This window comes from Electrona antarctica (assembly GCF_951216825.1).
Source record: "Electrona antarctica genome assembly, chromosome: 14".
In the NCBI taxonomy this organism is placed as follows: domain Eukaryota; kingdom Metazoa; phylum Chordata; class Actinopteri; order Myctophiformes; family Myctophidae; genus Electrona; species Electrona antarctica.
The window spans coordinates 30,542,855-30,653,101 of record NC_136795.1 but is presented as its reverse complement, the minus strand read 5'-3'; the positions used below and the strand labels follow the sequence as shown (position 1 = coordinate 30,653,101).

Below are 110,247 nucleotides of genomic sequence, written 5' to 3'. Positions count from 1 at the left end.
GCACAAGGCAATTCTCTGCCACATTGGGCATGATGAGCATGGCTGGGCTATCTTTCTGTACCCGTCCCTGCAGCCCTAAAACATCACAGTACATTTGATATGGCAGGGCTGATAAAACAAGCAGCACAGCTTCATGGCAATTTGACGACAAATAACTTTCTTCTAATGGCCTAATTGTGGGTGTCCAACCTCAACTAGCTAATTTGGAACAGGTTAGGTAAAATGGCTGTTCTATGTAGGCAAATGTCTCTATCCCTCATTTTGGCAATTTTACGATTTGTCCTGGTGATGTACATTTTAGAATATAACAATCCCTTTTTGCTCCCCCAGTCAGTGCCACAGCCACTGCCTTCCATGATAGGACATTAATTCACATATTGCTATGTTTACAGATACTAAGTGTAACCCGAATTTATACTTAATATGAACTTGTTGCTCACCGATAGATTTTCAACTAAAACATTTTTTTTTCGTCCTCTTAACCCTGGGTTAAATATGTTTTCTTTAGTTTTTGGCGAGTGGCACGGTGATACAATGTATAAGTTAGGCTTCAAACAATGAAAGTAAACAGTCAGAAGCAGCATTGAGAAGTGACTGGAGACATTATATAGGTCTGCTTTGTTTGTATTGCCCGCTCTACTCTGAAATATTTTATTTCTTGCCTCACCATATGACACTTTATGTGGCCTTGTTCACACAATGATACTAATGCTCAGATATCTCATTCACGACACACAATCCAAGGCTAGTTTGTAAACAAATACAAGTTGCAACGATGCCGAAATCAGTTGTCAGTACTGATTCTCAACTTTCTGAATATATACTTGAAAAGTTAAGACTGTTCCATATCATTGTTTTACAGTAATCAAGCCACACAACCCAGGATAAGGTCAACCTGACCTTTCCGCCCAACTCTAAGACAGACAACAGATTCATGGAACTTTGCAATGTTCAAGAACATGATCAGAGCATTTCTTACAAAAAAAAAAAGAAAAAAAAAAAGACACAGGAGGTAATGAGAGATAAGTACACATGAGAATACAGAATCAACAATAAATGGATGGAGAGTTGTTGCACGCCTCCCTCCCCTGCCCCATACACACAGGAAAAGAAACCATTAATGAGGCAGTGTGGAAAACAGTAAACACAGGAATGTTTCCATCAGAAATTAATGTCATTGCCATAACAAATGGCACAACTTACAATTATGATTACAAAAAATAATAATCAAGAGTGCTGTGGTAAGAAAAAACAATTATACACCTGAGAAAACATGACAAATCACATCCCTACACATGGATGGAAAATTAAACATCGCAATGGCTTCTTTCAGAGCCAAAGACAATGACGAATAGACAATGATGTGTAAAGCTTAATTTATATACCATTGCACGACATATGCATGGTGCATAAATTAGGCTTCAGAGTCCACAGGACTGTGGAGGGCTTTGATGTTGTGTGGGGAACATTCAAATGAAAGAAAAGAAGAGTGAAAGGAGTCAGGGATCCATGATTGAGGCGAACGTTGAAGACATTGAGGCTCAGTTTCTAACACCCAGAGCTGTCGGTATGATTTTTAACACTTGCGCGCGAACACAGTCACAGTCACACTCACACACAGACAGGTGTGCACACCAGGAACAGACACAAAAGGGGAATGCCTTGGCCAAAAACCAACCAGAAGTAATATTCACTCCTAATGCTATAGAGAAAAGTGCTGTCTTCACCAATACTGTCAGTGCTAACGTGTACAACCCCCAATAGCAGCTAGTCATTTAGTCAGATGGAGCCAGGTAGCTAGCTATGTGCCCATTGGAGCTTTACAGGTTAATAGTGCGAGGCGGTAATACCCATGTAGAGATTGTTATATATTTGTATAAAGCAACATTGTGCTGGACCAACAGAGCTATATGAAATGTTTTGTTCCAAAATGAGATGGGCCGTTTCAAAAGTATGTCAAATTCACACTCAATGATTGATGACGGTTGGAAAAGCCCTTGATTGGCAAAATGTGTACATTACACCTTTACAGACAGGAAGAGGTAATGATCCACACCCCCTCCGCCCACAAAGCATTTTGGAATAGAACTCTTCATATGACCCAGCTGAGAATATCAAGCAGTACAATTGAACCCTACCATTTTGGGACTGCCTAGGTTTGCTTAAATCATCTCAGTACCAAGATGGTCATCGTCCCATTGGCTTATGGGAATCATGCTGCATTGTATATGCAACTTAATGTATGTTTCAGACTTTAAACAGTTTATACATTCCTAAAGTCCACGTCTAGTTCTGCGTCAGTGTTCCAGCCTCACTAAGAACACAGAGACGGCGGAAGACAAGAAGATGAGAAACCACTGGATCCCCCAGTTGTACAGTATTTACACAGTAAGCAGCATATGTCCAGATGTGGAGGGATTCAAACCTGCATCATCGTATGGTTCTGGTTCTTCGGCTCAAAGTTTGACACATCTGAGGCAGATAAATCCGGTATAGGTCAGCCAATTCATCTCCAGCTTTCCCTATATCTATCCACTCATCCAGACTCATCAGACACCCATCATTTTGCAGCCTTCCCCTTACATGAAACTCGATTGTTACCGAGAAGATGACAGCCCACTTTCAGGCTACTGCACATAGAAGTCGATGAAGCGATAACGATGGCATAATGGATGGCACATAATAAGGCTAAAAAGAAGAGTTGAAGGAGGCATGTGTGAGGAGTGTTGGATCTCCTGGAGTTTGTTTGGTGTTTGTTGTTGGGAGGGGCGGGGGGTAAGGTGTTTACATTGAGCCTGGGTGGGGCTGGAATCTTTTTCTTTTAGTCTGAACACTTCCTTGCTTCTTGTCTTTCATATTAATTGTCAGTTTGCATGTAAGCTGATACTGTGTGTCCTGCAGGCTGTACAATCTGTACCGTATTGTATTGCAGACTAGAAGCTTAAACCTAATTTATAATTTGTCGCAAGACTGTCGGTGAAAATAATCACCTCACCTTTTCACTTGAAAATAATTCATTTCTTGGCAAAAGCGACACGGCATTGGGATGAAGCATGAGTTGGTTTAGCAGTCGTGTGCACAGTCTCAGCTTCTCTCCATTTGTTACCAACGTCATAAACTTTGAACACTGACGCGCCTCACCAAACGCACACACTTCCCAGCTCCCCGACTCAATCCACTGATGAGAAGGGCAGAAACAGCTTCTAACAGGGTTGTTTACACTGGATGTGCTACTCATTGGGGCAACTAGATAGCTAAAGCAGGGGGAGTGTTCAGTTTGCAAGCCTCTGAAGAGCTAAACCTTTGACTCTGCATATGTACAGACAGTTTTAGATAGCGGATTGCCAGGCGCAGCACCAATGGTGTTGCGGTAATAGATGAGACATTAAAGCTACCTCATGATAGGTCACTGGCTAGCGATATCACCCCACAATGTCAGCTTCAGATAACTTATACACTCACAAAACAAGGAAACGTCATGATCAGGTCAACACGAGCCCAAGATGGTTGAGGAAATTGAATGGATGACTTCTAGTAACATAGGTTCTGCGCAGTGTGTGAGCACAGCTAGTTCTGTCTAGGTGGCTACAATGGCGAAGATCGAACAATTCTGCATCATGAATCCTGTCATGTTACACAATAATTTAACCCAACTTGCTCCTATAAATACTGCCCATCTCCTACTTTTCTGACATTTGTATGTCAAAGCTAAAGCTGTCACAATACCAAAAAGTTGTGATACGGATATGAGCCAGTTATAACTTGATGGCTAGATCAGTCTCAGTGACAGAGGCAGGTTAACAGCACAAACAAGCATTCACATTTCTTCTCAATTTCTTTGGCTTTTGTATGAAGCAACAAGCAGGATTCTGTAAGTATATATAGACTTAATCTTTGTTGCCTTAGTTTAAATCTGGACACACACACACACACACACACACACACACACACACACACACACACACACACACACACACACACACACACACACACACACACACACACACACACACACACACACACACACAGTGAAGAGTTGTCTTACTTGGGACATTCATTTTGATGTTTTGTCCTGTATCGTGACAGCATGACAGTATTCAAGTACACAGTAAAATCTTCAATGTTAATTTATCCATTCGAAACTCTGACACTGGTTACATTTGTTAAATTAACAATCAGGATTTTATAGTGCACTGTTCACAACCATAGCTAAGACGTGGGGAAATCACTTCAGCTCAGAGGCGTATGATTATAGGCCTTCCCTGCAAAACCTCCAGGCAGAAGTTGGTTTCGTTTTAAAGAGATACCTCACTCTGGAATACAATTTAAAGTTTTCACTAAATACTTTAACCTCGCAGTGTATACTTATCCAGTATTAGCTGATAACAAACTAAGAGTTTGAACACAATTAAGACTGGGCCAAAACACCACCGAGCCGGGCTACACTGGGGACGGAATTGGCAGTGCAAAGGTATGCTGCCTCTATAATCAATGGGAACCGGCTGTGGTGCGCAGGTTGTGCGTAAGCCCCACACGTGAATCTTTTTCTTACGCAAGTGCTCTATTTTTTCGTGTGTCCACGGGAGTTACGCAGCCCTTCGACTCGCCTTCAGAAGAAAAAAAACAGTAAATACGGAACTCCCCACGGACAAATTGTCGGTGCAGCCACCTAAATATCGTTTCGTTCCGTCCACAGTGAAGCCCCCCCGTAAATATAAACAGGAGATCCCCTTCCCTGTTCGGTTAAAAATCTTCAACCATGAGTGTCTAAAGAAGGGGATTCACCGTTCCAACCAACAAGAATGCCAAATTTGGCGGAACGTGAAGTAATCGGTTCAGCTTGGGCAGTAAGCTTGTTCCCAGCAAAACATTTGCAAGAACATAAAACACTTTCCCCTAGATAATACAACTGGTACCAAGCAAAACAATTTTGAGGGGTTAAAAAAGGGGGGAAAAAAATAAAAGAAATACTGCGTTTCCCCTTTCCTGGGACTGCAGCTATTGGCTAGCAGATGGATGGCCTTAAGTGGTGATTGGTTGGGTGGAAGGGAAGGGAGGGTTCAAAGGTTAAGGTAATTTACAGTAAACTACAGATATATACACACACCCAAATTGTACAGAGAACAAATATGTACATGCTCAGGTTTCTTTTTTTTTAAACTATTTCCAAGACTTCTCTGTTCCAGCGCATCCTCCTGCTCTCTGTCCGACACTGTGGCCATCCTTTGAACACTTTTCTTGTAAATAAGCAAACATACCTTCCCAAAAGCCCCAAGTAATTGTTGTAAGTTCTGTATTGGGCTCACACTTTCTCTCTACCCCCAGACTGTCCTATTGCTTGCTGCCCCCTCCCAAATCCTGCCTCCCCTCCCTGGTGTAGTGTAACTTGGGATGAGAGGCAGATAGGGACGTGGGGCCAGGGGGGGGGGGGGGGGGTCAGGGGTCGGAAGGGGCCCGTTGAATCGATGGGTCTGATGACATCATAAAAGGGCGCCTTAGCTGTTCTTCAGCAGTGTTCTGTCTTCTGGGGGACATGAGGAGGAGGAGGAGGAGGAGGAGGAGGAGGAAGAGGAGGGAGCGACTGTCGTGGTAGCAGACGAAGAGGAGGAGGTCGTGGCTGAGGAGGCCGTGGCAGAGGAGGAGGAGTAGGAGGACGACGACGATGAGGAGGAGGAGGCAGGGTTCGGGGGGAACGAGAGGAGCTGTCCACTCTCGGAGGAGAGGAGGGAACAGGAGCGGAGGTCCACCGTTTGCAGAGAGGAGCAGCGACGCAACAACGGTACACTCTGCTCCGTCACTTTAACACAACCTGGGGACGCACACACACACACACACACACACACACACACACACACACACACACACACACACACACACACACACACACACACACACACACACACACACACACACACACACACACACACACACACACACACACACACACACACACACACACACACACACACACACACACACACACACACACACACAGCTCCATTACCTGCAGATTTGTGTAACATTAATATAACTACATAGTGGGTATAGATCATCATGCCTGGAAGTTGTACGGGAACGACTTTCTGGCCTTAACAGCCCATACATCTAAACAGAAAAGTATCTGATTTCATTAAACAACGTTGAATGACGTTAAACTCACTTTGCCACTCGACTTGCCACTCACTTTATTCATGCCATGCGCATACCCTCTATATATAGCATCTATAACTGCATGTGTCTAGTGCCTGTCACGTGTGAAGCCTGCCTGGTTCATGGTCGAAGCACATGGTTGGAAACACTTTCATAAACCCTTACATCCACATGTCAATCTCGGATAATTATGCAGGTGTGATGTGGTGGTGGAAATAGAAAACCCCCCTCCAAAGAAAAGCAAACTATTAATGCTATGCAAAAGTAATGGTGAAATCCATTTAAATGTGTTTCAGATGAACAAAATGGACCAAATCAACACGTTACCAGAGGTGTTGTGCTGCCCATAATTTAACATACAAGACATGTTATCAGACATTTTCTATGCATACAATATTAATGTCGATATGATCTCATTCTGTATTAAAAAAATTAAATAATTTTGTCCATTCTGAAAAATACATGTAACAGGTCATCTGCACTGCAGGCTTAGGCAAGTCAGATTGAACTTTAATACCTTATATTTAATTTTGTGAGCTTGTAGATCTGTTCACGCTGTTACTTTGGGTTTGTTTATCTGTAAAGACAATCGGACCGATTAAGTAATTAATCAAAAAACAACTAGAATCGGCCGACATCGATGTGTTTGCTGATTAATCGCCCATCACTGAGAGCATGTTGACATCACCGTGCGTCAGGTTGCCTAGTTTTGTTTTTATGATCCATGTACACGAGTCACGACCTCGTTGATCAAGTCAAGGCAGGCACGGCACGGATGAGGTCACGGGCCCACAAACACGGGTGTGCTGGGAAACATGAGACAGGCCTTATGCTGCGTTCACATTAGCAGCAACAAAACGACCAAGCATTGCCAGCTGCACTGCTGCCGAGTCACCTTTAAGTGCTGCATCACTCACACATTGCCATCATCAAGCGTGCATCTGACGAGTGAGAAAAATATAAAGGGGGAAAAGTATTGGGTTAAAAATAACTGAACTGGCTTAATAATAGAAAAGTTGAAGCCAGCTTAACCCATGTGTAGCTTTTTGTAACAGGTGTGAAAAGCTACTAGCGTCGGGCATCAGAATGATTTCGTGTTGCCGCTGGCTTCGGTTGAAAACGGCTTGTAGCCTTTCGCTTGCTGCTAGTGTGTGAACGCACCATTAGGCTCTCTTAACATACAGAGACAGTGTGTTCATACCTGCCATGAAGGTTACCTGAATTATAGGAGGATTCATTTGTGGGAGTGGGTGTCCATGTGTATATTTCTCTAGTAACAATTGTGTGTCAGTGTATGTATGTATGCTTAGGATGTTTTAATGATTCCGGTTCGTTAACGATTCCCTCTTAACGGTCCAATTCCTTAAAATTTCTCTTTGATGATTCCTATATAGGGGGTTCCAAATGGACAATTAGAAATCTGTAACTCTGAGAGTGTACAAATGTGGTGGAACCAATTCCGGTTCCTCAATGTTGGATCCGGTTCCTTTGGTTCCGGAACCCAATCCTGATGTAAATAGGTTTTCAATGTAATGAGTCCCGGGATGCAGGGATGGTCTTTTAGATGAGTCCCAGGGACATTTTATGAGTCCCACTTCAACGAAGTAATATATTGCCATTTTTACAAATTGCAGCATTTAACTCCCATTTCATTTTATATGGTTATAATGTGGTTATATTCATGTAGAAAACGGAGAAGAAATTATTATTATAACTAAAGCTAGAAAAATAAATTAGAATAAAAACAATGCTCTACATATTTCATATTATTTTGGCTATATGAAATCTATAATAATTCTGCCAGTTTTAACTGTTAATAAATTTTTGTTGTTTTCATTACACATTACACAATACATAAAAAATAAAAACGAATGCTACAAAACTAACCTGGAGATTAAGTAGAATCAGTCATGGAGGAGGTAGGCTGTGCACTAGGGCTGGGGCGGTATGGGATTTTTATTACCGCGGTTATTGTCGGCCCCCATACCGCCGGTATGGCGATAATTACCGCACCCCCCCCCCCCCCCCCCCCAGCGCGAAAAAAAAATCCTCCGGTTTTATAGTGTTATTTAGTCCGGTGGAACAGCGTGTATGGAGATGTATAGAGCAGGTCTGCAAAATCCGGTAAAACACCGTATACGGAGATGTATAGAGCAGCTGTGTGTCTAGTGCAGTTCCAGTGTCATTCGTCCTCCATGCGCGGCCCCCCCTCACAGCTCACACACACACAGTGGCACCGTTACAGAGACAAGACGACTCATATAGCTTTTCCACGTGTTTCTGTTGTTATCCAGTTTACCAAAATTAAATCCACAGCGCGAGGCAATTAACCCCCGCTGCAAACGATCCGGACTTTGTTTGTGTGATTATAATATATATAAATCCTTTTGGGCCAAGTAACCATTCTGGGCGTTGAGGAGGGGGCGTTAGCTATCAGGAGGAGTTAACAGGGGGTGCAGGCAAACAGAGTTTTGGAACGGATATTATGGACTACAGTTTTATTAAGGAAAGATTGGCATTTCAATGCCGCAACACGTGTTCGGGTGTCAATCAAATCAACTGCGTCAGACATCTCCCGCAGCCCGCTGTTAAAAAAAGAAATAAAAAAGCGAACGGATTTCACATCATTTCAGATCAAGACAAGTTGTGTTGAGCGTCTTTTTCCTGCGATCCCATTGATGTCACAACAGACATTTATAGGTGGGTCTGGTTTGGAGTAGCCTAATTTAAAACATTGTCCGACTTTGTTTTGAGCGAATATTAATACCTCGCGCTGTTGTAACAGCCAGGTGCATCGTGCATTGCTCAGACCGTCAGAGAGAGAGAGAAACATTAGGCTAAACGTGTAGCCTATGGATAAGGGCGCATCGTAAGTAACAGGTTTCAACGTTGTATTGATGTCTGTCAGCGAGAGACGAGAAGAGAAAGGGGGAGAGAGAGAGAAAAACATTAGGCTAAACGTGTAGCCTATGGATAAGGGTGCATCGTTGTAACGGTTTCAACTTTGTATTGATGCCTGTCAGCGAGAGAAGAGAAAGGGGGAGGGAGGGAGAGAGAGAGAGAGAGAGAGAGCTGTACAGACAGGACGGACAGAACTGTTTTTATCTTTTGACTGACTATAAGAAAAAGTCCTTCTGCACACCTACAATGGACAGGTGCGTCGGATAACTGGAACTGAGAAGTAGAGAAAAAAAGAATCCCGCACACTTCACTTGGAATCGCAATGGCAACCATTCTCACTCCAATGAAATGCCCGCTCAGCAGCGCATCGCATGAAACAAACACCTCACCATTCAAAAACGTCCCCTCATCATGGAACCTAAAATCTTAAACATATTAAACAAATTCCAAGTTAACTGATAGATTTAATATATGATGAATTGAAAGGTTCAACTTCCAGCCGCTCCACACCACGCAGCAACTGCGCGCCTCCCCAGTCCCCAAGCCATGAGTTAACATTATTGCTTGATTGATTGATTTAAGTTTGTATTAACAGTTTACAGTACATTTGCACAACTCAATACAAAAACTGTTAACTGTTACTCTGTGAGTGGACGACACCATAAAGCATTACACTTGTTTACAAGAGGGTCCACCTTGTTCAATTAATCATAACATTTTGTACACTATACACTTCTATAAAGCCAAAAACAGGAAATCATCATAAAGGAGGTAAAAAGGGGGAAAAACATATACAGTGAGGGGGAAAAGGGGTGGGTGGGGGTGGGTGGAGTCAAGGGATTTACATGTCTTAATGACAGTTGGTAGGGCGTTCCACATTTTTGTGGCATAGGAGTGAAATGAATTTAGGTGGAACCTCTTGTAAACAAGTGTAATGCTTTATTGGGTCGTCCACTCGCAGTTAACAGTCTTTGTATTGAGTTGTGCTTGAAATGTAGGCTACTGTAATTCTGCAAACTGTTAATAAATAGTTCAATCAATCAATCAATACTTGTTTGTGCCGAATCTGGGTTGCACATGGTTTGTTGAACTCCCTCTGGTGTTGCTGGCATATGATTAGACTGACTGAGCCTCACTGTTTATTATGATACACTTTATTTCATATCAACCATATGCACTTAGGCCTAGAACCCAGGGTTAGGGTTAGAACTAGGGTTAGGGTTAGGGTTAGAACCTAGGGCGCCAGAACAGCACGGACAAAAAAACTTTAAAAAAAAAAAAAAAAAAAACTTTAACTTTTTTTTTTTTTTTTTACCGCGGTAACGAACCCGATACCGCGGTATGCGTTGTATACCGGCGGTATGGCGATATTGCGGTTATTGCACCCAGCCCTACTGTGCACACATCATCATCATTAGAAGATGACTTGGGTTTAGGTTTAGAAAATCTTAATAGGGTTGCTAATATTTTCTGTTGTCCTGCAGTTGGCTTTGGCACTTTTTGGGGGGGCATTTTAATGTGTGTGGTGAAACCGGTCCAACATACAGTGTCGGCGTTTGTTACACGATGTGTGTTTCCCATTCAATCGGGTCTACTCTGCTTGTCTTGCTCAAAAATGTTCCCCCGTTTTTCCGTCTTTCTGTTTAGATGAGAGAGTTGCGACAACTCCGTTTACTGTTTATTCGTGGAGCTGCATGAGTCACTGAACGGTATGTTGTCGTCACTCTCTCTCTAAATGACTCTGGTCTCCAGGCTTTGCTCCACCCACCGCTAGTCTCTGAGCAAGATGGCGGCGCCCGTCAGTGTTGTTATTATTACAAAGTACTGGTTCTATTGTTTATAACGTAGAATGAGGTCGGATGTGGCCATGCAAAATGATCGTGTCCATGGATTATTGTTTTACCGATTTTTTTTTCGCGATATATTTTTTCACATTGATTATTATACTGAGTACAGTAGTGCATCCCGTGGACGCAGAGGTTGTTGGTGTATTGCGTCCCATAACTATACACTGCGTTTTGGGACGCAAAATGCAGGCAATTTTAATCTCTTGTTGTGTAGTGCGTGTACCTGCTAGGTTGATATGCGTGAGGCTCTCTCTCAGAGGCGATATAGGGGAGCTCAGGGTGTGAACCGTCTGGTCTGTGATGCTGCCACACTGACTCAGGTCCAGCTTGGCCAGGTGAGGAACGTAGCGCACCAACAGACGCGACGACGCGTCCGTCAGATCCAGGCCGGCCAATCGCAGCTCTGTCACATTCTGGAACCGCCCTCCCTTGGTTTCTCCATGTGCTGTATTGTCAGACAGTGGGGGAAGAGAATAATTTGAGGAGGAACAGGAGATGTGTTCAACACCTTTTGGAGTAAGAGTCAGCCGAACAAAGAAAACAGAAAAGGTCACTATTTCAGATGTTGTTCATCTTATTTATTGTTATTGCTGGGGTTTAGAAAGCACTTTCAGTGTAGTAGCAGTATATGTAGTAGCATTAAAAGTTTAGTCTTACGGCCAAGCTACACCAGGCTTTTCGCGCACAAAACGCGCGCGTTTACCCCCGCGCGTGCGTTTCATTTAGGTCCAGTCCTATTTTAAAAAACGCACGCGCGGGCCGCGCGTTTAGGGCAAACACGCGAGAAAAGCCTGGTGTAGCTTGGCCGCTACTCATGCCAGTGTCAAGTGAATATTAGTAGCTTTCTGAGATAGAGGAACCAGTGAAGTCCAACACAAATCCAATAAAAACAGATTTTTAGATCAGCCTTAGCGTTTTACACATAGGCAAAGCAGCTCTCCAGATGCGTTTCTTTTTTTCTTTTTCATTGGTGATTTATATATTCGAAACAATATGCAAGAAGCTTTGAGGCCCAAGAAGAGTGCTAGTCATCCTGCCAACAGGAGGGGCTGGGGAATGGGGATGCATGCTGTGCAGGGACTCTGCAAGGCTTGGGACTGGAATAGCCGCAATTTGCAACTCTAGATTATTTTATAATGGGATGAATCTAGAGTTGCAATACCCTCCATTGACTCCCCACTCATCCAATTTGGTTTGTGATCTGCTTGTCTTAAACAACGTTAAACTCACCAACATTGCAGCTGTAGTCCAAGCTTGAATTATCCTCTTTCAATCTGCCGAGCTTGTTTTTCATACAAATTCCCCTAGACATGTTATGAGCTACTTTCTGTCAAGACATCCTCTGCAGGTGATTCTTTTTCTAAGTGTTGCAGTTTGGAAGCACTCGTTTTTGTTAACGGGTCGCACTGCTGCCTCCTGCATTATGTGCAAATTCGAAACAGGTGGTACGCTGGGCTGTTCAGTGACTTATGACGAGTGCTTCCAAACTCCAGCACTTAGAAAAAGAATCACCTGCACAGAATTTCTTGACAGAAAGTAGCTCACAACATGTCTACGGGGGATTTTTATGAAAAACTAGCTCGGCAGATTGAAAGAGGATAATTCAAGCTTGGACTACAGCTGCAATGTTGGTGAGTTTAACGTTGTTTAAGACAAGCAGATCACAAACCAAATTGGATGAGTGGGGAGTCAATGGAGGGTATTGCAACTCTAGATTCATCCCATTGTAAACAAATCTAGAGTTGCAAATTGCGGCTAGGACTGGAACTGCCTTAAGAAACAGAGCCAGGCTTTTGTCTATGGTAGGTGTCACAGGAACAGCTTCTTCACTAAACAAAAAAATGTCTCACAGCCCCAGAACAAGCCCTGTAAAGCTGCGTTCAGACCTGGATAGTTAGAGCGGCATGATTACATTAAAAGTCAATGCAAAGATGAGAAGTTGCGCGAACGGGCACGACACGAACGAAGCAAACGGGTCCGGCCACCTGGTATCTTCGGCCCGACTGAAAAAATCCAACCCCTTTCCTGCACCGACTGAGTAGTTAGGAAGATATCTTGAGAACAGACATCCAGATTTTCAGGAAGATTTGAGGGATTTGTCAGTAGGCACAAGTCACATTTGGTGTCCTGTTGGTGTCCTCTTATAATGCATTTATTTTCCTTAATGTTTTATGTAAAGCACATTGATTTGTGTTAATGAAATGTGCTATACAATTAAACTTGCCTTGCACGAAAAGGTCAACGGCCAATATCGCAGTCAAGGTCATGGTCACCATTTGAGAATGAATGGGCAGATTTTCATGAAATGGGAATCATCAGCATGCTGCCCCCAAGACATACATTTTGAGTCAAAAAGGGCAAAGATCAGGGTCATAATCGAGAACAAGAGGCGAGGCATAATTTGCACCCCCAGGTGCATTTGTTTAATTAATGGAAGCAGTCCAGATCGTAATTAGCGACACCTGGTGACAAAAACATATTACTGTAATTACATTGACTTAATGATTGAAAACCATGGAGGACTTTTCAAATGTAACATGTAATGTTTTTGGCAATTATGGAGATGTATGCAAATTTGCCGTGGTATAAGCATGATAATGTACTGAGCGCAAATCAGTTATGAAAAGATAATGGCACTTCAGGGACGGCAGCCCTCTCTCATGCGATTACTTTCTCATAATTGACTTGCTCCCAGTGCATTGTTACATGCACTATTACATAATACTAGTGTAGTGCAGTGTATATATAGTACAATAAATAGATTATAGCATTACAGGTCCTTCTTAACCCCTATTATATATAATTTGTTGACCAGTGTACCTCAGGGCTTTACATAGGACTCATGTCATTTTTTTGCTCTACATTAAATGTCTTTGCCAAAAATAGCACACGTTGCGAGTTTTACGACATGTTGTGGGCTGCTCTTTTGGCTGAATGTTTGCCCCAGAATGTGGTTAACCATACGAGTATGATAACAGTCCTAATCATTGTTAGCTTCTGCTGATACATAACATAATATAATATTTCTATAGTTACTGCAGGGTATTTTCAGTACAGTACCTGTCCTGGTGTCAGGCGGGGGTGCGAGCAGCTCTCGGAGGTGTGAGTCCTTGAGCTCCTCTACCCTGCTGAGGTCCAGCAGTCTGAGACAGGGACAGACAGCCTGACACAGAGCAGACACCGACGACCACGGACAACCTGACACATTTAACTCTAATAGACCTGAGAGAGAGAGAGAGAGAGAGAGAGAGAGAGAGAGAGAGAGAGGGGGTCAACATATGGGAGATATAAGGGCACAGACGGTCACACAGACTTCATACGCCATCGTAGCCAAAGCAAGCCGAGACTTCATACGCGTACATTTCCCATGTTGTACTTGCAGGATTGTGGCCAGTGCCAGCAGGAGTGCTGGTCTTTCTTTTATTGCTCACTGAAAGAAAACAAGCCAAATCAATGGTGCTCCTTTCCTATTGGTTGCTGCCCTTTCAAAGTAAAACAATGTTTCACATTTCAAAGCCACCGACGTGCCACTCCACCCCTTTGCTCACATGCGTATGAAAAAAATAGAGTGACAGGATGTCAAAAGCTCTGAAGCAGGGCCAAGTTTGTGGGGTCCCACAAAGTCAAGAGACTACAGTAACAAGACACCCTGAAGTCTAATCTGAAGTCTCCTGGGTGAAAGAGGGACTCCGGTTCATTCTGTGTGACGTCATAAAATCCACACTGTAGAACTCACAACAGGCAGAGGAACTGACGTCAGGAGGACAGTGTGAGAAAGAGAATTAGCTCGGAAAAGACACACATGCCAAGACACACTGACAGGCAGAGTGAGATGGGCAGAACAAGAGAGACTAGGCAGAGAGAGAGAGGCAGGCGGGCATGTAGAGGGAGAGATAGAGAGGAGACAGACAGGCACTAGGCAGGCAGAGTGGGAGATGGACAGTAATTGAGGTTGTGTTACCTTGCAGACGGTTGATGAGCCACATGAGTTGTTTCTTAGAGATATTGGTGTATCCCAGGTTTAATGAGACCGGCTGGCGACGGATTATACCACTGAGCATGGGGGGGGTGATGGAGCGCTGCCTGCTCAGGTCGATCTGCGTCCACAACCTCTTATCACAACACCTGGAGAGAGACGGACAAATCATTGCTTTTGCTCGTCCTCCTCTCCTTCCAATGACTCAATCATCTTTTATAATCGCTTAAATTGATTTAAGGTCAATTTGTGCTTTGCGTGACAATTGCCGACTGACAGAGTGAGTGCAACAAAAGTGACGTTAAAACAATGTGTGGCGGAGGACCTCAGCAGATGGTGTTGCGTGTGTACCTGGAAAAAAAAGAAAAAAAAGAATGGTCGCAAAATGTTGAATAATGTGTGCGGTTGTCGGTTGGTTAGATGAAATAAGTTCCATTACCACAGAGATGCACGAGACCACATTCACTTCCTCGTTTACATTTTCTGGCAAGGCTGTCAGCGAGTCGCAGACAGTTGCGCTTGCGCAAGACTCAGAACGCGTGTGTGACACGTGCCGCGACTTGCCGCTCAAAGCATGAATTGACCTTAAACTCGTTTCAGCCCTAACGACACTGACCAGCGGCTCCAGGTGCGACAGACCCTCATGCAGACGCACAGCTCCCTGTGGCTGAGGTGCTGGAACACCCTCAGCCACACGTCGCGGGTCATGATGTGGGACGAGCCCGAGTCCAGGGGCAGGCAGCTGGGCTCGGGGCAGGCGGGTGGAGGTCTCACCAGGTGCCTCTCCATCTGGACGGGCCGCGGCGGCGAGGGCACGGCGGGGGGGCTGCGCTTCATCATGTGGGAGCGCGGGGCGAGGCGCGACGGCTGCGAGCGGGGGGAAGCCGCCATGGTAGACATCATCAACCCTCCCCCAGTTCCACCCACGCCGCCGCCTGCTCCTCCTCCCCCATTCGACGTGGGGATGGAGGACGAGTTGTTGGTCCGTGACGAAGACCCCGCCGATGTCTGGCTCTTGCTGTTGTTATTGTTGTTGTTGCTACGGATCTTGTTGCCACGGCTCCCGCCGCCGCCCTTCGCCCCGCCTCCTCCTCCCCCACCCCCGTGTCTGTGATTGGGCAGTGGCGTGCTGGCGTTCTCCTTCTCGCCGCCCTCCACCCCACCTCCCCGCTCCCGCCCCCCTGCTCCCCCCCGTGTGCGTCCGTTGCGCGCCTCCTGCCCGTTGCGCTGTTGCTGCTGTTTCCCCGCAAAGCCGTCCGAGTGTCCTCCTCCCGAGGACGGAGGCGTCTGATTGGAGGAGAGAGGGGAGGAGGGCGGACCCAGGGAGGAGGAGTTCTTCCTGGTTCTGTTCGTGGTGGTGGTGGTGGTTGTAGTGACGGAGGTCTCTTCCTCCTCCTCTCCTCCATCCAGCATCCCTCCTTTCCTCCCCCCTCCCACACCTCCCCCTCCCCTCTGAGGCTGCAGACTCCCATCCCCTCCTCTCCTGCGGCCTTTGTCCCCCGTCAGACCTCCGGCCTGCTGCTCCTCATCCCTCTCCTCCTCATCCTCCACCTTCACACCGGCCGTCTCTCCCTCAGACTCCTCGCTGGCGCTGAAGCCCAGCTCGGCCAGCCTCCGCTCCCTGTCCCTCTCACGCTCCCTCTCTCGCTCCCTCTCCCGGCGCTCCCTCTCCCCTCTGCTGCTGTTCCCGTAAACCAGAGGGGTGGGAGGGAGAGGCGGGTGGGAGGGAGAGGACGAAGGTGAGGACCCTCCTCCTCCCGCCCCGCCGGTCCCTCCCCCCGGCTCCCGCGACGAGTCGTCCGACTCGGACTCTGAGTCGGACTCGGAGCTGGAGGAGGAGGAGGACGAGGAGGAGGGCCGTCGCTCCAGCAGCTGACACATCCTCTTGAAGCGCTCCAGTTTCTCCCTGTGGTGGGAGCGCTGGTCCGCACTGGCCCCGCCTACGGCTCCGCCCCCCACCGCCTGGGAGGACGACGAAGAGCCCTGCCCACCTACTCCTGCTCCCCCTCCTCCCCCACCCCCCGAAGAGCTGCTGGGACCATTGGACTCTGACGGCTCTGACTTGGGCTTCTGGTGGACAGAGAGAGAGAGAGAGAGATCAAGGCAATCAGTTAATTCTGCAGTGTGCTAGTTCATTTACAGCATGTGTTTTAGAACAGGTTTTGCAAATATCAGAGCTTCTCAAACCTTTTCATTTCAAGAACCCCCATAACGCTGAGTGTAAATTTGGAACCCTCTCGAGGAAGCAAGAGGGTCCCTGGACCCTACTTTGAGAACCACTGGTATATCTGTTTCATAGCTAGCTATACAGCTAAATTCTCTCCCCTGTATTTATGAATTGTATTGTCCCCTTGTGAAAAGCAACTGCCATCATGCACCAATTCTGCACACAGAAGATAAAAAAGCAGGAACAATTAGACAATAGTATATCTCTTTAACTCTAGCATAGCTGAAGGTTACCTACCTTTTTGAGACGTTTTTCATGGGCACCCTTCATCTAGGAAGGAGAGCGAGAGAGGAAAAGAGAGGGGAAGGAGCGAGGCGGGGACAGGAGAAGGAAGGAGACAGTGAGGGATGAAAGGAGGAAGTAAGGCAGGAAATGAAAGAAGGAAAGAACAGAGGAAATTAGGGATGGGAAGAAAAGATCGAATTAGGACATGGCAGGGGAGGAGGGAAAGGAGGAGAGGAGAGAGAGAAGCAGTTAGAACTGGAGGCTTCCAATGACTGTGGTGTTCACTGTGGTAAACCCTACTTATGCCGAGATGAACACTTCGATGACAAATTTTATTTGGATGTTTTTGTGCATAAAATTAATCCAGTAAAGAAAGTTCAGATATCTCCGTCTCTACCTTCTTCTTGGGTCCGCTGTCCAGAGGCAGTTCCTTGTCCTTCTTCCTCTTGTGTCCTCCGTCTGTCCTGCCTCCGTCCTCCAGAGAGGTGGGGGTTTTCTTCTTTGGAGGGGGGTCATCTGTTAGCTTCCAGCGACCAACTTCCCCGTTGTCCAAACGCCGCTTCCCTGAACCGTCCGCTTGGTCCTGTCCACAGACATACAGGCAGACAGATGCATGAAGGCCAGACAGAAACACTACTTACTGTAACTAGTCTGTCCGAGTGAAACAATCTGCTACTTGACAAGGTTCTCAGTTGTCACCTCCTCTCTATGGAACTCACAACCAAATCAAAGCAGCCCCACATCCTCTCTTCTCTTAAAACCACCCTCAAATCCAATTCTCTTGTTTCTGTTCTTTCATCGTACTTTTTGAGGGGAGCTAGCCCCTCCTACAGTACATCCAGCTTTCAGTTACCGTCCACAAACTTCATCTTAAACAAACATTCAATTCCCATTGACAATGAATGGAGAATGTTACGTCATAGTGTCTGAGCAAATAGGCATAGTGTCTATTTTACGTCATGTCGATATACGATAAGAGCGCCCCTCACTTCACACGGGTGATATTTTTGAGGGGCGCCCCTCCTATATACAGCTTTTGTCCACACACGTCTCCCATTGACAATGAAAGGAGAAATTAGGCCAAATGTCCGCCAAATATGACGTAAATTTGTGGCAACACAAAACATGAAATGCTATTGACAATGAAGGACAAATGTACTTCATATGTAGACGAGCAAATCGGCTAACCAATCACATATTCAGTTGTTCATGAGAAGATGTATGATGATGTATAATGATAAGAGTGGCGAGCGCCCCTCACTTCATACACGGTGTGAGCTTTTTTGAGTGGTGCAAACCACTCCAATAACCAGCTTTGTCTGTATCTATGTGTCTATATGTATGTGTGTACCTGTACGTGGGGCCACGTACAGGTGAGCATGGTTGCTATGGTCACTGACATTACGTCAGACCACAGCTGATCAGGCTATATAAGACCTTGCACCACTCAGCTCACACGGGTGTGAATTTTATTAATGCTTTTGATATTTGTATTGTAGACCCTATTTTTGAAGGGTGCTGGCGCCTCCTATATTCAGCTATTAATGTAGATTTTCATCTTACACTTGTAAATTCCCATTGACAATGAATGGAGAATTTACATCATATGTGCCTGAGCAAATCGTATTTTTGTCCTACACAAAGATTTAATTCCCATTGACAATGAATGGAGAATTTACGTCATACTGTATGTGATTTTTGTTTTGTAACGCGTCTTTGAGTGCTTAGAAAGTACTACCACTCTAGTTCAATGTATTATTAATTATCAGAACAATGGTTGAATATTAGGTTGAAAATCAGCAAAGTTTTGCTTTGACCCGTCTCTTATCTGTGGTCCAACTCGCTTCTCCCTATAGCCTACATCTCCTCCCTATAGCCTACATCTTCCCTCAGCCCCAACATCCCAGTCTCTCCTTTTACCACCTCCTTCTCCCTATAGCCTACATCTTCCCTCAGCCCCAACATCCCAGTCTCTCCTTTTACCACCTCCTTCTCCCTATAGCCTACATCTTCCCTCAGCCCCAACATCCCAGTCTCTCCTTTTACCACCTCCTTCGCTCCCAGCCTGTTCTCTCTGACTCTGACTATTTGAACTAGGCTCATGAGTACAACTGCTAGTATAAAATAGAATTGTGGTCGACACAAAAACGGTCCAGTCAGCTCAATGTGGCACCGGGGCAAAGTGGTTTTCATCTACAAATATGCAATACATTTAAAATAACTGAGGCCTGCTTTCCTCTTTGGGGCCACTTCCGTCTCTTCTAGAAGCAATCTACTATACTCTACCCACTGGTGCAAACCTTTCTTGTCTTTGAATCCTCATTCTCTCCCCCAAGCCCTGACAGCAGAAAGCCTTTCATCATCCTGAAGATTCCCCAGGCCGCCTCCTCTGCTTCTTAGTAACTGCTCAACATGCTCCCAAACAAATGCAGTACTCTCTCAACCAAATGGCCCTCAAACACTCCCCCAAATGTGCATCTGACTCCTACTCACCCTAAAGCATCATTTATACTTTGTCTAGTCTCGTGAAGCCAGACATTCCTAGATTTCCACCAGGACAGCTGCTGATAACCAATTATGTCACCACCCCACCTGACGTTGGATTGGTTCTGCAATGCAGGGTTTTTCCTTCTTTTTCCCCCCATTAACCCATTTAGACCTGAGGACGCATCTGTGTCATATTATAGCTTTTAACCCATTTTGGGCGGGAACCCCTTTTGGTGTTTTAACTAAGCATTATGTTATACTTTAGCTATTGAAAAATAGCAGATCTACAAGCTCATAGCGCGCCACCGAGTGGCGCGCTATGAACTTGTAGGTCTGCTATTTTTGGAAAATCGTAAAAATGCGGCACAAATCTTTGAATATATATTCTTTCAGAGCGAACGTTTTTTTTATTTTGACGTCAGGCCTGCATGGGTTAAACTCTAATTGTTTCCACGCAGTTTTAGAAGCAAAAACTGGGAGATTGTCCTTAGTCTCTAGCTCAGTGGTTCTCAATGTCGAATCCATCGTCTGGGGACCCCTGGTCTCACGTAGCCAGACAAGTATTCCACAACCTCTGAGTCTGGAACTACACCTCCCAGAATCCGAGTAATCCGTTTGTAATTTCCGTTCACAAAAATATATATTTTAAAATATCTTTAGAGCTTATTCTTTTATTTCCATTTCTGCTAGGCAAGCAAGCTATATATGTTTAGATGATTTCTATTTATATTAGGATAGATTTGCGTGACTATAAAGACAAAACGGAAGTGGAGGATGCTTCAATTCGGCTTTATATTTTACCCACAGGTCCTTGGAGGGGTTCCAGAGGGTCCCACTCCCAGCTACATTTGTTACGGTAAACATAGCAGATGTACAAGCTCTCAGCGCAGCGCTGCAATCTTGTACCTCTTACATTTATTTTAAATCTTGAAAGTATTTGAAGAATCTGTGCATGTCATCATTATTGTCATGTTGCAGAAGGAGGAGAGGACATTGAAGCAGCACAGACATTGTATTCCTTTTATTAGGTGCTAGTATAGAAAACGACTAACGTTTCAACCTATGCGGTCTTCATCAGAGTCACTGATGCAGAAAATATATCAATTTAGGGGTCATGTTTAGAGACCGACTTGTGACTCTATACTTTGTCTTGCTGTTCAGCTGTTACGACAGCTAACAGCTCCATGCAGTCCACCAGTGTCTGTCTCACCTTACTGGTCTTGCCCTCCTTGTGGCACTTGGGGCATTCCCAGCAGTTTGGGATCTCATCGTTGATGATGCCTTCGGCTTTAGCCATCTGCAGAGAGGACACGGCAGCAGCATGTTAACATACATACATACAGTACGTACAGTACAGTACAGGCCTGCTTGCACACACAGTATACTTTGCACATGACGCAATTATAATGTATCTTTACATTCACTGAGTGGACCATTCAAAAACACATACATTGTATGCTTTAGATTCTAAATGGAATATTGAAGTACTGGAACTAGTATAGAATAATACAATTCTGCTGACTGACACCCAGTGCAAATGGGGCATCATGGTAGATAATACAGCCATGCAGTGCAGGGATGGAACATAATGAGTAAATTGGCCATTCAAAAAGAAAAAGGAGCAAATAAAGACATAATAAATCTCAAGTAAAAAAACCGAAATGAAACAAAATGAAGAAAACGGAAATCAGAATCTGTGCATGTCATCAGTATTGATGACATGCACATTCAAAAACTTTCAAAATCAACAAACATATTAGATCTACAAGCTCACAAAATGTTGCGATGTGGCACATTTTGAGCTTGTAGATCTATTATTTTCACCATTAAAAAAAACATTTTTAAATGGTTAAAAAAAATTAAGTCATCATGCCGCATGAAAGGGGGACAAGCTGGAGTTTGAAATACATTGTTTTCAACGAGGGCGGCGCAAATAAGAGCAATTTTAGGCATGTGTGCAACACGTCAACTGTTTTAAAGTATTGTACAGTAACAACTAAATTCTCTTTATCTGTAATGTTTATGTTGTACGATTACTACAAAACAATCTAAAATAAAGGGATTTAAGATCATTACAGCTGGCTTGTTGCCTGGGTCCAATGCATTTCTGCCTACTTCCAGTCCAGGACTTGTCCCGATTTGTTGTCCCCATTCTCAATAGAAGTCTATGTAGGAGAGCCGCCATTGGACTGGCCCCATGAAGTGAAGGGAGTTTTCGTAACTCTGTCTTACTCTATGGCTCTGGGAATCCCTTGCCTAACACAAGCACATGTCAGGAGCATGGAGTGTATGTCACTCAGAGAGGAGGACTGTGCACATATGGAGAGACACACACACACCACCACACACACCAGCTGCACCATGAGACAGCTGGGCAGGACAATCTTGCTGCGTGTGTGACATAAGAGACAGACACGCACAAACTTCCAATGGAGAGCAGACACATACACAGTACACACACACCCCAACAAATGTATGCCACACCCCCTTCCAGAGAGAAGACACATGCGTTTGTGTGCGCCCGCACACACACACACACCACTCAGTGTTCATTTAACTCATGAGTGTAAAACTAGAACTGTGAGGATACATTTGGGTCAATGAACACAGAGGAATTGTCTGTGCCCCACACACACACACACACACACACACACACACACACACACACACACACACACACACACACACACACACACACACACACACACACACACACACACACACACACACACACACACACACACACACACACACACACACACACACACACACACACACACACACACACACACACACACACACACACACACACACACACACCTTGAGGCACCTGGAGTAGTGTACTGTATAGCAGTGGTTCCCAAAGTGGGGTCCGGGGATCCCCAGGGGTCCTTGAGGGAGTTCCAGGGGGTCCCTAGCTAAATTATAGTTTGGAACTCTGAGAATGTACAAATGGTAACGCGTCCATTTGGTTCCATTTTGTACACTCTGAGTTAAATTAACATTGATTTTAAAATATAAATTGGGGGTCCCAGAGATAGAAATGCCATTAAATGGGGGTCTGTAGACTAATGCATGTCAAACTGGGGGTCCTTGAATTTAAAGAGGTTAAGAATCACTGCTAGAGTCATAAAAATCTTCTCTTATGGAGTTCCTTGGCATATATTTTCAAATGGGGGTCCGCGGGCTAATGAGTGTCAATTTGGGGGTCCTTGACATTAAAAAGTCTGGGAACCAGTACACTGTACTTGTGTTGCAGAGGTTATACACAACATGAAACACACACACACCTTGAGGCAGCTGGGGTGTATGATTTCGTTGCAGATGGTACACTCCATGAGGGAGAGGCTGAACTTCTCCTCCTCAGAGTCCACCGTGTCCTCCTTCCCTGCTTCACCGCACACAAAACACACTGCTGTGTGGGGCAGAACCGGCTGGAGGGGGAGAGAGAGAGAGAGAGACACAGAGAATCATTGAGCATCACAGTTCTCCAGAGGTGCGTTATTTAAATGGATGCTTCCTTTGATCACGTGATATAAATCAGGACACAGTGATAAATTGTACACACAGTAAAAAGAAAATCCCTGGTGGGTTCCATCGGGTTTATTTTTACACTTAAGTTACATTAACACAGGTTTTTTCTTTTTTACAGTGGACTGTAGTTGGAGCAAGGCACTAAAACTGGGAGGGCTGTGGATTTGATTCTCTGTGGTGCTGCTCGGTGTGCGGAGCATAGTGGTAGACTATATATAACTAAGTACATTTACTTAAGCACAGTAATTTAGTAAAATTTTGAGGTATTTTACTATTTTTACTTTATTATACTTTACAATTTCCAATACTTTTACTTCTACTTCTCTACATTTGAAAACTTGAAATAGGACATTCTGCATAATGAGTACTTTCCACTTTTGGTACTTGAAGTACAGTTTGATACCAATACTTTTACTCAGTACATTTAGAATTCCGGATTTATACTTGTAACTAGTGATGGGAGATTAATCGGCAAACACATCGTTATCGGCCGATTCTAGTTGTTTTTAGATTAATCGGCATCGGTTCGATGAATCAATCAGACCAATTAGTTAATCGGTCTGATTAATCGGTCCGTCTTTACAGATAAACAAGCCCAAAGTAACAGCTTGAATAGATCTACAAGCTCACAATATTAAATATAAAAGGTATTTAAGTTAAAATCTGACTTGCCTAAGCCTGCAGTGCAGATACCCTGTTACATGTATTTTTCAGAATGGACAAAAATATAATAATTTTTCAATACAGAATGAAATCATATCGACATCGGTAATATCAGTTATGGGCCATAACACCAATTATTTATATCGGATATCGGCCAAAATGTCTCATCGGCACATCCCTACTTGTAACGGAGTAGTTGTACATTGCAGTATTGATACTTTTATTTAAGTAAAAAATGCGAGTACTTTTTCCACTACTGGTGGTAGGCAGCTCTCGGACGGTTCACTTTACCGGGCGGACCCGACTCTGGTAATCAGAAGATCACCGGTTCCGTTCGCCTCCCCTAAAGGTGTCTCAGAGCAAGACACTTAACCCCTAACAGGTAACAGCCCCCCCTCCTCCAGCATTCATAATGACCATGTGCAGCCATCAGATGGGTGAAGCTGAAACTGAATTTCCCCCACGGGATTAATATAATATACACATATTCACATGAACTCTAGTTGTATTTTCGTGAACAGGAGGTTAATTTGGTGAAAGGAGTGGCCCAACCCTTATACTTACTAAGTATAGGGTTTAAGTTGTTAACAAAGGTCTCCCCTCCCCTATACTTGCTGCCACTGACAGCACGGCAAGATATTATCTAGTATCTATTCTACAGGGTGTTCCACGCCAGTATTGGTCGCCGGCTGCCTGGGACTACAAGAGGATAAGTTCTATAAAAAGTGGGAAAAGTGGGATCTCTTCTCTCAGCCTAGCGATAATGCAAGAGGATTTCAATGAATGTATCTTGTAATATGAAAAATGCAGCTTTGTCTTTTGTTTTTGTCTTCCTCCTTTTGTTCTTTTTTTTTTCGTATTGTCGTTTTGTTTTGTTGTCTGTCTTTTCATCAATAACAATTAAGTGAAATTAAGTGAAAAAAAAAAAAAACTTTTCTGTGAATTGCTTTGTGACTTTGACATACCATTTAAAATGGATTATGTGCAACATGTGACCAATCTTAAGAAGACGCTGTTCATTTAATCACACTACAAATTTAACTTATACTTAACTCCTCCATACTTTTCCGAACAGGCCTGGGGAACCAGGGTCCCCGAGTACCCACCCTTAATATATGTCCATCATCCCTGTCTGTTAACTGAGCCTTTGTGTCGGGGGAAAGTCAAAGTCAAAGTCGTACGATTTGTCACACACGTTAACGCAATGAAATTTTCTCCGCATTTGACCCATCTCTTGGAGCGGTGAGCCGCAGCCGTGCCGCGCTCGGGAATCATTTGATTAGTTGATTTGAGAAGAAGTGTTAAGCAGTTAAGAGTAGAAATCCTATTTAAAGTAAGAGTGGCCTTTCATAAGCTGCTTATGATCAGCCCAAAGTGTGTCATGAATGGCTACACATTTATAGAATACAGGTGCGATACACAAAGACATAGTCTATAGTGGCTCTATACAGTACCACCCCCACCCCTATAACCAGCTGGCTACTTTTTGTCTCCACCAGGCCGAAGGCATGGGGAGAGAGTATGTTTTGCACTCCGTCCGTGTGTGTGTCCGTCCGTCCTTCCTTCCGTCCGCCTGTGTACAGCTAATCTCCGGCACCGTTAACCCGGTCGATGCCAAACTTTGCACACACACTCCCTGGATACCAACGATGAACCTCTGCCCCGCATTTTCCAGAACGGCCTGTTATAGCGCCACCATGAGGCAGCTTTTCACATTTTTTACCTAAAACTGCACCGATCTGCGTGAAACGTTGCATGCACACTCCCTAGAGGCCAAGGACAAACCTTTGACCTGCATTTTCCGCATCTGCTTTTTATAGCGCCACCAGGAGGCCGACTTTTGTAAAACACATTTTTTTATATTACTCCTCCAGATTCTGTCCAAAAATCTCACAAATCGTTACACAGTATCTCTATGGTCATGTGCTCAAGTCGGATCTGTCCGATATTTCATATTCCATCCTAATTGGCTATAATTGGCTTTCACAGTTTGCAAGATTGCCCCGTTTTGAACAAAAGCCTCAAATCATGAACGCAGCAAACAATTTACGTGAAATCTTTAACACATTTTCTTACTAGGCTGAGGAATATATCCCACCCTTTTCACATTGGCTTGTTATAGCGCCATCAACAGGTTGATTTTTGCAAAACACATTTTTGGAACAAAATGCCTCAAATCATCCAATTGCCATCAAAGGCAAACATGTTTATATTACTCCTAAACATTTTGCCAAACATCTCACACAGTCCTATCCTCCTGGTGGAGACCTGTGCCCAGAAGGGCACTTTTTCTAGTTTTCACTGATTTGGACATTGCAAACGTATACACTCGTGGAATACCCTATCCACCTTACATGGTCACTCACCGTCAAGCTCAACGTCTTAAATCAGTATGAGTGAGTGGTTATCATGTTTGTTTGTCCTGTGTGACTCACCAACCATTCTGAATCTGTACGTATAAAGCTACAGTGAATCAGTGAATCTCTTTTCCTTTCACACTCACACTTACAGATGGACAACAAACCCCATAAAAGCGCTTGAGTTATGGAGTAATGAGTAGAGTAGAGTTGTTTAGTTACTGCCCAGTAGAAAGTCTTTAACAATGGACCTTATGTAGCTCCACTGGGGCTCAATGGCAACCTTGATTCACAGTAGTTGTTGGTGGAGGGCACAGTTTAACTCACATTAGAACTGGGCAATTAACTAAACATGAGAAACCCATATTTAGAACCAATTTACCTTGCTCATGTAGGTTAGTCGAATAATTGAGAAGCAGGTTTTAATTCATGCTATTTTTCAAATCTACAGGAAAAACATTCCAACAGTTTTTTGTTTGTTTTTTTATAAATGTCTAAATCAATTAGTCTGATTAACCACTTTGATACTTCCCTGTACAATGGTTGCGCAAAAAGACATGGAAATAAATAGCAGATCTACAAGCGGAAATAAAAGATCTACAAGCTCACAAGGCATCACAGTGAGATGACTTGCGCCCAGCCCAGCCCAGCCCTAGGCATGATTTAATTCTGCCCTTGAATACAGGACAGGACACATTTCTTCTTAGAACTAAGTTACATCCATCACGGCATAACCTTTCAATTCTCATGTAGATTAAACAAAGAAAAGCAGTTATCAAAACCTCCCTGATTCAAAAATAAACCCCTCTCTGTGCCAGGGTATCAATATCAATATTCACAGAATTAGACTGAGTAATGGTGTCATCATCATGGTATGACAGGAAGTGCCCTTCTAAAGAAATTCAATTGCCTTTCTCTGCTGCGTCTAGGGTTCAAACCTGGCTGCGACCTTTCTGACCTTTGGTGTGTAATCTAATCCGTGGAGAATGCACTGAGCAGTGTGTGTGTGTGTGTGTGTGTGTGTGTGTGTGTGTGTGTGTGTGTGTGTGTGTGTGTTAGGTCTGGTGTGTGACTCAGCTGGTCAGAGAAGACAACATGAGAGCTCTTGTTCGTTCAGCAGGAAACGGGAGGACTGATGACTCGGAACAATCTGCACCACACACATGCAAGTACAGTACAGTACAGTACAGTACAGTACAGTACAGTACAGTACAGTACAGTACAGTACAGTACAGTACAGTACAGTACAGTACAGTACAGTACAGTACACGCATGTATGCACATATAAACAACTCTGTTTCCAGCGGTGACAATCTTGTACTCCATTAGTTAAAGCAGCACTGTGTAGTTTGCGGTATCGGTGGCCACTTTAGACACAAATGTCATGGCAGACAACATCTTTGCGATAGAATAATCGCTAATGAGAAGATAATAGCTGCAGCCCCAAAACCAATGGCGACAAACTCTGTGAAAACGTATCCCTGGAGCGTTAATGTAAAAAGGGCCACTGCACTGGGATCTGCTGTGGATAGTCCTCAATGCATGCAGAGGTCATGGACACAGTCATGGACACAGAATGAGGTGGTGGAAAGAGTACTCAAATGTTTTACTTAAGTAAAAGTATCAATACTGCAGCAATGCAGAAATACTCAAGTAAAAGTCCGGAATTGAAAGTGTACAAAAGTATCAGAAAAGGTATTGGAAATACTCAAGTACAAATACCTCAAAACTGTACTTAAGTACAGTATTTTTTAAACTTTCCACCTCTGAGTAAAGATTATACAACAAATACTATAATTCAGTCCTTCAGGCCTTCATTTGTGTCAATGGATAAAATACAGTGTCTTCCTGTTTGTTCTTAAAATTACTTCTATAGCCATGCTTTGCCTTTCATCCTAATGTTCTACAAGAGAAACTGAAGGGAAACATTGAATTTTACAAAATCGCTGGAGGTGGAACAGCTTGCTGTCGATAGGACCAGTATGAGAAATGGAGAGAGACAATGCATTCCCTCCATCATCTTGTCAAATAGTTATAGTTTGTGTTGTGATGTATCTGAACAGAAAGGATAGTGGGTATACTATTTGACCAGATGTTCAACATGTCCTCGCTGTCGGGCGGAAAACCTTGCATGTTCAAAACAGTTACTTTTTAGGAAATGGGGAGGGGAAAAAAATAACCCGTGTTCCAATGGAACCGACGCAGTCATTATTTAGTCACAAGCTCTTATCAATACTTTTCAGTGGTTAAATATTTATAAAAACCCAAAGACAGACATAACCAATATCAACCCATCATCCCTAAAAGAGCGAGCTGATCTACAAGCTCACAACGTGTCTCACTGCAACGCGCTGCAAGCTTGTACAGGTAGATGAGCTATTGTCGCGACTTTTGCGCAACACAAGTATAAAATAGGACACAAATTTGGGGAAAAAACATAAAAAGATGTCCGACAGCAACGATATATTGTCATGTTTACCTGGAGCTCCATCCATATCTCAATGGCAACACAAACAAATACACCACCTCCACCTCCTCCTAAACTCCCAAATCCTCCATCTCTCCTCCACACTGCTCCTTGCAGCCACCTTCCTCTGCCTCAACCTCCTTCCAGAACCTCCTAATCCTCCTCTAACTCCTACTATGCCTCCATCTCTGCTTCCTGTCTACTCTCTCCTCCCGGTTTGTCAGACTCTCCACTCAGCACCTCCTCCCCTGCCTGCTGAGAATCCGACCCCCTTTATCCACCTCCTTCTCATGGGATCAAGGAGAAGCTATACCCCCTCCCCTGCTCCCTTTCAGAAACATGAGAGAAACATGCCCCCACCTCCTCATACTCATCCTCTTGAACATTTATGATTAGGAGGTGAAAGAAGATGCCAGTAATAGCAGAACGACTGTTTCACTAACGGAGAGAGTGTGTGTGTGTGTGTGTGTGTGTGTGTGTGTGTGTGTGTGTGTGTGTGAGAAACTGCGGTGATGGATCAAAGCGCACACACACACACATAAAGCAACCATCTCCCGTTACCACGGAAACCCAGCATCATTGCCTGCCGGGCTCAGCTCTCTGTTGATGCTATTTGAAGCATCGACACAATCACACCTTCAGATTTTCAACAAGACATGCTCTCTCTGTCTATAAGTGTGTGTGTGTGTGTGTGTGTGTGTGTGTGTCTCATGCACAGTGCTCCCATTCTGCTGGGCAAATGGCTCGCTAATCTTTCCTTTTCACTGAGTAGCTTAAACACCAGCATGCAGGCTGTGTGGGTAATGGTGTGTGTGTGTGTGTGTGTGTGTGTGTGTGTGTGTAAAAAAAAATACGTCAGTCTATTGAGTGTGCACTATTGCTTTACTAATTTATATTGACTGAACATTGCGATCTGCACATTTACACTTACAATGCATTTGAAAAGACCTAAAAGATTATGTGAAATTGGGGCTGCACAGTGTACCAATCTTAAGTTGAGCAGGGGAACAAATGTCATTAATGGCATCTCTCTATTTTCTATCTATCAATCCGATCATAACATCCCATCTATTAGCAGCACTGGGTAAAAATATATTCAAACACAAGAAATCATAACTTTCTTTGCGCCGCAGCAAAGGGAGAAGAATAGGAGCACTGAAATGACCAGTGCAAATGTAAATAGACTAGCACAATGTAAATAGACTAGCACAATGCGTCACATCAGGACACAACGTGAGCTTGTAGATCTGCGCTTTTCATTATTTGTATTAAACTATTTGGAAAGCTCTCGCATATAATGAATGAATGACATGCCCAAAATAGGGATAGATTATTAATCAATTATTTTATATAATCGATTACATTGATTAACTGTTGTAGGCCTAGTAAATTGTGATGGAATTGTGAGATCGTTGCCAATGCCCATTGCCCAGCACTATTATCTATTTATATTATCCATCCGACTTGTACTCTGTTGTTCCATGCAGAATGAAATAAAATCCTCTATTCCAAAATGGCATAAGAAGAACTGTGGTGTGAGTGGCCTCAATGGTAAACAGCCAAAGAGCACTTCATCTGATTGGGTTATTACAAAAAAGAAAGAAATCAAGAATCATTACACTGTCACATATTGGTGTATTAACTAACTGAAGCCAAAATACTGTGTCCATAATCCACAAGATATTATTTCATACACATTCAGCAGTCAAATCTGGTAGGGCACGGGATCACACGGGATCACCCCTAAGCTCACATCTGAAGAATGTCACTCCTCCTTGAACATTATTTAAAATGTCTCAATTGCATGGAGGTTTAACCAGACAACTTTGAATAACGTGGATTCAATTTCAGAGAAGAGGAAATGCAAAGCAAACACACAGAGAAAACCTCAAACGTTCCAACTTAGACGGATATCTTGTTTCATACAGTACTTCTCCATTCAGTACTTCCTTGTAGTGGACTGGGAACATGTCTAACAAATGCAGTTCTTCTGGGCAACTTTTCAAATATGACATAATTTAGATACTAGACCATGTACAGCTGCAATGTTTAACAAGTTTAATATCCTTTCAACCAAGGCAGGTCGCTGATGTTGGAGACCAAATATCTACCATGACCCGTCTGCTTATTCAAGATGGAATACCTGCTTGGCCTGGGGATACAGTGTTTATAAGATTTAGGCAATACTACTAGGTGGTGATGTACCCGACACCAGGGTCTACATTTTTTAATGTAAAAGTAGGGAGACCACCTCCTCCAACCACTGCAAATGTAATTGCGACCAAAGGTCGCAGTTAACTAAATAATTGTGCATACGATGCGCGTCGGCCCCGGGTACCATATATGGTGCCCAGGTCTCGTGACATCATGTGACATCCTCAGGGATGGAGATGTGGAGACGCAGTTAAGCCCATATATGGAGATCCCTGATATCAACAATATTGGCCAGCAACTCTACATCTGACCTCAAACCCTTAGGTCTCCATATATGGATATATTGACATTCCATATGTTGATCCTTCCTCATTCATCCTTCCTCTTCAATGTCTCCCTTTTGACTTATACCTGTCCATTACATTTCAAACTCTAGACGGGCCTGCCCCAAAGTTATTAGTGCAGCCGCACCCGGCAGATGGCGAAAACTAGAGTTCTCAACAGGCCCGAAAATTAAGGCCCGGACCTACCTGGGCCCTCATCAAACCCTGTACACTTAGGAGAATGTCATCCACCCTTAGATCTCCATATACTGTATGGAGCTCACCTGTTCTGACATTCCATATGTTGATCTGACCTCATCAAACCATGTACACTCAAGACATGCTCCTTATATGGCCAGTACAGAATTCATTCCATGTTGTTCTGACCCGAAAAGGAGATGTACTCTGTTTAGTAGCTCCCAATGCAATTTTATTTAGTTAAGGATGACAATGTTTCGACCCAACTGGGTCTTTGTCAGGTATCGTACCTGACGTACCAGGTATTGTACCTGACGTACCAGGTATCGTACCCGACGTACCAGGTATTGTACCTGAGAGACCTTGCGAGGTCTCGCCCTCAGGCGTCTTACTGGTAGTATATTGTATCATACAGATAGATAGATAGATACCGACAAATTTGTCAAAATGAAAATGTAATCATCCCACTACCAGAATCAGAGAGGCAACGACGCTGTGTGCGTCAGCTCGTCACGGGCTGACCAGCACTCCACCTGCTTCCAAAGTTGCCACAGACTCTTCTTCAGCACTTCTGTGTATGATCTAGGCTTATTATCCTGCCCTCAATGTCTTCACATATTGTACAGTTAATATAAAACGCATTATTCAGGCACATTTCAGCTACCTCTTTTGACCATTAGGCCACTTTACACATCAAACAGCAACCCATACATTATAGTAACATCATTCTACAGGCCACAGGTTTCTGCGTTACACCCTTTTTTTATTTATTCTTTTTGGCGTGGCGCTAGACCGCTCAACCGGTCGAGCTTCTAGTTAAAATAAGTTGCAGATTGCACCTTCAACACAAATATTTCAAAAGATTGTCTTATTTTGACATTGCATTCGGGGAAACTGATGACTATCATAATATATCATATCATAATCATATCTACAGTAAAGTCCACTAGCACTGACCCCTTTGGCAAAGTACGGACGGCTGATCATCAACTTGAAGACTTAGCCTCTATTTCAAATAATGGTGTACTGTACATACAACTTCATAACGAGCTGTTCTTTTCACAGTAATCTCCTCCAGATGCTATGCAAATGTCTCAACATTCCTACCACGTTCTGAAGTAATGCCAGAATTCTACCTTTGCGTTAGTATACGGATGGCTGGAATAGCATTAAACCTCTTTACATTCAGCTTCATTTCTTTTCTTTTTTTTGGAGAGCAGAAAAAGAAAAGAGGGCAGGTGAATATGGAGGTTGTGGTATCACAAGAATGTTTTTCGCAGCCAAGAATTCTTGAATGGAGACAGCAGTGTGTGAAGGAGCGTTGTCATGGTGAAAAAACCATGGGCCTTTTTCTGATCACTGATGGGGGTCTCTCTCCAAACTTTATCCTTCACATGAATCAAAGCCTCTTTTAAAATGAGTACTTGGAACAGAACAGCACATAATAATGTCATGTGCTCTCTGTTCTTTCAAATAAGGACCAAGTCATAATAACAGACACTTTGTTAAAACTCAGTCCTTATTGTGGTACTGTTGCACATCTCTCATGTGTATGTAATTATGTGTATGAATGTACTCAAGTAGTCTGTCTTGTACAGAGTTTTTGGTGATTAATGGGTTTGTAGTGATAAGAACATGCTAGAGTATTGTCCTCTTATGCCTACTCTCATTACATAGTAATGTCAGGTGAAACAGGCGCCGTCTCCGTTGTCCCCCTTTTTGTCTTTGTTTTCCCCCCATATTATTATTATGATTTTAGTAACATGTATGTTTCTCTGGCGCAACCTCGTGGCCGTTGTTTGCGTTCGTTTCCGACGTTCTGTGCGTGGTTCAATGACTGTTTTGTTGTGGCTTTCCTGCTGTCCATGTCCAGCTCATAATATTAGCAGCTGTTGTCGCGTCGAGGCTGTGGTCGTACAGCTCAGCTTGCTCGCTGCGGTGCGGAAATCAGCCCTTTCGCGGTGCATGTGGCATAGTTTGGGAGGCAGGCAATCATAATACACTCCCATTGGCTTAGGCAGCGTGTGTGGCAGCCAATCAGGCTAGGCCATCAGTATGACTAGGTCCTCTCTAAAGGTCGTCTACATTTCATGAGCTTTCATTAGTCAGGTTTCACCTGACAAAAAAAGACACCAATCTCCAAATTGTACTTAACACTGCAGACTTAACTAAAACCAGGAGAAGAGAACATAATATTACGCTTAACTGGTCTGTTCCGTTTTACGTTCGTTTTTTTCAGATTTCTATTAAAATGTGAAAAGGCACTTGATGACATGGCTCCTAATGTGTTAATCCTATTTGATTAAGTTATTAAATCATTATGAGAATCTGTGCGCAGCCTGAGGTCCTCAGATGGGAACCTGCTAGTTGCTCTTGTGTCGAAACTGAAGACAAAGGTGAGCGACTGAGCATGCCTTTAATGTCAGGGGCCCTCCACTCTGGGACAACCCAACTGAGAAGTTCAGGCTTGTTAATTCAGTGTCTGCTCTTAAATAGCTTTAATCGAAAGGAAAGAAATTGCATCCTTGCCAGAGACCTTTTGTACTTTGTGACCTACTACCTACCTAAAGCTTATAATACATGATATAAGACTCTCAGAAGAAAGAGTAACATAATATCTATTCAGTACAAGGCTTGTGTTCATCTCAATTGCAGTTTGACTTTCCTTCTGTATAAATACATACTTGAAGGGCTGCACATTAGCAGGCTACAATATCTTTGTGCCTCCATCTGTGTGAACCGGTGTTTGTGGCTTTCTCATAATTCTCAACCACTCCTCACGGTACTAATGTCATGCCTCACCCGTTTACCCGTGTGTGGCTGTGTGCACCACTTTTATATGTATTATGTATGCATGTGTGCTTTGCTTATGAATGTTCTGACTGTATATGTGTACCTATGCAGGTACATGCCCTTTGATGGACACCCAATCCTCTTACATGGGCCACGAAAACATGCATTTTCTGCTTGGGTGGCCCCCAGGGAGTAGCAAATCACACACGTGTCTTGAAAATCATTTGGTATTTTCTCCAAAACGTCCGCGATGTGATGCATTATGTTATGTGGCTATTTTTGCATACAAAGTCAAAAGTAAAAAAGAAAAGGAATTAAAAGATTAATCAAAACAATTGTTTGTGTTGAATCGTGTTTGCATCTATTTGTTGTGTTTTTTTTCTCTGTTCTTCTCGGTTAGATTAATCGAAAAAGTAATTGATAGAATACTCGCTAAGAAAATCATTAGTAGCCCTACAGTTGAGCTAATGAGCAACACAGGAAATGGAATCCCAAACCCATGGCACTGCTACGGCCATAATCGAATCCTTGTGCTACACCTGCATTATGCCTACAGTACAACAAGTACTGTTATATGTCTGCTGTGTCTGTGTGAGAGTTGTGTCGCCCCACTCACCGCTGTGCATTGTCTGAGGAGGCAGGACTGCTTCATCCGGCCGGGCCCTCCGAACTTCTTCATGTCCTTACAGAAGTGGCACTCCCCGCACTCGGTCCGCATGCAGGCCTGACAGCGACGACACCGGGTCCTCCTGCGCCTCGCGCCACCGCCTGCCCCCCCGCCCAGCGCCTTACTGCCCGACATCCCCTAACAAGTCAGCTAGGAGAGAGAGAGAGAGAGAGCAATAACACACAACGAAATAAGTTAAAACAGACAGCGTGACAGCAAACCCACCACATACATGTACATAGTAAATTACACACAATAACAATAATAAAAACACAGCCCTGTCTACTCTACAGTCTCCATCTCTACCATCTATGGGCTAATTTCATGCCTGTGTGCACTAGGGACAGCCACCATGACAAACAAGCAAGTCGATGTAAAAGGACAGATGGGGGAAGAGAGAGCAAGAAAAGACAAAAACAGAACAGACAGAAGGATAGATATAAACAGAGTTACGGATGATGTACATAGCACACAGCCAGGTTTCTGTTAAGACCCTTTAGCTGGATCAAGGACTTTCTATAAAGATGGAAGAAGTACAATTTTGATTCAGGGTCTGGCTCAAAAACTAGTCCACCACCCAGGGCTGAGAATTAAGCCAACAGCCTGCCTAACACTGATAAATATGGGATTGTGTTTACCTACTCGACAACTATCCAATTTGACAGTTAAACAACTTCTCTAGTGGCAGGGTCTTTTCCGGAAAAAAGAATAAAATCTAATTGGGGCGGTTGGCATGTGAATGCTAGGATTTACCATATCATGTGCCCTGTAGGCAAGAAAATAATTCCCAATCTGGTTCCACTTCAGTAGAATACATGTACTTTGATGCTTAGATTACGTTAAAATTCTAAACATTGGACCCACGCCAGCAAGCCACAACTTTATAGCAGTTAAGACTCTCTGTTCCCTGTTCAGTCTCTTTACTCCGAGTACAATAAAAGGTACATGAATTAGTCTTAGTGGCATAGGCGCAGCAACAAATCGTAGTGCGCTTCACAGATTTGCTTGTCAGCTCTTTTTTGTACAGGCTGTGTGAATCATCTCTAAATCGATTAAGTGTTGTTATATGTGCTGCAGAGGCAAACATGAATGAATTGTAATGGGATTCTTTCACTTTTTGTATGCCTGGCAGCCACAATAAATGAACTGTGACCTGTCCTAGGACCAGCAGAGCAACATCCCTCCAGCTATATGGAGGTATATTCTTGTTCTGGCTGGCGAGCCCATTTACTCTACTGCTATGTCATTCTATTTGTTTCATGTAGTTGGCTGGAAAGCAATTAAATTGAGTAATGAATTTTGTCGAGTGATCCGACCACTCTGGGACCTATTTTCCTGCTAAGTCTGTCTGAGGCCTACAGCTTAAAGAAACTCATTTAGAGGAAAGTCTGCCTGCCTGCCCACCTGTTTCGGAGAAGGAGGTGCTTGGTGCACTGTCTCTGTCATTAAACGTACTGTAGATAAAGAAAGTACTTTTCACTTCTGTTATGGAGGTGGACTCAAGCATTTTGTGTTTAGATAAAAAGTAAAGTGCACTTGAGATTAATTTGAAATAGATTTGTATTTATACACAACCACTGGATATAACTTGGAAAAACATTATTTGGATGTCTTCTTTAGATGTGCTTGTGTGTATGTCTACACTACAGTCTATCTCAGATCTTCAGCAGAATAAAAAAAAACATAATGTCTTCTGAGGACACACACGGCCTGATTAGAGAGCAGTTTCTGAAGAGCAGGTGGTTAAGAATCACCCTTTCCACAGTGAAATGAGAAGTACCCAGCAGGATGCGGCACAGCCCCTTCACACTGGAGATAGAGGATATAATTAAGAGAGGATGAGAGAATAGCCTAGATCTCTCTTATCTTTCCAATTGTGTGTGTGTGTGTGTGTGTGTCCTTCGCTCAGGTCTCCTAATTTTGACAGGGACACAGAGAGAGCAGGAGGGAGAGGGGTGGAGAGCAAGGGAGAGAGAGAGAGAGAGAGAGGGTGACACTGCAGAAACACAGGGATGAAAAGTTCCTCCACATAAAAAAGCATCACCTAATGAAACCGCCGCCACAGCCATTTCCATTGGAGCCTGCACTGGCATCTCCCAAGAGGGCATCTTTCCACAAATTAACTAATGACAAGGACTGACAAGGTTGTGGTGGGTGTGTTGACCACCACATTGAGCTTTCATTCACCAAATGTATTCGAGTACCTAGAGAAGCGGCTACAGGAGTCACTCTGATGTATATTAATGTCCAGCCAGCCACACAGCAGTAATAAAGCATTCCTATGAATATCCATGACTATAACGAGTGTGTGAGCCAATATAACAGTCAGTTACAGATGGCTCCCACAGAATCCGCAGCAACACACACACACACACTTGATTAGCAAGCTATATGGTAATGAGCTAGCGTTACATAGCACAGCACACAGGCTTGTGTGTGTGTGTGTGTGTGTGTTAATTACTCATCATACCTTCAGTGTTATACAATGTAATGAATTGATTGACAATGTGTGTGTCTGTGAACATGGCTCCAGTCCACACACGGCCTACAGTACAGACCCACATCACATCATCTTGCTCAGCTGTGTTAGCTAAGAAGAAGACACACAAGTTAGCAGCAGAACCACCTAAAGGATGATGATGAAGAAGAGGAGGATGCGCATCTGGCACCCAGAGAGACAGAGCCGCTCCACCACAGAACATTAACATGCTCCGTCGTCGCCCGAGCATCGACACACAAAAAATGACGTAATTTTCGCCTCGACAGTCTTTCCCCCCACATCAGTTGAGAAAATAAATAAATACGTAATTCGTGTCGGGCGACTAGGACAGGGTCGCGCGACTAAGTATAAAATTAGCCTGTTCGGCTAGTAGCCAATGCCAGCTAGCAGCAGCTCCCCATACACTGCCCTGTGTAGAGACAGTTAACCTGGCTGTGTGTTACTTAGTTACAAACAGAACGGCGTGCAACACAAATACGCAATTTATTTTGCACAGACATACGGATACAAACGTTACATTCTCGTAATAAAACAGCAATGCTTAGTACACTACTACTAGATAACAGACACAGTAAACTGTGTTCCAACTGTTCAACCTCTCTGCAATATATGCTGCTTCCTCTTTCATTATAGCTCAGCAGCAGAGCAGCATCATTACAAATCAGACAGACTGACTGGAACAAATCTTACTAATATAACACACTGCGATGATGAAGGATGGTGGGTGTATGTGTGCCTCTGTTTGTATATGTTTGTGTGGGTGTGTGGGGTTGGGGGGGGGCGTTAAAATAAAAAATAAATAAAATTCCAAAACACTCACCTCTTCGTGTCAAGTCGCATACTCCTTGGTCGCTCATTAGAAATGATATTAGCCACCACCAGTTAGCCGACGTTAGCTCGGGTTTTTAGCCCCAGTTAGCTGCCCCACTCACTGCTTGTCCGCTTCCTTATTTCTGCTGCTTGCTTGCTTCTAACTGCTACTGTGTGTGTGTCTGTGCGTTCACAGTTCACACACACATTCACATGTTGTCTCCCATGTTATTACACCAGCAGCAGCCTAGGCTAGAACACACTCACACACTACACACACCCCTTCAGGCTAATTCACTGTATGTAACCTAGATGTGTGTTTGGAGAGGAGGAAGATGATTGTACCAATCTGGATCGATGGTAATAAACTGGAAAGGGGGTGGTGTGTGTGTGTGTGTGTGTATCTTGACCCCCCTCTCCTCTTCGTTACCCTCTCTCTCCGACTCACGTACGTCTCTCACAACGTGTTCCTCCCTCTTTAAAAACACGCACGCATTGTACTTCAAATCATGACACAAAACGTGCGCCAGTGGATTGTAATATGCGCCCGCCGCCAGAGAGCATTCTTGTGAATTCCAGTAAATAAATAAAAAAGGTGCCTCAAAATGAAACACAAAAACGCGCTGAGTTGTGTCTATTGTTCTCGTTTTCTATTGTGCTGCTGGTGACTGTGGTGGTGGGTTGCTCGTGTCGCGTATTTTGTTGTGTGCATGTGTGTGTGTGTGTGTGTGTGTGTGTGTCAGCTGGCAGCGACATCAATACGACACGTTTAATCCTCCGTGTTCACGTTACATCACATAGGTGACTATCGTTCTCCATTTTTGCCCTCGGAAATAAATAAATAATAGTAAATAAAATATGGGGAGTGAAAAAGTGCACGCCCCTCCTCTTCCTGGGTCGTCATGACTGAGCGTCACACAGCCAGCGCGATTTCTGGGAGTTGTAGTGCACGCAATGCCGTGTGCGTGTGTGTGTGTGTGTGTGTGTGTGTGTGGGGGGGGGGGTGGGGGTGTGCGTGCGTGCGTGTGTGTGCGCGCGCGCGTGCGTGTGTGTTCTTCAAAGTGTTGTTATTGCTTGAAAAACTGCATCACTTGCGTCTTGTTTATTTTGTGCTGGATATGAATACATAATCTTGCGTTCAGTGAATATTTGCTTAATAATAATAAATAATAATAATAATGATTTAGTAGTAGTAGTAAAATAATACTAGTAACAGCCTACATTTCAGTTTTGTGTGACTGGCTGCAAATCCATATTGTTCACACACGCACGTGCACGCACACAATTTGTAGGAAACATTGACCATAAAGTGCTAAAAGTCTGGTACCTTTTGCACCACTATTCATATGGCAAGGTCCTGTCTGACCTGATTTGGTTCAGTGAAATAGCTAAATTGTCTGTGGACTCAGTTATACTTATTTATATCCAGTTATACCTGTATGTAAATACCCACTCACCAATTTAGATTCCTAAAAAGGCAAATCATAACAAAACAAAGTCTGTGTTTTAGCAACTCCCTCCCTCCCACAGTTATACCGTTGTTGCTGCCCCTTCCCTGTCCCTAGAATACATACCAAGGATGGAACAGTGATGTCACAAACAGGCAAAAGTGTGTGTAGCCTAAAGTTTCCTCTACTAACTACTACTACCACTACCACTACTACTACTACTACTACTAATAATAAGAAGAAGAAGAAGAATTATTATTATTATAATTATTATTTTATTATTAGGCTATTATCTATCTATAAATGCACCAAGTCTCTGTACATGTGTACGTACTAGTCTGGGTTTCCGAGGCTGGTGTGTATGTCTGTAATGCACATAACTCTTCAAATTTCTACACAGCGTTCCACACCCCCACAGGGAGTGCAGTGCCCGGTGTCAAGTCGGTCGGACCCACGGTTGTCCAGAACCGCTACAAAAGGCCTCTGTCCGGGCTCTGGACAGCTAGGGCCCCTGCCCAGGCTCCATATATGGAGCTGGCCTGTTCTGACATCACAACACTCCATATTTGGACATGCCTGACACAGAACTCCATATATAGGAAATTAGGAATAAAGTGATACAGAGAGACAGATACAGAAATCTCCATATGTGGCTATAAAAGGGACATAGACAGATGGGTGGAAAAGGTACTTTGGCACGGGTACAACTGGTATTGCATAGCCAGGTGGGGCATGATCTCCAACTTCCATCGTTACCGACTCGGTGCTCTACAGCCAGGCACCGGTCTAGTTAGTATAATAATTTATAATACTAAGCTTTATACGAGCTGCTCCCCTTAACCACCCCTGGGCTTGTAGATTGGGACGACACCGTGGGTAACTGAAGTCAAGTCAGGGCAGGCTCTTGTTAACACAAGGAAAGAAGAGATTACAATTTACAATTTAGGCATTTAGCAGACGCTCTTAATCCAGAGCGATTTACATTAAGCAATAACAAAAGCATGGCATACATCACATGTATAAAAAGTAGTTATCATGAATCATGCGTAAACTAAGAACGTAACAGTGGAGTATCTATGTAAACTATACATACTATACTATATAATATATTATATTATGTGTACTATAAAGTGCTATGACTACATAAAATGCAATTCTAGAGCTGTCTACGTAACAAGCTATAAGTCTGTTTAAAATACTATCTAAGTCTACATAATGTGCTATCTAAGGGGCTAGGCTAGGGCAAGTGCTACGGGCCATGGTGGAGTCTGAAGAGGTGGGTTTTCAGACTACGGCGGAAGATTGGGAGTGAGGCTGCAGTTCTGACTGTGATGGGAAGTGCATTCCATAGTTTTGGAGCCAGAAGGGAGAAGAGTTTGGGACGTGTGGAGCGTTGTCCCGGCGTTTTTAGTGAAGGTACCTCCAGCTTCCCTGCGTTGGCTGATCTGAGTGCGCAGGAGGGTTTGTAAGGTACGATCATACTTGTGAGATATGGGGGAGCCATGCCTTTGGTTGCTTTGAATGCCAGCATCAGAGTTTTGTATTCTGTGCGGGCAGCGACCGGGAGCCAATGGAGGGAGTGGAGAAGGGGGGAGACGTGTGAGAATTTTGGCTGGTTGAAGACCAAGCGGGCTGCGGCATTTTGGATCAGTTGGAGGGGCTTAAGTGCACATGCCGGTAGGCCAGTAAGGAGGGAGTTTTGACAAGACTGTTGTCTGGATTAGAGGATTAGAGATGACCTATCTGGGTTGTAATTTATACAACAATCTTTCCGGTGATAAAATGGCAACAAACATAATCAAGAAAGCCAACCAAAGAATAAGATTTTTGGGCAGGATCTCCTCATTGGTCAGTAGGGCTGCACTGAGGACACTAGCTGGAGCACTCATCCAATGGTGTCTATGCATGCACCTCATGGTACTCTAACTCTACAAGGACGGATTCACCATTCGGCCATTCTTTCCGGGGTCCAGGGGCCCTTGACTCTCAGGGGCCCTTGGGGGAAGTGGGACACGAGGCCATAGACCATTTACTCAAATTAAACCTTTGACATGCAAATGCACATTGCACATGCTGTACTTTAGGTTAAAGATTATAAATCCTGTATGATAAAATGTCTACAGGTGCTTTCTTGACCCACATGTGTCTTAAAATGATCCCTGGCTAATAAGACAAATATGTGTTAAAACATAATACCTGCCCTCTATAACTCAAATTACAAAATAATAACACCATAAATATTGTATTTCTTTCATCACTCAATAGCCCATGTGTGGTCTAGCCCTATGGAATTATGGAATGCATATGCTAATAAAAAACAATTTAATACTTCCTAAAGTTAATATGAGCATCAAAGCAATATTTAAAATACTTTTTATTAGCACGTACATTCCATAATTCCATAGAGCTGGACCACACATGAACATATGACATCATCAACTTGCGACAGGAGCAGAGTGAAAGATTCTCTATTTATGAAAGAAATAAAATATTTAAGGTGTTTTTATTTTATTTTTTTAGTAATACAGGGCAATTATAATGTTTTAAGTCACATTAGCCAGGGATCCTTTTAAAACCTGAGCAGTGTGTTTGCATGCTGCAAACAGGTGGCAAACCCCATGTCTGCCCGTTGTGGATAGTGCACGCCACGGGGGGATCACGTACAACACCCTTCCTTTTTTTACAACCTGTACATAGGTGTTTTGCTTTATTATTTTTTGTGATGATTTGAAATTTGTTATTTTTCATGTCATGATTATGAATTGAATACCTAGGACCTGAATGGAAACAAGACCGCAAGGACTTTTTCCCCCTGTGCTATCCTATAGACCAGGGGTTCCCAAACTGTGGTGCGTGCACCCCTTGTGGTGCGGAACGCCCTTAGGGGGTGCGTGACATGAAAAGGGTAATGGCGGTTTTATGGTGTTATTTAACACAAACTGATAAATCCTGTAAACCACTGTTGTAAGGAGATGTATAGATTAATTGCCATAATCATATTAAAAATCACACCCGTGTGAACTGAGTGGTGTAAGGTCTTATATAGACTGATCAACTGTGGTCTGACGTAATGAAATCACACCTGTGTGAACTGGGTGACCATAGCAACCATGCTCATTTTTTGGTACGAACAGACACGTAAACTAACAAAGCTGAAATCACACCCGGGTGAACTGGGTGACCATAGCAACCATGCTCATTTTTTGGTACGAACAGACACGTAAACTAACAAAGCCAGTTGTAGGAGTGGTTTACACCACTCAAAAATCACACAGTGAAGTGAGGGGCGCTCTTATCATCTTAAGATGATTAGGTGATGTGATGATTTAAAACAAACAGTGTCAAAACAAACATTGAATTATCTTAATTATTAATGGCATTTAATGTTTGTGTTAGGGACAAGATGACGTAAATTTTCCCTTCATTGTCAATGGCGTTTTTAAAACAAACATTGAACTAAAAACAAACAAAAACTAAATATATAATTTTCGGCCAAATACAAAGAGACGTTGGGGGTGTGTCAGCTAGGTTGGGAGGTAACAGGGGGTGCACCGCTGCAATAGTGCTTGACTGTACTGTACTGTGCTGTTTACATTTCTGCCTAATAAAGTATTCAATCAATCAATCAATCAATCTCAAAATAAACTAGTCAGACTACTACTAGACCTCACACACCTACTGTCGGACTCCCCTAAGTTGACCTAACCCCTGCTCATTATGATAGGGTGAGATGGCTCAGGGTAGAGTAGAGGACAGAGAACAGCAACTTGCAATGGGCCTGGAATTCAAGATACCATAGGCCTCAAGGGACCATGTGACTTCAAAAGAGTGAGAAACACCCACGGACACAACACCAGAGGGAGCTCCACTGATGATCTCATTCATTTCTCTCAGATTCGGGGATGGGGATGAATTCATTCAACTATTATATTATGGCACCAAAATGTGGAATTCCCTTCCACCAACCATCAAAAAGCGTGACCCCCCCGATTAAATATAGGAAATATTGGAAACAAACCATCAGGGCTTTTTAGTAAGTATTAGCCTTAATGTCTGGCTATACCTCGTCCTAGTGCTGTACAGTATTCGAATTTCATTCAATCACCCACCCACCGACTGACTTACTGACTGACTGACTGACTGACTGACTGACTGGCTTGATCGATCGATCGATTGATTTATTAACAGTTTGGAGAATTACAGTACATTTCAAGCACAACTCAATACATCATCACTCACTCACTCACTCACTCACTCACTCACTCAATTAATCATCAATCAAAAACCATAGATCAAAACTCGAGCGCCCACTTCCGTATGACGTCACCGTCGTATCCCCGTCACGTCAATCGTTCCCCCCGCTGGCCTCTCCCCCTCCTCCTGGCTAGCATGCTAGGCTAGCTCAGCAGCAGCCACAGCCAGTCAGCCTTCCGATAGTAACAGTGCAATTAGTTGAGAGAGAGACGCACCGGCTCCGCCAACAACATCCCCGGTGCTGTAGAGTTAATTTAGCCCTCCCAACAATATCTCAAGAACTGGGGGAAAACAAAACAAACTAAAAAACCTCGGCCTTACGTACATAGAAAAGGGATACACGCAAAACACATTATAGGAATTAAAATTAATCCCCAAAAAATAACTGAAGATGATTAAGCTCTTTTCTCTGAAGCAGCAGAAGAAAGACGAGGAATCTGCTGGAGGAAACAGAACAGGAGCCGGGGGTAAAAAAGCAAGCGCGGCCCAGCTACGAATACAGAAAGGTAGGCAGGCTTGGTGGGGGGTTAGATGTACCCCAGACACGAGCCTTCTGTCCCCGCAACATCTGCTCTGTGCGGACCTCTGGGCTGGTAATAAACACAATACTACCGAGGCAAGAAGTGACCGAGCATAGCCATTACATGCTACACATGCTAGCTTCCAGGTTTAGCTTCGAATGCTACGTACCCCGGCTAACATTAGCTATATAGCTGGCCGGTTGGGGCTAATATTATTTGAAAACAAACGTCGCAGCCAACTTCGCCAGGAGCGATTAAACCCAAAGCAGAGCGTTTCTAACCTGCCCACTGCACACACAGCAATGACCACAACACAAACAAACTGCACTGTTTGTAATCTGAATTGGTCGTTATGTGTATTTAAAAATAAATAAAAATCAACCCAAAATCTGGCTTCTGTTATCCAAGCTAGCTGCTGTAGCCAACATTTGACAGAGCCATCACATCAACATGTCATGTCATATGTTCAGAGGAAGGACTGTAAGTTAATGGTTAGATAATATAAAGATAAAAATCACTCACAACAAGCTGGATGACTGACAGCCGCCTGAACGCACGTCACATCTCTTCTCAACAAACGTGAAATATAGTTACAATCGTCATATTCATTCAAACCACGAGATTCATATTTTGTCTGCAGTTTGTACAAGGGCCAATTTATAACAAGTTAATTGGACGCAGACCCAATTTTTCTGTAGTTATTATCATGCCAAGTGTCACTTTGTGTAAAGATTTATAAACCACCGTGAATGTATTAAACGCTAGTATTGTTGTCCCAAAGATTAGTTGAAGTTAGTGGACCCTGGACCCCTAAAAAGACCTACATAATGATCTGTAAGTAGTAAGTTGTCATCAGCTTTCACATGAAGGACTGATGAATCACCATGGCATCAAAACCACCGTTGTTGGAAAAATTGCACCATGACTTGTACTTTTACACAATATGGTTCTAGAACATAGTGTGTCTAATTCTAGGAATTGACAAAGATGAGGAGTGACAGAGAACAATGTGGCCCAGTGGATAGAGTCACTGTCCTATAATCAACCTGTTTTTCTTAGTGTCTTTTAGCAAGACGCCGAACCCATATTCATTATTATAAGTAATCATAGAAATGGTAGGTCGTCAGCTGGATTAGCAGGGTAGCGGTTCCGGAACACTCGCCCCAAAACACTCGCCCCCATTTTCTTTCGCTGAACACTCGCCCCCAGCGGTTCTTGTATTTGTTTTACTGAGGTTAAGGTTAGGAATATGTTTAGGGTTAGGCATAGTTTTACTGAGGTTAAGCTTAGTAATAGTTTAGGCATAGTTTTACTGAGGTTACGCTTAGGAATACCTGGTGGCGACCGTTCCGAGGTCGGCAGGTTTGACCCGGCGTGAGCGTAATTTGGGGCAAGCGTTCTTGTATTCACGAGCAGGCAAAAGGCCTCTGACATCAGGTCCTTTGTGGAGTGGTGTACGCTCTGTTCATTGTTCCACCTGCATATGGAACTGACATGTGGGAAGAGTAGATCACACAACAGAGCTAATGATGACTATACCCAGGAGAGTAAACTAACCCCTAACTAGAGCTGGGCGATATGACTTCAATTTAAAATATCACAATTATTTCAAACCTTTGCCTCGGTTACGATTAATAAACGATTATAAAAAAGAAAAGAAAACCTGCTTCTAGATTAATCGATTAACCTCCAAGAACAAGATTAAGTCTGTTATGGTTATAAATATCAGTTTCCAATCAATATATTATTAGTTAATTGCCCAACCCTATTCCCTACGCCCAAAAGACTACAGTATAATTACTATAATAGGCTTACCCTCCTCTCCTACCCATACATCATGTCCCCCTCACCAAGTGATCCCTGTAGGGCCAGCAGAGAAAAAAGGTGTCTTTTACCTCTCCCAGAATGGAAAATTATGTAAGTAGTTAGTTCCTCTGTCCACAACACAGAGTTTGCAGAACATCATAGCAGCTTCCTCGATAATAAAAATGATGCTTAACAGCTCATGGGCAGGATAGTCCACAACTGTTGGCAAATGTGTTAAGTAAGTAATAAATAAATAATAACATTATAAATCTTTCCAGTAGATCACAGGTTTTCAAAGGGAGGGGGGTAGCAGATCCACAAGCTCACAATCTGTCGCAATGCAACATATTGTGAGCTTGTAGATTGTCTAATGTTTTTTATTTTGAAAATCAATTTTTCAATAGAGGGGCCACAGACAGGCTACGGCTATTTGTGGGTTCTTGGCATGGCGTGGAAAAGTTTAAGAACCTCTGCAGTAGATAAATGACATCATTTTTATATTAGGTTGAACTATCCCTTTAAGCCCACTATCTTCATCATCGTCCCAGCCCTCCACCCTCAATCTTGTTGTTGGTGTGTTGTCTGTTGTGTTCTAAAATCCATCATCAACCCCTTTTCTATTTCATTTCACACACCGTTATTAATCCCTCCATGCAGTCTTGAAGCCATTCTCTGATGGATGTTCATTTAATTTCACATGAGAGGGAGTCTGTTACTGTTTTTTGAAAAGCGCCAAGGCACACCTCAGACCAGCTTCTGCCAGCTCAATGCCAGTTGGGAATTTATCAATGGGATGGACTGAAAGCCTAGAATGGCTCCAATCCAGTAGCCGGCATCTGGTCCATTCAGCACAGATAAAGATGGCAGGGCACTGGCCAGGAGTGTGATGTGCCAGTGATTCGCAACCTTTTGAATTTCAAGGACCCTCAGTTTTTAATGCATTAGGCCACAGACCCCCATTTTTATCTCTGGGTCTCTAATCTACACTGTAAAATCCTGAGTGTTACAGGTTTTTTTGTTTCCTGATTATCATTATCATTTAGCCGGGGACCTCCTTGAGGACCCTTGGTGCTATGCTACACATTTGTACACCAATGGCGGAGGAAAGCATGCAAGGCACCAACCAACCTGCTCATCGGGAGCAGTTAGGGGTTCAGTTCAGTTGAGGACACTTTGACACAAACTCCCGGGCATCTCATGAGCCCCGGATCGAACTGGGAAGTGGGAACCTTTTTGTTTCTCTTAAAAAATAAAAAGTCACTTCCAATTTCTATATATTAGTTGAATCGGACTTCTGAGTAAAGCAGCCTAATTTGTACGTGTGTTGCTCGTCAAAAATAATTGCTTTGTGCTTTTTAAGTGCAGTATCTCAATATTGAATTTTCTGTCCCGGTCTACCTCCTCATTCATTTGTTTGCATGCTCTCTGTATAACTGTCGCTCCCTTGCATGCTTTCATTCTCCTTTTCACTTTCTTTGGGTTCATGCTCATGTCTTTTTTTTTTCTTTCTCTCTCTCAGACATCAATGAGCTGAACCTGCCAAAGACATGTGAGATCAACTTCCCTGATGACGATGACCTGCTCAACTTCAGACTCATCATCTCACCAGACGAGGTCTGTAGTGCACTTTTCTTAAACTTGACATGTTATGTGATTGAGTGCACTGCCCTGCTACTTGTTCAGAGAGCCAGCCAGTGCAAGAATGATACAGCATTCAAGTATTCCAGCATGTAGCAGAGGCCATATTAATGAAATTTGGTACTATACAAACATCCCACCAACCAACATGGATCATGTTTGCGGGTGAGAAGCGCACAGGGGATTGTATGTAGTTAATACTGCACAAGGAGACAAGGAGATTACTGCACATCTCGATCATTTTGACAAAATACCTCCATCGTTATTGTGACAATATTGTATTGTGACCACCATAATAATATCAATGTTCTTTTAAAGATTTACAAAAATAGTAAAAATATATTATTTTTGAACATTTCTGGAAGTATAGAATAAGGCCTAAGTGATTAAAACCAGAGAAAGACAACACTCATGCAACGTCATATACTGTATAGTCTCATGTCATGATATTGACATAATATCGATATGTTGCCCAGCCCTACTCTAGTGACTCCATTTGGTTGGTTGGGACTGGGAGGCCTGTTCAGCAGGGAGGGGATCTAGGGGAGGTAGCGTGAAACCTCCTGTGTCATGCTGTCCCGGTGAATCTCCTCGCTGTCAGGTTGAAAGCAGCAGCTGGTGGCTCCATGTGTGTCAGAGGAGGCATGTGGCTTTCTACACCACCCCTAGGCAAACGCTGGGGGTTGGCAGGGACCACGCTGTTCACATGGGGAATTGGTAAAATGACTAAATTGGAGAAAAGACACAAAAAATAAATAAAGAATCCCCTCTAAATAGATGTCTGCCTTTCTCCGCACGAGACAGGATTTATGAAAAACCATGTACACCTGACCTGATTCTTTCTTGTAAACATCAACCTGAATATCTCTTTTATTGGACCCCAATAAATTCACTATTGTACTGAGAATAATAATAAGAATAGATAAAAGAAAATCACACTTGTAATTCTTTCCTCGTCAATTCACAAAACCATCCCATTCTCAACTGCTGAATATGTGGAGAAATATGCGCCGTCTCAAGTCAAGTTTCCTTTTCATAAATACTGATCTTTCTGTAGAAAGTTTCTCAGCTAAATCTTTTAGTACACAGACACACAACTATCGAGAGATTTTGAACAATCCTGCCATCTGCTAGAATACTACAACTCGTATCTACAGTGACTAGTTGGAATGAGTATAAACTGCCGACATTAGAAGCAATCTGTAGTGAGATTTGTGAATGTCAGTCACAGCATGGGTTGACCAAATATTCCTGTGACCTTAGGATGCAGATAAAGGGGACAAGTTAACCACTTAAGCTCTACCGGTACTTCATCGACGAGTTGATAAAATAGCCAATCTACAAGCTCACAAGTCACAACCTGTCACATTGTGTTATTTGCTATTTTCGCTATTTTCGAAAATCTTGAAAAAAGGTTCTGACATGTCCAAAATAGGGATGCCAGGTTGAAAGTTCATTCTTCAGATGATGGGAGAAGTGCAGGGCGAACAAATAAGAGCCAGGGAGATAAAGCTTTTATTTAATTTGATCATTCTTAGCCACTCACCCAGATGATTTACTGGCCAGTCATGGGACTTTATCTAATTAAAACATAGTATAACTCTAGCCTTGTGGACTGTGGATTTATTAACTTATTTCCTCTCATCTCTGTCTTGCCAGGGTTTTTACAAGGGTGGTAAATTCGTCTTCAGCTTTAAGGTGAGTTATCCTGGTCTGGTAGGATCAAGACATGATGCTTTTGTTTCTCTCTGTCTGTTTTTCTCAAGCAATCTCAATGTTTCTATGTCTCTTTGTCTCTTACTCACTCCATCTCTGTTTGTCACCACTTGTATATCAATCTGATCAGCCTGGTGGTAACAAGAATAAGAGTCTAAAAGCCACACCAGCAGCCCCTAGAAGCAGTGCTGCTGCTTACACCCAACTGGACCAAATGGGTTTGAACCAACCCAACCCAACCAACGATGGCATTGCCATCCTTAGAGCCCTGCACTTTCACCAATGGGGCCAAAAATAGAAGTTTATGGGAAGATGGCGGGGGGGATATAAGATGCACATTGACAATGAAATGGTTAGGGCTTAGGAACTGCATGTGCACAACAAGTTTCATGGTAATTTGTCCATTGTATTTTAAGTGGAAATCGTGGTGCTAGAGGAGAGGTCAAGGTGTCACCAAAATCAGTAGCGTTCATCCTCAGGGGAGCTGGATGTTGCACAGCAATTTTAATTTACATGTCATTTCAGCCTGTAGCTTTTTGAGATGGGACCAAAGTGGTGGGTGGATGGATGAACAGACAGATAGTTCTTACTTAGGACTTAATTAACAGTTCAAAGGTGTGTGTGTGTGTGTGTGTGTGTGTGTGTGTGTGTGTGTGTGTGTGTGTGTGTGTGTGTGTGTGTGTGTGTGTGTGTGTGTGTGTGTGTGTGTGTGTGTGTGTGTGTGTGTGTGTGTGTGTGTGTGTGTGTGTGTGTGTGTGTGTGTGTGTGTGTGTGTGTGTGTGTGTGTGTGTGTGTGTCAGGTAGGACAGGGTTACCCCCATGATCCCCCCAAGGTAAAGTGTGAGACCATGGTGTATCATCCCAACATCGACCTGGAAGGAAACGTTTGCCTAAATATCTTAAGGTACGTTGTACACAATTTCAGTGTCTTAAAACGCCATTGTGTCGCTAGAGCAGCTTTCAAAAACAGCTTCAAACATGATTGAGGGTAGGAGTGTTTAAAATAAGTTATGCATACACCAATGGGGAATAATCTTTTTTTAATGCTCTTCCCAGAGAGGACTGGAAGCCTGTGTTGACAGTAAACTCCATCATTTATGGTCTACAGTATCTATTTCTAGTGAGTATGGACACGTTGGACATTTCATTCCATGTTATTGATGGCACAGTGGAATAAACGTTCTCTCCTCCTCCATCCCCCGTAGGAGCCTAACCCAGAGGATCCGTTGAACAAGGAGGCGGCCGAGGTCCTGCAGACAAACCGGCGGCTGTTCGAGCAGAACGTACAGCGTTCTCTGCGAGGGGGTTACGTGGGCGCCACCTACTTTGAGCGGTGTCTCAAATAGTGTCTGCACACCCTTCCCCCTTCCCCGCATCCCCAGTCGCCTCGCCTCCATCTTCCCTCCCCACCCTCCATATTTACCATCACCCGCTCTGCCCCGCCCCCACCAACCAACAAACAAACAAACAACCTTCTACTGCGCTGTCTTGCTCGGCGGCAGCAGCCAGCAAGCAGCAGAATCAGCACGCCAGAAGACGCTTTTTTCTGTTTTAAAAGAAAGAGAACTCCTCCCCCCTCTTCTTCTTCTTCTATTCTATTACTACTTCTACTTCCAAGATGCATTCTACATTTTGCACATCACTGGGTCCGCCAGCTTACCTACACACACACACACACACACACACACACACACACACACACACACACACACACACACACACACACACACCTGAGTGACACGATGGATCGCAGTGGAGGACAATGATAAGGAAGGAGTGGTGGAGAGGAGATGGAAGGATGCATGGAAATGAAGAAGAGGCAGCGAAGGAGGAGGAGGAACCTGAGGAAGCAGGCGGGGGAGGGGGGGGGGGGGGTCAGTGAATGTTACTCGGGCGAATCAAGCTGGTAAATGCCACTACGATGATGATGATAATGATTGAGATGAAGCCCTCACAAGTTTATTTTATTTTTTTGTTTGTTTTCTTGTTTTCGTTAGTTTTTTCATTTTCGTTTGTGCAAAGAGACATGCCAACTGATCCACCTACTGGCTGGCAGACAGACAGACAGACAGACAGACAAAAGAAGACAGACAGACGCCTCTCACTCCCATTCTCCTTAAGACTCGCTGAGTGTTTGTACTGTAAGTCACATTCAGCTAGCACTCCTGAATGGGAGACGTATGAGCATTACTGACCATACACACACATACAGTCATATTGTGAGTCATGGACTCGCCACCTCATGTACTTATGTGAATAATGACAGGTACACACACACACAACACGACATATACGCCATAGACAAACAGTGTAAGGACTTGACTAATCAGTGGAGACGGACAGACCATCTAGACGTGCAGGATCAGTAAGTCGGTCAGGGCTGGTTGGGATGGGATGGGGAGGGTGTGTTTTTGTTAAGGGGAGGGCTTTAGATTTTCAGAGGGGGTGGGGGCAACAGGGTGTTGGATGGGGGGGGGGGGGGGGCTTTAAATGTTAGAATTCTATTGTGTATATTAAAAAAGGATGAAAGAAAACCCAGCCGTTCACATTGACTGCAAACATTGAAATATGTTAAATAAAATATGAACTTGAATGATTATAACCATTTTGATGTCCACATCCCGTGTATGCCAGCCAGATGACTGGACCGTGATGTGTTGAGCTTGAAGACCACCACAGCTCTTAACATGTTTCCAAACTTAAAATGTAAATTACTTGTCTTGGTACAGAGGTTCTCGGATATAATACTGGAACCTAGTGACAACTGTTCGTTACAGAGTTCAATCATCAGGGTCTAATCTTTCTGGGTCACAGAGTGCAATTAACCATCTGGTAAAAGAATGGGGCAATTATTTGGGTGAGGCCTCATTCACACGTACCAAACACCAATCAAGCAAATGTTTGGTTTTTTTTGGGCCACCACAATGCTTTTCCAATGGGAGTCACATGGTTTGACCAAACATTTGTTTGATGAGGGGGAGGGGCAGAACACCACCAGCAATCAAACCATGTGACTCCCATTGGAAAAGCATTGTGGTGGCCCAAAAAAACGACCAAACATTGCTTGATTGGTGTTTGGTATGTGTGAATGAGGCCTGAGAGAACCAGCATGATGTTATGAGTCAAATGTGTGCCACAGCGATGGACCGGTAATGATGTCCTGGGTGATTGAAATGACCCATTCTAACGAGTTGTGTATCAAGAGTTGAGGTGACTCCTCCATCTACAGTATGACATCATCCTATGCAGAATGTACTTGGCTCCAGAAAAATGCTAGGGAAGGGTTTGAGCCACTAGAGGGAGCCACATTATGATATGACACAAAAACTTCAGTTTGTTAAGTCACATTTACCACCAGCATATTAAACAGATTTCTATTTTCTATATGCCAAAATAGTTTAAACTAAAGCTGAAATAAGAGTGGCTTCAGCACATTCTTCTGCCTTTACATCACGGTCATAAAGAGTTGTAGGCCTGTTGGGAATCCATGTTTTAAGAATATGGATAATTGAATGGTCTTTGGTTTCTTGATAAGAAGGAATTAATCCATTAACCCAATGGTGAACACTTTTAAAAGTCTAGTATTAATATTCCAGCTATAGAACTATAAATTGTAATAGAATAGAGGGTACTGGTACTGTATCAATGACATCTTTGAACGGGTAGTGTAGTAGCTGTAGAAGAGCTCAGAATAAGGTCGACCCTCAGGAACTCTTACAAACCTTGTATACCCCATTTGGTTCAATTCACTCTTTTTACTCAAGACAAATGAAAATCCATAAGGGAACACAATTACCGAAATTATACTGTACCGTCAGTATGATAGCCCTTAAACAAAACACAAGTGTTAAAGAATTAAGTCACTGGTTGACAAATTATTGAATAGTAATTTACATTAAATATTCTCCAAAGATGCATTGAGAATTTTGCTAGATATAATTTCCATATAATAAAGCACAAGAGTTGTGAATTTACAATAATTTAGAAAGTGCAATGAATTATTGTGCCAATGGCCTTGCTGCACATACCACCAGGCTCCTGACAGCGAGTCATGTGTTCGATTTCCGATCCCGACGACCTTTGCTGCATGTCACACTCTCTCTCTCCCATCTATCTCAACTGTACTCTAAATATTATATAAAAATAAGTGTGCCAGTGTAGGCAATCTGTAAGCTCACATTCACATAGCGTTGTGAGCAACCATGCATAGGAGTTGTCCATTACTGCTGGGTACATACTAGTGAATGTCGCTCACTTGGAATGACATTCAGTACGAACCACTGACTAGTAGTCGACTCTACCGAGTCAGTATTGCTCTACTCTACAGTATTGTATTCTAAATTGGTAGTAGTATAGCTAATAAAGATGAAATCAACAAACAGTGATCACGCAGTAACAATACATTTGGGATTTCCTTAATTTATTAATATAGATTAGATCATAAACAAATAAAATCTTGAGGAATGTACATCCAGATTACAGACAAAAATGTTTGATCACATCTGTGTAATTCAGTTCAAGACATTCATTAGTGTGTGTGTTTATTACAGGTGTACGTGTTAAAACACCCACCCCCCCCCCCCCCCCCCCCCCCCCCCCGTCCTTGATTCACTCCAGCAGCTAAAGATGGTTAAAAAAAAAACACCGCCTAGCCTCTGTGACTCCATCCCACCCTTCACTCCCCCCTTATATTTCTCCTCCCTCCATAAAACTGCAGGCTTCGTTTACATTCATAAAGCATAGCTCATTTAAAAAACATTAGTTAAAAGCATCCCTGGCTAATAAGCCTTAATACATTATAATTGCCCTCCAACTAAAATTAAAAACACCTACAATATTTTCCATTTTAGAATTAGTTAATCTTTTACTCAAGTGGGACAACGCCTGTCGCAAGTTGATGATAACATTTGTCCATTCCATGTTGTCCAGCAATAAACACATCATACTTAGCCTTAACTAAAAAAAAAAACGTAATAATTCCCAAGGCCAATATGAGCATCAAAACAATATGTTTTTATCAGCACATGCAGTCCATACATCCCATAGGGTTGGACCACACAAGGACATCAACTTGCGACATGCGTTGTCCCACTCTCCCAAAAGATTAACCATTTCTAAAACAAATATATTTAAGGTGTTTTTAATGTTAGTTATAGAGGGCAATTATAATGTATTAAGGCATATTAGCCAGGTATCCTTTTGACACAATTCGTTGGTAGACCAGTTACTCGTTCGTGTAGACCGGTGTAATGCGTAGTAAATGAGGATCAGAGTTACTCGGGCAGGCTGGTGTAATGTGTCGTCAAGAGAACCAGGGGCGCCTCCTTGTCTCCGGTGCCTAACAGAGGGAACATCTTCCCCCTGAACTCTGCCCCCTTGAAGGTGTAGATCTCACTGCCCGTCTTGGCGTTGTAGAAAGACACCTGGCCCTCCTCCACGTCCATGAACACGCCCACGTGCCGCAGCTTGGGCGGAGCCTTCACCTGGACAGAGACGAAGGCAGGAAGAGAAGGGTGGACAGATGTCAGTTTTCCTCAACACCCAATTCTAAAGCTGCGTTCAGACGTGGATGGTTAGAGCGGCACGATTATATACAGTCAATGCAAAGACGATAGTTGCGCGAACGGGCGCGGCGCGACCTGACGGGACGAACCGAGGCGAATATATATATTATTTTTTTTCCAGGTATAAACGCAGCTTAACTCGAGGCCTCCAAAAATAAGAGCACAGCATAATTTGTCAAAATGTCCTTTTGAAACACTATTTGTATAATATTTGTCATGCTATTACACACACACAATGAAATGTTTAAACCCTCATAAAGACGCATAATAAATCACAGTACGTATCACGGCAATGAAGTAGCAGTTAAAATCCACAAGCTGACCTTGGTAAGTGGTGGGGCGGTGAGGGCACGCATGTGATTGCCACTCCACCAGATGGCGTAGTAGCCGTTCTCGGGACTCATGTCGAACAGGCCTTTCCTCTGAGCAGACTCCTGCACCACACCCAGCTTCCAGTCCTTATTCTCCCCTACATTCACCTGGGAGAGAAAGAGACGATGGAATGTAGTGGGGGGGGGGGGGGGGGGGGGGGGGTGGGGTAGACATGTTAATTCCATGGGAGAGTGAACATAAACAGAGACCTCTAACCTATTCTTTAGCCGCATAGAGGGTATGCGCATGCATACGGTGAGTGGGAAATCGAGTGGCAAAGTGACTTGGCAAAGTGAGTTTAATGTCATTTAATGCAATCAGATAGGACCTTTCTGTTTGAATGTATGGGCGGTCAAGGCCAGAAAGTAGTTTTTTGCCACTCCCGCATAACTTCCGGGTATGATGATGATGTCACACGCATACCCTCTATAGTCAGTGAACACAATATTATACCCATACTTGGACCCACAAGCCACACAACACATTAAAATTGCTTTTTTTCCAGACAGAGAAATCTACTTTGTCATCTACCTTTCTCTGTCCCAGGCAGCAACACACTCTCGCAAGATCTAGAGCACCAGTAAAACATAGATCTAGAGCACCAGTAAAACATACAGTAGGATGTTCGCAAGATATCTGCGGTCAGACGGCGCCCACTGAAGACCATGCGTGTACCATTTCACCCCTAGTGGCGAAGCGTGGGTTGGACCAACTTCCTAAGTTAAACATCCTTATCTAGTCCTAGGTCTAGTCCCAAGGTTTTCAGAAGGTGGCATACCCATTTCCAGTTAATTTTATTTCCCACTGCCTTGTTTGATTGAAGCCTTGCATTTTCAGTCCCCAAACCCCGACCTTTACCCCATCATCACCCATGACCTCTCACCTCCCAGTAGTGACGTCCAGAAATGTAGCCCTCCTTGGCGATGACACAGGACCAGACGTCGTAGCGCTGCTGGCTGTTCCTGTAGAACTGGAGCTTCTCTCCTCTCTTCACCTGCTTCCGGTCCTCCGACAGGATGAGGAACGGGTAGGCCGTCACCGGGTTCAACATCACGTCCTCTGCACACAGGAATCATTGTCACTAGGCCTGTCACAACTAGGGTCGGGATCCAGAGAAACCGGATCCAACATTTTATTTATATGTTCCAATGTTCAATGCCAAAAACAATCAAATCGTTAATCACAACAATTTGTATTACAATTAATAAAGTTTCACGATCACAACGGCCCCAACAGTCACACAAATTAGTGCAGGAAGTTGTATCAATATTATGAATGAATGAAGACATTACCCACCAAGATAAGGACGTATCTTCTTTAGGCCTGGAAAGAAGAATGGAGAGAGCTGAGCTGGTATTTGGAAGACCACAGAGCCAAGTATTGGGATTTATGTTTCAGCAATTTAATATAAAAATAAGACACTTACCTGAACCTGTTTTAATCTTCTTTAGATCTGGACAGACGGAAAGAAGGAGACAAACAGTTAAGATTTTGTACTTTCAAGTACATTTTGTCAGTCACACTAACGTGTGCCACTTAAAATGGAGACAATTACTGTATAGGCCTATTATATATTTTTTAAATGAAGAATTATATTTTCTTAAATCTCCACTATGTTAAGGATGATGCAAGAGAAAATCCACGGTTACATTACAGATTCTTGTCCATTTGGTTCCATTTGTACTAGCCTGGTAAAACATCTCGGTCACATCATTTTGAACAATACTTCAGTTCTGTATGCAGGTGCTGCAACTGACCTCTCAGAGACCAGTGGCTCTTCTTCAGGTTGACACTGCTTCCTCTCACACTGAGCATGCTCTCTCTCACACTGAGCATGCTCTCGTTCAGCGTGCCCGGCCCCTCACCCGACGAGGCTGGAGCACAACAACACATTATTGTCATCATATGACTAAGGAAAAGTTTCACATTTCCTTTCAAAACCCCTTTACAGAAATCCAACAACAATCCAACAATGTAATTCCTAATTTCTCCCCCATCCCTGTCTGTGTAAAACATACAACAGTTACAGCCTAGGTCTCACTTGTAAAACAGGTAACCTCTATGTGACTCTCTGTAATCCTATGCACATGACCACAAATCATGGGCCACACTGGAAGCTGAACACATAACTACCGGTAGATGTGTGCCCAACATGCACTACCCTGACTTAGCTCAGGCCGGTCAGTGGGTCAACACAATCACAAATACATGACGGAGGTTTAGCCCCAACTATTGTACTCACTAGAGCCCCGGGAGCCCCTGTGTCGAATCTCTCCCATCCTGATGTCATCCATCTTCTCCTTCACCTCCACCAGGGCGCTCTTCACCTCCCCCAGGTTGAAGTGCAGGGACAGCTCTGACTCGTCGTCCACCTCCTCCTGGAGGTCTGAGACCACTCCCAGAGGGGCACCGGCCTCCTCAAAGCCCTGGAGAGGAGAGGACAGGTGGAATGGAGGGGAAAAGAGGAGAGGAGTTCAGCGGAATTAAGGGGAGAATGGGGGCTAGTAATGAGTATAGAATAATAGACCAAATCAAGATGTTTGTAAACAAATGGGTCGTCTACACAATAAAAGATACAGCGCCAGCCAAGTACATTATCTACCGGTACGTCTAGTTTTCCAACGTGTCAAAGTTTTATACAAAATAATATAGAACAACAATATCATAAGTGTTCAGTATAATCAATTCATCAGACAATACATTTACAGAAAAGCATTAATAGTTACGTTTCTGCCCCCGTGCAACTTTTGTTTACAAGGTATAAAAGCCACACAATTAAGTTAATCGCATTCATTTGTATGATAATGAATTGTCAAGTGAAACATCACAATCGTGACAGCCCTAGACGGTAAAGTATAAAGGAAGGCAGGAAATAAAGAGTCTTCAGGGTGCAATCCATTCCATTCCCTACCCGCAGAAATCCTATGTGATCCTGGCTGGTGGCGTGCACCTCCAGCTTGGCCCGCCTCTCCCTCAGCAGGCTCAGCTCCGCCTCCAGACGCCTCACAAGCCCCTCCCCCTTGGTCTCCACGATGGTCCGCTTGTCCTGGATGCCGCCCACCAGCTCGGCACGGATCCTCTCCAGGGAGCGAGACATTTTGTCCAGGATGTGTTCCACCTCGCTCTGCTCTCCGTCTGCGTAGCTCTGCAACACCACAACACGTTGCATTTGCATAAAAATGGACCCTCGAACCACCACAAAATGGGTCCCTACCCCACTGTTTGGGAACCACTGGCCTAATGGTTAGAGGAGCGAGTTTGTAACCGAAAAGTTCCTAGTTCCGGCAGAAAAAAATAATCTGGATGGGTAAGTGAACGGCCACCACGTTACCCCACCCCTCAACACCACTGTGTTCCCTTGAGCAAGGCACTGAACCGCAACTGCTCCAGTGGAGCTGTTCAGTGGCCACGAGTACAAGGTTGTACTGGGTAGAATGACCCCTGCTGCTTACAGCCCATCACCCTCACAGACACACACACTCCTGTGTTGGCTTCAATTGGCAGAGATTCATCGTTTAGATCCGTACTAGACTGATTTACATAGGCTGACAACACATGGTGCAAGGCTTCAAACACGCCAAAATTCAACAAAGTTGAAGTCCACATGACGCACCTCACACACACAGCCAACTGGAAGCTCCGCCCCTTCGCCTTCGTAGAATGTGATGCAACTACTTCAGTCGTGCACACGTGTGATGTGCGTCACACAGTAAAGCAGTGTTTCCCAATTCTTTGTGGGTTGCAAGGTTTCTTTTTATGTTTCCTACGTGCTTTGAGCTTGTAGATTGGCTATATTCAAGTATTAAATAGGGCTATTAAATATGTATTTTTGTAAGTTTGGCTCCCGGGGAGACACCGAACTGTATCTTTTGGGTCTTGAGCTAAAATGCCTGCCATAAAGTTACTACACTCCAAAAATGGCACTTGTTTGAACAAGCTCTGAGAGATCTTATCTTAATAATCCTACAGTAGGTGAATTGCAGTATAAGGTAACATGCTTGTATGAGGCTCATTTTATTAATGAAACGTATTCTTACTCTGATACGATTTAGCCTCTCCGTCAGCTCCATGAGACGGAGGTTCTTCCCCTCAATCCGATTCATCATCTCCATCTCCGTCTTTGCTACCAGTTTCTGGAAGGAGAAAAGGATGGACAGACAGAAATAAACACATCAGATACTAATACATTTTCAATTCACCATTCTTCAAAAATAACATAAATTATAATGTATAAATTGGGCTTAAGTCATCATCATTCCCTTCCCCTGTGTTGTCAGTGCATTACCTGACTGTACCGTCCGCAATGATTCTCAAAGTGGGGGTACGTGAGGGGGTTCCAGGGGGTCCCCAGCGAAATTAGTTATTATAGCATTAAAATAACTTAGACCACTTTAACCCCATTTTGGCTATTCAAAAAAAAATAGTGGGGAAAAGGGGAATAATGTCCGTGGCCGAATACAGCAAACTTTTGGGGTCTTTGACATGAAAAGGTTTATTTCAGAACCACTGGTACACTACTAGCTGGCCTCTACCATCTCCGTTCATCAATCCATTTCTTCTTACCTGTTTGCTGAGTCTCTCAGTCTGGACAGAGACAGTTTTGTGTGTACGGTGTTCCTCCAGGACACAGATGGCACAGATACAGCGCTGGCATGTCTTACAGTACACCTGGTCAATGAGCACATCATCAGGTTGTCAAACATTGAAGTGGCATTAAAATGTATCAATTTTTAACTCGAGGCATGGCCAAGAAAGCAGCATCAGTGAAACCGTTGCAGTCAAACAATATATTTAAAGTAAACAATGTCATAATTCAAGATGTTACACTGTAGCATTGATTCAGATCACAGCCCTCTGTGTTATTGCTTTTATACAACAGTTATATAATACATATATCAGTTAATCCGAGACAGTTTTTATTTTCAGATGATTGTCATATCTGGCTGGCTGGCTCTGCCAATAAAGATAGTTTCCTCAGGACTTTACTTTCCTAATGGATTGAAATGTTGCAGAAAATAAATTCCAGTGCCGTTTTGCACTCAAGGAATACTTTTTGAAAATGGGTGAATTGAATTGCCTTGTTAAGAGTGATTTATACTTCGATTGGAAATAGCCGATCTACAAGCTCCCAACGCATCGCAACACATTGTGTGTGCGCCATGTGTAGATGCAGCCATTTTCAGTGGGCAACCAAGTATTAATCAGTGATTAAAGGTCGAGCTGCTGTTCCCTTTACCTCCAGCAGGCGGCGATGTGCACAACAGGTGCGACCCCTCAGGGCCTCCTGGGGGTCCAGCAGCTGGTGGCTGGCGTAGAAAGCTGTGTTGCGGTGAGGCTGGACATGTGCGTCGCAGTACGAGGCCGTGCACGTGAGACAGGAGCTGACAGCACGCTGTTTGATCCCTGTGCACACGTCGCACCACACAAAGTCCTCGTATGACTCGGCCGTTCGAAAGGGGTTCGAGTTGGCCCCGGTCATTGTCTGACCGCCTGCTGTCATGGGAAAACCCATCCCGGCCTCTATGGGTAGTTCTCCGTTAGAGGCCGTTCCGTACCGGGACAGCTTGTATTTGTCGGCGATGAGAGCGAAGACGCGGTTGATGCTGAGGAGCGGTCGCTCATCAAACTGTCTCTTGCAGAGCGGGCAGGTGCACACGGTACTGGACGCCCAGTATCCTCCAATACAGGCCTGCAACAAAACCAGTCCAGGAAAAAAGAATCATAAATCACATCATAAGGCTGTAGTTGGGCGCTGGTGCTCGCACACCGAAAATGGCAGATCTACAAGCTCACAACGGGTGTGGCACGATGTGTTGTGAGCTTGTGGATTGGCTATTTTCGGTGCACGACACTGGTGCGTAACTAAACCTAAATCAGGCTTAGGTATTGGTAACCATAGGATAAATCTAGCACTTCCATGCATTCCTTGCACTATTAAAGAAATAACAGAGGGTGAACACGGTAGTGTCCAGCCATACAGTACAGTACCTGGCAGAAGTTATGTCCACAGGGAGTAGAGACAGGGTCGCTGAAGAGGTCCAGACAGATGGAGCAGGTGAGCTCTTGCTCCGAGAACATTTCAGGGGCCGGGCCTGCTGCTGCCTCTGCCATCATGGTGGACTGGGAGGAGAGACTCCTACAGAACAACAACATTATGATGATGAAAGACCCAGAGCCAAAGCATGGGAAATAAACCACCATCAAAATGCACCACTGACCGAATAAAAAGAAGCAACCAGTTATTTGGAGAGTAGTTAAAAAAAACTAACAAATGAATGAACCTATTTGAATTTTTGACAGTATAATACCTGAGGTTATTGTACGTTGTTGTCGCTTAAAGGGACACTTCACCCCTTTTGCAACCAGATCTTATTTTAATGATGTTTGGAAGACAAGAAACACTTTCCTGGGGTTATGTACAGTGTTTTTAGATATTTTAGTATTTCAGAGTGTCCATGTCATGGACTGGGCTCACTTACTGTACTTCCTGGACTACATCAAGGACTATTAAAAGAGGACAGGAAGCGAAGACCGTACGGTGGACTCCATGTTGCTCCCTGGAAGGAAAGAAACATGCACACTGGGCTATATCCAAGAGGAGAATTAGCAAGAGAGGCCAACTTTGCTTATTTCCTGTATCTGCGTGAAGTGGGCGGTAACATTATTAGGAGACAGGAAGAATGTTGGAGTCTATTCATTTCCAATGGGAGAGTGAACGTGAACACAGGTTCTGAACCATTCCTTAACTCCATGGTCACTGAACTAAATACTGGACCAAATCATCACAAGGCACACAATATTTACAAGATATTCATAGTAAAATGGCTTCTTTTAGCGAGACAAATCAGGAGAAAATCTACTTTGTTAATGACATTTCTTTATCCCAGCAACAAACTCTCGCGAGATTTGAGATGAGTCCGGAAGCCTCTCTCTGTCCATCTGCAATTTCACGGACAACACATAGGGGGCTCTGACCCCATATTTAAGATGATATGTGAATATTATAATGTGAAATGAATGGACATATTTAAAACGATTAGAAATTATCCTTATGTGCCCAAATTAGAGCTGGCATACTTGGTCTGCATATTGAGACAGGCAGATATGTAGGCACGGTTGAGGAGGATAGATTATGTAGTCTGTGTGATCTAAAGGAAATTGTTATTGTCCATTCTACAGCTCTATTAGGGAGAGACTTTTTAATGAGATAGATCCAAATCATGAATTTATATGGTTGGAGGACTTCGAGAAACTAAAACGACTATTTCAAAAGTACACCTTGTTGTTGTTGTCTTCTTCTTCTATTGGGTTTCATGGCGGTCGGCAAACCTAAATGGTGCATTACCGCCACCTACTAGACTGAGTGTGGAAACAGTGTTGTTGTCAGGGGGGAGGGTGGAGGTCGGGGAGAAGCAAACCACGCCTACTATATTTAGGAGACCATTTGTAGGCTTTGTGTACCATTTCGCCTCTAGTGGCTCCAATGAAGTTGGCCCATCTTCATACATAAACCATCTTTGGCTATATGCAGCCAACACTTCCGTGTTCAGCTTCCTTGGTCTCAATTGCGCATGTTTCTTTCCTTCCAGGGAGCAACATGGAGTCCACAGTCTTCGCTTCCTAACCTTATTTAATTAACCTTGGACTACATGTTGTCTCAGTAAACCCTCCCCCTATCCATAGACATATAAAGGTAGATGCCTCTTTCGGCTCTAGAGCGTATGTGCTCAAAGGAGGGCAAAAAAATCCCGAGATTCCTTGCGAAATCCCGGGGAAGCATGAGTGTGCGTCACAGAGCGCATGTTAAGTGATAAGTCCCGGAAAAGATGCGCTGTGATTGGCCAGTAGTCACTTGAGTGGCAGCGTGACGTAGTGTGCCGTCCACTCTTCGTACCAGTGTAAATTATTCCGCCCTCCCGTCAACACACATCGCTCCCACGAACTGCAGCAGCCAATGAGGCATCTATTTTTTTATATCTATGCCCCTATCCACAAGGGGGAGCAGCTAGTGCACCAAAGCATTATGGGAATTGTAGTCCAGGAAGGAAGTGAGCTCAGTGTCCATGACATCATAGGCACTTTGAAGTACTAAAATATCTAAAAACACATTATTACCCACAGGAAAGTCCCTGAAAATAACTGATGCTCAACAGAAAGTTTAGGGCAGATGTTCTCCAAGTGGAGGCTGCTGCCAGGTGGGCCAATTGGAAAGGAGAGGAAAAAGAAACAAATAATCACAAATAGCAAAAATAGGCCATGTACAAGCTCACACAAACATCACGATGCAAGTGCCTCGTGAGCTTTTATTCTTTTTCCACCTTTTTCCACCTGGTTCAGGGGACGTATCATTCACTGTGGCCTGTGATCCTCCCCGTCTTGCACTAAAAAAAAAAAAAAAAAAGTGAACAATTCCCAGGTCTGGCCACATTCCACTTAAAACACCATAGCTTAGCCTGACCCATGCAGACTGAATACACAAAAGTGCCACTTACAGTACTGTCAAAACCAAGCAGGCTACTCAAGCTGACAAAAGAACCAAGGTGTGTCAGCCTTGACGTATTTGTCCCCTGCATCATCATTCAGACATGTCAACTGTTGATCTAGGGCTAGAAACAATGCAGTCAGAGGAGACACTTACAATGCACCTGCCAGGTTGCTTCATGTCAAGCGATGCACTGAGCACTGCGGTGCTAAACGAATTCTATTACGGTCCCTAGTGTCTTGTGACGTCTTGTCTTCAAATTAAACCAGTCTATGACATAACGTTCCCTCATGCGACACCTTGGCGTCAAATTACCTCAAAACTCAGCAACACATGGTCGTCCAGTATATGAGGATCGATAATTGGCCCAGGGCTGGACTGGGACAAAAATTCGGCCCGGTCATTTTCGCGTGAATTTGGCCCAGACCAGCCCACCACAACCAGCGCGCAGATAGCAGAAACTCTACCGCCCACTCCGTCGAGGCACACACAAACAAACAAGCCCTATACCACCACTTTTACAGAACAACATAAATGATACAAACCAACAGACAACTACACAACCCTTTGTAGAGGGTTTATTTGTCACTCACTGATACAGGTACAGTGAAATTATCATGATGGCACTGGCAGAATGGCAGCACGCCCGGACCTTTCCTGGTGGCCTGCCGCCTATTGACCTGCCTGCCTGTTTCTTTTAAATTGTTTTTAAGCATGGCGTCCCCCTACGGTCGCGGCCCACCGGGAATATGCCCGGTACGACCTGTGGCCAGTCCAGCCCTGAATTGGCCTACAGTAATACATGGGAGATGCAAACACTAGATGTTGAATTTGGCACTGATACTGCAATGCTTAAGGCTCTATAAACATGTGAAAGCGATGTTCAAACAGATTAACAAAACAATAATTAGGTCACACACACATATTTAGGTAGCCCGTCTCCGGACCCCCCGGGTTGAGCTCCTTTGGACCTACCGCGTAGGGTCCGGTCTCACCGGCTTCAAGCGACATGGGATGCAATCTGACTTTCCCTGTTTTGCCTCTGTGCTGCGGTGTGGGTGTCACGCTGACATATTCAAAAAGAAGCATATGAACGCTATAGGAGACAACGAACCTTCTGACCCCCCCCCGCGAACGGCTCAGAAGCCGTTAAGTATTTTTAATGTTTGTTGCCGTTTTGGCAGCTCTGAAATTCTCTCTTGTTGACATCCCATTGTACCGCCTCCAGCATATCGGTTGGCTAGCTGCGCCTCCCTACGCGCCTCGTAGGCGCAGCTAACCAACCGAGATGTCAACAAGGAGGGACCGAAGAGAGAATTTCAGAGCTGCCAAACGGTCGTACAAACATTAAAAATACTTAACGGCTTCTGTGCCGTTCGGGGGGGGGGGGGGGGGGGGGGGTGAGAGGGTTCGTTGTATCCTATAGCGTGCATATGCTTCTTTTGGAATATGTCAGCGTGACACCCACACCGCAGCACAGGGGTAAGTCAGGGGAAATCAGATTGCATCCCATGTCGCTTGAATCCGGTGATAAGGAACCCTACATAAAGTCATCAAAATGTCAGAAACTTTAACGTAGGGTTCCGAAAGGAGCAAATATTTAGGTCACACACACCTAATGTGTAGGCCTACACAAACATGAATTAAAATCTCCAAACCTGATTAAAATGTGAAAATGAGTGATAAACTTGTGCTTAAAAGGGTACTGCGTGTGATTAAAATAGTTTTATATTCTGATAGTAATCATTGGTATAGACTAGTGTTTGTTCAGTAACAGGGGTCTCCCAGCAGTGTCTGTAGTTCTTTAGTAAACACTGTCCAGGTCAGGATGCCAAATTTATCCAATCAGAGATATCTCTTACAGGATAAAGTAAAATTGACAGACTATAAAATGGAATCTAATAATTGGCATCCCACCTGAGAATGTATTTTCTGTTTACTAAACAGCTGGAGAGATGGGGAGACCCCTGTTATTGAACAAACACTATTGTCTATAGATTACTATGAAATATAGAACCTTAACTTAACATTAATTAACTTACCTTAAGAGAATCTGGGCCTCAATGCACCTGAGAGTTCAGATCAGCAACTGTAGAGACAATATCACAAGATGGATTTGCTTTTACTAGAACATTTATTTTTTCCTTTTGTTTAATTCTACTCTCAGCACTTGTATCAGCGATTAACAACTCTTAAAACGATCCAACATACACAATAAACTCCTCAGGGTTAAGATATGGATGGAAGTGTCCATTTGGTTGCATTTGTACAATCTCACATTCACCATAACACTGAGGATTTGACTGTGGACAAAACTAAATCCATGACACCATTCTCACTTTCTCAGGAGGAGTAGATATAAACTGAATGATTGTGAGTCCCAAGAGTCCAATTCTTCTGTCTTCTCAAAGCAGCTAACATGGAATGACACCCCTGTAGCTTTCTCTGCTCTGTCCAATCTATTCTACTGTATGTCACCAGCAGCCACAGCCGTTAATGACAGTCTGAGCTGAGCAGCACTTAGGATAGAGCTCTTTGTCATCTGTGTTCTGTCAGCAAAGATGGATGATAATATAATGGCGTATGTGTGGTAGCTGGTTGGTAGGTGTGTGTGTGTGTGTGTGTGTGCTCTGGTGTAGACAGGTATAGAGGAGGTGTGGCCACACAACACACCTGAACCACATCAAAGCAAATCAATCACAGAATAGATGCATAGACATGAAACACACAGAATGTGAGCGCAATGTCCAAGTTAAATTCATCTACTGTAGGATTAACTTGAAACTGACTGGCAAGTGAGCCTTTTTTAATGTTTGACTAATTATGACATGACCATAACAGGGTCGTCTGCACATCTACAGTCAGATTAATCTGCAAGAAAATAAAGTTAAACATTCAGAATCAGAGATGGAGAAAATATGCATAAAATAATTGAATTTAAGGTTGAATTCTAACACTATAGGGAACACCATCCTCGTCTCTTAATCAAATGCATCCTAATCCACCCTTCTTGTCCACTAACAAGAACTGTGGGTGTGGAGACCGTTTGGTATCAGGAGAACTGGGTCTATTCAAAGCTGCTATCTGAATGTATTCATTCTGCAGGGTCTGTGCTCAGGCCTAGCCTAGACCCCTGTTCCCTGTAAAACATGGCATGTTATCATTTTTGGTTATCTGATGTTGTCATGCAGAACTACTTTCTTCAGCTAGCCGAATAAGCTGCATCAACCACTTCTGCTTAGCTTTTGTCTTCTATTTCAAGTGACAATTTATTCTAACTTCCCATTTTTGTACGTAACGTACTTCCACAACTAATTCAATTACTGGATTATGGTCTTCTCTAGGCACTGTGACTCAATAATGCAATAATGACTTGCTTGTAATGATATTGAACAACTAATTATTTATGTATTGCAGAGCAGTTAGCTAAACAAAAATGTGTTGTTTTGTTTGTTCCGCTCTTTGTTGCCTATAGAGATAGTACGGTGCATCCACCCAGCTGAAATCAGTCTGGGGTTGTTTTGTTGCCTATAGAGATAGTACGGTGCATCCACCCAGCTGAAATCAGTCTGGGGTTGTTTTGTTGCCTATAGAGATAGTACGGTGCATCCACCCAGCTGAAATCAGTCTGGGGTTGTTTTGTTGCCTATAGAGATAGTACGGTGCATCCACCCAGCTGAAATCAGTCTGGGGTTGTTTTTGTCCCACCAATCAGCTACTGGTATGGTAGGTAGGAGTTAAGTCATTTGCTCAAAGGCACACCAGCAGGTTTGACATGGTGGTCAATACAGTCAACATGTAGTGTCACAAATGTCGAGAGGGCCGGGACAAGACTGTGACCTTTTTGTTTTGTTGTGTCTGGTGTGAGAGGCTCGATAAACACTCAGACATACTGTAGGTCGCATTCACACCAGGCTGTTTAACTGCGATTAAAATGAATCCTGCTGCGTATTGTCAGAAAGTGCGCTTCATTTGGCTGGTGTAAAGTCTCATTCGAATTCTGGTGTGGATCAAACCAAAGCATTCTAGATTGCAAAAAAACAGGGATCTCGCTTTGCTTCCAAGCGCACCAGAGGGCGGATCACTACAGCTAACTAAGTCTCTAACACATTTTAAAACCCTCCTGAAGACCCATTTTTATAGAAAGGCCTTTTTATCTCCCTGATTTATATCTGTGTATGTTATTTTGCATTTTCTACTGTTACTTATTGTTGCATTATTGATGTATTCCGTTGTTATTGCTGTTTGATTGTTCAAGCACTGTAACTTTGTTTAAAAAAGTGCTACATAAATAAAGTTTTATTATTATTATTACCCTTATTATTGGTGAGGATTTAGGTGTGAATGCAATCACATCAAATATAGGGGATGAACCAAATAATGTTCCATTGTGGGATGTAGCAGTTGGTATTTGGCACACAAGGAGGAAGGAGAAGGCATTATTACGCAGCGCAAAGAAGTCCCGTGGACAGACGTGGTCTAATGAAGAGATAGATAGAAGCCCTTAAAGGAGCATTCAGTGATTTGGGTGATTTGGAAAACCACCCAGTCCGCCCTGGTAACAAAATGTGCACATGCACGCTCTACAGTGGGGGGAAGTGCAACAAGCCAACAGCATGTGCACCAAGGCCCGCCCCCACTCGATCATGATTGGAGGAAGGCCCCTCTCATCCTGATTGGATGACGGTTTTGCCACCCGCCACCAAAAATGAAACTAGGGTTTTTTGACCCCAGGGGCTCACTGGGGACAGGGAGGAACTTCTTATATGGTCAGCACACTCTATAGTAGGGAGGATTATCCAGAAAAAAAGAAAAAATAAGTGATTTGAATTAAGTCAAATCACTGAATATACCTTTAAGTTGATTGGCTTATCGCAATATGGCCAGGCGATCACATTTATCAAATGCTGAAGGTTACACACAAAACACTGCAGTGTAGGATATTTATCACACATTTGCACAATGTCTCTGATCTGGAGTCAGATAAAAGTGGTAGGTTTGTTTGTGTAGAGTACAGTACAAGGCTACTCCAGTCCTATTAACCTACCAGGTTTATTTATGTACAGTATGTAGGCTAGCCGCTACTTTACAAAACAAGTTGGTAAAGTTGTAGCGATCTACTATTGCGCACATACACACACAAACGAGTATGTTTAGTGTTGACAAAAAGGATGTAGTGTTCTAGGGTTAAATACAGTTAACAGTTCCCATTGCTTCCTGGTGAAATGTTTAGTACACTAATGGTACCAAGCGCTAGTTCCAGGAAATTCATATCTTGTTGTGTAATATAGCAATGAAATGGAGCTAGTGGAAGTTTATACAGCGGTCTGACTCTGATCATGGGAACAAAACAGTGAACAATATGAATGGCATCTGCGTGCGTGCGACCGTGCGTGTGTGACTCAGATCCTCTAAGTGATAACACTGAATGTTAATGAGGATCAGAGGATGACACAAATGTTTTTGTCTGCTCTTCTCTGTGATAAAACAACCACAACACACATGGCACATGGTGGAACCATGTGAAGAGTTACAGGTGTGTGTATTTGAGCCAAGATAGCAACTGAACAGGGCCACAATGGAAACAAGACCTTAGGGCTTTTTGTGTAATTAATCCTTTAGCATCATTGTATAATCGGATTAACCCCCACAAGGTTCCCTGAGCCGATATTGTTTTGGGGCCCCCCATAGCACGATTTTAACACAATCAATGGCCAATGAAGGGCCCCTGAGAGCCAAGGGACCCTGGACCCCGGCCCCACGGCTCATTTGGCCCTGGTACCACCACTGTACTATTTGTAAACAGTTAATAGCAAAAGTATTCAATCAATCAATAAATCAATCACACTGACGGACATAAACATAGGCCTATGTCTTTTTCATTGTGAGGAAACATTTGCATGTCTTCACTTATGCAAAAATAAATGAAAAATCCCCCGTGTGAATTGAGGGGCTTATCATCACACATCATCTCATTCTGGCCAATCACAATTTCCGTCCTCACTTTGTCTTCAATGTTTGTGTTTACACAAACCCTCAAAGCTGGACATAGGAGGCCCTCAAAAAAAGAGAATAAAAATATGCCTACCATCTGCTCTGTAAATGTGGCAGATGTGAGATCGAATTCGAGATGCTGATATAAAGTGATATAAAACGCTGTGATGGCCGAGTGGTTAAGGCGTTGGATTCGAAATCCAATGGGGTTTCCCTGCGCAGGTTCAAACCCTGCTCACAGCGGCTGTGTGAAACGCAATTTAGTCGTCCTCTGCCAGAGCAGCCGCACACAGTACAGATGTCAGAAAGAAAATATTTGCACATAATTCACAAGTGATTAAACCTACGTGGTCTGGTAGCGAAGGCGTGTGTGGTGAACGGTACATTCTCATCGCATTCTTACGCACAGTCACTCGTGCAGTTTATTCATAGAGTTTATTACACATCTGCAGACTGTGCAGTGTGCACCATGTGATTGATTGATTGAAACATGTATTTCACAGTATGCAGAATGGGTACATTTCAAAATAAAGTACAAGTCAATATAAAAACTGCTACTTGAGGATAGAACCAGAAAAGGTACAAGGACTTGTTTACATGAGTCTTCCATTTTCAATTCATCAGAACATTTAATGACATACAAATATACACTTCTATGAAAAAAAGGAGATCATCTTATATACCGGTACAGTTAAACACAGGGGCCAGCTTCGAATTGCAGTCACCCGTAGCTGCTCTTTGAGAGCGGTTTTTGAAGGAGTCTAGGGATTCACATTGCTTAATGGCTGTTGGTAGGGCTTTCCACATTTTAGTGGCATAGGAGCGAAATAAATTTAAACCCTTGTTCATCACGTGGTTTGAACTCCCTTTGGTGTGGTGATTGTGGACTCCGTTGACATTAAGAAAGTATTTAGGTACATGGGTATCTTAGTGGTCAAGTGGTGTAACGATCCTTGTAGAGCCATTGCAAGTTGCTGTACTCTGTCGTCAATCCTAAATCATTCCAGCCTACTTCTAGAGTTTGATTGATTTACTAAATTGACCCTTACAAGTCTGTAACTCTTGTGGAGACCTTGACATTTTAAAATGTGAGAACCACTGGCCTAGCTAGCTAATGTTATTTGGAGGTTCTTAAGCCTAAACCAATACTCTTTAATCATCTCTTTACATGACACTATTACGTGCTCATGATCGTCAAAATGTTGAGGCTACAATATTTGTATTTTGACAAAATAGCCTAGCTACCTAACTAACCTAGCTACAGTACTCACACATTTAAAACAACAAAAAACGTATTTGGCATGTACAATCATTTGACAGATTCCTATTTCTATTGTGGAGTTTAAGCCACATTTATCCACCAAAAAAATACGAAAACAATTTGTAACTGAACTAGCCATGGTTCACATGACGCTCGTACTTCACGAGCGTCATGATTATGACCTTTCAGGGCTATAACTGAACTGTCAAACTGGTTAAAAATAATTAAACTAAAACTCGTTTAGGAGCATGAATCTCTCACCTGAGTTCTGTGTCTGTTTTGTCTAGACTGCTCACTGCTGGTCCTGTCCACGCGTCGTTTAGTTATTGTTATTGAGGAGAACACTTCATCGCACCCTGGTTAGTATCTGCATTTCTGAGAAAAAACTATACTACTGAACTAAAGTTGTCAGGTAAGTTAGTGAAAGAGAGGGGCGTGGCAGAGAGAGCGAGAGAGGGGGGTGGACTGTTTGTTTTGTTTATGGGAAAGAGGAAAATAGATTTGAGAAAGTTAAAGTGTGACTGAGTGGATCAGTATAAATACAGTATGAACAGAGGGCATGGAGATGAGAATGACCTCTCAAAATTCAATATTATGAACCCATAATAATGTATATACTTTAATAGGGGTTGGTTATTTATTGAGTATAGTCTACATTAGCCATAAAAGAGCACCAATTTACAACTGGACACTGTTTTTCTGTATAGTTCTACAGCTAGCTACTCGTATTGATGACTTCTTGTATGTACTGTGTGCAAGTCTTGAATTGAAAACATAGGATCACAATGGAAACAAACTCAGGGCTTTTTGCGTTATCCTTTTAGCATTACTGTACCTGGTCAAACAACAGACCTTCTCCACCAGTATCATGTATCAAACAAGGTGTTTGTGGATGTTTCAGGTCAGCCACTGGAGGCGGTCTGTGGCATGGGAGGACAATGTGGATGTTTTGAATGGTTGACTAGATCACTAGAAGACAGGCAGGAAAGGGGGCATTCCTACAGCAGGTGTGTGTGTGTGTGTGTGTGTGTAAGGAACACTCCTCCTACAGACTATTTCTACTTATTTTCATTTTGTTCATGATTGGACAGACTTTCAAAGCATTTCCTGACATGAGCACGTCAAAAGTTTCTGAACACACCTGCAGGTTCTTTACTTCGTTGTATGGTTTGGCTTTGGCACATCCTAAACAATAAAAGCTCCCTGTATGTGGACTGTTGATATCTCAACACTTCATAATCTCAAAGAACATCATTTTCTTCATAAATATTTGCTCCTGCTCTAAAACTATCCATTATGGGAAAACATTTGTAACGTTGATTATTTAACATCACTAAGTAAGCAATGTTAGCACGATAGAATTTGGAAATACATTAAATAAACACAGACATAATGTACAGTAAAAATTGTATTGGTTCTTCAATACTATCAAAACAATAAAATGGAATCACATTGTGACAAACGGCTTGTGGCAGTGGTTCTCAAACGGAGGTGGCAGTGGTTCCCCAGGGGCCCTTGAGGGGTGTCCCCAGATAAATTGATGGTTAGGAACCAACCAGATGGACACTTAAGGTCTGTAACTCAGTGTACAAAACTACAAATGCAACCAAAATATGAACCCTTGAGGGTCCATTCATTTCATGTGTACAATGAGCAGCACTGAGGATTTTACAGAGGCCATAATGCACATCAAACTGCGGGTGCTAGAAATGAGAACGTTTCAGAAACACTGGCTTATGGGGAGCAGTAGGCTGTTGATTGTTTGATCCCTGGTACAGTCCATTGTGGTCAGGATGTGGCCAGATGCAACCGATTTCATCTTCATGTAGTGCCACACCACAAACTGAATCTTTACAACTCCTTGCGTTCAGTTATGTACAGCATGCATGCATGTATGTACGTAGGTATGCATACATTACATAAATGCATATATCTTTGCCGTCAGGTAGAAACCTTTTATCTCCATAGGCATGTTGCAACTTTTTATGTTGTTTTCGTAAATTATTGCCCTCCTTCATAGTACAAGTGTGTCATACCAAAGTAGCAAAAATCGTCAATCTACAAGCTCACAAGTCGCATGGTGTTGCATAGTGAGCTTTTAGAGTTTCTTTTAAAGATATTTTTTATTTTTTTTGGACAGGAAAGGGGGAGAAGACATGCGGCAAAGGCCGACGGGCTTGGGACTCGAACCTGCGACATGTCAGGCTGGATTACCGGCCTAGGTGCCTGGACCGCTCATCTGCGGCCCAGGCCGCTTGTAGAGTTTCTAATGTAGAGTTTTATAAATATTCAGCCAATGAAAAGTATTAAGAGTTAAATAACTAAATAACGAAATTGTATCCATAGAACACAGGTTGTTTTTTTTACCCTGAAAGTTAACGGTTTGGGGCATACACGGTTTCCACTCGACAGCAAAGACATGAAACTTTAATGAATATTTCCTTTTAGACACGCCAAACAGAATGTTCCCTCTTCAACACCCTGTTGCTTGTTAGAAATCCTTGTAGTGCAGCAGTCTGGAAGAGCAAGGAAACAAAGAAACAGGGAGATTGATTTATTCAATGATAAAATCAGCAATATGTTTATAATAGTGTTATCAAGTCTTTTGATATGTGTATATAAAGTATATCCCAATCAACCTATTCATAAATCAATGCATACAGTACACTGAGCTATACAGAGTTGAAGCCCTAATCCAAGCTGTTTAAGGTCCCTGCACAATGCTGGCGTTTTTTGGAAAAACGGCAGAAAAGGCTGCAAAAAACAAACAAAACACATCAGTCTGCATGGACTTTACCTGCCATTTTATCGTGGTCTGAACCACCAGATGGAGTAGTAACCAGTTTGTGGCTCAAGTGAAATCACCCATGATCAGATGCAGATGGATGAAGCAGATTGTGGCTGAACTAAAATTAACCATGCTATACATACAGATACCGCACTGGCTCCTGCCGTTCATTGGAGCGACAGCTCCAATGATAGGAGCGACAGCTCCAATGAACATGCCTGCTAATTAACCCATTTAGACCTGAGGTCAAAATTTTAAAAACTTCTTCAGTTTTCTGAAATAAATATTTTCACGATTTTTCAAAAATAGCAGACCTACAAGCTTGTGGTGCGCTATGAGCTTGTAGATCTGCTATTTTTCAATAGCTAAATTATAACAATGTTTAAAACACCAAAAGGGGTTCCCGCCCAAAATGGGTTAATGTACGCCCCCTGTCTATTGAAGCAGAAGATCTCTCTAAAGTTAAAATAATCATAACTCACTGAATTCTCACCTGCTTTTCATGTGTCAAATATTAGACATGTCATACAGTTATAGTTAGTTATGTTATTATGATATTATAGGATACTTGGAAAATTAATAATATGGAATTTTATCCCAAAACAATTGGTATTACAAGATAGTAAAGCATAAAAGAGAAAACATATTTTAGTCTCAGGTACTCGAGTACAATTCAGGCATATTTAGTTATGGCAAGCTTCCCCTCTTAATATGGCACTGAGGTTGATGTACGACCCCTCGACGGAAGCACGCTACAAATTACAACTGACCTGTAGAGGGGGGCTACGCCCTTGTTGTTAGCCAGTGAGAAAAAGCCACTGTTTGGGGAGAAGTCGAAGCAGCTGACACAGTGTACCACCTTCCTGTTGGCCACGGGGAAGTTGGAGAAGGCCGTCAGGCTGGCCAGGTGGACCTGGAGAAAATCACAAAACAGGACACGATAAGTCAGATTGATGTCCAACAGACAGACAGGCCTTTGTAGTAACTACTCAGTAACTACAAGGTTCGGAAATACAAGTAGTAGTTAGTAGGGTAGCAGTAGCGTGGAGTTGTGAGCTTGTAGAGATGGACACTGTTACAAATATAAATCACCCAGCTCTTCAAATGGATGGATAATTTACAAAGAAGAATAAGCTATATCTTCTAAATTAGTGACATAACCATAAAAGTTAGTTACATTATTGTTGGTTGGCTACTTAGAGAAACAATGGCCAGCAGTTAAAGGCACTTCACACCCCAGCAGATGAGCAACCCAACCCCTGTCTGGTCTCTCCATTCAAATGCATGTCTAGCGAGGGAGTGAAAGATCAAACTCGTTTCACAAGTCACACAGTCACGTTAGCCAAATATTTGGCTCTCAAAGTGCAGTCCAGGGATCCTCAGGGTTCATTGAGGCTGTTCTAAATGGACACTTACAGGTTTGTAACTGTTGAGAACTAAATAAATAAAAGATTAAGAAGCACAGAATTCTGACTCACCAGTCTCACAGCCTCATCTTCAGCAGAGGAGGCCACGGCCAGGATGTCAGATGAGGGGTTAAAGGTCAAGGAGGTGGCCGCGGTCAGCAGGTTCTTTACCGCTTTCAGAGGCTTGGGATTGGCCGAGCTCTGACACGCCTCCTGGGAGTATATGTTCACCACACCCGACTGGGATCTGAGGAGGACAGGGAACACATTTCAGAACACATCTACCTATCTTTTTTTGTTGGTAATAATTTTCTTCAATCGCCCCGCCCTCACCCGCTTTTCATCTTAAACCATTTAGACCTATACCTGTATATATCGTCTCTGTTGGTTGGAAACCTCATATGTAAGAAAAAAATCACACCTGTGTGAACTGAGTGGTGTAAGGTCTTATATAGTCTGATCAGCTGTGGTCTGACGTAATGTCTGACGTAATGAAATCATACCCGTGTGAACTGGGTGACCATAGCAACCGTGCTCATTTTTTGCACACAGACAGACAGACAGACAGACAGACAGACAGACTAACAAAGCCAGTTGTAGGAGTGGTTTACACCACTCAAAAAGTTAGAATATGGAGATAAGATGTTTCTGCCCGACAACAACAGCACAACAACCAAAACGACACAGAGGTGTTCCCAGATGTTTTTAATAAAGAAGATGAGGCAATTTCTTTTTGGTGTGTGTGTGTGTGTTTGTTACCCGCAGGCCAGGTACTGCCCGTTCTTGGATGCAGCAATGGAGGTTCCATGCACACAGCCTTCATCTGTGAACCGGTTTAAGCAACGGCTGCTTCGGGAGTCCCACACATACACCTCGCCCTCGTCTGTGTGTGCACACGCACGCACACACGCACGCACACGCACACACACGCACACGCACACACACACACACACACACACACACACACACACACGTTTGCAATGTTTACACTAAAATATTAGTGTAAAATAAATAAATATGTAGTCAGCAAATCAAGTACACGTAACAGTGTCTTTGCCATATTTGGCAGCTACCAGTAATAGAAGAGATTGCACAGAATTTTGCAAGCCGTTTAGCTGCTTTTTTTGGCATCCCAAGTTGTTGCACGAGAACACACACACACACAGACCGACCGACCGACAGACCAACACAGTCTCTCCCAACACGGTGAAATAACATGGATTGGCAATTCCGTACATACACTACTAGGAAACCCAAAAAACGGTATATTATATATTACACATAAATCCTCCCCACGAACTTGAGCCACGAGAGACACCAGAGAGCGAGCTAAAGGGAGGGAGTTACCTTGTCGAACATTGCGAAGTTCGCTTGAGCCGACTGAGCCCTGTTCATGTTGCGACCCAATAGGCACAGAATAGTAAATCAGTGTACAGATTTGGGGTTTTCTAGTAGTGTATGTACGGAATTGCCAATCCGTGTTATTTCACTGTGTTGGGGAGAGGTGGAGACGCGCGCGCACACGCACGCACGCACGCACGCACGCACACGCCAAAAAAACATTGACTACATTCACACTAACCCGGTTCTTAATCCTAAACAAAATCTCATGGTCAAATTAGAACAGTGACTGTTACAAAATCAATAATACAGCTGAGGCCATGATATATCATGATTATGCCACAGCTATGGCATTTAACAACAACCATACCTGGTAAATGGTGCATTTATATAGCGCTTGTATCCAAAGCGCTTTATATAGATTGTGCATTACATTCAGTTTAGTTTTTTTTAATAATGGTGAATAACCCATTCTGGACGGGAACCCCTTTTGGTGTTTTAACTAAGCATTATGTTATACTTTAGCTATTGAAAAATAGCAGATCTACAAGCTCATAGCGCGCCACCGAGTGGCGCACTACGAGCTTGTAGGTCTGCTATTTTTGAAAAATCGTGAAAATGCGGCACAAATCTTTGAATATATATTCTTTCAGAGCGAACGTTTTATTTTTTTTCGACGTCAGGCCTAAATGGGATAATATACAAAGGTCTTTCAGCGAATGTGAAAGCACCCCCACACACACAACAGACACGCCCACACCCACCCCCACACACAACAGACACACCCACCCCCACACACAACAGACACGCCCACCCCCAACACACAACAGACACGCCCACCCACAACAGACACGCCCAAACAGAAAAACTGACCAGAATGTGTGTAGATCTTGCTTCCGTCGCGATTGAAGGCGACTCCAGCGACGTTTCCGTTAATCTTCATACTGCGAACAACCTCCTTTGTCTGGGAAAGACACAAAGATTTGTCATCAAACAAGCAAACACATTAACCACTTTTCAACCAGGCATCCGCATTTTGGACACGTCATCAAACATTACGTTAACATAACATTAAGTAGCAGATTTACAAACTTTGTGAGCTCATAGATCGTCTATTTTCATATAAAATAGAGCATAATGCTGGGAACCCAGTCAACCCACCAAAAATCTGTATTTTATTGTGCATGCAGGTTTGCTCGCTCAACCATTCTCGCCAAACCCGGCCATAAGCGGGACGTCTGGTCAATGCATTTCAATGAGAATGAGTGCCTAGAAACTTTGTTTCCACCCATGAGTGGAAAATAAATCTTTACATGAGTAGAGCATCCATGCGCGGCCATTGTCGCTGTATTCATTAATAAGGAAAATCTGCGTCTGTGCGCTTATCAGGGGTGTAATGGTAATATTTTAAACTGGCGGAACGCTATTTAAATGACGTCACACGCACGTCGTAGTAGCAAAAGAAAAGTTTGCTTTCTTGGTTCTCAGAGTGCAGTCCAGGCTATTAGACTATCCTGAAAGTAGCTTCCCTTTCGCCGTTGGCTGAGGAACTCTTGTTGTGTGCAGATAGGATACTGGCAGAGCACAACAGTACTGTAGCCAAAATGCTGCGTTGCCTATACAGTACATACTGTGTATGTGAGGAGTAAAGCCCTAACCACACCAAAGGGTCACCATGCAACTCCTTGGGTCCAAACGGTTGCAAGGAGATAACGCTAAATCCGTCTCCACCCTTTGGTGTGGTTTGGGCCATTGAATTCCATGCGTTGAATCACTAGGGTCAACGTGCAACAGGACATATCACACCGCAGGGACAACGCTAAAACAGTCTTGACCCTTTGGTGTGGTTAGGGCTTAAGGAGGATGCATTTGCACAACCTGTAATCCAAAGTTATTATTATTTGGGTACTTATTGGCCTTATTTGGACGTTAAGTAGATAAATATCAACTTGAGAATGAAGAAGGGTTGATTTGCCACTTACTCACTAAAAAGCGAAAGCTCATTTCTAAGTCACCCATCAGCTAAACACTTACGGTGTGAAACGTAAACCTACTTTTAAGGTGAGGACGTGCAGGTATCCACGGGTTCCAGTGAGGAGCAGAGAATCTCCCTCTGGAGAAACAGAGAACTCCTTCACCTTGGCTTCATTCAGACCTGAAACGCACAAGAGAAACCACATGGATGTCATGTTCATTCGTCTGCACCTCTGCAAATGTTTTACGCCCAGGCCCAGAATACTGTGTCATCCATCGCTGTGTGAACTAAATACAGTGTCTCTCTCTTAATGTTGTTTAGTTGTCTAGTATGTTCAAATTGTATGAATGTATTTATTTATGTCCCCAAAAACGGCAACATAGACATATCATGAGTTATGACACACATATATAGGACTTTGCCAGTTTGAATACAATGAAAGATTTCCTCCAGATCTGCAGTCTTACAATTTGGGGAGAGATGGGATTCTGCACCAGATTACATTTTCTTGGTGGCCATCTTGGCCACACCCAACCACAATATCATCCTCTTCCTCACCTCTGACGGTCATCACAGGGACCACCTGGCCCTCCATCATGTCGTAGATGTAGAACATCTTGTTGGTGAGGCTGGTGGCCACCACCTTCTCTCCGTCCATGGTGAACTGGGCTTTGTGGATGGGGAAGCGCTCCAAGTTGATGCTCTGAATCTTGGGGTTGGTCTTACCGTCCACCTGAGGAGCCAAATGAGCAGTGGAGCTTGAGGGACTTTAACCACTTTCAAAACTATGGCAAAAATAGCTGATCTGCAAGCTAACAACACGTCGCATCGCGTTGAAGTTATAGAATAGACCTTGAGGCCGATTCTAAAAACGCCTTCTAAAACCAACTAGCAACAACTAATGGGACACAGAGGTAGCTCCCGCATTGAAAGGTATAACAAGGTATAGGTTGCAAGTTGCAACAGGTCTAAATGGGTTAAGTGGTTAACAGAGACATGACAAACAGACTGTCACAAGTCAATGTTTATTTAGAAGACTAAAATGTTATTTAAAAAGATAAACAATAGGTTTTAGAACTGTGCTGGTGGGGGCGGGGTCATCGGCAGCCCCAAGTGGCAGCGAAAGGTAACCGTTTCGATATTTGCGCCACTGGTCATCATACCAGACAACTGAAGCTCATTGTGGTTAATGTGTGTACAGCACAGTGTACAGCATTTAAAATTGGAAGCAATGGACTGATCTTAAACGTTTTAAATTCCTTATGTGGTTTAGATTTATAAAACAACTTATTTTGGCCTAAGAATCTTGCATAGTGCAGCTTTAACTTGCTTCCAATTGAAATATCTAACATGAATCTGGAATTGCAAAATAATAAAAAAATAAAAAAATAAACTGGAGCAATCCAAGAGATAGTGTGGATGTAGCTCTGGTCCATAGCCTTCTACTGCTTCTACGATTCTGCCCTGCCAGTATAAGGCTATGGGACTTTCGGTTTTAAATCTCAAATCGAAATCAGACCAGCCTCTCCTCTTTAGCGTATTTTAAAAGAATGTTTTTGCTACTCACCAAAACAAAGGCGGGTTGTGTCATTAGAAAGCCTACTTTCCTTAGTGGACGCACTCTGAGCCCCCCACCACACGTATACACGGTACTTTTTGGCCAGAAATATCGGTAGAGGGCGCATTGGAGTAACTAAAAGTATTTTTTCCCAGTGGAAACAAAATCCCCTTTTGGCCAAAAAGTACCGTTTATACGTGTGGTGGGGGGCTCAGAGTGCGTCAGCTAAGGAAAGTAGGCTTTCTATTGACACAACCCGTCTTCGTATTGGTGAGTAGGTCAAACGTTTGTGAGATTTCCACTAAAGAGGAGAGGCTGGTCTGATTTCGATTTGAAAGCTCCATAGCCTTATACTGCAGGGCAGAATTGTAGAAGCAGTAGAAGGCTATGGACCAGAGCTAGTGTGGATGAATGATGACAAATGGATATAAGTTTCATACCTTTCATAGAAATCAACCCATCAGTAAACTAATCTTTAAAATACTACTCACAAAATTAAGACATTAACATTGTACCTGGAAGAGGGAGATTGCCTGGTCGAGGCCTGCCGTCATGATGACCTGAGCCGAAGGATGAAACTGGACTGTGGTCAGCTTGCTGTCTGATGGTTGCGAGTTATTGGCATTCAGACACCTCTTCATCTGAGAGACATTCAAACACCACATTCATATACTTGTGATAGGGCTGTGACTATTATGACATAATCGCCCAATTGCAATTATTTGAGATAATCATAATTCGTTTTTGGATAATAGTGAGAAAAAAAAGTATAAAGTTATTAAATTATATAAGGTATTTGTCATTTATGCCCTGAGCACCTTTTGTTTACGATGCCTAAGAGCCAAACAGAAATGTACATTTTATTCATAACCACAGAAATGCAATTAAATCGCAATTTGAATGACAATTTATCGTTAAGTAAAATGGCATGAGGATCAATTAATAGTATTTCCTAAACTTTCCCTAAACTTCACCACAACATGCATGACCTCACTAGATTCACGAACCAGAGTCCTACGTTTAGTACCTTGATGCTGTGGGGGAAAAGTCCCATCTTTCAGTTTAATTTGTACAAACAAACTCTCAAATCTACTGACCCGTAGGATCCCTGAAGGCAGGCTGTCTGACGACACCACATAGTTTCCTGTTGTCCTGAGAAGGCTCTCGTCCTCCTCGTCTAGGTCATCTTCCTCGTCGTCTTCCTCAGCTGACACACACAGAGAGGAAGTTAGTGGAGTCTTACTTTATTTGACAGAATATCCAAACAAACCACAACACAGTCCAGTGTGATGAACAGACAATTTGACGGGTGATTTTTTTTTCCCACTCCTGAATATTAATATACGTACGTATATATTGTGATGTTTATAAATATCACAAGAAGGTATTCTGGTTATTGGGATTTTTTTATTTTCCCCTCCATATCCCAATCTTGACATGAATAGTAGAATTTCGTCTTAAAGGTGTTTTTCTAACCTTTCTTTTTTGTGACTTTGGTCTCTGCCCAAGAGGGAGCTCCTCCCATGGCCTTCTGAAACCTGAGGACGGACAAGTGTGTGTGTGTGTGTGTGTGTGTGTGTGTGTGTGTGTGTGTGTGTGTGTGTGTGTGTGGGGGGGGGGGGGGTTAAGGAGAGACAGGAGAGCAACAGAGAGGGTGAAACTAGAGTGATTGATATCAAATTGTTGGGTCTGATATAAATCCTGATTTTGTTGTGCCCTAGACTAGAGTAGAGTAGATCAGTAGTAGACCCAATGTTTTGACTGATATTTTGTAATTAAGTGCAAAATCTTGAAATGTAAATCAAAGTGTAAACATCATTACTTCTTGGCACTGTAGAACTACCACCATCTTGCTGTAGCTACTGTATGTAGCTGACACAGAAGCTGAATTCAGCCTTTTAAGCCATCCAACATCGCCAACTCTGTGTGTATCTGTAGTTATAGTATGTCAGTCTGACTCCACTCACTGGTCCTTCATTCTCTGCTGTAGTTTCTGTTTGGTCATGGTCACCTCCGCAGTTCCTTTGGTCAAGTCCTTACGGAAACGATGTGTCATGTCCACCCTGATGGAGAGAGGGACAGAACGGAGGGGACAAGAGGGAACTGGTGAACGATGAAGTGAAGGAGTTGAAAATGATGACCCCACATGCATGTGTGTAACCTCGCGTCACCAGGCTTTCCACCACCCTTTGGTAATACGGATGTTCCTGTCAGATGACTACAAACCAGTGACTACAACATGATGTAAGATATCATCCGCTCCCGACCGGATCATTAACTCGAAAAGGAATGCTTCCCAGGCTAGCATGTGTGAGGGGGTCTCATACTGTAGGTGAGGTCAGGGGTTCTCAAAGGGGGTGCCGTGATGAAAGTCCAGGGGTGCCCCAGATTCAGAATACTTTGATAATATTTGGAATGTATCAATGCCACTTCAGTTTTACCACTTAGACCTTACTTAGTAAGACGGACCACCAAACCTCCTCGCCAAAAATAGCAGATCTATTACAAGCTCACAACGTGACAGGCTGTGAGCTTGTACTGTAGATCTGCTATTTTTGGTGAATGTGCCCTCCAGAATAGGGATGGTGGGCTTCAAGTGGTTAAAGGAGCATTCCACTCATTTTCAACATTTTACTATGTCATTAATATACCTTAGAGCTGCTGTGTGGAAATAATAAAAAAGTCGCCCCATTCTGTGTTTCCTATAACTGTAAGTATGAAAAAAATCATTAACATGGTGAAACGCATCTTGATGACATCATCAAGATGTGTTTCACCATGTTAATGATTTTTTTCAGATCTCCAGTTTTAGGAAACACAGAATGGGGGACGTTTTTTTATTATTTTCACACAACAGCTCTAAGGTATATTAATGACATAGTAAAATGTTGAAAATGAGTGGAATGCCCCTTTAAGTGTCAACTGTCAAGTATGAAGTTATTTTCAATGTGTCGTAATGGAAACTACGGTACTATTCTTTCAAGTTTCCCTTGTGACACATACTGTATCTTCTGGGGAAAGATTTACATACCGTATTATTATATAAAATTATGTAAGGTTGGGTTCTATGACTATAAAGTAAGTAACATGTAATTGAGGGGTGTTTTGGGTTAAATAGTTATTTACAGGGGTGACCTGAACTAAAAGAAGTTTGGGAACCACTGCTGTAGGTATATGCACACACAGTCTTTTTCACACACACACAAGCTCAAAGCCGTCACACACACACACACACGCACACACGCACACACACACACACACACGCACACACGCACACACGCACACACACACACACACACACACACACACACACACACACACACACACACGCACACACACACACACACACACACACACACACAGCTGCTTACTCTTCCTCATGCTCATCATCGTCATCCTCCCAGGCAGGTTTCCTGAACGTCGGGACCCGCAGACGAGACTCTGATTCCGTTTCCGACTCGCTGGACCCGTGGCCATCATCTTTATCATCATCCAATAGCAGGCTATGGTTCTGTCGTTTATCCTGGAGGGAGAGAAAGAGACAATAGTATCAATAAACTGCTTTATTCAACAAATTAGAAAACTTATAACATAAGACAGGTTATGGAAAGACATACTGTAGTTATGGTATTAAATTAATACCGGTATGTATGTAGGTGTAATGAATCAGATGTGATTAGAATTACCTCACACTTGGTGTTTGTTTGAAATACACCTGTCAATTTGTGTGCAGTTGCTTAGTGTTAAGTGCTGCTGCGAATGCAGCTGTAATGTCAGTGACAGTAACTTGTGGAAAAGTGGAAATGTTAAAGGTTTTCTGTCAAAACCTTTAAATGGATATGTTAGCTAGACATATGGTAATGATCCCAAGTAGTGGCAGCTATGCATTATTGGGCAAGTAAACAAGGAGTGCTACAAATAAGAATGCCAGCCAGATGAATCCCTCCATTAGCATTAAATGCATCAAGTGTGTCTGTGTATACATGCAATTTATGAAATATCAGCCATTCTAGAGATACTGTATCATTCATAACAGTTTATGCGAGGCGTTGTGACGTGTGAGGCTGTGAGCTTGCAGACGGGCTATATTGCAATTTATCCTTCTTTCTAATATCATTTGACCAATGTTTCACTAGTTTTTATAGTTGTTGATTACTTGATCCAGTAATGTTTTTTTCTTTAAAGTAGAAAAAAAAGTCTTAAAAGTAACTAAATGTCACTGTAATCTGGCTGGTCCATTTGTACACTCTCAAGAGCTATGAGGGGTCCTTGAAATGAAAAATGTGTGAGAAGAGAACCACATGAATAAAATATACCTGAACAATGTTTTCCACCAGCTCGTCTTCAGCTCCGAACACCAAATCCTCCAACAGCTTGATGGACGGGTCGTCCTCTCCCAGAACACACACTTTCTTCACGTTTCCCCAACGCTTGTCTGCTTCTTTCTGGGGGTCAAACTTCATCGCAAGTTTCCTCTTCTTGGCCGCAGCCCTGTCCACCCCTGTGTCTTCTGTGTCAGGGAGTCTGATCACGTCTTCCATGTTTAAATTAATTTAAACACCTAAATGTAACAGCACTGCTATATTACAGCAAGCAGACACGTTGATTAGTGTACACCAGGATGTCCTATGTGTGTAGAAATGTCCACAGAAAGAATGTACTGATTCCCAATCCCATGCGACCAGTTTTGCACATGTACTGTTTTTCTTCTTGAGATCACATGGTTCCGGTTTCGTGACCCCTCAACCAGCTTCCTTGCCCTCAACCCGGATATAATTCATTTGAGTCCTTTTGGAAACAAACGTGAGGCCACCTAGTGTTCAAAGTCAGAAGGACAACAGTCACCAATCCCACATTAAAATGCATGCTAACCATATATCTCAACATAGATATCTCCTATTTCTCATAAGGCCTCTTTTCATTATGATAACTGTCCAAAGTAAATTAACTTCTTTAGCTCAAAATTCAGTAGCGATGAGAATATATACAAATAAGTAGTAGATGAGAATATATGCAATAGGGGTTAAGTGCAATAGGGGTTTGTGCAATAACAGCTGCAAATACATACCCTTATTGTGCAATAAACATGTAATTGCAGCTGTTATAGGTACAGTATAGTGCAATAGGGGTTGTGCAATAACAAATGTGTGTATTTGTTGTATTAATTTCATAGATTTTTAGCTTCATATATTTGAGTGATTTGATGCACTGATCGGTTGGCACTTTTAATTTAGTTGTACAAGTACATGTTACAATGACAATAAAGATATATCTATCTATACAAATATAGTATAATAAAAGCAAAAATAATAATAATTTCACAACACCTTAGTGATTTAAACATTGACATTTTAATCTGTTAAGATTTAGCTGGACAACAGCTGACCAAGTTTATAGAAGTATGTGAATGGGCATGTTAATAATTGAGATTAAGTTATTGGGATTAGGGAGAGACAGAGAGAGAGACAGAGAGGGAATCAGCTCCAGTTGAAATAACCTTGTGCCATCAAATCAAAGGGAGTGACAGAGAATTCTCTTGTTAGATCATCCATGAGAGAGACAGACAGAAAGACAGAGAGAGAGGGAGGAAGACAAGGAGCACACAGACTACCATTATCTCTCACTGCATTCTGCTTATTTCAAATTCTATCATAAGACGTTGAAAATAGCCGATCACATCGTGACAACTCTATGATGACACATTGAGAGCTTGCAGATCAGCTATTTTCTTTTTTTATCTACATTTTTATCCCACGATTTTGTAACCCATTTTTTCACCCAGGCCCCTTTTCCACCAGTTGGTTCCCAATGGGAACCGGTTCAGTTTTTTTTAGGTTTTTAGTCCATGAGCCAGAGCTCCAACATTGAAACGTTAATTATGAATTGAGTGGGAAAAACCATACCTATATTAGATTGTTATCACCATTAAACTTCCCCAATTGAGTACTTACACGAAGACAATGATTTATTGTATTACAAACTTTACATTTTTGAATATGCAAATGAGGCATTATGTAGGAAAATATGCAAAATAATCGAAAATATGAAAAAGCTACTACTGTGGAAGGGTTATCATGTATTGATTGACTTGTATTGATCCTATAAACAATTTAATATAGGTCTAGTTTGTCCCACCAATTTTGGACTAAAAACCAAAAAGAACTGAACCGGTTCATTGGGAACCAACCGGTGGAAAAGGGCCAGTGTCAATGATCTAATGTAATCATAGGCTCTACACTCCCTCTGCCAACCTGGGGAGAGCAACGGACTGACCCCAGTACCTTCTAGCTGTGAGGCGACAGCACTACCGACTGTGCTACCGCGGTCCCCTGATCGGCTATTTTCTACGTGCGACACCGTCGTACGAGATTAAGTACTGTATAAACCAGGCTTTAATGGCCTTTTACAGTTCCCACCTGCTCCCATGTCGTGTTTAGTTAGTTAAGCTTTATACATGAAGTCATGAACCTATTACACTGTAATGTAACATCTAATATCACTACTGTATTCTTACCGTTATCCATGAAGAGTGTTAAATCACCCTTTTCAACAGTTAACAGATTTTCCATTGTTGTTGTTTAGTTTTTTTTTTGTCTATAGTACAAATCCTGAATCAATCAGTTTTACAGCAAACATTTAATAAGGCAAAATACCAGCAATGAAGGGCGAGTTAAGAAATAATAATAATAATAACAGTTTAACCGACCGGAGGTCCCTAGCTGTCACCATGTTCTACTGTCAGTAGGAAATTAGTCTTGGAAATGTAGCAATTCTCTAAGTATTTCTAATTTAGACTTTTTTTGTTTTTGTTTGTTAATATGGAAATTTGAGCCATATAACATGATGAACAATGATGATATACGGGGAGGGAACAAAAAGTGTTAGGTCACCTGATTTAGACACGAGACACCCCCAAACGGAACAGGGCTGTTAAATGAACAGGCAGACGGTTAAATGTTTAAGGTTTCCCCCACTTCAGATGATGAGGTCCATTAAGATTCATTACACTGTATGCAGAGACCCAAGGCTGAGCTGACATGCTTCTTTAACGCAGATAGACGTACCAAATAAGACAACATGCATCAGATTTTAGTCTTTTTTGTCAAAGTACACAGTCAAATCCTCAGTGTTGATTTAACTCAGAGAGGCGACATATACGACCAAATACCCCCCATTTAATACTTTGTTGCATGAAAGTAGCAAAAATAGCCGATCTACAAGCTCACGACATATCTCGATGCGATTCTTTGTGAGCTTCTCCTTTAGTTTTTAGTTTGTTTTTATTTTGGTTCACATGCCCAATATTTAACCAATGAAAAGTATTAACAAGAGCTTGACATTAAATAATAACAACACTGGATCCATTGGAATACTGTTTTTTGTCCTTCTTTTTTCTAAAAAAGTTTTGGACATATTTCCGCCCCACGACTCTATGAGTGGACCCTCGGAGTTAAACGAACACTCAGGATTTGACAGTGATAAGAGGACAGAGGGGGCGGGGCACATTCCCATGCTGCAGGACCACAGGATCAACCACTGCACGCACTAACACTCCATCATCACGCACACGGAAGGCTTGATCGTTTACCCGTGACTGTCTCTGTCCACCCCTAATTCTAGTACCAACTAACATGGTATGTTCCCCCAGTCATCACTCTAAACATGCACTGTAAAATCCTGAGTGAGTGTTAGTTTAACTCAGAGAGGGTACAGGAATGTAACTAAATGATTTGCAATCATAGACTGAGGATTTGACTGTGTGGAAGAGACCAGCAGACTTGGACTAGAACTTGCAGCAGGGGAGAGAGAGAGAGAGACAGAGAGAGAGGGTGAAGTTCCATTGAGGTTAGTTCGGCACGTGTTTCCCCACTTCACTTCTGCCCATCTTGGCACTTTGTGGAGACAATCTCCTCAAACGATTTCCTATCAATTTGGGTACACTATTTAAACCCATTTAGCGTTCTGCCAAAAGTCTCGATTCATAGGGGGTGATCCGCTTCCCAAATGATCACACCTCCTTCTGTGCACGTCGGTTAAGCCTGTCTGTGACGGTCGGGACGAAGAAGGAGGTTGCAATAGTTCCTCGGTTGCTTAATGACCAACACCTCCGTCCAGATGTACTGTATGTGGTTACAATGGAAGGTATACCGTGGCAATGACTGAGTCCAAAAAATGCTCTGGGTTGTGTGGATCTCCTCTGCAGCAGATTTGGCTTGCGGATGAACGCTTCGTAAACGTTTCGTCTTTATTGCATTCTTCAATGAGATGTCGGTCGCTCAAGGCCATCCCACAGTACCATCGGCTGTTGTGTGCTTGTTCCTTCATACTGAGCATATTCGCCCAAAAAGCGAGCCAGTAAGCACTTAACTGACATACACACAGTGAGGGAGAAACACTATAAAATAGACATCTATTTTTACTCCGAGAGGCAGGGGAGCTGGATCAGGGAAGGTCCAGTCTTGTATTCCGTCTCTAAAACGGGGATTTATACTGTGCATAAAAGTGTCGGATGAGACGTTGCACTACATGTCTCACGATGTTCCAAGTTTTGCCCATTGATACTTTCTGCGATTCACAGACAGCATATGAACACAGAAGTGGATGTAGACTTGTTTGTCTCCATGGAGTTTACTTTGGTTTCTTTACAACCAGAGTATGCAACATTTTATGCAAGCTTAAACCTTTTGACACCCTCTGCGAAGGTCCTTTCGCAGAGGGTTGCACGATGAAGGTTCCTTTCATCGTGCAACGTGTTGTTCGACACTTGTCATGCAACACATCGTTCGACACTTGTCGCACAAAGCATAAATTAACCCTTATACTTTATAGCCCCACTATTCAGGGCTACCGTCACTGCCTTCCTATAATCTGTTGGCTTCAGTGATTAACCGAGCTTGTACACTCGCCATCCAGCTCTATGGTTATATTAACACTACTCAACATGTACCTGTTGCTGAGGCGAGTTTTCCGATTGATGCTGGAGCAAGGGCACTTTGACACGGATGGAGACGTGTGGACCTGTTGAATCACCACACCACCCTGCCGCTGAGAGGAAATGGCTTTTCATTAACGATTTATACTGCAAACACACATGAAAATAATCTTTTGTTTTTATCAGTGCCAATGACGATCCTACAGCCAGAGCCCCAAATCCACTGAAGACTCCGTTAGTTCCTGAATTATGTTTCGTTATACATAGGGCTCTGCCCTGCACTGCACTGCCGTGGGCTACCACACTGTACTTCCAATGCGACGATAGCCAGAAAAGCTCCGAGACAACATAACAGGCAGGTTGGCGAGAACGAGAAGCCCCAACAGCAGCAGAGCTATGACTCATTTATACTTAGTCGTGTTTGGGTGTTGCACACCGACGCAACGCGCGATGAGCCTGTAGGTCTGTAGATGCTATTTCCACAAACCACTAAATCAGGCGTTACAAGTCATTCTGGTAATCCAGCATTTGTCCTCCTTTCAAAATCGCAATAATCTTTTAAAAGTTCTCATTCTGTTAAATGTCCAGTTCCATTTGTTTCGAATAAAAAATAAAATGTATGATCTTTCAAAACTCAAGTCTCTTATCCTTATTTACCCCATTCCAGGGCGGTGGAATGAATGACACGTTGGAATGGCTCTCCCAGCTGTCCGTCATGCTGTCAGACTGGGACTTACAGTCCCGGCAGCCAATAGAGAGTGAGCATTGACGAGGCGGAAGTCATACGAGTCTTTGTGGACAGGCTAGAAGCCAGATGCTGTAGATGAGATAGATGATGATGATGTGTTTATATGTACGTCTGCATGTGTGTGTGTGTGTGTGTGTGTGTGTGTGTGTGTGTGTGTGTGTGTGTGCATGTGTGTGTGTGTTTGCATGCGTTTCCATGTATGTATGCATTATGTGTCTGTGTGTATACTGTATATAAGTGCTTCTATGCATGTGTGTGTGTGTGTGTGTGTGTGTGTGTGTGTGTGTGTGTGTGTGTGTGTGTGTGTGTGTGTGTGTGTGTGTGTGTGTGCGTGCGCACGTGTGTGTGTGTGTGTGTGTGTGTGTGTGTGTGTGTGCGTGTGTTACAACATTTCCTGCCTAGGTGGTAGGTCCTGTTATTTCAGCGTTCACCTCCCCAACGGAGGAGGGGGAGGCAGTGGGGGAGGGCCTCCTCTCATCACTGAGAACAAACACAAAAACATGACACGTTAGTGTGTGTGTGTGGGGGGGTGTGCGTGTGCCGTGCGGTGTGTGCATGCATGCATGCGTGCATGCATGCGTGCTTGCGTGCGTGTTCATACCTCTATTGGCCTTGCTAGGATAGATCTTGGCAAAATGCCGATACTCATCCGGAGCAGGGAAGTCATCCAGAGGATGGAAGGAATATTTGGACTCAAAGTCGTCTGGAAGTATAGATAAATGAGTAGAAGTCAGTCAGAGAACATGCACAGAAATGGAGGAATAGAAGAAGAGGAGGGAGAGGAAGGGGGGGAAAGGGAGAGAGCAGGAGAAGGACGTAGGGGGGAGGACAGGAGACAAAGGAAGGAAGGCTAGAAGCAGAGGACAGTTTTCCATCGTTTTTTCTTTAGTCAGAGTGGTTTGTTGTCTCTGTTCTAACACGGCAAAGATACATCTGGACAAATTTATATGGTTGATTCTTAATTATATACAGAAATCATACCTGCAGATAGAAAGGTAGATGGAGAGAATACAGACAGGTATCAGATAAAATAGACAGGCCCCTTTTCCACCAGGCTTGAACCGGTTCGGTTCTTTCCCCCCGCCAAATATTGAACCAGTTCAGAGAGTGTTTCCACTGAAAATGAATTGGTTCACAATTAAACCCTAAAAGTTGGTTCAGAAATGGAACCAAAAATGGCCACCGGTTCTGTGAAAGCACCAAGGTTCCAAGAATCTAGAACGGAACCAGTTCTAGAACCAAAGAAGGGTGGAAAAGGGTCCAGAGGCACAGACAGACAGGTGGATAGAGAGAGAGAACACAGACAGGTGGCTAGATCGAAATACATACAGACAGGTAGGCAGACTCACCGACAAAGGAACGAGGGATAGAGGGGGAGTGTCCATTGCGGATGGGAGGGGGAGGCGGGGGAGGCCCAGCGGGGGTGCGAGAGGGGGGAGGAGGAGGCTTCCCCCGCGTGGGTGGGTCTGAAGACAGGGAGGGGCTACCATGCGTCCTGTACGGAGGAGGAGGCGGCGGCGGAGCGTCGCGCCCACCGCCCCTCGACGACGCCTGGCCTGGTACTGGTGGAGCTGCATGGGAGGTTGCATACACAATGTTTTCATTGACAAAAATCTGTCTGTCTATTTTTCGCCACATTAATGGTCAAAAACCTCCTAACTCCACTTGAGCTGGATTTGGGTATAGTGATGATAATATAATACATATTCAAGTGTCCATACCAACTTTGATGAGGCAGTATTGTTGCAGCAGATATATATGAAAATATAAAGTACTGTATACATGTACATATCTGTCAAAAGGATAAACCATTTCCATTGTGGTCCATGAGTGCAAGTGTGTGCCCATTTCAAAACCACATTAGATGGCTTGCAGAAAAAGCCGCACACCAAATGTCTCCCGTTAAAAGGATTTCTAATCTGGAAGAAAAGTGACATTTCGAGCGAACACAGACTTCTGAGGCTGTGAGCCTGTGTTTGCTCCAAATGTCGTTTTTCACAGCAGGAGCTGTTTGTTGTGTGGATTTTCCTGCTTCAACTTCACAAGCAAACCTTGTGTCAGCTACAGCAAATACCTGGAATGTAACCGTGTTTAAAATGTGACTGTGTGCATATGCACTGCTAGCTTTAATGGATTATAAATAATTTATTTTTATTTTACTGTTTTGTTTTCATTTACTTGCATCTACTTTGCTCAGTGTCACTGCTAGCACTTTACTAAATGAAGTGCTAATAAAGTCCTTACCCGCTCCTCTTCCTAGGGCCTCCCTCACTGGGGGAGGTGGTCTGTTGGCTCCCTGCTGGGAGGGGGTGGGGGAGGGAGGGGGAGGAGGGGCGGGGCCTCTAGTGGGGGTGTGGCCTCCCGGCGAAGGGGCCGGCCTCTTGTTGCTGAGCGAGTTGTGCCGCTGCGGCAGCTCGGGCGCCGCCTCGGGGCTGGACGGCCCGTTGGCCACGCGGTACGGCGGAGGGGGAGGAGCCAAGGAAGAGGCGGGGTTCCCGCCGGACGTCGGAGGTCGTCTGCTGTTGCCGGGCGACGGCGGCGGCTTGGCGGGCAGCGGCGGAGTGTTGTTGGGGGGCGTGGGCGGGAGCGGCTTCTCCCTGTTGTAGGAGGAGGAGACGGGAGGCGAGGGGGCGTTGCCGCGGCGACAGAGGGGGGGAGGCGGGGGAGGGGCGGAGGAGGAGTGCTTCATCATTCCGGTTGGAGAGGAGGAGGGAGAGGAGGCCAGGTTGGGGAGGGAGGGACGCTGGGTGCGCGCCGTCTCTGTGGGCGACGAGGCCTGGGAGGAGGGGCCGTCCGAGTCGTCATGACGATGGCTGGGCGGGCGGGGAGGGGCGGCGGCTCGGGTGGAGGGCGAGCGAGCGGTCGATCCGTCTGAAACAAGCATGCATCAGTGAGACGTTGTGCGCCGTTCACACCAAGAACGATGACTATTGTTTGATTGATGGAATAGTTTATTGAACATAAATGTAATAACAGAGTACAGTCAAACACTCAGTCCTAAAGGGATAGCACCATTTACCAAATGCTTCCATCTAGGCCCTATGGAATCAATTCATAGACCTATAACGATAACTATACAAATATATAATTTTTTTCCTCTAAATTTTATCCCACGATTTTGTAACCCATTTTTTCCACCCAGTGTCAATTATCTAGTGTAAGGGCGCTACACTTCCTCTGCCAACGTGGGGGGGCAGCGGACTGACCTCATGCTTCCTTCTATGCATGAGGAGTCCAAGCTGCTTCTTTTCAGAGAGTTTCCCCGGCCGAACGTAGCGCGTGGAAGGAACACGTTATTCCAACCAGTTCCTTTCCCCTCCATCAGACGCCCCGGCTGGCCAGGGGGAGGTATTTTAGAGACCAGGATTACTGCATGTTTTTGGAGAACATGCAAACTCGACACAGAAAGGCCCTTTCGCCAACCCCGCCTGGGGAATGGGCACTGATGACGCAGAGGAGAGAACACGCCCCCAGCGCCCACAGCATCCCCAGCGGGAATCGAACCCAGGACCTTCTAGCTATGAGGCGACAGCACTACAAACAGTGCCACCGTGCCCCTAAAATATATTATTCTAAGTAATTAAAGTGTATGGCAGTGTAAGCTCGCCAATCAGCTACTCACCCACTACTGGACGCAGTTTGGGAACGCCTCCTTGGAACAGTCCTCCGATTGGTGGAACAGAGCCCGAAGGGCTTCCTGCTCCACTGCCATTGGCTGACCCGGCTCCAGACCCACCTCCTTTAGACTCTGAGAACCACAACCATTAGACAATAAGTCAAAGTGTCGAGGCCCTACCAGCAAACTGCTAGCATTACTATGCTATGCTAACACTGCGACTACAACTACAGTTTCACTTACTATCGTATGAATGCTACTGAATGGGTAGATGTGGTGAGAGCATGCCACGGTGCTATGTCATGTATTTTTGTATGTCTGATGATGAGATGACACGAGATGAGATGCAGTGAGATGAGTAAAATTTAATGAATCGTTTACGGCCCCAGGCAGCTCCGTTTGACATCAAAAGGACAGCACAACAAGACAAACAGTGGTAAAACATGTCACACAGTAAAGTAGAATACAAGATATTATTAGGGTGAACAATTATATGCAGGAGATTGCAAAACTAAAAACGGCATTTCAATATAATTTGCAAGAGATTTAAATCTTTCATTTGAGGGTGGTGATTGATTAAAATGAATTTCTTCTGTGTGTAAAACGTCACATCAATGTGTATTGCAAAATATATTGAGATTGAAATGCAAAAAGTGAAACCAGTGAAGCTATATGATTTGTGCAGTATCAAGCCTTAAAGTACTATACTATGTACTATATACACACACACGCATGCTGTAGTTTGAACCAGGTGCTTAAATATATCTTCCATTCTGTCATCATGCGGTCAATTAAACTATCAATTAAAATAACTGAAATGTCTTGTTTTAAATAATATCTCACTCCCCTTAGCTTTGTTGTGACCTCACCTAACGATCAGCTTGCAATGAGACGTCTCAATTTGGAATGAAATATATCTGTTTGTATAGACACTCTTCATATGACATCAAACTGGACAACAACAGACATTTGATAAGCACCTGCTCAACTGTGCATTCCCTCTGGCAACAAGATGTATTTTGTATGTAAGGAAACGTCCATAAACAAAGACAGTAACAAGCATGATCAAAAATGACATCAATAGCCTCTATGCAGGATGCTTACAACTTTGTTTTTCTTGCCAGCTATTCCAGTACTTGTCCTTTTTGTCTATTATGAAATAATAATAACAATTTATATATTGCCATAAGGAACTTATAATAACAAACATTCCTTTAACGGTGTACGTACATACATTTTCTAATGCTATGATATAGTTTGAATGCAGGGGTAGAGGAGAAATAGGGAGCTAGCCACAAGAAAATGGCCTTTCGACCGATCCTAATTATTTGAGAATTAAGACTAATTCTTAATTCATTTTGACTTTGTTAAACAGTAAATAATAATTTGGTTAAGTATAAGAATGGCAGTCAATAATAATAATAATAATAATAATAATAAAGCATTTATGAGGTGACATTAATCAATCAGTGACATTAAAACACAAAATTGAAGCTTTACAGAAAACACATACATGCATCCAACAGACCGACATGAACCAATGTCCTAATGAAGATATGAGGCATCTTACTGTAACTCAGTATCTTACTGAAATGCATTCATTTCAATTAACAAATGCGTGAAGCCTGCCTGATTTATACTTTGTCGTATGGTGGTGTCGATCACTGAAAATAGCCGATCTACAAGCTCACAATGCATTATATATCGCTATTTTGGGCAAGCGACACAGTAGTACAACGGAGCATAAATTAAGCATGATATTCCTGGAGAGGCAAACTTCCTCAGCTCTAATCCTTATATGTTGTTCAATATACCGCAAGCAACGTGACGTGCAAAAGATGTGCTATCCTGACTCCCAGCTGTGATATTTCACCTGAGACAGAGCGGATCAAGTAGTCTAGCTTCTTACGGGGAGAGTTGCTCTTTCTTTGCATCAAACTTTTGCATATACGTGCATGTGAAAGCGAATATCCACACGTATAAGCAAAAGCTACTATGATGAGCAGTATTCAGTGGTTTAGTGAGACCTTATTTATTATGTTTTTTTTTCTCCTTTTTTATTTTACAAACTATAGCTAATGTATGTCCTATGAATTCACTAGAGTTTAATTCAGTTTCTTAAACTAGTTACAGAGGCTCTTGCTTTCAAATGGCATTAAAAGTTGTTTGGGCTAGATAAATTATGTTTTTATCATGACATTGGTGTAACCATACAGTAAGTCAGAAATAATATCAAAATGAATGATTCAATATTAACCTTCTGAATCTTGCACTGTGACTTCCTAAGCCCTAGCTGGGCCCACCGAGCTGGGCAATATGCTGTCGATTATAGATCGCTATCGTGATATGATACTAGATTTGGCAAAAGTGTCTATTCATGGTATTTTATACTTTCAAAAGAAAAAAAATACACAAATAGACAATCTAAGCGCATAACACGTCACACTGTGACATGCTGTGGCCTTCTATATCACTATTTTTGACAAATAAAAACAAGAAAATACATATTATTGCCCCAATACAATATATCAACATCAACGTATGTACAGTATCGCCCTGATTCGCCCCACCCTTCTAACGCCTCAGCTGTCTATCCTGGCAAACAGCTAGTCATATCATTCACGAGCAACGCCCCCCCCGGCGGATACGATTTTGGACAGGGAACGTATGGAAAGGCTGGCTACAATAAGTTAATAGATCCAAATTAGATACAACTTTGCATCTTGCATACAGCCTATCGGTGCGTACAGTACATTGTGTGGTCTTACTCTCTAGCAGCGATATGGGAGCGCTCCTATCGCTGGTCCCCTTCTTCTGCTCTTCCGGGGAGGACTGCTGCGGTTGTTGCTGTTTTGGTTGACTTAAGTATTGGTATAACCGAATGTATGGGTGATCTACTGCTGTTGGTGTTGTAGCTGTCTTTGGTGTTTGGGTCTTACTCTCTAGCAGGGGAGCGCTGCGGTCGTTCACCACCGCCACCTTCTTCAGTTGGCTGCCATTGCAGATGTCGGAGAGCAGGGCACCGCGACCTTTGGCCTCCGCTCGGTTCAGCTTGGGAGGGGTGGTGTTGGCCTGTTGGGTTGGGTGGGGTTGCAGCAGAGAAAGACAGGGAGGGTTGAGGGAGAAGTGGAAGGTAATTGAGAGGGTTGGGGGTACAAAAAGTCCTGGTATTAATCACTTAAGCCTTATTTTTCTAAATGTGTAAAAAAAATGTTAAAATAGCAGATCTAGTACCGGTAGATCAACTGTTTATACTATTTTGGACAAATTCTGAAAAATGGAGATAAAAATGTATATTAATCGGCAGAATACGATATTACTGTGTATTTACTTTTTTGGGTTAGGCGGTTGGGTGGGTGGGTTTATGTTTGTCTTGTGAGTTTGGTTTTCCTTTTGTTGTTTTTCTACTGATATTTATCTTCCTGTGATATTCCTTAATAATAAAATAAAAATTATGTTAAAACACAATGTAGATGTCGATTTGGTCAAAATGAGTGTGATATTAGATTTTGCACACATCGCCAAGCCCTACAGTAAGTCAATATAATATTATGTAATCTCACGTGAAACTGGAGTCGTGGGTGTCACTCAAAACCATTCCAAAGTCATACCTTCAGTCAATCTAAACTCATATGTTTCATCATTGTTATTAATACGAAGCGTGGTTGGTGTGCCTTTGTTTTCCCTCCGTGCCTGAAGCTGGTGCTGGGAACATTCAGTGTAATCAAAGATGTGATCAGAACACAATAAATGCACCAAGTAAATCGGAAAGAAAGTGGAAACTCAAGAATGTCTGCTGTAAAAAGGGAATGATGTATCCATTCCAAGATGTTTTGAAATCTCAAACAAAAAATCCATCACACATCTCTCATCTAATGAGGTGTGGATGAAAGCAAGAAGGAAGAGGACAATGGCAGAGCAGTGTTTTAGTGCATGCACACTTTCACGTGACGCGCATGCACAACACACACACACACACACACACACACACACACACACACACACACACACACACACACACACACACACACTCACTGGAAACCAATTTACTCTTTGGTTCCTTCCTGAACAGTCTGAAAAACAATGCTTAATTTACAAACACTTGAGTCTAAACTATAATGTTTGTTGTCTTGACTTAAACCATATAAGGGCCTATATAGATCATAAATGTAAATCATATTTTCATGTGCTTGTAATTTCTACACTATCGTGTGTAAGGTGTACAGGCAAAAAGAAGTTGAATGCATGTGTTCAGGGATGCATGAATGAGGAAAACACAATGAGGAGGTGAATGTTGGTGTATAGTTCCGGCAAGAACTTTCAATGCACTTTCACCCTTGGACACTGGGTAATAAAAACAAAACAAAGACAATGTGTGTGTGAGAGAGAGAGTGTGTGTGTGTGTGTGTGTGTGTGTGTGTGTGTGTGTGTGTGTGTGTGTGTGTGTGTGTGTGTGTGTGTTACCTGACTGAAGGTGGGCGGAGGTGGAGGACCCGCAGGGGGAGGAGGGGGCGGGGGAGGGATTGGCATCCTGCTCTTTATACTGTCCTGGTCCTGACCTGTAACACGCATGCACGCACATGCACACACGCGCACACACACACACACACACACACACACACACACACACACACACACACACACACACACACACCCTTCATATAACAGCAATTCCTATATCATGCCAATTAGAAGCCCCAAATTAATATGCATTTGGCTACGGACCCCCATCTGAAAAGGTTTTGTGCCAGCTGGCGATCCCTATACAGGATGTGTGTTATTAAAATATTTCATTTGTTCAAACCGCAGATTGGCTGATCTACAAGCTGGATAGGTTTAAACTGATTTTGATGCTATTAACTAATTTAGCTGGGGACCTTCTGGAACCCTATATACGTATGCTAACAGTTTGCAATATAGTAGGCTACAGTAGTAGACGATTATACAATGCTGCTAAAAGGATAACACAAAAGGTCCTAAGGGCTTGATTCCATTATGGTATTCAATCAGGACATTTCAAGACATACAACATACAATAAATCATCAACAGGAAGGGTATATAGCCTAGACTACATAGCATATGACTTCTGGGGGTCCCCGACCACAGTATATATGCAACCCCCGCTACCATGATAAAGAGGTGTAATGTAATCACTGAATTCACATTCTTTAGCTAAATTGAGCAACTAAAACCAGAGCTATAGTAAGCTAACACTGTTATCCAGTATGATTCGTTCTCGAAACCTCCATTGGCTTTATTCTCAGCAGTGCATCGGGGTTGCAAAGCTAACTTTCTACAATAAAACCCGTCTATATGACATAAAATAAAACGTCTTATAGCCTACATTTAAAACAATGCCAGCTCAAGTTGCCCTGGGTTTATTGCAAGCTAGCCGAGTTAGCATCGTTAGCTTCACACGCCATCATCAATAATGGCCTGGCTGGCTAGTGGGAAATCACTGCAGACAGACAGACAGCTATAGCAATTATATTATAACACTGTTATAGCGTTATGAACACTGGTATAACCTCAAAGATTCTCTCTCGGATCACAACACCGAGAGGATAAATAAGCAGCTGTTAAATTAGTTGGAACAGGCGCTATAATCATCATAACAATAACATTTCATAACAAAAAAAGCAGCGGGGGGGACATTTAGCAACGCACATTCCTCAAAACAACGACCATCCATAATAAACCGACCTGTGATGTGTTTAGAAGGTCCATGGGTTCCAGATCTGGTTCTTTAACTCATTATTACCATCATTAAACTGGTGTTATAATGTTGTTGTAGCTGTGGTGGTGTTTAGCTGCATTCAGTAGCCATCATCATGGATCTCTGCAGGTTTAAGAGAAGAGAGGAAATACTGCTGCTGCACCCCACTGTGAAATGATGACAAGACACTCTCTCTCACTACTCTGACTGCATGCATGATGCATCAGTCCGTCAAAGGCTAATAAGAATGATGAATTGATTATTTAAATTATGATTATAGATATGTATTACTCTACTGTATAATAATATGGTCATTCATAATAATAACTATTAATACTACTGCAATGCATGTGGAATAATAAAGAAGAAGACTAAAATGTTGAGGGGGGGGAAACTCAATTTAATTTAGTTACTGTTAACTTGTTACATCACAGTGCCTAATTATAAATACATAAAATGTAAAAGTAAATATTTAACAAAAGACATGAGTTGGTTGGCAGGATTTTAAATTGGGAAATGTGTGGTGAAAAGAACTGATTGAGGCCACTTCACAACAATCTTGTAGTTGGCAACAGCAGACATTACATATCATGATTGGATATTATTTTAGTTAATATAGTTAATAGAATATTAATTTGGGGTATTAAAATGGATGGGAGGTTGATGATAGACACTTGCAGTGTGAACATCCGGCCTACAGCGGATACGGAAACAGTTTGTGCGCGCACACCATAGAGCGCACACGCGCGTTCGTGTCTATAACCGGATATAGTAGGCGGGCTCACTACTCTGAGAGGACGCTGATTGGTTAAAAGGCCCGCACGAGCACATACGTCATACTCTAACCTCCAATCACATCGCATACGGTACGGTACATCGCCGATATTTGAAAACAGAAATGGCCGTGGAATGGTAAGGTTCTTCACAAAGATATTTAACACATTTTAAACAGATAATGGTTAACGTTATCTCGATATGCTAGTTGTATTAAGTATTAACAATGTATGTGTCTGAGTCTAATATACACTATATGGATGCTTATTTTGACCCAGCTGTCCGTTAACGAGAACAAGAAACAAAACAACAGACTGTTCCATATTCTATTAATGCTACAAGCCTACAAAGATGTAGCCCTGGTCCAGTGCTTACAGCGAGTCTCGCTCATAGGTCTCGCTGTAAGCACTGGACCAGGGCTAACAAAGATGCAGCCCCAGTATGTTCCCTCAGCACTAGGGATAGCCCGTCTCCGGACCCCCCGGGTTGAGCTCCTTTGGACCTATAAAGTCATCACAATGTCAGAAACTTTAACGTAGGGTTCCGAAAGGAGCTACACTAGGGACTGAGGGAACATATTGGGGCTAACAAAGATGCAGATAGCAGTTGCTTACAAGAAGTTACAGCTATAAGCTCAGCTGGTAAATAATATATATAATTGATTGATTGAAATTTGTATTTCACAGTATGTAGAATGGGTACATTTCAAACGATAATACATTAGTACTCGTGTGTAAAGTATAACCAAGTACATGCACTCGATTACTGTAGTACTTGAGTACATTTTTGAGGTATTTTACAATTACACATTTCAATAATTGTACTTCTACCCCACTATGTCACTCATATTGTACTGATGATGATGTTCTGATTAATTGAAAATGGTGAACGCTATTGTAAACAAGTGTAATGCTTTATGGTGTCGTCCACAGTTTTTGTATTGAGTTGTGCTTGAAATGTACTGTAATTCTGCAAACTGTTAATAAATACTTCAACCAATCAATCAATCAAACTTTTACTCCACTATTATGAAAAATGTAGTTAATATTTATTACTAGATTTTGATTATTAGTTATAAGACATACATAAACCACTTCAGCCCTAGTATACATATTTGAAAATAGCCAATCTACAAGCTCACAATGTGTCGTGAAGAGTCACATTGTGAGCTTGTAGATCGACTATTTCCAAAAGATTCGTATATTTAGATGCCGATACCTTTGTACTTTTACTTAGGTAGCCTACAATTTTAATACAGAACTTCAGAGTATTAGAGCTCTACATGTCAGTATTGATGCTTTTTACTTAAGTAAGAAATGAGACGTGATGTGAGTACTTCTTCCATCACTGTTAGTTCTGGATCTGGATGATCTTCAAAATGTCACCAAGTGCCATCGAATCGATGGTATCAAGTACGGTCGCCCCTAAACCATCTCGCCCCTCGATTTTTCCGCCAACCGCTCGTTCTTGTATTCTAGGTTAGAAATAAGTTTAGGGTTAGGCATTGTTTTACTGGGGTTAAGTTTTGGTATTGGGTTAGGTTTAGACATAATTTTACTGAGGTTAAGGTTAGCATAATTAAGCATAATTTATTTAGGTTACTTTAGGAATACCAGGCCGCGCAGTTCTGCCGGCTGTACGCCTGTGAATGGATATGTTCCTGTTTTGACTTGTCTCTCACTCTTTACTTCTTGACAGGGTGCTGGGGCGATGTGACCCTGCTCTCCTGGACCTGTATGGGGACCAAGAGCAGACTGACGACTATGTGGCTGACACCGACTGCTCCCGCATGATAGTACGTCCGTCCGTCTGTCAGTCTGTCAGTCTGTCTGTCTGTCTGTCTGTCTGTCTGTCTGTCTGTCTGTCTGTCTGTCTGTCTGTCTGTCTGTCTGTCTGTCTGCAGGGTTCCAACGCAAGTATGGAAAGTATTGAATTTCATTTCATATTTTTCCAGGTATGGAAAATGTTAAATAATGTATGGAAAAATATTTATGTTTTCTCGGGTGGGGGGTCCTTGGCCCCTGCCCCCCCTGCCCCGTCGGTGGTTCCAGCTCATGCTCTCACCTTATAGGTGCCCCAGCGCCAGCAGCCTCGGGGCCCTTTCCCCTCTGCCCTCCTCCCAATACCTCCATGGTAGGGAGGGGGCCACTCGTCCCATCAGGTGTCCGGGAATGGACTCGGCCGGGCTCGGGGAGCGGGGTGAAGGCCCTGAGGTCTTCAGAAAAAGTCCAGGGGGATTTGGGGGCCTCCCCCTCAATGTTCGTCTGTCTGTCTCCCTTTCCCCCTCCCTGTTCCGTCTGTCTGTCTGTCTGTCTGTCTGTCTGTCTGTCTGTCTGTCTGTCTCCATGTTCATGTGCCTGTTTCGCTGTTAATCTATTCATTCTATTGAATTGTCTGCGTGAGCAGGTCTCTCTCATTCTCTATCAGTAATCAGGGATTCTATCTACGTGTGTGTGTGTGTGTGTGTGTGTGTGTGTGTGTGTGTGTGTGTGTGTGTGCGTGTGCGTGTGCGCGTGTGCGGGTAGGATCAGCGTCGTATGCAGAAGGTTCTGATCTGTCAGATGTCCGTTCTGGACTCCATGATCTCTGTGCTGGAGGGACTGGAATGTCCACGGAAACTGCTGACAGAGCCTCGTCCGTCTAACCCTGGTACTGTACTCCCTCTCTACTTCGCTCACCTATACTCAACCTTGAAATCACAGTACCACACACTCATTACTCGTGTGTGTGTGTGTGTGTGTGTGTGTGTGTGTGTGTGTGTGTGTGTGTGTGTGTGTGTGTGTGTGTGTGTGTGTGTGTGTGTGTGTGTGTGTGTGTGTGTGTGTGTGTGTGTGTGTGTGTGTGTGTGTGTGTGTGTGTGTGTGTGTGTGTGTGTGTGTGTGTGTGTGTGTGTGTGTGTGTGTGTGTGTGTGTGTGAACAGACAACAAAGCACGTGCCAGGTGGAAGTCTGTGAAGGCGGAGGTCAAAGCCCAGGTTGAAGAGATGGAGAGTCTGATCAGCACACTGCAGGCCAAGGTGGAGCAGATTTACACCAAACGACAGACACTTAAGCAGCTGGTCCAAGAAATAGAGAAAAAGGTACCGTCTCTCTCTCACACACACACACACACACCAAAATATTATGATTTTAGTTTATATGTGGACAGGGTTGCTGAATGAATGGTCAGTCGGTGATGAGAAGCGAGACCGCTGAATGATCCTCATGGGGATATACAGTATACCGTACATGTTTCTGTTGACCTTGAAGCTTGTCAAACATTCAACCATGTGGAACGCAGTGTTCTGAGTCTGACCTCCGTATTTCAGTCACATTGAGGCTTAGGGGCCCTTGGGAACAGTGGTTCTCATCTCATGGCTCCAGAGGCTTGGACCTACTGCCAGTGTTGTATTCTCCCCGGTATTAAATCCTCCTCCTCTCCAACAGAAAGAGATGAGTGAGCAGTTGGAACAGCGCCTGCAGAAGGCCCAACGTGCGTTGCGCGCCTGTGAAGGTCAGCTGTCAGATCTCAGGGTAGAGTCGGAGACGTTGCTTGGTTACGTTGACAACTGGCAGGTGCTTAAAGACGAGTAAGTGATGGGTAGATTTGCTGTTGTGTTTTTGTCCATCTGTATTTATGTGTGTATGTTGTCTGTATATGTAATATAATATAAATATTTGTTTTGTTTCTCTCCGAAATGTTTCAAAAATAGCAGATCTACAAGGCAAGCTCACAACGTGTCCCATCGCGTAGATCTGCTATTTTTTAGGGCTGAAGTGGTTAACATGACTGAAAAACAAGTGTGCATTGCATGCGTACAATACATGTCGTGTGTGTGTGTGTGTGTGTGTGTGTGTGTGTGTGTGTGTGTGTGTGTGTGTGTGTGTGTGTGTGTGTGTGTGTGTGTGTGTGTGTGTGTGTGTGTGTGTGTGTGTGTGTGTGTGTGTGTGTGTGTGTGTGTGTGTGTGTGTGTGTGTGTGTGTGTGTGTGTGTGTGTGTGTGTGTGTGTGTGTGTGTGTGTGTGTGTCAGTGTCAGTGTCAGTGTCAGTGTCAGTGTCAGCATTTGGCAGATGTAAGAATTGGGCACTCCAAGGGGATAAAATGAGAACCACTGGGATGGACTGGGCGTGTATTTATCTATGCACGAGTATTTGCATTACTGATCACTGTGTAATTAGTATTACCCATGCTTCCACCAATCCAGGCTGCAGGGTTATGTGACAGCCACCCAGGAGATGTTGCTTTACAAGATAGTCTCGGTCAGCCAGTCAGAGCTCTGCCTTGAGCTGGGGCCATGTCAAAGTGACTCTTACAGCAACTCCCCGAAGCTGGAGCCGCTAAAGCTGTCTGTAACCTGGAGCCACGATGATCGCTTCAGACTGCAGGTGAATTCCACAACTACTGCTACAATCACTACTACAGCTATTATTAGGAATATTACTACTACCGGTACTTTCATGAGATAAGGTGCAACAATATAAAAATAGCAAATAACCATTGATGTGGGTAGTGTAGTATTAGTAGCTACTTCTGCTACTAGTACACCCTGACTTCATTTGTTCATAAATGCGAGTTTGAGAAAGGACACATGGAAAGGAAATTGCAATGAGGTAAAAAACTCTATATGTATTTAAAACAAACTAAATATACCGTAAAACCTTCTGCACGTTTCTGTTTACTTTGTTCCGAATCATTTACAGTACATGACTGTAGATTTTTAGGTGTATGCAGAGAGCTGTCTAATCATTAGACATTAGACTAATGTCTCTGTCTGTCTCTCCCCATTCTGTCATTCTCTCTCTACTCTGTAGATGAGAGGAGGTAGAGCAGGCATCATGGAAGAGTGTTTCGATGGCCGTATGTCTCAGCTGAGAGCCACCCTGGTGGAGGTGACGGAGCGCTTCACCAGTCAAAAGGACATGCTGGCTGAGATACAGGCCCTGCATGATAGGTTGGTAGTGCATTGCACAAGCTTTCGTTTTTAACTAGCTTAATTTTACTTTCATTTTCATGCATTTCTAAGGCCCCAGTCATTTGTGTTTGTGTCAGGGACAAGGATAGGGTCGGGATCAATTAGGATTTTAGTGATTCCGGTTCCTTAACGATTCCCTCTTAGGGCAGATTCACACTGAGTCCGTTTGATTCAAACGTTCCCAAATACGATTGCCTGGTCCCCGTTGGCCATGATTCACATTGGCCTTGATTCTTGCGCACCCGAGTACACTTCAACTATATTTAGTGCTTTCACACTGCAGCGATCCGTATCAGAGTACATTTCAATCGGTCCCGAGCCTACCTCCTTGCGGTCCCGGGAATGGTTGGGTGATCCGCTCCCGGGAACGGTACACAGCATTCACACTACCACAACATCTGCCAAGTGGTCCTGAGTGAGCACCCGGGACCATAGTGTGAATCTGCCCTTAGCGGTCCGAGTCCCATTTAACGAGGAGTTCCAACCTTTGCAGGTCTGTAACTCCGATAAGGGATTCACACTGAGGCCCTCATTTATCAACCGTGCGTACGCCAAAATATGGGCGTACGCCGAAATTACCGCAATTTTCGGCATTTACCATTTGCGCCAAAGATTGAAAATGATCTTTTGCCAAGACAAAACTCACGTCTGGTCGGGAGCTGTCGTACGCTTTGTCCTCACCTGTTTTTTGTCGTAGAACAGCGGAGCAGCATTGTTTGACAGCTGAGAGGCTGTCACAGGCATCGAAACATATGTATTCACTCCTAAAATGTTTATATAAAACTGTATAGGTATGTATATGGGCTAAATGTAAAAAAAAAAAAGGAAAGGAATACATCAACGATGTGTCTTTGTGTCATATGAAATTAGTAGGAGATTTCCAACTTTACAAGCAAGCAATTAAAATCGCGCTTTTAAAAACAATGTTGCAAGTTAGATGCGTAAGCCATTTAAACAGTGTTTTGCATGATGAGCGCATACATGCGAGGATTTGGGCTGTCTGTGCTGAAATATTTCCATGACGGGACGTTGGAGATTATAGTACAGCGCTGCAGCTGCGGAGAGTCCCAACATGGGTAGCCTACTGTAGCCTAATCTACAGCAGGCCGATGTCTTTCTGGAGTTACAGTAGGCCTATGTGCAATCTCCTCCTCGTTTAATAAACCCGACGCGTCGCTCGAATGCCAAATGTGTCGTGCCAGCGCAAGTGGGAACGCATCGGAGATAGTATAGGCTAACCCAGCCTGCAGCCCACCACCACCACCACCACTGTCCAGTGCATGCCACATGAGGCTACGGTTTTGGCTTCAATATTCATATAATTGATTTGACAGTTGACAGCCCAACCACTGCAGCGACTGCGAGGCAATTTAAATCGTCGAACGTGCTGGTCAGTTGATCACGGTGTCACGGACGGACCACAGTGATAGAGAGAGACAGACAGGACAGGAGGAGCACCTATGCAAAACAGCAGCGTGTGTGTGCCTATTTGTTATTTAATTCATGGTTCACAGGTTCAGGTTTTCGTTCACTAATATTTCTTGTTGTATATTAAATTAAAAATACTTTAATAATTGAATATACAACTAACAACAGTAACACACAGTGACAGTTGCTTGCAAATTGCGATATGTGCGTGCATGCGTGCGGGGGGGGGGGGGGGGGTGAGGCGGACAGGGGGGAAGCGAAGCGAGAGGAGAAACAGACAGGGTAGGCTACAGCTTTATTTAATTCATGCAGGTTTATTTATTTAAGATACAACAAGTTGCAAGTTGCGTGTGCGTGCGTGCGTCTGTGTGTGTGTGTGTGTGTGTGTGTGTGTGTGTGTGTGTGTGTGTGTGTGTGTGTGTGTGTGTGTGTGTGTGTGTGTGTTTGTGTGTATGAGAGGGGGCAGAAAGGCAACTTATGCAAGCGAGGGGAACTTTATTTTTCCTGTAACCATGGTTTCCAGGTCGTATTGCAGTTGTTCATGTCGCAAAAACGAGGGCGAGGCTTGATTTCATAGGGCGTGCCAGATAGATTTCAGCCGTCACATTTATTAACGTCGGAACGAAATTAAGGAAGAAACAGCTGTCTGCGATCACTTTGTAAATGCCGACCCGACGTGGGTGTACTACGAATCCTACACTCGAATTTGGGGCAGATTTTACACTCGATTGATAAATGAGGGCCTGAGTCTGTTTGATTCAAACTGTTCCCGAATACGGTTGCCTGGTCCCCGCTGGCCACGATTCACATTGGCCTTGATGCTTCCGTACCCGAGTACACTTCATGCAATTGTATTCAATGCTTTCACATTGTATCGATCCGTATCCGAGTACACTTCAATCGGTCCAGATGTGGTCGCGGGAATGGTTGGGTGATCCTCTCCCGCGAACGGTACGCAGCATTCACACTAGCACTACCACAACACCTGCCAAGTGGTCCCGAGTGCACATCCGGGACCGTAGTGTGAATCCCCCCTTAGTGTGTACAAATGGAACCAAATGGACCCGTTACAAAGCATCTTTATTTAGTACGGGTCACCCGTACTAAATAAAGATGCTTTAATTCCCAAATATAATTTCTTAAAGTTGTCCAAATTGCGTGCATGTGTGTGTTCAGTTTTGCAATAGACTGGCGTCCTGCGGAGAGGCAGTTGATGTTTCTGAAGTCGGCCTCAGTCATCTGTATTCTGGACGTGGAGATGGGATACCCGACTGCAGGACAGGCCACACTGCTGTCTGTACGCAAAGACGCACAATTTATAGACACTGCACTGCTAAAGGTAACGTACGTGTGTGTGTGTGTGTAATGTCACACCCCTGTCTCTGTGAGGTTATATGTGATCTTTTGTACCCTAAGTACGACAAGATATTCAAAACAAGTATGGCAAGGCACGCATTTTGAGTTTAACAGTGTCATACACGAGATGGCAAAAACATACCAAAGATATCTCATTAGAGCTCGACAGCTCCCATAATAAGTTGAAGCTCCCATAATTATTTTGTTTAGTATGCAAAACTTGTCAGAATGAGTCAGCTCCTGGGTTTATCAGGATAATAGATTAACTTCACCAGAATAGTAGCAAAATGTATTGATTTTGTATCTTATTAACAGTTTGCAAAAAAAGTACGGTGATACAGATTTCTCAAAAGAATGCTAACAGGACAACCCAAAAAGTTTATTGACAATGTTTACATGTACAGAAAATACACATACACCACCATCAAAGGGATAAATGCAAGAAAGCCAACGGCTTATTCCCATTGCAGTCCATTCAAAATAATAATAAAAACAATAAATGAGTGTGCGTGTCTGAGCGTGTCTGTGAGTGTTTTGGGAATTAGTTAAATTAAAGAATTATTTTCCTTTTTTTGACATCTGCTACTGTTAATTTTGTGTGACACTGTTGTCATGCTGCAAGACAAAGTGACTTGATTTTATTATGTTGAGTGAGTCGTCATAGAGTACCTGCTATTAAGTTGTGGACTGCTTTTGATTTCAGCCTCCCAAGGACAACCTGAGTCTGACACAGTGGTTGGTCTTCCTCAGTTCCTGCACCCTCATCTGACCTGTATGTTAAATTGTCCTCTCTGTCACTCTTTTCTTTAAATGTCAACACCCAACACCCTTTCCCTCAATCTTGCTCTGTAACATTTAAATGTTGTTTTTAATTTGCTCCACAAGGGGGCAGTCTGTGACCTGTATTCTAATTAATAAACCCCTCACATTGAGAACGTCTTTGTCAAGACTATATTGTTTTTTTGGGGGGAAACAAACCTTTATCATTCAGTATAACTAAAATGACAAAATTAAATAAGTCTGTCAAATAACCATTTCAATGCCTGAATTCTGTGCAAGTTTTGGATGATCTCCTGATGTAGTGTGTAAATAGATCGCGCTAGGATTTGTCTCTATTGTCCCTCTACACACAATTCAAAATTCATTTCCATGTGTATTTATTTAAGGTTAAAGGCAGATAAAGTTTTTTATAACATTACTTTACACACCTGCTTATACATTTGACAGATTATTTTTGTCTTTCAGTATCTCAATGTTTAATTTGAAAATAAATTATATTGAAGAAGTATATACTACCCAGCACTAAATATTCTCCAAAGTTGTCATCTGTGCATGAGGAGCCGTTTCGACCGAAAATCAACCGATATTTCCCAGTAGGTTACTTATTACGCCGATCTTATCTAGCCGATCGGAGCTACTGCATGTAGTCTGGAGCCTACTGGCTGCGATTGGCGTTGACACGTTAACCGATCTTATTGCTCTACTGGACATGCTGGGAGCCTACTGAAAATGACAAGCCTCCTCATACCCTCACCTAAACATAACCGCAAGCATGTCGCAGCGCGGTCCCAATATTAATGCATGTTCGCCAAACTTAATCCTGTCGTTTTCCGGGTTTTCGTTTTATCAATCGGCGGAGCCAGGGGCGGCAGGTTCCTATAACGGCAGTGGGTGCCCCCCGCCCCGCCCCCCAGCCACCCCGCCTCCCTGCCACCCCCCCCCCCCCCCCCCGGCCGCAGCGGGGAAAAAACCTTTTTTTTGGTACTTTATTTACAGTTTGCTAATAAATACAGTGGTGCGCGCTTTCAGTTCACAACAATTAACGAACACATTAAATTGTTCCAGCATCTTGTTTCAACATTTCAGCATGATCAACAGTAAATAATTAAATTGTTTCAGCCATAAGCGGCGGGTGGATTTTACCTTTAGCTAGGTGGGACGACGCAGATTTATTTATTTATTTCCCCCAGATGGTCTAACAATCTCATGATTTGACCAATGTATTACCAATCTCGTACACCATTGCTCACGAAAGCAAGATCCTTGACCAAATTACAGCCACTGCATCTTACCTTTTAATTAAAGTAAAAGTAGTCTGAGGAAAGGGAACAGTTCTGTTCCCCGGACATTGTTTTGGGATATTTTTGCTGAGATGGCTCTGTTTGTCAAGTCTCAAGTCAGTGTGGAGATTGGCCGGCGGTGTTGCTGCCCTTCCCTCCCCTCCCGACTCATGGCTCTTTACAGACGGGCCGACGGTACACAGACAGCAGCCTCTCCGCTGACTGTGTTAGTGTTGTGTTGCTGCAGGAGACGGAGTGTGAA

The 110,247-nt window shown here is 43.3% G+C and overlaps 6 protein-coding genes across 15 annotated transcripts; 2 read left to right on the top strand and 4 right to left on the bottom strand.

Moving 5' to 3' along the window:
* Positions 1-3,921: 3,921 nt before the first annotated feature.
* Positions 3,922-39,163, bottom strand: fbxl19 (F-box and leucine rich repeat protein 19). Of its 2 annotated transcripts, none has more exons than XM_079520293.1 (11): positions 38,290-39,163; positions 34,919-35,119; positions 23,104-23,247; positions 21,024-21,110; positions 17,724-17,909; positions 17,339-17,371; positions 15,491-16,944; positions 14,860-15,023; positions 13,959-14,120; positions 11,122-11,343; positions 3,922-5,809 (listed from the first exon to the last, which is right to left on the bottom strand). In XM_079520293.1, the coding sequence occupies exons 2-11, from the start codon at positions 35,102-35,104 to the stop codon at positions 5,496-5,498; spliced, it is 2,952 nt and encodes a 983-aa protein (XP_079376419.1). In that variant the 5' UTR covers positions 35,105-35,119; positions 38,290-39,163; the 3' UTR covers positions 3,922-5,495. The 2 variants fall into 2 exon arrangements, with proteins under 2 accessions (XP_079376419.1, XP_079376420.1); XM_079520294.1 differs by having other exon boundaries at positions 17,339-17,365.
* A 4,955-nt stretch (positions 39,164-44,118) lies between these two features.
* Positions 44,119-51,735, top strand: ube2m (ubiquitin conjugating enzyme E2 M). Its single transcript, XM_079521076.1, has 6 exons — positions 44,119-44,487; positions 47,828-47,922; positions 49,606-49,644; positions 50,463-50,566; positions 50,719-50,782; positions 50,868-51,735. Exons 1-6 carry the CDS (start codon positions 44,373-44,375, stop codon positions 51,006-51,008), a joined length of 558 nt encoding a protein of 185 aa, XP_079377202.1. The 5' UTR covers positions 44,119-44,372; the 3' UTR covers positions 51,009-51,735.
* Positions 51,736-54,371: 2,636 nt separating this feature from the next.
* Positions 54,372-71,614, bottom strand: btr30 (bloodthirsty-related gene family, member 30). 8 transcript variants are annotated; one of them, XM_079521450.1, is made up of 16 exons: positions 66,420-66,714; positions 66,123-66,169; positions 64,091-64,204; positions 63,869-63,979; positions 61,587-61,734; positions 60,835-61,287; positions 60,162-60,266; positions 59,636-59,731; positions 58,510-58,743; positions 57,841-58,024; positions 57,356-57,472; positions 57,025-57,051; positions 56,895-56,921; positions 56,482-56,657; positions 55,550-55,705; positions 54,372-55,145 (listed from the first exon to the last, which is right to left on the bottom strand). In XM_079521450.1, exons 4-16 carry the CDS (start codon positions 63,874-63,876, stop codon positions 54,936-54,938), a joined length of 1,941 nt encoding a protein of 646 aa, XP_079377576.1. In that variant the 5' UTR covers positions 63,877-63,979; positions 64,091-64,204; positions 66,123-66,169; positions 66,420-66,714; the 3' UTR covers positions 54,372-54,935. The 8 variants fall into 8 exon arrangements, with proteins under 8 accessions (XP_079377576.1, XP_079377581.1, XP_079377578.1 ...); XM_079521455.1 differs by having other exon boundaries at positions 63,927-63,979; XM_079521452.1 differs by having other exon boundaries at positions 63,917-63,979; positions 66,420-66,713.
* Positions 71,615-72,730: 1,116 nt separating this feature from the next.
* On the bottom strand, positions 72,731-85,152 carry utp18 (UTP18 small subunit processome component). The gene is made up of 13 exons (XM_079521458.1): positions 84,720-85,152; positions 83,775-83,926; positions 82,371-82,466; positions 81,880-81,941; positions 81,501-81,610; positions 80,919-81,044; positions 79,404-79,578; positions 78,925-79,025; positions 77,744-77,834; positions 76,289-76,412; positions 75,602-75,776; positions 74,894-75,036; positions 72,731-73,851 (listed from the first exon to the last, which is right to left on the bottom strand). Exons 1-13 carry the CDS (start codon positions 84,942-84,944, stop codon positions 73,827-73,829), a joined length of 1,605 nt encoding a protein of 534 aa, XP_079377584.1. The 5' UTR covers positions 84,945-85,152; the 3' UTR covers positions 72,731-73,826.
* Positions 85,153-88,742: 3,590 nt separating this feature from the next.
* On the bottom strand, positions 88,743-99,526 carry wipf2b (WAS/WASL interacting protein family, member 2b). Of its 2 annotated transcripts, none has more exons than XM_079521586.1 (8): positions 99,404-99,526; positions 98,164-98,258; positions 96,639-96,771; positions 93,706-93,831; positions 92,328-92,954; positions 91,433-91,654; positions 90,685-90,786; positions 88,743-90,563 (listed from the first exon to the last, which is right to left on the bottom strand). In XM_079521586.1, the coding sequence occupies exons 2-8, from the start codon at positions 98,227-98,229 to the stop codon at positions 90,511-90,513; spliced, it is 1,329 nt and encodes a 442-aa protein (XP_079377712.1). In that variant the 5' UTR covers positions 98,230-98,258; positions 99,404-99,526; the 3' UTR covers positions 88,743-90,510. The 2 variants fall into 2 exon arrangements, with proteins under 2 accessions (XP_079377712.1, XP_079377711.1); XM_079521585.1 differs by having other exon boundaries at positions 89,589-90,563; positions 96,468-96,771.
* Positions 99,527-100,270: 744 nt separating this feature from the next.
* On the top strand, positions 100,271-108,858 carry LOC306936512 (uncharacterized protein). Its single transcript, XM_079520053.1, has 9 exons — positions 100,271-100,328; positions 101,889-101,985; positions 102,716-102,839; positions 103,112-103,269; positions 103,616-103,758; positions 104,374-104,554; positions 104,981-105,120; positions 107,746-107,908; positions 108,629-108,858. Exons 1-9 carry the CDS (start codon positions 100,315-100,317, stop codon positions 108,692-108,694), a joined length of 1,086 nt encoding a protein of 361 aa, XP_079376179.1. The 5' UTR covers positions 100,271-100,314; the 3' UTR covers positions 108,695-108,858.
* The last annotated feature ends 1,389 nt before the right edge of the window (positions 108,859-110,247 follow it).

Coding starts and splice junctions, on each gene's coding strand:
- fbxl19 (XM_079520293.1), bottom strand. CDS start 35,104: ATGTCGGGCAGTAAGGCGCTGGGCGGGGGGGCAGGCGGTGGCGCGAGG. Junction 23,248..34,918: donor TCCTCAGACAATGCACAGCG/GTGAGTGGGGCG, acceptor CTCCCCCTCCAG/CCGGTTCTGCCCCACACAGC. Junction 15,024..15,490: donor TGTCGCACCTGGAGCCGCTG/GTCAGTGTCGTT, acceptor GTCTCTCTCCAG/GTGTTGTGATAAGAGGTTGT.
- ube2m (XM_079521076.1), top strand. CDS start 44,373: ATGATTAAGCTCTTTTCTCTGAAGCAGCAGAAGAAAGACGAGGAATCT. Junction 49,645..50,462: donor AATTCGTCTTCAGCTTTAAG/GTGAGTTATCCT, acceptor TGTGTGTGTCAG/GTAGGACAGGGTTACCCCCA. Junction 50,567..50,718: donor GTTTGCCTAAATATCTTAAG/GTACGTTGTACA, acceptor TGCTCTTCCCAG/AGAGGACTGGAAGCCTGTGT.
- btr30 (XM_079521450.1), bottom strand. Junction 56,658..56,894: donor GAAGATACGTCCTTATCTTG/GTGGGTAATGTC, acceptor TCCTGTGTGCAG/AGGACGTGATGTTGAACCCG. Junction 55,146..55,549: donor CCGCCCCACCACTTACCAAG/GTCAGCTTGTGG, acceptor GTCTCTGTCCAG/GTGAAGGCTCCGCCCAAGCT.
- utp18 (XM_079521458.1), bottom strand. CDS start 84,944: ATGGAAGACGTGATCAGACTCCCTGACACAGAAGACACAGGGGTGGAC. Junction 82,467..83,774: donor GATGATGAGCATGAGGAAGA/GTAAGCAGCTGT, acceptor TCTCTCCATCAG/GGTGGACATGACACATCGTT. Junction 76,413..77,743: donor CAAGATCTACACACATTCTG/GTCAGTTTTTCT, acceptor GTGCACACACAG/ACGAGGGCGAGGTGTATGTG.
- wipf2b (XM_079521585.1), bottom strand. CDS start 98,229: ATGCCAATCCCTCCCCCGCCCCCTCCTCCCCCTGCGGGTCCTCCACCT. Junction 92,955..93,705: donor CAAACTGCGTCCAGTAGTGG/GTGAGTAGCTGA, acceptor TGCTTGTTTCAG/ACGGATCGACCGCTCGCTCG. Junction 90,787..91,432: donor TATCCCTCGTTCCTTTGTCG/GTGAGTCTGCCT, acceptor CTATACTTCCAG/ACGACTTTGAGTCCAAATAT.
- LOC306936512 (XM_079520053.1), top strand. Junction 102,840..103,111: donor GCCTCGTCCGTCTAACCCTG/GTACTGTACTCC, acceptor GTGTGTGAACAG/ACAACAAAGCACGTGCCAGG. Junction 105,121..107,745: donor ATACAGGCCCTGCATGATAG/GTTGGTAGTGCA, acceptor GTGTGTGTTCAG/TTTTGCAATAGACTGGCGTC.